The sequence below is a fragment of the Archocentrus centrarchus genome, chromosome 14 (assembly GCF_007364275.1).
Source record: "Archocentrus centrarchus isolate MPI-CPG fArcCen1 chromosome 14, fArcCen1, whole genome shotgun sequence".
Lineage (NCBI taxonomy): Eukaryota > Metazoa > Chordata > Actinopteri > Cichliformes > Cichlidae > Archocentrus > Archocentrus centrarchus.
The window spans coordinates 34,413,594-34,557,772 of record NC_044359.1 but is presented as its reverse complement, the minus strand read 5'-3'; the positions used below and the strand labels follow the sequence as shown (position 1 = coordinate 34,557,772).

The window sequence follows — 144,179 nt, the reverse complement described above, 5'->3', positions numbered from 1 at the left end:
GCAGTGCATTGAGGTCATGATCAAGTGGGAATCATTTTGCTAAACCGTACATACACATTCGTCAGATAATTGCATGTTTTTTGTTTTTTTTTATTAAGCCAGGTGAAATTTGCTCAAGCTGGCACGATGTGATACCAGTGATGAAGCAGCAACTGTATTATCATCCAAGTAAAGTAACTATACCTGATGTAAGGAATCTAACAGTTATAGTGAACCACAATCCAACCAGTAAAGCATTGAATCATCTCTTTTCTCCAGCATGTCCACCTATTCTAAGAACAAATATTGCTAGAGGTGCAACAAATAGCACACCAAATAAAGATGGTAAATGGACTAGTTGTTATATAGTGCTTTTCTACTCTAGCTGAGCACTCAGTGCACTTATACAACACGTTTTGCATTTACCCATTCACACACACTTTCATACAAGCACCGTTTTCAGAGTGCTTTCTATTTAAAATTCACACACATCCATACTGTGACGATTGCATCGGAGAGCAACTAGGGGTTCAGTATCTTGCCCAAGGATTCTTTGGCATGCAGACTGAGCAGCCAGGAATTAAACCACCAACCTTCCAGTTAGTAGATGACCTGCTCTACCTCCTGAGCCACAGCCACCCAGAGGATTTCACAGTTTAGCATTTGTGTTATATGACTTCACAGCTGCCTGTGGCTCAAGAGATAGAGCAGGTCATCTGCCCAATGGAAGGTTGGTGGTTCAATCCCCTGCTCCTCTAGTCTGCATGTCGAAGTGCTCTTGGGCAAGACACTGAACCCAGAGTTGCCCCCAATGCATCCATGGGCTTGTGAGTGTGTTTTTAAGTTAAAAGCACTCGTGTGAATGAGACTTGTAAGAAAGTGCTCTGAATGTTCAACTAGAGTATTAAAGCATAATATAAGTAGCAGTTCACACTTACCATTTGGTTTTTAATTTTGGTAATTTTGGTATTTTCCTTTGCAATATAATTACCTTGAATTCAATTAAGCACACACACACACTTAGCAATGAACAGCAGCTTAACTACTAAGCTTAATTACTTATGATGTTACAGTCTTCATGGTAACAGAACTTGTGCTTTTGCAGTTATTGTTTTTATTACATTTCACTCTGCTTATCCATTCCTGAATTATAATGCAAACATGTAGGAATTAAACATGTGCAAGGAGAGAATTACAAATGATAGAAAAAAAAGATGATAAAAATTTAAACCAGAAAATATTAGGTGAGTTAGTTCTTCACAAAGAGACTGGAGGCTCTGAGTAAGTAATTGCAGCACACCTACACCTGCAGCAGGAACACTACTTAGTTTAGCTCAGTCACAGTATCAGATTTTCCCTTCACGATCATCACGCTTGGGATACTGATCATCTGATACTGATACTGATTATCTATAAAAAATTGAGAGGTTGAGTAAAATTCAACTGAAAGTCTGTAACCTTAACTGCACAAAAGCGTACAGAATGCACAATTATACTTTCTTTTACAAATATATGTGATATTGACACAGTCATAATATTTTTATTTTAGATTTCTTGCCTTATGTCATTATCCATTTACACACTGACTGACTTACTATGACTTTGATTTTTATACTGCTCAGGATCAATATTTGGATCCAGATTTTGATGAGAGACTAGAGCTGTGCTTCAGAAAGCACAGATACAATGAATGTGCCTCTCCATGTAGCATCAGTGTTAATAAAACAACATGTCACTCTTTATGCAAAGGAATAGCAATAAAATCCACAAGTCAAACACACAAAAACTCACATGCACTTACACACACATAAAAAGTTTCTAGTGTGGGCCAACTTGTATGGACTTTAAAGCACCCTGCTGTCAGTCATGATTAGCTCTAACGATGGGCCCATTTTGACACTTCAGAATCAAGTTTTGACAAATAGCCCAGGGAAGAGGAGCCACATGCTACGAAATGGCTTTTCCCTGATATAATTTGTGGCTGCAAATTACAAAACAGAAGCAGAAATAATGTGTAAAGTCAAGTTTGGTGAGGGAGAAAATGGAAAAATTTAGGGCTGTGTGCCACTCTAATGGATATCCTTGTGGCTGGGAGAAAATGGGCCTCAATAATGTGTCCTTAATGTCTGCCAGCGCTGTTTCAGGGAACATATCAGACGAAATGTCCCCTGCCATTTCTGCAAGCAATCACTTAATGGGACAGGCAAATCTCAACAAAATGGATGCACTGATCTATTTCTTGGCTTGACAGATGGAGTGAATCTGTGGCTCTTGGAAGACAAAAAAAGAAAAAAGGTAGAAGGTGAAGAAGAGAAAGGCTACAAACAAGCAAAGATAAAAACAAGCCTTTCATGATTCACTCAGCTACGCAGTATGCCTACAATGTCTGTGTGTGACTTAAGTGCAGACACTGACAAGAATTTCAATTATTTAATTAGGGAGGGAAAATGAAAAGACTTAAGTGTTGTGATTTCTGCAGTCTTTCATAGATCAATCTAATGTGTGCTCACACTGGAAATCAAGCAAGATGGAAGAGGGGCAAATGAAGTAGCGTCTTCCTAAATCACACAATTAAAATGGTAAATTAGTTTCTTGATATATTCATTTAAGTGGTTAAGTGGAAAGGTTTTTCTCCCCATCCACGAGGCTGTCTCATGGGTGGGTGTGGAGAGGCTCTACCATCCACATGCTCTTATGATTAGAGCGGACGTTCATTTGCTGAGGAAACGCTGAAAGCACTTGCTGCACAAATTAGCCATTTGAAGGCTTGAAAATTCAATTCCACAGAGTTGATTTAAGCATTTAGGCAAAGCGTGGCTGGAACGTAAAGATTCAGAAGCATTTTGCCCACTAATGTCAATAACTTTCAGAGACCATTATAGGTTTTTGCAGCCTTGTGTGTTGTGAACAGCACAGCTGGAAAATAGCTCTCACTTTTTGGCTCATATCCACCACCTTCACACATCTATTCTTACATGATCTATAGACTTGTTCCATTAGAACAAAGATGGATCAAACCTTCTGACTAATAGAATGGGATTTGTTAGTGAGTATATTTGACTGGGAGGCTGTATAAGATGAGAAATTATGTATGATATTTTCATTTAATGAGTGTACAGATGCATTGTGGTCTTAAAAAAAACAAACAAATTCATATAACTAAAAGCCAAAAAAAAAAAAAATAAGAAATTAGTATTTCGGGAGGTATAAATCCAATTTCAAAAACAAACAAACAAACAAACAAACAAACCAAAAACAGTCTGTCAAGGCAGTTCGTTCCATGCATGTATAGCTTGATATGTAAAGACATATGAAATTGCTTTAACTGTGAATGGGTCAAATAAATGCAAGTTTATCAATGGGACAAATTAGGCAACTTTTCTGTTGCAGGTATACTAAAGATCATTTGGGTTTATATAACTTAAATAATGGCAAATTTCCAATAAGTACAACATCAGACGAGGTAGATTCTTATTCTGTAGAAGGACTCCCTACAAAAACTCAAGATAATGAAGATCCATTTTTAGGGATGGGTACAATATTCTCAGTTTTATTAAAATTTAGAAGCTGGAAATTAGATGTCATCCAGGTCTTAAGACATTGTTGATAAATCTGGCTATCATCTGCATAGCAATGCAAATGTATGCCATACCTTCTAATAATACTGTCCAAGGGAAGTATGTATAATGTAAATAGAAATGGTCTTAGCATGGAACCCTGTAGAATTCCATAATTAACCTTAGTGTGTGAAGAAGACTCCCCATGGAGTCTATTAGTTAGGTATGATTCAAACCACTGCAGTGCAGTACCTGTAATACCTAGGGCATGCTCTAATCTCAGTAATATAAAATATTATGGTCAACAGTATTGGAAGGTGGACTGAGGTCTAACAGGACAAGCACAGAGATAGGTCCACTGTCAGATGCCATAAGAAGATCATTTGTAACCTGTAATGCTGTTTCTAGTCTGTGGTGAATTCTAAAACTTGGCTGAAAGTCTTCAAATAAACCGTTCTTCTGCAGATGATCAGTTAGCTGTTTTACAACTACTCTTTCAAGAATTTTTTTAGATAAAAGGAAGGTTGGAGATTGGCCTATAATTAGCCAAGATAGCTGGGTCAAGAGATGGCTTTTTAAGTAATGGTTTAATTACTGCCACCTTAAAGGTTTGTGGTATATAGCCCATTAATAGAGATAGATTTATCGTATTTAAGATCGAAGCATTAATTAATGGTAGGACTTTCTTAAGCAGTCCTGTAGGAATTATCAGCCATTCTATGCATTTCAATAAGGAGAGTTCATTAAGAGGAGATGATCATGATTTATTAATATACAGAATGCAGTTAAGCTATTTGGTGCTTAGACTCTGATGGCCAATCATGGTGGAATCCCAGCAATGATAGGTATTAGGGCAAGACCCCCTCCCCAGAGTCTAGACATTGGTGGTGGTGAAGATAAAGATGGAATTTTGGACAGCGCACTGAGTAAATTGTGTGAGATGGCAATGGAGAGGATGTGGGTTGCAAAAATTAGTCTGCAAGGCAGAGTGGCAGGTAAGTAGTGAGATTTAAAGTATGCAGTGTCAAGGCTGATTGGCTTGAAGAAGGCAGGCAGAAAAATGATTGGACTAGAGCAATGATGTCAGTGTTAAGTTTGACAGCATGGGGAAGTGGAAGTAGATGAGTGATTACAGATCTTCCTTATTGAACTTACACATAAGCTTCATATGGCAACTGCACAAGTAACATAGGCAAATTAAAGTCTACGCCAAGTCTGGATTTATCTCGGAGATTATCAGTGGTATTGGGTTGATTTTGTCCGCTGAGTCATGCAGATGAAAGTGGATGAAGGTTTGAAAAACTGGACTCCTGAAACTGACACAATGTGGACAAAATATTTATTTGCACTAAGAGTGCACTAAGAATTGTGATCATGGGATCTTATTAAAGGTATAACAGTTGATTGATTAGCCTGTAAAATTGCACGCCACTTATACTGGGGGTCAATAAGAACCTAATCTCTACAAACTTATTTCTGCATGTCAACATCTGTTTCCAGTTTTTGCATTTTGAGTCCATCAGTCATCTGTCATCTGTTTAACTAGGCTTTGGCTTCATCCTACAAGCCAAATACATACATTTGTTCTTAATTCTACACACATTAAGTGCTTAATTTATTGCACAACCACACAGCCAATTTAGAGTCACCTAGTAACAAGTTTGTGCACTGAATAGGAACTTTTGGATAAAGCATCAATTATTATATCCTCTAGCTATGCCAGAAGCTGTTAAAAATTGACTGTTGCTATCAAATGCTGCTTCATTGGAAGATTACCATTTTAATAGGAGATTTGCCCCTGAATTTGTAAAATTTACTATAAGCTGGAAAAACTAACGTTCCTAAAAAGTGTACTCGAGTAGATATGGTTTCCACCACAGGCTGTAGCAAAATAAGAGAACATATGTATACCCTAACAAATACAGCCCCCCCCCCCTCCTTTTTTTTTGAATAATGATATCATTGATTTGCTACAGTACCATAACAATCCACACATCATTTCCTCAATCATCAAATCTTGTAATCCAGACAGAAGACAGAACTTTAAAACTGCTTGTAATATAAAGACAATGGTTTGTGAGTGTGCGGATCTTTGTGCTTGGACAGCAGGTGCACATGAACAAGGCCGTGTGCAGGGGGATTTCAGATATGCCCCCAAGCTTAAGTGACTTTACCACAACAATGCAGGGATGCCAGGCACACACTCTTTGTAATTACGTTTGTCGCATTACCTTCCCTCCTTACTCAAAGATGATACCACATAAATGTAGACTTTCCATAACAAAATTAATCTCTCAAAAGCTGGATGGATTCAAGAAAACATGGATTTGCTCTTCTGTCATGGAGGCATATTGTCCACTTTGATGGTGCATGGGAAGATATCAAATGCCCTCCTGGCAGTCACACTCTAGATGGAAGAAAATAGGCTGTGGTCTATAAAAATGAAGTTAGATGTAAGTACTGCACTCAAATCTCAGGGAGGAAAAAAAATGCTTTTTCTGGGGCATTTTGTTGTTGTCAATTGGTCTGAGCAACTTGGTGTAATGCAGGTAATGGAGCTACTCTTCTCCTTTCATCTTCTGGGTTTGTGTATGTGTGTGTGTCAAAATAAACAGGGGGCAGCTGGATATGGGAAAGAGACACAACAGGAGCAAATACAGCCAGATGATGGTCAGAATGAAGGAAACATCATGTCAGAGCACAGCAAAAGAATCTACTGGTGTGAGCTCTCAGCTCCATTTACTTTTAGTCACCAGTACAGAAAGGAGAATTTATATCATATTTAAGTATTTTAGCAGGAGAATATTACAGCACTGTAACAAATGAATGGTCTTGATTTGTAATTCATCACTGATCATTCATCATCTTTAAACCTGACACTGACATGCATCTCATATCCAAACTCTATGTACCACATTTACACTTGAATACAATTTAAAAGAAAGTAGCCTTGATTCTTTCTACTCTAGATCATACTTAAAGTGCTTTGTACAACACATCTCATACCTATCCATGAAGGCAGATGACAGACACCAATTCGTTAAACCACAGGACTGTCTCTAATTTTCTGACTCCAAACACAGATAAAACTGAGGTTATTGTACTTAGCCCTAAAACTCTTAGAAACATGGTGCCTGACCACATATTTAGTCTGGGTGGCATTACCTGGGCTTCCAATGACACTGTGAGGAATCTTGGAGTCATTTTTGACCAAGATAATGCACACATCTTAAACAAACATGTAGGATTGTTTTATTGCATTTGCGCAATATCTTTAAAATCAGAAACATCCTGTCTTAGAGCAATGCTGAAAAACTAGTTCGTGCATTTATTACTTGTAGGCTGGACTACTGTAATTTATTATTATCAGGCTGTACTCCCTGAAAAGCCTTCAGTTGATCATATTTCTCCCATACTGGCTTCATTGGCTATCTGTTAAATTGTGGCTCTGCTGGAGGTTTCTTCCTGTTAAAAGGGAGTTTTTCCTTCCCACTGTTGCCAAGTGCTTGCTCATAGGGTTGATTATTGGGGTTTTCTCTTTATTGTAGTGTCTTTACCTTATAATATAAAGTGCCTTTAGGTGACTGTTGTTGTGATATGCTGCTATATAAATAAAACTGAACTGGACTGAATTGAACTATCCAACCAGGACTGGAGCCCAGTTGTCATAGTGTGAGCGGCTGTTACCAGGTTGCCAGTCTATAACAGGGTTAAACCAGACAACTACACATTTTCACACCCTCACTTACACAGCCAATTGGAAACACCAAATAAGTAAGCACACATCTTTGGACTGTGGGCTCCATGCAAATATCACCCAGGTGACAAGGAGGTTTGAACCCAGAATTTTCTTCCAATGAGGCAAGAGTGCTAGCCACAGTGCTGCACCAAAGTATGTCATATAGAAAAGAAATACTTAAAAATTTTAAAATAATTTCTAATTGTTTGCAATTATATATGCCAGTCAATTTGCTTTGTATATACAGTACATATAAGACTTAACTGTATATCTTACACAATAATTTACCTTCTACATGAGCTTACCGAGACTAGTATCATCATGAAGGAACATACAGTGTCTGCTTGTCTGTGCTTTGTTTCCTTTGTAGCATCTATTTGCCAAAATAATTAAGGAAAAATAGAAAATTATTAAAATATGATGGATGGATGGATGGATGGACGGATGGATGGACGGATGACTGCTTCAAATCAACTCATTTAAAATTTGGCAGCTTAATCTAAAATTCTTTCAAATATTTTTTGTTGGCTTATTTTAAAATGACTTTCAGTTGACTTAAAAATGAGTGAGATAGGATGACGGATAGAGAAAAGTTTGTGAATCAGGAAGTGCAGACGATTGGTAAGGAAGAAGTGAGGGCAGCTTGAAAAATGGAAAGGCCATTTGGACCAGTTAGGCCATACCTGATATGGAGATGTTTAGGGGAGTGGCATGGACTTTTTAACCAGATTGTTTAACTCAGTCTTAGGATGCCTGAGAAGAAGTGTACTGGTACCAATTTTCAAGAACAAGAGTGAATGAACGAATGAATGAATGAATGAATGAATGAATGAATGAATGAATGAATGAATGAACGAATGAACGAATGAATGAATGAACGAATGAATGAATGAATGAATGAAGGAACGAATGAACGAATGAATGAATGAATGAATGAAGGAACGAACGAAGGAACGAATACTTTATTAGTCCCTCAATGGGGAAATTGCAGAAATTGTATTACTTGCCCATCCAAGTAATACAAACAACAGAACAAACAGAGGAGACAGGTGTCTGAGGTCATGCAGTCATTTTACAGGCGCTACCTTTAACAGGGAAACAAAAGGAATACAGTAGGACAGGTAGGTTCAAAAAAATCATCTCGTATTGTGTTCATTATGAGCACCTTACGAGGTTCCAAAAAACACCTCAGCAAAGCAAATAGCACATTTAAAGCGTGGTGATGTGACATAACTACAGAGGGATAAGCCATACCATGAAGATATGCAAAGTATTTGTTGAAGCTAGAATAAGAAGAGATGATCAGTGAGCAGCAGTGTAGTTTCATGCCATTAAAAAGCACCACAGAGTGGTAATGGACTCTTGGTGGAGAAGTATACAGAATGTCTTTGCGGTTTTAGAGAAACAGTGCCAAGAGAGGAACTGGAATACTGTCTGAGGAAGTCAGGAGTAGCAGAGAAGTATGTAAGGGTCAGGCAGGACACATGAGGGCAGTGAGGAAAGTGTTGAGGTGTGCAGTAGGAGTGACAGATGGGTTCAAGGTGGGGATGGGATTACATTAGGGATTGGCTCTGAGACCCTTCTTGTTTATGCAGTGGTGATGGACAGGTTGACTGATGAGGTCAGCAAGGAGACTCCATGGTTTATGTTTGCAGACGACTGTGATCTGTAGTGAGAGTAGGGAGCAGATGGAAGAGAGCCTGGAGAGGTGGAGGTATACACTGGAGAAAGCAGGAATGAAAATCAGTAGCAAGCAAGCATGTACAGTCCCTGACAGAAGTTCTGTCGCTTATCCATGTTGTGGAAACAAAAGCTCATAACCTGACTTTAAATTCATCCACTGGTTTGAGAAATGACTCATATGAAAGCTGAAACCCTCCCAAAAGAGGTTTAATTCACAAAAAATAAATTTGCTTCACTGCAGAAATATTAATCATTTAATGAACACAGAAAGGTCAGATTTTGGCAAGACAAAAGTTTTGTCGCCCACAGAAAGTAATGTGAAAATCAAACAAATAATTTACTTCAAATACAAAGATATGTTTCATAACATTGGTGAATGAAGTTGTGGTGCTATTAGAGCCATATTTAAGATTTTGTGTGACTTCCATGAGCTTGAAGGACTGCATCCATGCGGTTCGACAATGATTCATACAATTTATTGATGAAGTCATCAGGAATAGCAAAGAATGCAGTCTTACATGCCTCCCAGAGTTCATCAAGATTCTTTGGTTTTGTCTTCCAAGCTTCCTCTTTCATCCTACCCCAAACATGCTCAATGATGTTCATGTCTGGTGACTGGGCTGGCCAGTCCTGGAGCACCTTGATCTTCTTCGCCTTGAGGAACTTTGATGTAGAGATGGATGTATGTGATGGAGCGCTATCCTGCTGCAAAATTTGACCCCTTTTATGATTGGGAATGTAAGAGGTAGCTAATACTTCTTGATATTTTAGGCTATTGATATTGCCTTCCACCTTGCAAATGTTTCGCACACCCCCATACTGAATGTAACCCCAGACCATGATCTTTCCACCACCAAGCTTAACTGTTTTCTGGGTGAATCTTGGATCCATACGGGCTCCAGTAGGTCTCCTGCAGTATTTGAGGTGGCTGTGGTGTAATTCAACTGAAGATTCATCTGAGAAATCCACCTTCTGCCACTTTTCCAGCATCCATCCGTTTAGCAGGCTGTGGGCCTTGGCAAATGCCACACGGTTTTTTAATTGCCTTTTGTTTAGTGCTGGCTTCTGGGCACTGATTCGACCATAGAGGCCATTTCGAGACAGAATCCTACAAACTGTTCTAGTTGACACAGGGACTTGAGGTGACCAGGCCTGGTGGAGCTCTGCTGCAGTGGAAAAGGGGCTGGCTTTGGATTTTCTAACCAACAAACGAGCAGTTGTCTTGCGGGGTCTGCCAGACCTGGCCTTGTCAAAAACATCTCCAGTCTCTTCAAATCTTTTTTTTAATTCTTTGTACTTGACGCTGAGACACATTAAAGGTGCCAGACACCTCTGCAGTGGATCTGGTCTTCAGCCTCTTGATAATCAAGGACTTGGTCGCAGGGTGGATTTTTGGCATGTTGTCAGAAGTCAAGTTGCAGGTCAAGTGAAGGTCTGGGGTGCTGGGGTTCTTTTTATACATCCATCCATCCATCCATCCATTCGCTTCCGCACATCCTGTTAAGGGTCGCGGGGGGGCTGGAGCCTATCCCAGCTGTCATAGGGCGAGAGGCAGGGTACACCCTGAACAGGTCACCAGCCTGTTGCAGGGCCAACACAGAGGGACAGACGACCTTTCACACTCACATTCATGCTCTCATTCACACCTATGGTCAATTTAGATTAGCCAATTAACCTAACCCCAGTAAGTGCATGTCTTTGGAATGTGGGAGGAAACCAGAGTACCCGGAGGAAACCCACGCAAGCACGGGGAGAACATGCAAACTCCACACAGAGAGAGGGAGAGGCCTGGGCCAAGGTGGAATCGAACCCAGGCCTTCCAGATGGTATTCTAACTGTGAGGCAGCAGTGCTAACCACTACGCCACCGTGCTGCACCGTGCTCTTTTTATACACACCCACTAATTAACCGATCAATTAGTGAGCACAGGTGAGGCTGTAAACTAGGATTGGGTGCATTATATGACAAGGCGACAAAACTTTTGTCTTGCCAAAATCTGACCTTTCTGTGTTCATTAAATGATCAATATTTCTGCAGTGAAGCAAATTTATTTTCGTAAATTAAACCTCATTTGGGAGGGTTTCAGCTTTCATATGAGTCATTTCTAAAACCAGCGGATGAATTTAAAGTCAGGTTATGAGCTTTTGTTTCCACAACATGGATAAGCGACAGAACTTCTGTAAATGAGCGGGAGACAGGTAAATGGACTAGTTCTTATATAGCTCTTTTCTACTCTGTTTGAGCACTCAAGTGCTTATACAACACGTTTACATTTATTTCATTCACACAAGCACGTCCATGATTAACTAAGCTAAGTGCTTTTATTATCTAACATTCACACACATTCACACTCCAACGCTTGCGTCGGAGAGCAACTTGGGGTTAAGTATCTTGCCCAAGGATATACTGGCACGCAGCCTGGAGTAGCCAGGAATCGAATCGCTGACCTTCCGATCAGTAGGTGACCTACTCTACCTACAGCCACCCCAATTGTCAGGTGGAAAGAAGAAAATGCAAGATGCAGCGGTATTGAAGGTGGACGGGTTTAAATAACCTGAGGTCAACTATCCAAGCAATGAACAGTGCAGAAGAAGAAGAAATCCATAATAATTCTGTAGCGAGGTGATGAAGACAATAAAGGGTGGGGTGAATGGGTGGACACAAGTGTCGAGGTGATTTGTGAAGAAAAGATAGCAGCAAGAGTAAAATGGAAGGCTTACAAGACAGTGGTGAGACCTGCTATGATTTGGAGACAGTGGCACTAGCCAAAAGATACATAGGAGGCAGAGCTGGAGGTGGCAGTTGAAGTTGAAGAATCTAAGATTTTTTTTGGAAGTTACCAGGATGGACAGGATTAGGAATGAGCATATCAGAGGTACAGCTCAGGTTAACCGGTTTGGAGACAAAGTTAGACTGCCAGGGTTAAGATGGCTTGGGCATGTGCAGAGGAGGATGTTGAATATGGAGCTGCCAGGCAGGAAGAAAACAGGAAGATGACAAAGATTCATGGATAAGTTGAAATAAGACATGGAGTCTTACTGTGACAGCCAACCTACCAACTATACAAAGGAATCTAGTTCTGGATCTCTAATAAATACAACATGGATCTATTTTTTTACTCTAAAGTTGTAGGTTTATGTGATTTTAAATCATTTACCATTATTCACTGTCCTTTTACTTTCACACTTTCCTTATGTTACATTTGCTTTTGAATTTTAATTTTAATAGTTAAGCTGCACTCTAAAAGAAATGACATGTAAATGACTATAAACAAGAAAAGATATACTTCATATTCATAGCTGCACAGCTACATGCAGCTATATTTTTCCCTTTAAAGAGTGTTAGAGGGGACGATGGGGATGGTTTAAAAAGAAGTTTGCTGTGTCTAAAACCAGAGCACAACCGATGAAAGGTAAACTTTGACATCTGGTTCTTGTCACTGTGATCCTCACCTGAACACTGCTCAAACCACTGTCTTCACACTGTACAGAAAAACTACTTGCAACAGCTTAATAATGGTAAATGTACTAGTTCTTATATAGCGCTTTTCTACTCAGTATGAGCACTCAAAGCACTTATACAACATGTTTACATTCACCCATGCACTCCCATTCATACAAGCACTTCCATGTTTACTAAGCTAAGTGCTTTTAATTAGCTAACATTCACACACATTCACACACTCCGACGGGACGGTCGGAGAGCAACTTGGGGTTAAGTATCTTGCCCAAGGATACATTGGCATGTAGCCCGGAGTAGCCAGGAATCGAACCACTGACCTTCCGATCAGTAGGTGACCTGCTCTACCTACTGAGCTACAGCCACCCCATTCTACATATTTTCTGTTTCAAAGTTTAAATTGCTTCTCTAATTGTAACACCTTTTTGGTTTGTGTAGACTGAAGTGAATTTGGGGATAATCATGAATGACAGCTTTCACAGAGATCAGTGAACTTACATTAAATAATCATTAAATGCACCTAATAATCCATAATAACAATATTATACATAATAATATTACTTCTTATTTGCTGCAAATGTAACTTAAATCAATTAAAATACATTAGACTGATATCTATATCAATCTTAACAGGAATCTTAAGATTTAATCAAATTTTTGACAAGTGTGCTGCTGTTTTTACAGTGAGGTAAAAATCAGAAGCAGAGCAGCCAAAGATAACGATTGATTAATGTCTGGCTTGCCCTGACGTTCAGACCTCTACAATTTTAGCTTGCTTTGAGTGTTCTGTTTTTTCAGCAGATTCCCAAACCATAAAACTGGTGAGTGCTGGCAGGCATCCGGGCCTAAATCATCAGCACTGTTTATTGTGGCCCAGGTTTCTCCCATTTTCCCCTCAAAAGCTAGCTCTTGTAGCTTGATGCAAATCTGCCTGTCTTGGTATTACAGGGTCTTGTTGAATTTTTTTTAGGTAGCCCACTCTTCATAAGTGTCTCCATAAAGGGGGCTGAATAAGGTAAGATAATACTGAATCTTTTAAAATAGTGATGGTTAGTTGTTTTGTTATTATTTATTTCTGCCATTGTTGAGAATGGATTTCATATTTTAAAAAATGTGCACTCCAGTATCTGATTCACATAAAATGTCCTCATATATAAAAATATCATGTTCCAGAGAAAAAAACATTTTCACTCCACAGCTAATTAGGCACAAATGAAATTTGTGTGATGGTGAAGCTGCAGAGCAGTGAATGAAAACATATTAAAATGAGGTACCCTCCTCTGTTTAAGACAAACTAACAGAGCTGGAGAAATGTCCATTCTAAATAGATTATGATTCAGATATTGTAGAACACTGGGAAAGGATCTGCATCAATAGTTTTCTCACATGCTTTTCACACCAAAATGAGAGCTTAAGAATTTTTGCGTAGTGTAGTGTAGAAGTGATGTGATTGTGTGATTGATGGACTGGCCTCTCCCTGAGTGAGAAGCATTATCTGCTTATTTAATAGGGAGAGTTAATCAAATGATTATTAAGTGCTGACCTGTTGTTAAGTAAAATTATCACAATCTTAAATTATACATACAATAATTATTTTGAGATGATTTTCATTTGTTATACAATTTCAGAGATCAATGGTTTAGACTGATACACCTGCTAAAATTAGAGGGTGATTAGGACAAAATGTTATCCAGCAGAAATACAGAGCTCTTTATTGAATATACACAGCTTATTCAGGTTTCAGACATAACAGGATATATATCTAAAATCCTTTCCCCACCAAAAACATCATTGATGACTCTTCATGAGAGAGAGAGAGGATGGCTGCTGGATGTTGCATCCAGGTGGAACAGTGATGGATGTATCAAGTATCAAAGCACTGCCGGACTCAATGGAGGCTGGACATGTCTCTGTGTGTGTATAAGTATCTGTGTGTGTGTGTGCACTGGGGGTAGGGGTGTATGTAAAGCCTATCTTCAGGGATTGATCTCCCAGAGAACAAAGAGGAGCGTACACACAGGCAACCCCAGAGCGCAATCCAGTAGAAATAATATGATCATTATAATGCAATTACTGACACTTAGACCCTCTCTCCCAGAAGTGTTTGTGTGTGTGTGTGTGTGTGTGTGTGTGTGTGTGTGTGTGTGTGTGTGTGTGTGTGTGTGTGTGTGTGTGTGTGTGGTGAAGAAGAGGGGGCCCTGCCAGTGACCACTGATGCTAAATGACCTTATGTCCCACTGTCCCTGCAGGTGCAGGATGTACAGCTTTATGGGTGGTGGGTTGTTCTGTGCAGGCGTGAGGAACATCCTTCTGATTGTTTCCACAGCAACCGATTACTGGATGCAGTACTGGCAGTCTACCAACTACATGCACCAGGGCCTGTGGCGTTACTGCATGCTGGGGAAATGCTTCCCTCAGAATGACACCATTGGTAAGTATAACCAATATAGACTATACAGACTGTCTTAATTATTTTTATGTAAGCTGTACAAACATTTCTGAAAGATGAAGTTGTTCCAAAGACACTTATTTTTTATACTGAAAACCTTCAATAATGTTCCAAACCAAAATCAAAGCATAAAACTTTTTATCTTGTAAGCTGCATGTTGTATATGACATTATGCATGATGCTGCTCAGCTCTAAGTCAAGACTTTGTATATAACATGAGAATCCCAAGAACAGGCATCCAGTGCTGACAGTAGCTAAACTGTGGCCCTGTTTTTAAAAAAAAAAAAAAAAAAGGCACCACAGAGAACCTGAGTAATTCAGAATTAAAGATAAAGAGGTGTTCACCACTCTGTGAAAGAATGTCTGGGTGAGTAGTTCCACAATTTAGAAATAATGTTTCACAGTTTTAAATTGTTTTTGGGGAGTTCATCATCTGTAGTAATCTCAGCTGAGCTCTTCGGATGCTCATTCACCACTACATTAAAAATAGATGGAATAATGGATGATATGAGAAATACTTTATTTATTTCAGATTTGGGAAATTACTTTTACAGCAATTATTAATAATAATAATAATATCATCCATCCATTCATTCTCTTCCACAGGGGGGCTGGAGCCAATCCCAGCTGACATAGGGCGAGAGGCAGGGTACACCTGTACAGCCTGTCGCAGGGCTAGCACAGAGACACAGACAAGCATTCACACCTATGTACAATTTAGAATCACCAATTAACCTAACCCCAGTAAGTGCATGTCTTTGGACTGTGAGAGGAAACCCACGCAGACACAGGGAGAACATGCAAACTCCACAGAGAGAGAGAGGTCCGGGCCAAGGTGGAGACGAACCCAGACCTTGTAACTGTGAGGCGCTGTGCTAACCACCACGCCACCATATTATGATTATTAGTATGATGGTTATTATTATTATTATTATTAATAATAATAATAATAATAATATGATAGAGTTTTTTTATATATATTTGACATAATTTTGAGTCTAACTATTTTATTATTTATTTTTTATTTATGTGAATATAGTGCAACTGCAACATTCATTTCATTGTTCATTGTTTAATTTCATTTCAAGCCAAAATATAAAACTTTTACCAATACAAACAATTGCAGTAGAATATTTAGCATCTTTAAAGATAAAAGACATTTTATGAAACTTTGACGTAATGAAAGTTTATTTATTTGTCTTACCAAAGTCACATTTAAAAATCTCCATATATCATTCCCTATAAGCCTGTACATTGTCAGTACAAACAGTGGCAGTAAGAAACATAGTTTTAATGAATAGCTCTAAATACCATTAGTATCAGTTTGACCTTTAGATCAATCTATTCACCTTCAAATTGATCATTTAAATATTTATATGGTACTTTCTCTGTGTTGACAATACACACCACTCTTGTAAAAGTCATATTTGCTAAGTTATAACAATTTTTGTCAATTTCTTGCCAATAAATCATTAAGTTAACCTTGAAGACCTTGAAGGATGTAAGGCAAATTTAAATGGTTTGTTAACATGACCCCCCCCCCCCCCCCCCAACACACACAGACACACACACACAAAGTTTTATCAGAATTCATTCAAAACCTTTTACCTACCATGTTTACTTATTGAACGACACACACACTCACAAAAACTAAAAAAAAACATAACCTAATGGATGTAATAATAATATCAACATCAATATCTGGCAGAGGATCAGCTGCCAGATGTTATCATGCCAGACAGATATATATGAATCATGTAAATTATTCTGTAGTGGAAGTCACTGTATGGGGTCAGGAACACCTCTGAAAACCTGAAAACAAGGAGCATGGTTCATTGCTGCATCCACAAATGCAAGTACATATATATATATATATATATATATATACACCATTAAGGCCATCTGCATTTACAATGGATACATCAAGTAGAAAATGATTTGAGGGCTGACCAAGCATAATCTGAAAATGTTTCTGTAAAAAATTAATGCCATGTCCCGAGGACTAAAAGTACAAGGGACCATCAGCGCATAGTTCAAAACAAGTTCTGTGATATCATATGTTGGGATCTGTGCACATTATTGACAACCTGCATGTTTGAGAAGGCACCATTAATACTGAACAATATATTCAGATTTTGAAGGAACACATACTGCCATTTTTCATAGGGCCTTGGTTATTTCAGCAAGACAATGTCAAACTACACTCATCTTTTTTTCTGGCCAAACCACATAGATTTTTTTAGATTTCTAGAACATGCACTTCAACTGGTAGTAGCAAAGTCTAGTGGCTCTGATCTTTACTCAAACTTTAACTTTATTGTTGTTGTATTTTTATCAATTTGGGGGCTTTTTTGGGTGGGGGGGGTGGGGGGGTCAAGTACTGATGGATACTTCTGTGTACTCAAGAGAAGAGCATTTTTTGGTTGAGCAAATCTGAAAGATCCCACCCTATTCCAGAGATAAAGAGGTGTTTTCATGGTTGCCATGCTGGTGCAAAGGTGAAGGCTTGGAAGTGGAGCTATAAGCCCTTTCTGCCAACAAGTCATCACACAAACTGTCAATGCTCTGCCCAACAAAAGTGATGAACTGGAGTCATTGGTGATGACTCAGAAAGTATACTATGAGTGTAGTCTCATGTGTTTTACTGAAACATGATTCAATCAAAACATCTCGGACTCTAATGTGGATCTACCAAGTTTCACCCTCATGGTCAGACAGAGATGCTAAAGCTTGTGGCAAGAAAAAAGGTGGGGTTCTGGCTTTATTTGTGATTATCTTTGACACTTATCACTGTCAAGGAGAAGATGTGTTGTCTTGGTGATGAATTGTTGGTGGCTGTTGTGCCACTACTGTATGTTGTGTATTAAGAGAATTCAATCATATCATATGTGCTTTTTATTTAATCTTTGTGCTAAAAACTGCCTTCAGTTCATCAAAAGTTAAATAACATTTTTTAGGTGTTCATTTGTTTCTTTTGGATTGGCAGGTTAGAATTTACATCAAAAGTAATAACACATTATCTTTCTGCTACATCTTTCATTGACTTGTTAACAATGCCCTGACAGGGTTACACCGCAGATCATTCTCATTGTTGACTTGCACTGACCCCACAAGTGACTCCTATTGACCTTTGACCTTGTCCATAGCCCACTTAGATGCCACCCGTGTCCTGATGATCCTCTCTCTTCTGGCCTGTTTCATCAGCATCAGCATTGGCATTAAGGCCTTCCTCTTTTAACAGGTTTGACAAAACCTTTGCTGCAGGCATATTGTTTTTCTTCTCACATAAGTATTGCTTCTGTACGTGATTCTGTTGTTTTGCATGAGCAGTAGTTTGAATTTGATTTGATCTTGAATGACACCAACCATCAATCACTGAGACAAAGGGCAGGTTTTTGAAAAATAATAATTAAACTAATGTACTCATCACAAACAAATGATCTTGTAATTATGCCATTAACAGCACAGTTTCACAACAAAGCACACATGCTTATGTTCATAAAAGACTTTATTCATGTCTCAGAGGCAGCATTAAGCTTCTATTTTAATGCTTTGTTTTGCATAATTTAGAGTGACCTTTATTCAGTAAAAATGATAGAATTTGTTGTTGCTGTTCTTCTATTACTAAAGTGAGTTCCTGCTAACATTACAAATACCATTGCTGAGCACACAGCAACAACTTTGCATATTTTTACAATCTTTTAAAAAAAATTATTTATTTATTTATTCTTTTTTTTTTTACATTTTCCTTTAACCTTTTTCTGCACAGTTTTTTAGTGTTTCTAGCAATGTCTGTGTACGCTGGTCTAACTATAAACTACTATGCAAAATGCCATGGAAACTGGAGGTTCTCCTGGTCATACATCATTGGATGGGTGTCAGTGGTGCTCACCTTCGTTTCAGGTAAACATGCAAACCAATAGACCAAAGTGCATTAGCCTGTTGACAATATGACCCAATAATGTAACATGGCCATAGCTAGCACACTGAATTAATACTGCATCCATGTGCTAAAGAAAACAAAAACTGCAGAGTGTAACATTACACAACAGCACTGCCTGAGTAGAATCAGTGCAGCTAGATGTTGGTTAATTCACAGTAAAGCAGCTGAATCAATGATGTGACATTATCAGTAAGTGATGCTTTTAGTAAGTGCTTGTCTTGGATTCTTTCACCATGCTGTGAGTACCTGCTGATCAGCAGGCTTTCCACTATACTGAATAAGAAAATGGTTTAGATCGAGACATCATTCATATTGTGAAAATACCACTATGTTAAGCTGTTTAGAAAATATCAGGAAAAAAAATTCCAAGTAGATGAACTTGGACAGTTAAATGTAAGAAGTGATAAACAACAAGAATACTTTTATTTCTATGGTATTATTTCATGATTTGCATGCATTAACAATACATGCAAATCAAACAGCAGAGCAATGTGAAGTGTTTAATGTATATGTTTTTGTATACACTACAAAACTTTTTCTGTAGTGCATTGTAGTGTAAAACCTTTATTACTGTGAACCTTAAAAATGTGTCTTAATCAGTTAAGGTGGTGAATTCTTTGTGAAAACAAAGCTGCTTCAGAGACTCACGAATACAGAATACAAATAACTCAATTCAGTGAAGTCACAAATGAAAGTTCATCTGAGGGTGACCTAAAAATGCCAGTTTACTAAACCTCTGCTCTTTATTATGAGTGGAAACAGTCATTTACTACACAATTTATAATCAGAAAATAGCTATTTATCACCATGTTCAAGTACTGCTTTGCCACAACTGACACAAATCACACACACTTTTCCTAATTGAAAAAATTGAAAAGAAAAAAAATGATATATATATATATATATATATATATATATATATATATATATATATATATATATATATATATATATATATATATATATATATATATATATATAGACAATATAATTTTTGTCTTTTCATATATATTTTATATATGGCTGTATGACGTACTAACTCACAAATGACAAAAAAACAACATCCACAAATTAGCAGTAGATTCTGATCCTGACCTGCAACAAGACTCTGGATTCTTACCATCAGCATGGACACATAAATGTCTCTAGAACTTGAATGATCAAAGTTTAAATAATTTCAATAAAGTACAGTATGTTTCTTCCTTTTCATTCACATACACACAGAGACTGCATATTGTTTTTAGTTTCATTAAGCTTGTGTGTATTTATTCTTCATCTGTTTTCAGATGGTCCGGCTGTTTCAAGTCACAAGGTAGATTGTTGATCAATGTTGTTCACCACACTTATGCTTTATCATAATCCCATAGCATACTAATAAAAATATCTATCAAATTGCATTTTAAAATGTTAATTAAAGCTAAATGCAAAGTTGAGGGTAAATTCAAGATATATGCTTTTATGAATATAATACTCATCCTTAATTATATAATAATAAAACACTTTCCCTCTTATTTGTGGAGCTACATTAAGAAAAGCACAAACCACTGACCTAATTTCAAGCCTGGTATTTTAATATCATACAAATTATATGCAATAATTAAAAAAAAAATACTGTAGGGGAATTAAACTTTAAGGCCTTCTATTTTTCCAAGGCCAAACGATGTGGACAAACTTTTCTCCGTAAATGTAGCTGCGTTATCCTAACCAGCACGGCTGTATTGATAGCTATGAACCAAGTATTACGCAATGCTGCATAAGAGTGTGACGCACTACTTGGCAGTCTCAACATCTGACTTAATGAAATGGCCACAAAAACCCGATTAACTGCTTTTTAAGAACGGATCGTTTCAATTTCATAACTGTTGATTCATACTTTCTAATTTTCCCTTTAAAAGCAGCCGGTGCATTCCACAAAAGGGACTGAAGCGTCGCCAGGTGCAGCAGGATTACCTCTGTCCGCTTGGTCATTGTCTTTAAAGGTTCCTGTCCTTTTTTCTACTTTATTTCTTTCTGACTTACCTTTCTGAAGGATTCCTACAGGGAACATATCCGGATATTAGCCCTATATGAAGTGTAAAAGGGGAGTTAATACTATTAGATCAGGTAAGAGACATATGTACAGTCTCAATCGTGCCAAAGGTGTTTGGCTTCCATCCAGCTATATTAATTTATATACTAAGCTCCATTCTTAACAACTCTATGCACAATAATGCAGCAGGGCAGCGCTTTTCTAGCATAACTGACTCCCAGTAATTAATTTGTTCTCCCTCCATCTGATCAAATAGAAATCCTGTCCTCCAGTCCAAGGATTGCAACTTCCGCTCTAACATCTCTCTTAATTGCCTAATAGCATTGCAGCATGAATTCTGCCTACATTAAGACACTTTCACATTAAGCGGACTGATTGGAAATGTGATGACAACACCATATCAACAAATTATAGCGCAGCGCTTTCTATCCTAAATGGGCACAGGAGCGGTACTTGTACTCTCCCAGATTTCAATACCGACAATTACAGCCAATTTGGGCGGAATGACAAAACAGACCTGTAGCAGCCTATCCCCCTGTGGCACAAGCTAAGTCACTTAATTCAAAAAGTACTAATATGAAGGAAGAGTGCTGAAATTGTTTCACTGAATGTCTCGGACAATTCAAAAACCACTGCATGTGGTCAAAGGAAATCACTGAGGCCCATTCACAGGAGTAGCGTACAGGTGAAAATACTGAATGTGTGGTGCACAAATGAAATACAGCAATTCAAATTTAATACCTGAGTTTACCAACAGGCACGTGTGAAATTCTTATGGCTTATATTGAAATGGGAGAACAGCACAGGTTCATCGAAGGAGAATTCTTCAACACCACAAGGAGAGCCCATAACGCAGCTAAATCTATTGCGTTATGCATATTCAGGCTATATCATTTATTTTATATTATTACAATTCTACCAATTTATTTTTATTAACATTTTACAAAAGTTATTCGTATAATTGTGTCATATGTAATACATCAAAAAGTCATACACTCGGTTTTTCCTAAGATGCTGGATTCTTCCCAAAGTTCAGAGGTTCAGGAGGTTGAACGTGCTTACAGCTTAACGGTCCTGCAAAGGTGGTTAGTAGAAAATCCACAAGTTAAAATAAATAAAAATGCAATAAAAAAAAATAAACGGCTTGAAGTTGCCGCATCTCAGTGCGGTCATTAAACATGACTTGCGCAATGCTACTACTGGCGAGAGCCTGGTGACTCTTAGAGTGGCAGTGACCAATATATAGTACTGAATATAGTATATAGTTATACAGTGACCAGTTCAGGATATAGTTTGCAATATCTGGGCTTAAATAAATAAGGGGGAATTATTTATTTAAAAGAAATGAAATTGCAAAATGTTACTACCCTGTTGGATGTTGGCAGATTCCTTTCATCTGTGACCTTATTATCTTGTTGTCTTGTAAATTATTTTTGCAATGTGTACAAAGCCTTTTTGTGAATTTATGCTCCTTAGAGTTTTTGGGTTGAGCATTTATGTCGCTCTTTTTCGAGAAAAGTGGCAATATTGTAGAATATTTTCAGTAACCACAATTACAGCACAAATGACTGACATGAAAGTTCCTAAATATATGTGCATTTTATAAATGAAAAAAAAAATACTGACCTACAAAGAGAAGTTTTAAAATCTACAATTTGTTCATCCATACGTTCCTACTGGTTTATATTCTATGACCGGCAGAAAAAACATCTCCTTTATAAAATATGTTAAGGACCGAACTGCTGGGAGACTGTCCGCAAATTTTACAAATAAATATAGCCTACAGATTAGTCTATATTTAGGCTAAATAGAGACTACTGCTTTTACTAGGACATACGGCCAAGACAGCGTGGTTGCTGGGCGACCATTTAAACGCAGCTATACCCGATGATTCCCAGATGGACTTTCAGTTGCTGTCCAAATGAACTCTGGTCACAGGTGCGCTCCTTATCTGGACCCCCCCCCCCTCCCAAAAAAAAAAAAAAAGCCATGAATCTGTCCTAACCAATCAGAGTGAAAATCTAGTCCCCCGCGGCGCCCCTCCGCCCATCGAAAGCCCTAATTGGCTGATGCGCAAACCAGTATCCCCAATCCGACACTGTCTCTGAATAAATACTTGTTGCAAATGTGCCCTCCCACCGCTATCTGTGTAATGCTCAGCATAGTGTCATTCACTGGTCACACACAGGGTCCGCATTTTAACCTGAGGGAGACTTGGAGGGAAGAGACAGGTGTTGATGCAGGTTTAAAGGCAAGGGAATAATAAATCCAAAGTAACACCATGAGTATGAACTACACATCTGCGGCACCCACACAGAGGTCGACGTCGTTTTTCATTGAGGACATCTTATTGCACAAACCTAAGCCGCTGCGAGAGGTTATTCCCTCGCCGTTCTGTAGCTCCCTGGCCTCCCGGATGCCTATCCTGGAGTATGGATACCCACTGATGCCTACACCAATACTGGCGCCACATCCGCACCATCCTCTCCACAAACCGGAGCACCACCAGTACTTCTTTACATCTGGTAAGCAAGAGAAAACCAGAGGCAGAGGCCTGGAATAACAAGAAAACCGTCACTTACACAGTATGCTATTATCTGGACAATGCTATAGTTTATTATTAAGCTTCATTTAGAGGAAAATAGACATATCTGAATCATTTATTAAGCTTAATTGTTTAATTTTCGCTTCATGTATTCTCCCTATGTATTCTACTGTCTGATTAAGTACAATGAAATTATAAAGTCGATTCTAACATGTGGGTTTTCTATTTCATTTTAGTCATTTCACACTTTTAAAATGGGCAGTTATATTTCAGTTAGCCCACTGTGTAACTAGTGACGCTAAACTGGGTAATACTTTTTATATTCACAAAGATTTAATCACCAAACTAATATTCATTCAGTTTTAGCGAATCTATCTGCTCTGATATATTCCGATTTTATTATTTTATTTTATTTTATTTTATTTTATTTTGCGTCGTTATCATTTCCTCTTCATATTGCCTGCAGGGATGCAGATGCCGGCCTTGTTCCAGCACCACGCAGAGTTACCGGGCAAGCACTGCAGACGCAGGAAAGCGCGAACGGTTTTCTCTGACTCGCAGCTGTCTGGCCTCGAGAAACGGTTTGAGATCCAGCGGTACCTGTCCACACCTGAGAGAGTGGAACTGGCCACAGCACTGAGTCTGTCGGAGACACAGGTTGGCCTCACACACACACACACACACACACACACACACACACACACACACACACACACACACACACACACACACACGAATGCAGTATGCCGTATTTGGAGGTTTAAGGAATCAAGGGTCATTTCCACATGTAGATTATGTCTGTGGAGTATTTTTAGAATCTTTGTTTATTCATATCATAATACAAAAGAAAGGAAAAAAATCCCCAAACGACAGTTAATTCTTCAGAGTGTTATTTAACCATATATAGAAGAAATATTTTTTTTTCATATCTTGAATGTAAGGCCATATGTTATAATACATGAGATAACGTTCATTTCAATTTATAGCTAAATAGTTTTAATAACAAATTTTTCCATCACAGAAAGTTATATGGGGGTGGGGGCGGACCTTTCTAATCAGCATCCTTTAATTTTACCTTATCTTAAATGCAGGTAAAAACGTGGTTTCAGAATAGGCGGATGAAGCACAAGAAGCAGCTGAGGAAAGCGCAGGACGAGCGCAAGGCAACCGGAGAGCTGGAGCGATCTGCGGAGAACTCCAGCGAGAGCGAACTGAACGACAAAAGCGCGGAAGAGCTGAAAAACGGCCTAGAATCGAATTCGTACATGCTGGAAGAAAACGAAGACGATGTGGATATCGAGGATGGCATTTGCTCCCCGGATCATCTACTATAGTAGGCTGCACAGCTGTTTTCTGTAAATGCAGCCTATAGACTACTGTAGTATCATTCCGATTTTTTTTTTTAATTTAAATAGCTAGCCGATATAAATCGCAGTTTTACAAAGAGGGGGAAATAGGCTGTACAGTGTTAATATTGATTACAGGTGGGGCTATTGATTATTATTTTTATTTTTTGTAATTAACTGTTTTTTCTGTGTACAGGCTATGAATTGTCGTGTTATGTCTGACAAAAACTCTACCATATTATTATTATTATTATTATTATTATTATTATTATTATTATTATTATTATTATGAGGCAAGAGACATTTTCTTTTGAAAAGTCACACCTGTGTCTTTTTTAATTTGCCGGCGGAAATATGTGTACAGTTGACTATAAGTAAGCCTGTGGAATAGCTCTTTGCTTCTTACTAACATTGTCCTGTCCTATCCTTTCCTATTTTCCAAACAAAAAATTCCATGCTACTTTTTTTTTTACGTTATTTGCAGTGTATCCATATTTTTGAAGTTTTAGCTAATCAGGTTTTGATTGACGACACGTGCTTCAGTATATATATATATATATATATATATATATATATATATATATATATATATATATATATATATATATATATATATATCGGTGCTTATTCTTTTGTCTGACCGGCAAGCTCACTTCCTTGTTGTGTACATTTCCGACCGGGAGGGTTTTTTAGTTGTTTTTTTAATAATAATCATATAAATCCTTTGAATGCAGTGTTACTGTTTAGTCCCAATATGTGGCTGTAATCCAGTTATCACGGTGAGATGCTTCTTAGAGTTCAAACGGCTGTCTTACCACTTGCATTAAGAGCCGGTCTCCACAGCGTGGAGCTCAGCTTTAAATGCGAGGCTGCATCATCTTCTCTACATGAGTTTCCCTCATGATGGCGTGGAGCCCGCTGTGCTTTGAGTCAACAAACGCAAAAGAATGATAGCAAGAAATTACTAAAGTCAACTGCTCTCAAACGCTCCCCCAGACTGCAACTAAATAGGAGGATTTTTAAAGGAAGCCTGTCTGTAAGCCTTCTATATCATACTGAATTTCGCATTCACAGTCCCCTCATAACAAGGTTCTAGTCGTGCTTGTTTTGTTGATGTGCAGCAGACGCGGTTAAATAAGGGCAGGGGTTACCGTTTTGTTCTAAGCGAATATTTACACAGCAAACATTGTAAACAGCACGTTATTTATTATTTATTATCTTTGCATTAGTGCTCTTTTAGGAACACTCGAATGTGGCAAGAATGTATAAAAGCAAGGCACTGCTTTTCTCATTGCGGTAAAGGCTAGATAAGTGTTCTCAAAAATATAAATTCAAAAAGTCAAGAGAATCAGGTAGAACATGTTCCAGCAAAAAAAAAATTTCACTTTCTTTCTGAATCCAAATTGAAAGCAGTGCAGCTACTCCATCATGTACGTCTCAGCTGCGTTTCTGCTAGTAAACTGGATCTTCAAACTGAGAGTTAATGTAACCGCTTTGAGGCGACTGTTGTTGTGATTTGGCGTTATATAAATAAAATTAAATTGAATGGAATTAACCAATAACTGAGAAATTTCTACTTTTTCATAAATAATCTTTTAAAATTTTTGATATTTATTTTGAGCCAACATTTCAACAGCACTGTTTTTTAAATTAACATAGACATGAGAATTTAACACACTGAAAAGTGAAGATTTATTTTTAATTAATTTGTGTTATTTTATTTTTTGTGATTAGTGTATCTTTAATATGATCATAGAAATACAGATTTTTTTTAATTATTATTTTATTAAGTCCACATTTTACATTTCCAGCTTTTTGTATTTGTTATTTGTGAACATTAAACATGAAAGAATTGAGCCCATGACTGTTCTGTTGGGTAATTTATAAATGTTTCGAGTTAAGCTGTAATTTACAACAGAAAGACACTACTACTTCTGTCCAAATCAATACAGTGGATGCAAGAAGAAAAGTGTTCATTCATTCATCCACTGATAAAGTGATTTAACAGTAGTTGATGCTGCAGGGTATCTCATTCACTAATCTTTAAACATTCTTAATTAACAGATGGTGAGCATATCGGCAACATAAATCCACTATGCCACATTTCAATCTTCTGCTCCATGTCGTTTAGCTCTGTAAGACTGTAGAAGTAAATCAATAAACAACCTTTCTTTTTAATGTCTCGTTACTACTGTTTTAAAAATGGAGGATGGAAAGGTAGTAAGCATTTGAACCTGTATTTGTGCTACACAGAGAAATCTCAGGCTCTCAAACAAGCTCATGTTACATGTATTAAATTGTTTTATCAGACACAAGGGAATTTGCACATATGCAAATACTGTGTTGTTCTTTGTGCTGTACTTATAATCCTTTCAGGCATTTTGAAAAGCAATTCATGTCATCTTCTAAATGTGATTCTGATAACAAGCAGCAGGGGGGAAAAAACTGTGGAGAACAGGCCATGCAGAAGGTGATCAATTAAAAGATTAAGCGTTTTGCAACACATGGACGCATCTGCATTTGGGCTTAATAGCAGGGCCATCAGCTCATTTTCAGGACGCCTGCCGCCTACTGAAAGTGTACTTCTCACATCAAAGCGTCCACGTCTGCCTTCGTTTCCCAATGAGCATAAAGGGATGCTAATTTGGCCCCTTCATGTATAGCAGTGAAAGACTCCTTCAATTAACTGGATTTCAATGGCAAAAAATGAGTAGGTGGGCCGATAAAAAAATGCAAAGAGACTCAGTCTGCATAGGCAGTGATTTTCATTAAATTAAAAAGGGCTTGTCTATTTATTTCCAACAGTGCATCTGAGGACTTAACACTGAAAACACGGAGCTTCAAAGAGTCCATGATGGGTTAAATAGAGACTATAATCTAATTAGAATATTGCACTGAAGTAAATAGTGCTTTGATAATGATCTGAGGGTTCAATTAGTAAAATGAGCTACTTGAGAGTGTTTTGTGGGAGGCTGAAGTTAATATGGACATGGCAACAAAATGTAAGGATAGGACCAGATCAGGTATTATCCTTCATTTAGGTAGAATTTTCCACAACGTAAACAACAGAAACTGAGAGAATCAAAAAAACCCACAGACATTTCAGGTATGTCAGGTGTACGTTTTGTACCCGTTCGACCTAATTACAGTGTTTAATCAGAATGGGAATCACCTCATCTTTAATAAATACATAAAAAAGTGCATCATTAGCCATCAATGTGGAATCAATGAAAGTGGACTTAAAAAGCTCTGCTTAGTAAATGACTATTTTTATCTGAAATATTTCTAAATAAAACTCAGTAAAATCTGGATTCTGTTAACACTGAAGCAACTTTATCTTGTGTTTCAGAGACCAACCAAAAATGTATATGGAATCAAGTCTTTTTTGCTACAGCTATACACCCCTTAAAATTCACCTGTATGTAATACAGTATAGGTCCTACTTGTGCCACTAAAACAGCTCTAATGACTCATTGGGAGATAGAGACAGGACTTCTGGTGGTGTCATGTCTGGGACTGGGGCGTTGACAGTGGAACCTTTGGGTCCTACAGGTTGTACATGGTAGCTCTATGGATTAGGCCTGTTCTGGTAATTACCACAAATGCTTGATTGGTTTGGGATGTGGAGAGTCTGGAAACACCTTGGGCTCTTTGTTGTGCTCCTCATAGTTTTATGGTGTGGCAGGGTGCAGTGAAGACCCAGTACAAAACATTGCATTGTAATGGGAATGAGTGTTACTGTTTACCAGTCAGTGGTTTCAGCATTGTGGTTGACTGGTGTATAACTACTATCAAATCAATATAAAAGACCAAAGCTGTTTTGCATACAAAGTTTTTATCTTTAAAGTTTGGAGGTGGCTGGGGAAAGGGAAGCCTGGGCTTCTCTGCTTAGGCTGCTGCCCCCGCAACCTGGTCCCGGATAAGCAGAAGAGAATGGATGGATGGATGGAGTTTGGGATGCGAAAAGGTTGCTACAAGTGTGAATAATTTTGTTTTGTCCAACAGACAAAATCCCATATCAACAGAATATTCATTGCTGTTTATAGGCCAATCTCCATCCTTCCTTTTAAAGTAAATAATTCTTGAAAGAGTAGTTGCAAAAGAGCTAACTGATCATCTGCAGAGGAACGGTTTATTTGAAGAGTTTCAGTCAGGTTTCAGAATTCATCACAGTACAGAAACAGCATTAGTGAAGGTTACATGATCTTCTTATGGCCTCTGACAGTGGACTCTGTTCTTGTCCTGTTAGACCTCAGTGCATCTTTTGATACTGCTGGCCATAACATTTTATTATAGAGATTAGAGCATGCCATAGGTATTAAAGATACTGCACTGCAGTGGTTTGAATCATATTTATCTAATAGACTCCAATTTGTTCATGTAAATGGGGAGTCTTCTTCAGACACTAAGGTTAATTATGGAGTTCCACAGGGTTCTGTGCTAGGACCAATTCTATTTACATTATACATGCTTCCCTTAGGCAGTATTATTAGAAAGAATTGAATACATTTTCATTGTTATGCAGATGATACCCAGCATTAACTGTTCATGAAGCCAGATGACACATATCAATTAGTTAAACTGCAGGAATGTCTTAAAGACATAAAGGCCTCAGTGACCTCTAATTTCCTGCTTCTAAATTCAGATAAAACTGAAGTTACTGTACTCGGCCCCACAAATCTGAGAAAAATTGTGTCTAACAAGATAGTTACTCTGGATGGCATTACCTTGGCCTCCAGTAACGCTGTGAGAAATCTTAAAGTCATTTTTGACCAGGATATGTCCTTCAATGCACATGTTAAACAAATATATAGGACCGCTTTTTTGCATTTCCACAATATTTCTAAAATTAGAAACATCCTGTCTCAGAGTGATGCTGAAAAGCTATTTCATGCATTTATTACTTCTAGGCTGGACTGTTGTAAATCATTATTATCAGGCTGTCCTACAATCTCCCTGAAAAGTCAGCTGATCCAAAATGCTGCAGCTAGAGTACTGACAGGGACTAGAAAGAGAGAGCAGATTTCTCCCATATTGTCTTCTCTTCATTAGCTCCCTGTTAAATCTAGAATAGAATTTAAAATTCTTCTTCTCACATTCAAGGTCTTGAATAATCAGGGCCCATCTTATATTAAAGACCTCATAGTGCTGTATCACCCCAATAGAGTAGAATGGGAGGCAGAGCCTACAGCTTTCAGGCTCCCCTTCTGTGGCAGCAGCTCCCAATTTGGATTCAGGAGACAGACACCCTCTCTATTTTTAAGATTAGGCTTTTCTTTTTGATCAAGTTTATAGTTAGGGCTGGATCAGGTGACCTTGAACCCTCGCTTGTTATTCTGCTATAGACCTAGGCTTCTGGAGGGTTCCCATGATGCACTGAGCTTTTTCTTCCCATTGTTGCCAAGTACTTGCTCATAGAGGGTTGTTTTGACTGTAATTATTGTAGGGTCTTTACTGTACAATATAATGCACATTGAGGCAAATGTTTGCTGTGATTTGGTGCAATATAAATAAAATTGAATTGAATTGAATATTCACCCCACAATAAAAAGATTCATTTTTTTAGTGGGTGAGCCATTTTGATCCACCTGCTCCCTTTCAGGGTCATATCAAACAGCATGCAAGCACTCTTTTCATTTCATGTTTTACATAAAGGTGGCACATCAGACAATATAACAAGTTTCAGGCAGCAGCTGCGTGTTAATATTTTCAATATTAGTAAAATGCATGAGAATGAGAGTATGTAATTAAGCATAAATGCTATAACCAACAACAGGCCAAATCAAAGTTTCATTAAAAAAAAAAACACGAAACACACCTTCTGAAAAGTAGATTGTGCAGAGATAAACTCGTTGCTCTCATTTAACATTTTTATTGTTTCCCGTGCTCATTATAACTATAACGAGAATAAATGCACACAATTGCAGTGTTTCCATAACAACCGTCAACATAACAGAGAAGAACATGTATGTGCAAGACCTGCACATCACACCATTAAAAATAGTATAAATTTGAAAGGAAAATTGATATATCAAATGATAACATATTAGAATTAGAAATTCTTTATTGCCATTACACATTTTCATGCAACAAAATTCTGTTTGAGAGCTCTCCCTTTTTTCACAGTAGCATAGGATACAATATTAATTTTATTTTACTTTGTGAGAGCATCTGGCCCTCACAGTGTCTGCTGAGAAAAATTCTGGCCATTGGACAAATGTAGTGATGACCCTGTTCTACAGTGGGAAAGATTGTTTACAAGAGGAAAACATTCAAGATATCTGCCAATCTTCCCAGGAGTTGAAGTCCCAGCAAATTCACCCAAAAGTAAGACTGCAATGCTCAGAGAAATTCCAAAAATGCAAGAGCTACATCTCAGACTCTACAGGCCTCAGTTAACATGTTAAATATTAAAGTTCTTGACCGACTATACATTTTTAAAAAATACTGAACAAGTATGGCTTGTTTCGAAGGTTTGGCAGGAGACAGCCTGTTGTCTCTAAAAAGAAAATGTCAGCACGGATTAGGTTTACAATTCAATTCAGTTTTTGACAGTCTCCTCAGGGTAAGGTAAAGACCCTACAATAGTACAGAGAAAATCCCAACTATCAGATGACCCCTAATGTATGAGCAAGCACTTGGCGACACTGAGAAGAAAAAACTCCCTTTTAATAGGAAGAAACCTCCGGCAGAACCAGGCTCAGGGAGGGGCAGCCATCTGTTGCAATCATCTGGGGGTGAAGGGAGGGAGACAGGATAAAATACACACTGTGGGAGAGAGCCAGAGATTAATAATAACAAATGATTAAATGCAGAGTGGTGTACAAACACAGAGTGAAAAGACGTGAATGAAGAAGAAAACTCAGCAGTATAGGCCTATTGCAGCGTAACTAACGGATGATTCAAGGTCACCTGACCCAGCCCTAACTATGAGCTTTATCAGAAAGGAAAGTTTTAAATCTAATCTTAAAATCAGAGAGAGTGTCTGTCTCCCAAATCTAGACTGGGAGCTGCTTCCACAGAAGAGGAGCCTGAAAGCCAAAGGTTCTGCCTCCCGTTCTACTGATGAGTATCCTAGGAACCACAAGTAAGCCAGCAGTCTGAGAGCAAAGTGCTCTATTGGGGTGTTATAGTACTATGAGGTCTTTGAGATAAGCTGGGGCCTGATTATTCAAGACCTTGTATGGGAGGAGAAGGATTTTAAAACAAAGTTTACCAAGTTTTATCTGAACAAAGCACAAGACTTCCTGAACAATGTCCTTTGGACAGATTAGACCAAAATGGACATATTTGGCCATGTACAGAACAACATTTGAAGAAAACCAACCACAAAATATCAACATAAACACCTCATAGCAAAAGATTTTGACACACTGTCCAAACCTTTGATTGGCACTGTATATAAAGTGTGTACAAATGACCAAAAGTAATCACTTGCCCTGTAAAGTGTTAAGCGAGCCGTGCATGTCTACAAACCTCAATAAACTGAAGCAATGTTGTAAAGAAGAATGCACCAAAATTCCTTCACAACAATATAAGAGACTGATGAAGTCAGTGACAGAAAACAACTTCTTGGTTTTTTCTGCTAAAAGTGGTTCTGCAAGCTATTGAATCATGGGGTGTACTTAGTTTTCATATATTGCTTTCTCCATTTTGGCTTGGGTTTTGTTAAATAAATAATGGGGTATACTTTCTTTTTTCCTATGACTGTAATTTTTGTGAAAAACGCTTGAACATCTGCATAGAAATTATATTTATCTGATATGTGCACAGTATACTCTTAGTTTTGGAGTACAATTACCAATCAGAATACAGACATGAATCTTGCCTTGAACAGCATATACTTTTTTAAAAAGACACAGCCAGCTTTTCTTCTTCATGGCTTTTTTAAGGGGTTTCAGTGTGGCCAAATAGGACTTCTCCAAGCCTTCCAAGTCAGGAGTGAAGTCTTCAGACTAGAGTTTCTCTGTTTTGGATGAGACTGAATAGTTGGTTTGGCTATGCCAGTCTTGGCATATTGCAAAGCCTAAGGTTAAAAGAGAAAAAAGACATACCCACATGTATTAAGTAGTTGCTTATTACTGCAAATAAGCTGCAGTAACAAGACATTGCTCTACATCAATGCATTATACAGCTTTCAAATATTTATTTTTTTCATCAGCTCAGCAAATTCATGCTGATGTAAATAAAAATATTAACATGCATTTCGTTTCATTTTAAATATGTTGGCAATATTTTATTTTTATTTTTGTTATGAGTTGCACTATATGTTTACATGATTTCACTCAATAGTTTACAGCATGTTAACTGGTTAGCCAGGATCAACAAATGTAATGCTTAGTGAATCCAAAAAACTTACTAACAACGTGTCCGAGTAAAGGCTTTGTAGGGCAGAATCTAGGTAGGAACCATTTAACATTTTCTTCATTTAGTCTTGCCACAACCTCCTCCTTTCAGACAAACACAACCTGCTCTAGGGTCAAAAACACGCACCTTTATCCTGGGAACATTCTTGTTATTGACTTTCGGGTCCTTGGTCAGATGAAAGGGAATCCTACTTATCTTTTTGTTCTAGTTGCAGATCACATATGTATACAGGTCTTTTAATTTCCTCATTGTAAAACAGAGAAAGAGAAAAAACAAGCAGATTATAAAAAGCGGCTTAATTGACTGATAAATTTCTCTCTTAGGGCTCTTCTCTTTGTCCATCCTCCTAGCAAAGCCTCTCCATGCAGCCCAACAGAACCAAGTACAGTGAGCCTTTCAGCAGGCCTATCAACACTTACACATATCATTCAATAATAGGTTTGGCTCTGGAGATGCACAGGGCTCACTCTAAAGTAAACTGGCCAAACATGCTAATTTTTTACAACCAGGGCTTAACAAAAGTTATAACAAAGCACAAAGAGCACTTAACTTCTTACGGATACTTTGTAAAGTAATTCTTCTGTAATTTTCCCATGCGGTCACATGAGAAACTGTCTTAAGCTTACAGAGAGATAAAAATGAATACAGAGCAGAACTGAGTCCAGCTTATTGGTGTCCTCCTCCACAACAGTGCTGGTTTCTCATGTGGCCCCTTGGGAAAATTAATTGCCCACCCCTGATTTAAATGGTATACTGGTAAACTGGAAGAGCGTCACTAGTGAACAGGATTTAGACACAGGAAAGAAAGACATCTAATTAGGTTTTTCCTAACACAAATCACATTGTTTCTGTATGAATCACTGTTTACAGCTGATATACAGTGAGTGTATATCACAAAAGTGAGTACACCCCTCACATTTCTGCAGATATTTAAGTATATCTTTTCATGGGACAACACTGACAAAATGACACTTTGACATAATGAAAAGTAGTCTGTGTGCAGCTTATATATAAGTGTAAATTTATTCTTCCCTCAAAATAACTCAATATACAGCCATTAATGTCTAAACCAGCGGCAACAAAAGTGAGTACCGTATTTTCCGGACTATAAGTCGCACTTTTTTTCATTGTTTGGCCGGGGGTGCGACTTATACTCCGGAGCAACTTATATGTGAAATTATTAACACATTAAATGGTAAATGGTAAATGGACTAGTTCTTATATAGCGCTTTTCTACTCAGATATGAGCACTCCAAAATACTCCAGTCACTTGACATCTCCGTGAACCGGAGCATTAAGGCAGTCTTGTGTAACCTGTGGGAGCAGTGGATGATGGATGGAGAGCACAGCTTCACAGCAACTGGGAGAATGTGCCACCCAACTTTCCTGGAATTCATTGGATGGATCAACAAAACATGGGCTTCGGTGACCATGAAACCATCCTGTCGGGATTCAGAAAGGCCATAATAATTGGAGCTGCAACTGACAACGAGTCTGACGAAAGCGACACAGAAGAGGAAGCAGCGCTTCGTCTACGTATGGAGTGTGCGGAGTTGTTTAGAAGTGACACCGAGGATGAAGAATTCAATGGGTTGATGGTTTGGTGAACTTGTTAGCATGTTCTTTATGCTATGGTTATCTGAATAACCGTTAATCTTACGTTAACATACCAGACACGTACTCAGTTCGTTGTGCGTCATGTAGCTGAATGTGTTATATTAGCATAACGTAGGCGTAATCGCGTTCAGCCTGTTCTTTAATCCATTATTATTTTAAATTGCCTTTCAAGATGGAATGTCTGCTCTGGGTCGCGGATTCTATCAAATAACCCCCCCCCCCCCCCCCCCCCCCAAAAAATGCGATTTATAGTCCAGTGCGACTTATATATGTTTTTTTCTTCTTTATTATGCATTTTTTGGCTGGTGCGACTTATACTCCAGAGCGACTTATAGTCCGAAAAATACGGTACACCCCTTAGTGAAAGTTCCTGAAGTGTCAATATTTTCTGTGGCCACCATTGTTTTCCAGAACTGCCTTAACTCTCCTGGGCATAGAGTTTACCAGAGCTTCACAAGCTGCCACTGGAATGCTTTTCCACTCCTCCATGATGACATCACGGAGCTGGCGAATATTCGAGACTTTGCGCTCCTCCACCTTCCACTTGAGGATGCCCCAAAGATGTTCTATTGGGTTTAGGTCTGGAGACATGCTTGGCCAGTCCATCACCTTTACCCTCAGCCTCTTCAATAAAGCAGTGGTTGTCTTAGGGGTGTATTTGGGGTCATTATCATGCTGTAACACTGCCCTGCGACCCAGTTTCCAGAGGGAGGGGATCATGCTCTGCTTCATTATTTCACAGTACATATTGGAGTTCATGTGTCCCTCAGTGAAATGTAACTCCCCAACACCTGCTGCACTCATGCAGCCCCACACCATGGCATTCCTGCCACCATGCTTGACTGTAGGCATGACACACTCATCTTTGTACTCATCACCTGATCGCCGCCACACATGCTTGAGACCATCTGAACCAAACAAATTAATCTTGGTCTCATCAGACCATAGGACATGGTTCCAGTAATCCGTGTCCTTTGTTGACATGTCTTCAACAAACTATTTGCAGACTTTCTTGTGTACAGACTTCAGAAGAGGCTTCCTTCTGGGGTGACAGCCATGCAGACCAATTTGATGTAGTATGCGACGTATGTTTCTGAGCACTGACAGGCTGACCCCCCACCTCTTCAATCTCTGCAGCAATGCTGACAGCACTCCTGCGTCTATCTTTCAGAGACAGCATTTGGATGTGACGCTGAGCACGTGCACTCAGCTTCTTTGGACGACCAACGCGAGGTCTGTTCTGAGTGGACCCTGCTCTTTTAAAACGCTGGATGATCTTGGCCACTGTGCTGCAGCTCAGTTTGAGGGTGTTGGCAATCTTCTTGTAGCCTTGGCCATCTTCATGTAGCACAACAATTTGTCTTTTAAGATCCTCAGAGAGTTCTTTGCCTTGAGGTGCCATGTTGGAACTTTCAGTGACCAGTATGAGAGAGTGTGAGAGCTGTAATACAAAATTGGACACACCTGCTCCCTATGCACACCTGAGACCTAGTAACACTAACGAGTCACATGACATTTTGGAGGGGAAATGACAAGCAGTGCTCACTTTGGACATTTACGGGTTTGGTCTCTTAGGGGTGTACTCACTTTTGTTGCTGCTGGTTTGGACATTAATGGCTGTATATTGAGTTATTTTGAGAGAAGAATAAATTTACATTGTTATATAAGCTGCACACAGACTACTTTTCATTGTGTCAAAGTGTCATTTTGTCAGTGTTGTCCCATGAAAAGATATACTTAAATATCTGCAGAAATGTGAGGGGTGTACTCACTTTTGTGATACACTGTATAATAACTTGCTAATAAAGCAACAAATTAATATAGCATCCTGGTATGTAAGGCAGCTTTTGTAATGTGTCCATCTGCATCATGTTTTTTTTTAGGCAAAAAAATTGATCAAAGGCCAGGAAGGATTTCAAATATAATAAAGAAAAATGTGGACACTGCATCTATAGATGGATAATGAGGCATTACAGGGGAAAACCTCTGCAATGTCTTGTTACATGGATACATTTACATTAAAAAAAAAACAAACAACAAAGCTGGCATCACAGATTTGTGTTTCCCAGTTTGTAAGCTTTTCTCTCAACAATGACAACCCATAGTGGCTACACTGTTCTTTCTCTCTTTATCAATACTACATTTGTAAAGAGAAAAAATTCTGCCTGGAAGGTAGCCCTACAACTTTCTACACATGATGGGAATAAGAAGGGCTTGGATTTCACACAATTGGCTGCCAAGACCAGAGATGGATTTCCAGATACCAACTGCTGCTGAACACGTCCAAGACTAAGGAGATGGTGGTGGACTTCCGTAGTTCTGGACCACCCCCACAGCCAGTCTCCAATGGGGGGATTGATGTGGAGATGGTGAAGACTTACAAGTACCTTGTCTGCAGCTGGACAACAAACTGGACTAGTTGGTGTGCACAGACACACTGTACAGGAAGGGGCAGAGCCAGCTTTATTTCTTGAGGAGATTGGAATCCTGCAAACAAACTGCTCTCTATCATGGACAATGACAGTCACCCATTACACACCACTATAATGAAACAGAGGAGTATGTCCAGTGGCAGGCTGCTCTCACAGAACTGCTCAACAGGCAGACTCAAGAAATCTTTTGTTCCAAGAGCCTTCAGACTCTTCACTTGGGGGAACGATAATACAACATAGATCATAATATCATCATATATGTTAATATTTGGCACCCCATAAATCAGACAATAAAGCAGACACTTTATAACTTTACTGCTGTATATTACTACGCTGCATTGTTTGCACATCTGTGTCTGCACATTTATATATGTATATTGTCTCATTCATATCCCTGTGTTCTTTGTTTTGTTTACTTGTCTCAAGCACTAAGTCCCTGTACAGCTTAGTATAGTTTGTATAATAGTATAGTATAATAGTATGGTTTGTATAGTTAGTATAGGTTGTTAGTCTGTATTGTTAGTACTGGTTGTTTAATCTTTACTTAATTTTTTATTTAATTTTATTATTATTATTTATTTTATTATTTTTTTTACATCCATTGTCTGGATTCTATTTATTATGCAAATTAAGCTGCTGGATGCCCTAATTTCCTCTGGGATCAATAAAGTATCTGTCTATCTGTCTATCTATCTATCTATCTATCTATCTATCTATCTATCTATCTATCTATCTATCTATCTATCTATCTATCTATCTATCTATCTATCTATCTATCTATCTATCTATCTATCTATCTATCTATCTATCTATCTATCTATCTATCTATCTATCTATCTATCTAAATGCAGCACAGGCCATGTGTGAATTTCTCTCTGTGTGTAGCTGCTTGTGTGGGGTCTGTCTGGCTTAGTTTTACCAATATATCGATCTGAAAGTGCAAATCTATGTATAATTTAGAAATGGTTACATATTAGTATATATGGTATAATTATATCAGCTATAAAATGTAATCAAATTTGGTCAAACTTTTTTATTTTACATTCCTGTGAAAAACCTACCCCCTTACTTTATTAATTCCTATGGAATCAGTAAGTAGCAGCCAAGTGCAGCTAATCAAATGCACTTGATTAACTGATCATCACCAATACTGACATCTTTTATAAATGCAGACGTTTTAGCAGGTTGCTTGTCTGAAGCATTCAGATGTGTGTTAACACAATGCTACAATCTTCCCAGAAGCAGACATCTCAGCAAATTCACCCCAAAGTCAGACTGTGTAATGCTCAGAAAAACTCAGAAACTGCTAAAAGAAAATCCAAGAATTACATATGAAACTCTACAGTTAGGATGTTAGATATTAAAGTTCATGACAGTACATAAACAGGACTGAACAAGGCTTGTTTGCAAGGATTTCCAGGAGAAAGTCTGTTCTCCTTTAGAAGAATATGGCAGCGTGGCTTAGGTTTGCAAAGTTGCATCTAAACAAAACACAAGACTTCTTGAATAATGTCCTTTGGACACACGAGACCAGAATGGAGATGGCTGGCTATAATGCACAGCAATACATTTGGAGAAAAACAAACACATTGCATCAGCACAAATACCTCATAACTGTCAAGCACATTGGGGGAGGGGTGATGATTTGGGCTTGTTTTGCAGCCACAGGACCTGGCAACCTGGCAGTCACTGAGTCAATCATGGAGTCCTCTGTATAACAACATAGTCCTAATCAACTGTGTCATGATCTGTCCAACAGCTAAAGGTTGGCCAAAATTGGGTAAATGGTCAAATTCTTATATGTATAGTGCTTTTCTACTTGAGCACTCTATACAACATGTCTCATTCACCCAAGCACTCTTTTACACCTAATCTCCAATGAATGCATCACAGAGCAACTGTGTATCTTGGCCAGTAATTTGGCATGCAGACTAGATTAGCCAGGGATTGAACCACCAACCTTCCAAGTAGCAGGTAACATGCTCTACTTCCTGAGCTACAGCCACCATAAGATCTCACATACACAAGCAAATCTACATCAAAATGGCTGAAAAAAATGTTAAAGGTGTTGCAATGTCCAGACATCAAGACCTAGATTGAACTGCTGTGCAAAAAACAAATGCCTGCAAACCTTAAAGCAATGCTGTAAAGGAGAGCAGGCCAAATTTCCTGCACAATGCTGTCAGAATATATATATATCTATATAAATAAAATCACCATGGCCACTACTATTTCTTTATATATATATATATATATATATATATATATATATATATATAAATAAAATCACCATGGCCACTACTATTTCTTTTATCACCATATTAGATTATGCCACTAACTCGGTTACCATGAAATTGTTCAATGGTTTGGTTTATTACCAAATATCTGCAAAACAAATATACCATCAGCTGCAGCTGCACTACTATCCTAGAAGTTCATTAGTAGTGGTGCTCTTTATGGTTTCTTCAGTCATTTTTGGATGGAATATCAACTCAATAACATGAATCAAACTGTACTGTCTGAGCTTTTAAAAAGTTTTTATATTGGCACCATACAGTATTCTAAATGTCGTATAGTGTTCCTCATTGATCTCTAATACAGAGCTGTAGTATTTGTGATGTTTGTGTGTGTGTGTGTGTGTGTGTGTGTGTGTGTGTGTGTGTGTGTGTGTGTGTGTGTGTGTGTGTGTGTGTGTGTGTATGTGTGTGTGTGTGTCCTGTGTAAATGGGTGTATACTATTTACAAGCTGTCCTTCACAAAAGAGAGATAATCACTACAGATTGTAGTGGCTGCATTTGGATGGAGGATTTCAGTTTGCTTCAGTAATCAGCACAGACACAACAGGATACCTTTCTCTCCAAGCCCTCTCCCTTCTCTCTCTGTCCAAGCCCTAAGTCACGCTCATCTGCTTTTATGCCTAGGTTCTACAGCCAGACTGCTTTGCAAATTGAGCCTGTAATCTCATCAGACATGATGGCTAGCATGGTGGGAAGGATGGGAGGTCAAGGGGTTGGGAGTGGCAGCACCACAGGAGGACCATGTGAAGGCTCCAGTGTGAATACAAGCCTAAGCACTTAATCATACTTCCTGTCCTACATGAAAATCAGCTGTTGGTTGTAAAGCTGGATTATTGATTCTTCTTTTCACATTAGTGTAGCCATAAATATGATATAGTCTATAAATAATGGGTTTGTGTCCATATTTGTCTTTTTGCCTGCCATAAGCATCCAAATGTTGCAAATATTTTATGTCCTGTACTAACTGTTGACAGAATGATCAAGTGAATAACATGTAGGAGTCTCAGCAAACAGTTACACAGGAGTCTCAATGATAATAATGTTTCTTGTATTGTCAGACTTTCAGCATAACTACAAAAAAGCTGTGTATATTTTGTGTGTTTGAAGTCAGTTTACATCACTGTATTTTTGCAACACTAACTGCTATTTTAATTCAGCTTGCACACTGATTAAGAACCTCAAATTTGATTTTTTTAAACAAGTACTTTGAAAAGCCACAGCACAAAATCATCTATGCAGCTTCAGAGAAACAGGAGGATGGCTAAGCCATTTTTGACTGCACAGAACCACCTGTACAGCTTAGCCTGATAAACCAGGACAACAGCCAAATCATTAAATGCAAATGTCCATTTTTAGTGGCCCTGCACTTTACAGACTCTCACTTTTAATCACCTTATCCTCTAACACATCTTCAAATAGCTTTTCAAAGCCTGCAGCTCTGCAGTTTATATAGTCATCATCTTATAGCAGTTAAGTGTATCTTAGTGGAGCCAGACAATTAACCTGATGTTTTGTGCCCTTAGTCACCAGAACACTCTTGCTGGATTAAGCAGTCCCTGCATGGAGACAGCTGAAGAGATTATTTGGGACTTCAAAGGAGCATTTATTTGTGTGTATTATGTGCACGGGGATTAAAGCAAAATGTCACTCAACTGGAGAATTTATGTGTCACTTTGGTAAGGTGAAACTGTATAACGTGGTCTTGTTTTTCTCATTTCAATGTGATTATTCACTATATTGAGAGTGTTTTTTAACCACTGAGTCCTTTTCAAACACTGTTTAAAATGCATGTGTACAAATGAATAAACTATGCTCAAGTACACTTTTTGTAGTTTTCATAAACTTTTTTATGTATACATGTGTTTTTACCCAGCAGGAAACTTTTGTGATGCAAAAATAAGAACCAGTCTGCAGCCAGATGTCTCTCATCATTGCATGTGGGTTAATTTGTTAATGACAAACATAAACAGTTTGTAGTGATTTGGGACAATACACTGACACCAAGACCAATTCCAACCTTTAAGGTCATTCTTCATTACACAAAATATCCGATGTACGCTGAGTAATTTTACTGCCGTGCATGATACCAGGCATATTAGTAATTACAAATACTGTGAATACTCACTTTTATTTTTAAACTGGCAAGCTAGCAAACATTAACACTGTTTCAAACATATAGAAATTCATAATTGTTTAACTGCATTTATGTCCTTCAAGGTAGAAATGAAGATGACACACTACCCTTATAAATGCCTCTTGCCCTCATCTGTTTCTGGTTCTTCATCTGAGCCAGATATCCAGCAGAGCTGCTTTTATCGATGGGTTCAGCTGTGTCCACACTCTGACCTATTTCTCCATTTTCCTATTTCTCCATGTGACGTACTTATACGTATACTTGATGTCATAGTAATCAAATATTTCATGTTTTTCACATTATTTTGTTAGTAAAAAAAAAAAATGTATAAAAGGCTCATCTTTGCCATTTTTAAGGACAACTCTCGATGCTTTGGTAATTGTACATTTAGCACTACCCAAAACATGTGCTTGGAGTTTGCTGCATGTGTTGGAACTTTGAGGACAAAGCATCCTCAGACACAAAGCTCCAGTCAGTATGACCATGAAGAGATCCGAACTTGTCCATGGCATCCCTGCCAGTCAGCTGGAGCAGTAGGAGGAGATGAGATGGTGTTTTGAGGTGGATGTTGAGTTGGTCTGTTGGGGCGAAGGCTGTGATGCAGTTCTGCTCTGAGGTTTTGGCTGTGTTGTAGTTGCTGGTTTTGCTAATGGGGAGCTCAAAATGTCTCTTTATTCAGCATTCTTGTCTTTCCTGATGGTAGTGACCTGGGGTCAAATAGGATTAATAGTATGTGAACAAGATTTTTTATTGATGTAGGATGTCAGAGCAATAAGGGTCACTAATTTGGACAACACTACTTTAAAGGTTTTACACAGTGTAGAGGAAAGTCACAAAACCTATAGAGGCAATCAGGCGTAATTCAAGAAACAAATCTTGTTTGCAAGACCTTTGTATCCAAACACAAAACAAACAGCTAATGCAAGATAATGGTCAATATCACCAACTGGAATTTTATTTTGAATTACAGCAAAAAATAATGTAAATAAAGCTCTACTCTTTACAGTCATAATGATAAAGACAGTTGGTACACAATTCTTGTGACTGTAAAAAATGCATGTGTGTATATATGCTATTCAGACAGACAGATGATATGGAGCACAAAGAAGAAACTCTGAATCAACCCTTTTATACCACAGAAATGACAAAAAGACATCCATGAGCTGTGAGTTAAGGAGCACAATTTGTTCATTATAATCTAGACAAACTAGATTATACTATACTATTTCACACCATTGTCTGGGTTGATGTCAACGACTTGAAAAAAAGAGTGGGCTCCTACCTTCAATAGTTATGTTTTAACTTCCCTCAGTGGGAGAGGACCGTCTGTATGGATCAGCGGTACAGACATGCTGAAGGTTTTCTCACCAAATGCCACTAATTCTAAAAGCTTAAGCAGGTGAAGGCCACAACCAATGAGAAGATCCAGTTTAAACAAATTTATCAAGATTTTTGTAACTTACAGTCATAAAAAATTTTTGTAGGATTTTGTAAATTTTTAACTTATCATTATGACATAAATGTTGATTCCTCAATTGGACTGTTATATAATATTATTCTATATTATAAGCAGAATAAGCAGAAAAAGCACAACTTTGGTGTTTGTATTAGAGTTTAAAATCTGCCACAAAGTATATTCTTTGCATAGAAAGACTTTGTCTCTATGTGTTTGATAATTAACTGAAACACACTTGAACTCACTAACTAGTCATTTGGGTGCTGCTGATCTGCAAGCACAGAGCAGTTGTCTGTAAACTCCAGCATGTCCAGCAGTATACAGACTCACACACAAACACTTTGCACTTCTCACCTTTACCCATTTACCTGCCATTGCCTTTTGTGAGCCATTATAAAAATCCCAATCAGTTGGACCAAATTATCGAGTATGGATTGCATTTTGAGCATTGTAAACTGTGTAATATCTTTTTTACTAAACTGGGAGGCCCATAATTGCTTCTCTGTAAGACGATGTCACAACAAAGTCTGGCAATTGCAGCTAGCTGCATTACCTCCTGTACCCAGGAAACATCTGCTTTTCTCAATGAAGACTTCAAAGGGGCTGTGGATCTTGAATTGCATTTAGCTGCCATTGTGGCCAGCCCAGGTAATCTTGATTAGGTGTTTAGACTGAGGCAGGGTATACAGTGGCCAAGAGCTCCCCGGAGCTTTGGTCTAAAGCTATTAAAAGATTGTACATTATGTTCCCCTGGCTTTGAAGTAAGGGCCCGCAAGAGGAGAAGGGACTCTGAGGGCTGAGTGCAATAGCAGAAGATTGATCTGCTACTTCTGTATTCTATCAAAGGAGGCACAAGCCCCGATGAAGCCAATCATCACTACCGCCACTCTGCCACTTGGCCAGGCTAAGCATTTGCTGCATTAGGAAATTGTGTACATTTAATAACATGTCTAATTATCACAAGCTGTCTTCAGATAGCTGCTCTCCTTAAAAGGCCAAATGGGGTATTTTAAAGAGGCTAGTAACAACTAGCTTGTCTGGTTATACCTGATTTGTGAAACTGATACTGATTTGTATATAGAATGGTGCTATCTTTGCAAGAAGATAGCAATAAACAAGTAGGATAGTGGCTGTGTAGCTATTCTAATTATGAAAATTTGTTTCAGGTTCTTTTTAGGATACCTCTGTGTGTGCGTGCATTTAAAACTGCATTTTACTGTTAAATAAAACTGACACTGATCACATTCCGTAGCATTACTTAATTGAGGATCGTAACAATAATGATGACTAATAAAGAGTCCTGGAGAAACCTGCTCATGTCTGCATGTCAGCAAATGAAGAATGAACCATCCAAATAACACTAATTTCATAACTGATTGTGTGACTTGTGAGTAAAAGCATGCACAAGGACACGATAAATGGCAGTTTTAAAATGATCTTATTCAAAAATATAATTTGTTTGTATTATTTTTAATTAGGCCTGTCTGTAAAGCTTTGATATAACAGTTGCCTGAACATGCTCAAGTCAAGACTGATCCCTTGAAATGGGAAACAGACTTCATGCAAATTGCTGCCCTTTCTTTTATGCCCTGTGTCCCCCATTAAGTAAGACATGTCTTTGGGGGGGGATAGGGCAATGGAAAACTAATAAGCGAATTCACAAGGAAGATGACAAAACGCAAGGGTTCAGAAGAGGGAAAGGCTCTGTCTCTGTTTACCATTGCAAAAAGCTAATGGCTCTTGACTATGTAAATGGTGATGATATGAGACATTGTAGAGGGTTGGGGCTCAGATGGGTGAACAAGGCTGGGGGTATTATAGCCAGCAAACAGTCTTGTGGCCCGACAAATGGGGAATGTGGGCCATCCTGACCAATTATGCCACTGTGCCAGGTGCAGAGATCTCTAAGAGCCTAACCATGTGGCTCTGATGTTCTTGTTGTACACATCAACTCATAATAAGCACTGCATAGCCAGACATGTCTCTTTTTGTATAGTGAAGAAGAAGGCAGATAAAAACAGCAAGGATCCTTTTCCAAATTAATTTTCCAGACTAGACTAAAGGAAACATCAGAAAACACTACCTTAGTTGTTGTCTGAAATGGCAAAAAAAAATGCACAGTATTATTACTAAACGAACACATGTTTAGCTATCGCAAAACCAAATAATCACACAAACATTTTTGTGCTTGTGTTCTGCTCATGAGAAAGCTGCTTTCAATGAACTGTGCTTTAAAAATGTCTTCAAGATTAGAATAACCTTTCAAGACTAGATATATGATGACAGCCTTTCTCATTATTTTAGTGCACCATAAATACAAATCTTTAAATAATATAAAGAAACAACAGAATGTGTTTATGGGCTCAATGAGCAGAACCTCCTTTGTCCATTTCCAACAAAGCAAAGCTAAACAATAAAAGTAATTCATGCAAAAAAAACCCAAGTGTAAATTATTACACGTTAAAAAATAATAATGCTGTATACTGTATTCCATATTTCCTGAAAGCCTATCCTAGTCATATAACTATAACAATAGCTTCGTAGTCCAAGATTCATTGTCAGTGCTAGTGCAGCTCCTAGCGTCTGTCCCGATAATTGCAATTTGTCTGAAAAGCAGGTCTGTGGCTCAGAGTGACCAGTACACAGCTGTCAGTGACTTTGTTGACACATTTCAAATATAAAGCACTCATTCAGTGATTTCAACCATAAGCAGATGCTACTGGCTCAGAGAACTTTCCTTTATATACAGACCTTTTTTACATTATGAGGCATCTCCTGGTTAAGTGCGTGCACCGTCACATAAAAGCCACATTTGGGTTTATTGTGACCCAGGGTTATGATGTTGCGCTCCATTATGTCCTCCATCAGACTTCAAGCTTTCTGGTTGATAAAAACTTGTCACTCATCAACAATGATGTTCTCTTTTGAGGAGTCTGAATAGGTCCCACATGTACATGTCCCAATTCTTGCTGGTAGTAGGTCTTCTATGTGCAGGATCTATGTATCCTCTGTCAGCTCTGGTGACCTGTCACAGGTATCCTCACACTTGTGACTTTCATTGTTGAGGTGAGTTAAGCTTTAAAGCACAGTTGCGACAGTGGCATATTAATAGGAATGATCACATCCACTGTCGGCCATATGAGGCTGACTTTTTAAGACTTGTGTCAACAATGTATCTTCAGCCTCCTTTTATTGGCAGTCCCTCTCTGTTGCCACATGACTGACTACATTTCTCGGTGAGCTTTTGGTAATGCTTGTTGACAAAAATTTGTGGACTATCATTGAAGCAGCAAGCTCCCTTTAGCTTGGTCCTCAAGTTGGGATCATAGCAGACATCAGAATAGGCATCGTTAGAGAGGATATGGCTGCAAGGTTCAATAGAACAACATAAGGAAGCAGGAATAGAGCCAGAAAAAATTCACAGCCCGGCGGTCCCCCCTGGGTATCGGTCAGTATAGGCTAACTGTGGTAATAGCGCAGAGTTATGATTGCAAACTGGTGAAATTCTCAGCCCAGCACAACCGCTGTCTACAACCCTGTGATGTATTTATTCTTAATTTATCCAAATTACAATACAACTACCAGTGACGAACACTTGCATCAGTAGGTCATAGCTCTTAAATAATAATGTCCGCATACGTATAATAACAACTGTTGATTTTAATTAGGGGTAAGCAGATTTATTAATGACATTTTCATATCAAAAGTTTTATTGATACCTGAAAGTCACATATGCCTGTAGTGAGAGGTCAAAGGAACAAGAGGCATTACACCATTATTAGAGTGATGATGCCCTCAAACAAAAACAACTAGGCCTTATCAGAGACTTTGGAATCTGAAACAGATGAGGGATTATGAGCCTGTATTTACAGATAATTTTCGTATTTTCACCTCCAAGCTCACTAATGAGAGTGTATTTGAGAGCTACTAGTGGGGGAGTGGTTCACAAATGGCAATTTTCAGCTTATGAAATGGCTTGAAAATTGCAGACTAAAATGCTCTTTCTGATGGTGATGAAAAGATCTCATTAAAATAAATAGTAGAGAGCCTCTTTGTTGTGCTTACTGGGAGGACAAGAGGAGCCTAATTCTCCCGCCATGATGTTGTGCATTGGAGGGGAGGGTTGCCTAGGTGTAGGGCCCTTCACTTTGATGAGGCCAAAAGGGTAAGGGATGTCTCTTTAATGACTCAGACTCAAACAAGTTGGAAAATGAATTATATGCAGCTAGGTGTGATGCCTTCAACACTGACAAAACACCACAGTCTATTTCTTTCCCAAGATACGGACACATAAATACAAAAGGCAGGAGGATATTATGACCAACACTGAATGAGAAAATGAAAAAAAAAATGGTCATACGGACTCAAAAATCCTTTAGCAATATTTCAAGTGAAATAGGTGCAAAACATTGTGAAGAGAATGAATGGAGTTGCCTAAATAAGAATCTTTTGCTTGAATGAGGAATGTCCATTGCATTTGTAAACTATGCCATGGTATTGTGTAAAAGGGCTTAGACGCTTTGTGGAGGTAGTAGAGAGGACTATGATGGGATGAGATTATGTCCACTACCTCGTCTCTGTGAAACTGAGCCTTTTGTAAGAATACAACGTGGTCATTTTCCACTGAAACAATGTACTTTATAAGCTGACCCACACTTGCTAGGTATCACTCAACACAGGTTAATGACAGCAAAAATGAAAATGACAATTCTATTTGGGAGGGAAATGACTATGTGTCGGTGTCTGAAGGAAAAAGAAGAAACAACAGCACGAGTCAATGGGAGAGGAAAAACAGATGTAGCATTGTTCCCACCACAGATTCCAACCCCTGCTCACACGGCAGAGAGAAAAAGGAAAGAGAGATCTCCTTTACAACAACAATGATCCTCACTGAATAAGTGACCACTTATTGTGATCCACCCGAACAAAACAAAAATCTAATTTCACTCAAATGAAAGCTGTTACTCTGAAAGCATCTGAATTAGGCCCTTTTCTCACTGTATGCAGCATCACTGCCTGCATCTCATTAAATTGCTGACACCATTTTATTGTTAAGTGATGAATGAAGGCCATTTATCCTTTATCATCTTCATGCTGTTTGAAAGTAAAGGCTTTGATTGCTTTTGCCATTAGCCTTGTTGTATTCCATCTAAGCAGCACTATTATCTGCTTAATTTTAATTAATTTGGAGCAGACAATAAAGTGACAGTCTGGTTCAACAGGAAAAATGAACAAGGTCAGGTGCAGAGCTACCCTTTGAGCATATCTAAAATGACATGTTTATTGGGATATACAAGGCTTTTCAGACTTCTGTTCCAGCAGAATATCTATATTGTATTGAACATGCTGTGTTCAACTTAAACATAAACATTAAAAGTTATACTTTTGGTACTATTTTCAGTAAAATAAAAATTTTAAAAAAAATAGGGCCTCCACCTTCTCTTTTAATACTCAGTCCTTAGCAAACCTTGATTTAATATCAATTACTGCCATCTACTGGTCAAACTACATAACTGTAGAGTCATATATTTTAATCTTCTTACAGGAAAGGACTGGACATGTTCTGTTTTTGACAGGAAGCTTCTTTAAAAGGTGAAACTTACACGTATTGTTTGTACATGAAGCCTGATAGTTCCTATCCCCACCTGCCACAGAGCTGTCCAAAAACTACTCAATGTATCAGTTTTACACCTGGTCATGTTCTTCCACTATGATGAAGACACACACACACACACACACACACACACACACACACACACACACACACACACACACACACACACACACCGTTTATATTGATTAAATTCAACTATGCAACTGAATAATTAATTAAACCAGCTATTTCAGCAAAATACTGAGCTTGTTTTAACAGTAAAAGGCAAATTTGTGACTCATCTTTTGATATTTACATGCTCAGTAGGAACCACTGAGCTTGGACCACAGGAAGATTCACATTGCTGGCTGTGGTCTGTTCTCACTGAGCTTGTTTAGGGAACAGTTCTAACTTTAGTTCTGACATTGCCACAGTGGTTTACAGAAGTGTACACCGAATGTGTTCATTATAACGTCATTGTTTGACCACCACTCATGCTGGGTGTCTATGCTCTCATATTATCTATTACTTTGGCCACCAATTAACTGCAACACTAAGTGAGTTACCATTTAAAGGAAAAAGAAGGAAATGATTCAACTTACCTTGTTTCTTCTTTTTCATCTATTTGTGTCTCTAGATATTCAGTGTGACTCAAGATAGGATTCTTCTTGGCTTGGGAGAGTGCTGCTGCTTCTAAGCTATTATAAACCTGAACATCTTCACTTTCATCTTCATCTGTATCTTCATTCCCTCCATCTTGCTGAGGTTAACTGCAAGCATTCTCTTTCTGAAAAATAAGAATCTGATTTGATCATGGTGGCCAATATGCATTTATAGCTGCAGCTTTCTGCTGGGTCAAGCTTTATGAGTCTGATTCCACAAGGTCCCACAGGTTGGCTAGAGCTTAGAGAACTTAGAGTAGGATGCCTCTTTTCCTCAATCTTCAATCTATCACACATCTTTCCATGTTTGAATCCTTTATCCGTGTCTGTGCTGCAAAACAGACTGATTCACTAATCTGGTTGACAGTGGTTGACAGTGATTAAGAAGAGAAGGTTATATCAAGTTAGTCATTTAAAACCAAAACATAATAACTGGGCTAAGTATGCTAATCGTAGTTTAGGATAATCATCGTTTCTGTATCACAGCTTTGAAATACATACGTCTACTTTGGAAAAAATTGATTTAAAGAAGGATTATCCGCTATGTTCTTTCCATTCTTTAAATCATGGACTCTATTCTCATAGCTGTGATAGAAAAGTCTAAAATTACCTAAACTCAAAATTTGCATGTAAATAAATAAAATCTGCATTAAACAGAAAGAATACTAAGTAAAATAAGTGAGTAACTGAAAAGCCCTGACCCATCACTTATACCCAAACCTAAACCTATATCCAGGTTTCTATGTCACTGTGAGCATACACCTTTTCTGCTTACAGAGAAAGCCAGTTTGTTGAGGAATTTGTTGTGGTTGGGAAGTTACGGGTGTTTTTTTTTATATTAACAATGGCTTTTTAAAAGGGTAGTCAGAAGCTGACTGGATGGTTCAGATGAATGGGAGAGTGTGTCCAAACGTTTGACTGGTACTATACTTCAGAATCAGTAATGAAGGCAGTTAGGCAGTTTTCATAGTATGAACTTTTGAAAATTTTGCATGCTTCATTACTGATTCTGAAGAGGTCATGTGGGAATTTTCTCAGATTTGACTGGTTTTATATGAAATGACCCAACAGTCATGTGAAAAAGAAAGTTTTCTCAAGGCTCTATGCAGTCCTGTAAAAAACTAAGTACACCCTTACTGATTCCATACAAATTAAGAAGGTACGTAGCAGCTAGGTGCTGCTAAACAAATGCATTTGATTAAATGATTATCAGCAAGTGTGACCTATAAAAGCAGAAGTATTTGAAGAGTTTGCTGGTTTGGAGCATTCAGGTGTGCTTCCCAGGAGTGGATGTCCCAGCAAATTCACCCCAGCATCAGACTGCGCAAAGCTCAGAGAAACTGCACAAAACCTGAGCACTACAGTTGTGGTCACACGTTTACATACACTCAACATGGACATGAATATTATGGTAATTTGGGGCTAATCATCTCTTTGAGCTGTTCTTTTTTCCAGGGTGGAATTACTGTACTGCATACATCTTTAATGATTTTAAAAACAAGTGCAGGGTGCACATGTTTAAATAGACTCAATATACATACACTCAATTAAATCTTTTAATAAGTGGTGCTGAAGGTTCTACGATGTCTTAACTTCAGAAGGCCAAGGCCAATTAATTTCTCCTTACTGATCATGTTTGACAACTAGTAGTTTCTCTTAACCACAAAAAAGGATTTGTTTAACAACACGCACTGGATTGACCTGTACTCAGAACATTGGGAAAGTCCAGGATTCCAAGGAACTCAGTGAAGCTCTAAGCGTCACTGTCTGCTGTGGAACAAGTTTAACATCACCATGAGAGCACTGACCGAGAAAGAAGCCGCTGCTCCAAAATCAGCACCTTCAAGCTCAACTGAAATTTGCAGCTACCCACATTGAAAAGCCAAACGCCTTCTGAAGAAATCATTTATATTCAGACTTAGCTATTAAGCCACAATATCAAGAAGTAAGTTTGGAGTAGTAAAAATAAACCGCCAGGGCTGCACTTTGTAACCGATTCTGTTCATAATTTTTATGGACAGAACTTCTAGGCGTATCCACGCAGTGGAAGGCTTCTGCCTTGGTGGCCTCAGAGTCTCATCTCTGCTTTTCTCTCTCTCTCTCTCTCTGCGGTCTTGTTGGCTTCATCAGGCGGTGGCCTTCAGCTCGCAGTGGAACGGTTCGCAGCCGAGTGTGAAGCGGCTGGCATGAGAATCAGCACCTCTAAGTCTGAGGCCATGGTCCTCAACCAGAAAAGAATGGAGTGCCCACTCCGGCTCAGGGACGAGTTGCTGCCCCAGGTGGAGGAGTTTAAGTATTTCGGGGTCTTGTTCACGAGTGGCGGGAGAAGGATCGGGGCTGCGCCTGCAGTGATGTGGACATTGTACCGGTCTGGTGAAGAGAGAGCTGTGTGAAAACGAAGCTGCCACTTTACTAGTCAATCTACGTCCCTACCCTCACCTACAGTGACGTGAAGTCAGGGGAAGCAGGTGAGGCAGTGCCTCCCGATATCACGAAAGTAAAATACTAACAATGATAAGAGAAAATACAATTGACCACTTGACTGTTCTATAAAATTGTTTTATAAAACTGTTTTCCTAATTATTTCAACACTTTAATGGTCAAAATCGCGGAATTAACGCATTGCCTGTTCAAACTCATGGAAGAAATGCGGGGTGAGCCAGTGCAGTGCAGTGCTGTGACTCACCTCTGGTGGCGCTGTGTCACATACAACAAATGAAGCAGGCGGCTGGCGCATGCCCATTGCTGTCTTTCTTTATATCGCCAATATACATGTTTGATTATTGATTATTTGACATGCTGATGTTCCACAGTCTGTCTAATATAATGAATAAATGTGTGTGACATGTTTATTCTTTGTAATCAGACATAAATGCACGGTGGGTAGAAAGTACTGTAGGGTGAGGCAGAAAGTACTGTACTGCACCGATAGGGGGCAGTGCTGCAACAGTGCTGCCCCATAGGGAGAAGAATAGGTGCATGGACTTCATCTTCAAATAAAGTTAAGATACATGTTTGTTTGTTTGTTTTTTGGTTTTTTTATTTAAAAAAATAGTTTGACCTTACATTAAATATTTTGTTTTTCTTGCCATCATTGTAGAACAGTGTGGAGTTGATTAAAGTCTAATTACTTATTAGCATAATTAAATTTGAAATATAAGCTTCTATTTTGGGTTCATATATGTGAAGATCTGACTCCAGACGAGTCAGTGCCTCACCTGTGGTCATGAGCTTTGGGTAGTGACTGAAAGAATGAGATTGTGAATACAAGTGGCGGAAATGAGCTTCTGCCGAAGGGTGGCTGGCCTGTCCCCTAGAGATAGTGTGAGGAGTGCAGCCATCGAAAGGAGCCAGTTGAGGTGGTTCGGGCATTTGACTAGGATGCCTCCTGGGCATTGAGGTCGCTGACACAGGCTGACAGGTTTATAGATATCTGCAACATGATAGAGACACCAGTCTCGGTCTGCGGATATCTAGTCAGCTAGCAATAGACACACCATTCACACTGACATTCATACCTATGGCCAAACTAAAATCACCAATTAACCTAACACCACAAACTGCATGTCTTTGGAAACCAGAGTACCCGGGGGGAAACAACGGAAATACGGGGAGAATATGCTCCACACAGAAAGGTCCCGGCCATTATTATGTTGCGATAATATAAAACATAGCAAACTTTGACAACTAGCTTTGCGGCAGTAACGTAATTTGTCAAATTACTTTTTCACAGTGGTTAAAACACACATTTTAATTCAAACCACGTCCAAATATCTATTGTTGTTTTTGTATTTACAGTGACAACAATATTCACTACACAGTGTCACTGTTCGTAAACATAAAGCAGGCGAACTTCCTCAAGTACTCAAAGCCTTTGCTCTTCCACTGCTCAGCAGGGCAACCATGGAAACAGCGAATCACACGTGCTGCCTTCAGGTGCCCCGTCTAAAGCTCCGATTTCCATGTTTTTGCTTCTTTTTTCTGTTTTTGCTGTTAGGTTAATTGGTGATTTTAAAACAGTCATTGTTTATTTAATGATTTACAATTGTTTAGCATTTTCAAAATAAAAAAAGTTGTCCCTTTAAAAACATCAACGTTATTCAGGCATAAAATATCCAGCCCTGGTGAGAGATATCTATAAAGAACATAAACATATAACAGTAAAATACAACACTTCCTTGTTATTTCTGACCAAAAAATATTAACGTGAGTTAATATAATATTACTGTGCCACTCTTTATTTCTAACTCTATGCACTTAAACATTAAAGGTTACTCAGTGTGTTCAGGTCTGACATTCTCCAATGGCCTAATAAAGGAAATGTGGAAACCACCCTACTTTGTGAAACTAGTCAGTGAAATTAATTTTATTGATTGATAGAAATTCTTGCTGAAATATAGTCTACAAATTCAATTGTTTAATTGTCTAACCTGTGTTCTAGTGGCTGCAATTCCAGCAGTGTAAAAAAAAAAAAGGACTTGGCAGCAGATTGCCTATCAGATAGGTGGACTTCTATGTTGTCAGAGCAAAATGCCAAGTGCACAGATTCCCAAAACTCACAAAGAGTCACCCGCTAAGACAGAAAATATACTGTAACTGTTCTTGAGCCTCTACAAAATCATCATACAGCTGCTATGTACAGTTTCGAGCAATTTAGAATAGAATGCCTTTATTGTCATTATACAGGATGTACAATAAGATTGATTCAAATTTGGCTGATTTTGGGCAACACCTATTGTTTGCAGCTACCCACCCTAATACAGCAGGCTAAAACTGTCTCTGATCCACAAAGCAGTACTTCTCCTAATGGTAATGCAGTCATTATATACCTGTATTTTTCCTACAGTGAAGTCAAGATATCTGCTGTGGAAGAGGCCTGTGTATCCGACATCAATGTTTACAAGGAGCCACCTGACAGCAAGAATGTGGGAGATGGAAATGAATCCCTCAGCAAACCATCTAAAAATACTTTGAGAAAGAGATCTACAACAGGTATGCACCAATCAGGCATAACATTATGACTACTGACGGGTGAAATGATAACACTGATTACATTATATTGCCCAAAGTATTCGCTTTGCACAAATATGAACTTGACATCCCATTCTTAATCCAAAGGGTTTAATATGATGTTGGCCCACCCTTTTACAGCTATGACCTCAATTCTTCTGGGAAGGTTTTCCACAAGGTTTAGGAGTGTGTTTATGGGAATTTTTGACCAATCTTCCAGAAGTGCATTTGTGAGGTTGGATGAGGTGGTCAGGTTCAAGGTCTCCACTGTAATTCAACCCAAAGGTGCTCAGTCAGGTTGAGGTCAGGACTCTGTACAGGCCAGTTAAGTTCTTCCAGACCAAACTCATTCATTATGGACCTTGCTTTGTGCACTGGTGCACAGTCATGTCACACATGTTAGAACAGGAAGGGGCTGTCCCCAAACAGTTCCCACAAAGTTGGAAGCATGAAATTAAGAGTTCCTTTCACTGGAACTAAGGGCCTGAGCCCAACTCCTGAAAAACAAACAAACAAAACACCCACACTGACCCCACTCTGTAATTTTAGATACCAACAAACAAAACAAACACCCACACTGTAATCCCTCTTCCATCAAACTTTACTCTTAGTACAGGGCAGTCAAACAAGTACCGTTTCCTGGCAACCATCAAACCCAGACTTGTCCATTGGATTGGCAGATGGAGAAGTGTGATTCATCATTCCAGAGAACAGGTTTCCACCATTGCTGGTGATGTAAGGCTTGGATGAAGCTGCTCGGCCATGGAAACCCATCCCATGAAGCTCTCTGTACACTATTCCTGTGCTAATCTGAAGGCCATGTGAAGTTTGGAGGTTTGTAGTGATCACCTCTGCTCTGCAGAAAGTTGGCAACCTCTGCACACTATCTGCCTCAGCATCCACTGACCCCACTCTGTAATTTTACATGGTCTACCACTTCTCAGCTGAGCTGTTGTCGTTCCCAATCGCTTCCAATTTGTTATAATACCACTAACAGCTGACTGTGAAATATTTAGTAGCAAAGAAATTTCACAACTGGACTTGGTGCACACATGGCATCCTATCATGGTACCACAACAGAATTCACTGAGCTCCTGATAGTGGCCCTTTCTTTCATAAATGTTTACTGAAGCAGTCTATATGCATAGGTGCTTGATTTTATACACCTGTTGCCATGGACATGATTGGAACACCTGAATTCAATGATCTGGATGGGTGAGTTAATACTATATATATATTTATAGTGTATCTCTTCATCTCGGCACTTGTTAGTGGGTGGGATATATATTAGGGAGCAAGTGAACATTTTGTCCTCAAAGTTTATGTGTTTGAAGAGTTGCAGAATCTTCAAAACCAGAGGTGTCATGGGGCGTTCCTGGTCTGAAGTGGTCAGTATCTGAACCAGCGACAGGATCACGGATGGCCAAGGCTCACTGATGCACATGGGGAGTGAAGGCTGGCCCGTGCAGTCTGATCCAACAGTAGAGCTACTGTAGCTCAAAGTGCTGAAAAGGGTAATGTTGGTTCTGATATAAAGGTGTCAAAATATACAGTGCATTGCAGTTTGTTGTGTATGGGGCTGCATAGCTGCAGAACAGTCAATGTGCCCATGCTGACCCCGCCCACCTCCAAAACAAGAAGTCAATCCGTTTGATGCAGTGTGATGCTTTAGCTAATGTTTTGCTATAAAATCTTGGGTCCTGTCATACACGTGGATGTTACTTTCACATGTACTACCTACCTAAGCATTGTTGCAGACCATGTACACCCCTTTCATGGAAATGATATTTCCTGATCGGTGTGGCCTCTTTCAGCAGGATAATGCACACTGCCAGAAAGCAAAGATGGTTTGAGGAGCACAAGTTTGAGGTTTTGACTTGGCCTTCAAATTCCCTGTTCCAAATTGTCCAAATCTTAATCCAATCAAGCATCTGTGGGACATGCTGGACAAACAAGTTGGAGGCCATACCTCACAATTTACAGGATTTATTGCTAACATTTTGGTGCCAGATACCACAGCACACTGTTAGGGATTATTTTTTTACTCAATGAATAAAGGACAACTGTTTAAAGGTAAATCTCCAGTAAATTAATTAATAAACAGTGGATCAACCAAATAATAAACAATTAAATAATACATTAGAAAGAGAGCAACTGATTAGAAAGTACTAGACTAACTTCTCTGTTTCAGTGCATCTTATCTTGAGGACCGGCCACAAGGATGTATAATTAAAACATCAGGAAGATGATGTGCTTTATGACTCCACAGCTGAGGAATCTTAGTCATGAAAACCAGCTTGAACAAGATTGAGTGATGAATGTCAACTCGTAGCACCCAGAGATTGTTTATGTATAGATAAGAGACTGTCAGTATAAAAACGTTATGGTTAGACAGGAACACAGGCTCAGAGAGAGAGAGCACACACACAGGCCTGTCTCTTCTGAGTCCCCACATGCATGTGTGTATTTTTTCTGATTCTTTAATATATTAAATGTCTTAAATTTTTAGTTAAACTGTTTCAGGTGTCTTCCTTCATAAACAACCCGGTTGCCTGTCAACACCTTCAGGGGTCTAGCAGAGATAAAAAGGGGTCCAGCACAAGGCAGGTGGTCATGTTATGCCTGATCGACATAAATTCACAGTATGTTTGTTATTACTAACATATATAAATATTTGCACTTCTGTCATTCATACAGCACCATGCACATGCCCTTAAATGAATGTTTTCACTCCATAACTAATACAGCCTTATCAGTCATGCGATGAGTACGTTTGTGGCAAATGCCTTCTTGTGCTGAAATTACAGAAATACTGTAACTACATTCTACTAGAGTTTAATGACTGACTAAACAGAAAACTACCTTCAACCCCAGACTTTAATTGCAAGTAGTAAAACAATTTTTATAAAAAAATTTTATCTTTTAACAGATGGTGTTGGTTGTTCAGGCACAAACATCAGTCACAAGGTGACTATAGGTAACTGTCACATCAGTATTTTTGTTCTGAGCACCATCTTTGAGCCTCAAATTCAGGTTTTTCCTCCAGCTTATCTAAATCGGAATGCAGAATAAACTTCAGTGGAGACTTCCTGTATGTTTCATGTGAGCTAAATTTATGTTCTTGATCAAAATTGTCCAGCCTATTATCACTGCTCATAAATCTGCCATAATCCTCATACTGCCATCTTTACCTTACCTTGAATTTTCTGTTGTAATAAGATGTGCAAGTTTGAACTTTGTTCTCCAGGCCCAGCAGATCTCCAAGTAAAATTTGCATAATGTGTTTGAGTTTGCATGAAGATTTTAAAATTTACAGTTTGTATTCACTGATTAACAAGCTTCAATGCATAATACATGTATGAAACTACAGTGCTTAAATTTATGAGACCATAGAGAATTATCCATAATCCATTCCGTATTTACCATTTTCCTGAATGAGTGCCAACTGTCAGTTTAGAGTCACTGATTCCTAACCCCACTTCCAGCCTTTGGACTGTGAGGTAGCTGGAGAGACTGGTTATGCTTTGTTAATCTGACTTCTTAAAGGCCAGTGTGCCAGCCCATAGTCAGTTAGAAAATGTGAAATGGTTTGCTTTTTAAGTGGTATAAAACTGTTGGACATTGTAATTTTAATCCCACCCCCTTTAAAATATATTAAATTCACTACTGAAAACCAGTATTAGAAAACTATCCCACTATGCATATAGTTTTAGATTACATAGTGCTAAATTAAAATAAAAATGTCTTATCCAACTTGTGATGTAATATCTAGACTTTCCTCTAAACTGCTCATATCCCATAGGAATCCAGAATTACCAGTTATGCATGTGAAATTAGGTGATCTAAGACTAAATGCTAGAGGAGGGAGAGAGAAAAAAAAAAAAATTACACAATAGGGTTGCAAGATTTATTGTCAAGGCAATAACCTCTCCATATACAAAACGTACATTTGAAGAGACTGCTCAATCATGCCAACAAGTTGTTCCCTCCCACCGGTGTTTCAAACAATGCCATAAATGTTATCCATGAACCCCGTTTGTCATTGAATTTCACTTTAGCTTGTAACTTGTGCTATAGGAGGGTTACTTATTAGAAAACATCTCAGAGGTAGCAGCTAACGTGAATGGATGCTTAGTCAACCTCCTCAATTGTTGGTCCAGAGGATCCACCACCAGGAGCAGCGCCACCAGCTCCAGGGAAGCCACCAGGCATGCCCTCTGGCATCCCACCAGGCATCCCTCCAGCACTCTGGTACAGCTTGGTGATGATGGGGTTGCACACCTTCTCCAGCTCCTTCTGCTGATGCTCGTACTCGTCCTTCTCGGCCGTCTGCAAAATGTGGACATGTTGGTGTTTAGGTCTTCAGGAGCAAATTCATACCACTGTGGGGTGTGTGTGTGTGTGTGTGTGTCATTACCTGGTTCTTATCCAGCCAGCTGATGACCTCATTGCATTTGTCCAAGATCTTCTGCTTGTCATCGTCACTGATCTTGCCAGCAAGCTTCTCATCCTCCACAGTCGACTTCATGTTGAAAGCATACGACTCCAGGCCATTCTTAGCAGACACTTTGTCACGTTGCACATCATCTTCTGCCTTGTATTTCTCAGCTTCCTGAACCATGCGTTCAATGTCTTCCTTGCTGAGGCGACCTAGAATCAAAGCACAAAGTCAGAAATTGTACCAGACATTTGACAACAGTCAAAACTTGACTTAAGACTTACCTTTGTCATTGGTGATGGTGATCTTGTTCTCCTTGCCAGTGCTCTTATCAACAGCAGAGACATTCATGATGCCATTGGCATCAATATCAAATGTCACTTCAATCTGGGGAACGCCACGAGGAGCAGGGGGAATGCCTGTCAGCTCAAACTTGCCCAGCAGATTGTTGTCCTTTGTCATGGCACGTTCACCCTCATAAACCTGTTCAAACAAGGTTAGACAATTTGTTTCAATTTCACAAATACCAAATAAGACTTCACTCAGACAGCCAAGGAAGGACCATCATGGGTCTGGTGGAAATCACAAAAGGCAGGCAAATGTCACTGCAAAATGTTGAGGGGGCAGAATAAATCCTGTCCTCACCTGGATGAGCACACCAGGCTGGTTGTCAGAGTAAGTAGTGAAGGTCTGGGTCTGCTTGGTAGGAATGGTGGTGTTGCGTTTAATCAGGACAGTCATGACACCTCCAGCGGTCTCGATACCCAGAGACAGAGGGGTTACATCCAGAAGCAGCAGGTCCTGCACATTCTCAGACTTGTCACCAGACAGGATGGCAGCCTGAACAGCTGTGAAAAAAAAAAAAAAAAAAAAAAATGTTTGTTAGACCAATTAGACCAATAGACAATTATTAAACAAAATTCATAAACTACATTCACATTATAGTGTACTCTTTCACTGAAGACCCTTACCAGCTCCATAGGCCACAGCTTCATCTGGATTGATGCTCTTGTTGAGCTCCTTTCCATTGAAGAAATCCTGGAGCAGTTTCTGGATCTTGGGGATACGGGTAGAGCCGCCAACCAATACAATGTCATGAATCTGCCCTTTATCCATCTTGGCATCACGGAGGGACTTCTCCACGGGATCCAAGGTGCCACGGAAGAGGTCAGCATTGAGCTCCTCAAAGCGAGCTCTTGTGATGGAGGTGTAGAAGTCCACTCCCTCGTACAGAGAGTCGATTTCTATGCTGGCCTGAGTGCTGGAAGACAGGGTGCGCTTTGCCCTCTCACAAGCAGTGCGCAGACGACGAACAGCCCTCTTGTTGTCACTGATGTCCTTTTTGTACTTGCGTTTAAACTCTGCAATGAAGTGGTTAACCATGCGGTTATCAAAGTCCTCCCCACCAAGATGAGTATCTCCAGCAGTGGACTTGACCTCAAAGATGCCATCCTCAATGGTCAAGATGGACACATCGAAGGTGCCACCACCAAGATCAAAGATGAGAACGTTCCTCTCTGAGCCAACCTGAGAACAGATAGTGCTTAGAAACTGCAAAGTGACAGTTTATTAAAGAGACAGGCTATAATCCAGTATAAACGCAGTTCTCATTTACCTTCTTGTCCAATCCATAAGCAATGGCAGCAGCAGTTGGCTCATTGATGATACGCAGAACATTGAGGCCAGAGATGGTGCCAGCATCCTTTGTGGCCTGACGCTGAGAGTCATTGAAGTAAGCGGGCACTGTGATTACAGCATTGTTGACGGTCTGAAATGGACAAAATATAAATAAAAATAAAAATGCATTCACGATTCATGTGAAAACTTAATTTGCTTCTCTCGGGTACAAAACTAAGCATACTTTTCCGAGGTAGGCTTCAGCAATCTCCTTCATCTTTGTCAGCACCATAGAAGAGATCTCCTCTGGGTAGAAGGACTTTGTTTCACCCTTGTACTCAACTTGAACCTTGGGGCGACTATTATCATTGATGACAGCAAATGGCCAGTGCTTCATGTCTGACTGCACAACTTGATCATCAAACCTACGGCCAATCAGACGTTTGGCATCTGAAAGAAAGTCGTGTTAAAGAATAAAAGGATGCTTTGAGACATGCCAGATTTGCATCACTCTTCCCTCAAATCCATAAGACTTAGACTTAAGACTGTCCTTTAACAGAAGGATCAGCTGCTTCAAGACAAGCTGATCAGTTGTAAATTGAGATGCTTACTAATAATTTACTTGATGAATGTTACGGCATTTTGGATGGCAGGACTGAATTATTTTTTTCCCCTTACCGAAAACAGTGTTGGTGGGGTTCATGGCAACCTGATTCTTGGCTGCATCGCCAATCAGCCTCTCCGTATCTGTGAAGGCCACATAGCTGGGTGTGGTCCTGTTGCCCTGGTCATTGGCAATAATTTCAACTTTGCCATGCTGGAACACACCAACACAGGAGTAGGTGGTCCCAAGATCAATACCAACTGCTGGTCCCTTAGACATGTTGCCTAAAGAAATGCAAGATCATCAAGTTACATTTATATACTCCCATAGTGACAAACATTTTTTTACCTCAAGCTTTCCACAACAAGTTTATTGGGTTCTCTTTTTCTACCTTAAACAACTGCATTTATTAAGCCACTTCAGACTACAAGTCACTCAATTACAGAAAACAACTTTACCAAGTTGCACAATAGAACTGTTTTAGTTGATTGCTTTAATTATACTTGATACTTAATTTGAATCAGTTTTTTTTTTTTTCATAAAATTTAAAGTCATTTTGGGAGAACAGTGTTGGACTACTAACACTAAAGGCAAACAACCCACCCCATTTACAGAAAACGAAAGAAATCGGCCTTGTGCAAGCGTGGCGCGAGGAACGCCATGAGTCAGTGATTAATCACGTTCCCAGCAAACTGCTAGTGACACAACCGGAAATCCACTAAAAGCAACTGCGAGTCTATATAACATTTAAGCGGTGAACTAATAAGGTACCTTTACTCTAAAGCAATCCAATTATAAAGTAGTTCTACCAAAATGTGGCTAAAGCGCAATAAAGCCTAAATCAATTCGAGACGTTTTGACAAGCTTTTGTTCTGGGAAAAAAAAAAAAATTCAAACCGGAAGTTAGTTCATTTCGGGCAGCTTAACAGTTGTTCGAGAACATTCTCGAACGCCTCCGAATCCCCACCCTCCCCACTCTGTTAAGTAGCCTCCATTAATCCAAGCTGTACTTGAACCGGTGACTACATTTCGAAAGCAACGATGTAAATTATTTTTCATCGACACCGTTAACAGTCTTCGTTCACATTAAACGTCAGTAATTTTAAACCAACAGAAAATTAATTTTCACCAGTGACAACGCAAATCAGTCGCACCGACGCAAACCTAGCGAGTGAATTTCACTAATAAAATACGATTTTATTAAAACCGGCATATTTACGATTGCCTTACCGAGTTATTGAGCCGAGGTTGATCGTGGGTGTTGTTGGCCTGGAATGGAATACGGCAACAGCGACACAACCTTGCCGGTATGAGAAGGGAAAGGAGGGCGAACGTTTATCCGAACCCTTTATATGACCGGTACAACATCCAATCAGCGCGGTCTTTGAGTCTGTCGTCGTCAGCCCACCAATGAGACTTGGATGACGCCAGACACATTCTCTCCCACTTCCTGTTTTATCATCAGCATTTCATAACGGTTGTGAATGACCGCATGGCTTAAAATGGCACCTTTGTGTTTAGTGTCATGGTGTAGGTGTTGTAGGCTAATCACCTTTTCTTGTACTGTTTAGTAAATATTGATGTGCTGCACTTAATTGTGCGGGTTTTTTTTCTTTGTAAAACTACATAAAGACTATGCATATTGTAAGTAGAGTTTACAGTTATGGTGCAAAGACCTAACATGTTTTCAGAGAAAAACTCACACAGTGCCAATATGCATAGTATAAGAATTTTCCCCACAGATTGCTTATCCATGTTCAAAGACAATATGTTCCAGCAAAATATAATTTATTGCTACATGCTCAACATGTACATACAAAATATATATACATAAAAGGCTACTTACATGTAGTATTTAAAGAGTACTACTACAGTTATAGGCTTGTGTTGCCACATTCTATTCTGTGTAAAGATACATTCAAACACTTTAGGAACACCTGTACACATGCTTGTTCTTGAAGTTATTAGTAATCCACCAATAGTGGCAGCAGTGCAGTGCTTATACTCTTGTAGATACAGGTCTGGAGTTTCACATATCTTCATATCAAACACTTGTATAAGGACAAAGGTCATTTCAAGCACTCTGAGCATAGCATGACTGGTGGTGTAAGAAGGGCTGATCTGAATATTTATGAAACTAGCCTCCTGGGTTTGAAGTTAATAACAGGAAAAAAATAATGTGGTCTGATAAATTTCAGGATGCAGATAATTGTAATCAACTGTAGGTCCAAATGGAGCTCATCAGTCCAGGCTGTGTAATGGTCGGATGACCATGTGCATATGTTTAAGGCCATAGTACACCACCTTCTAAGGACCACCAGGATATTACATCATTTCACACAGAAAGGTCAAACAGCTTTCATGAACATAACAGTGACTTCACTGGACTTCAGTAGCCAAAGGGATGTAACAAAGTGAAAGCAAGGTTGAACGTACAGCAGACAAGTGATGTGATCAATCATATCAAGATGATGTTTCCAACATCTTACAGGATCCATGGCACCAAGAACTCAGGCTGTTGAAGAGCAATGGTAGGTGCTTCCCAGCATAAGTAAGCACATATTTTTTCCTAATAATAAGTGAGTGACTGTGTTTTCAGGACTGTTGTTAGAGGGACGTCTCCTTCATGTCACATTTGGCTGAAGTTTGTGGCGCAGTTTGAGGTCTCATGGCTGTTGCTGTGATAGCAGCTGTGTTTTGCACTGAAGTCATTGTCTTTGTTGGTTCTTCAACAACATACTGTGTGAAGGCTGTATTGAAGAGACCTGTACATGGATGGGAGGGGGGACAAAAAAAAAATTCAATTACTGAGTCATTGCAGAAACAGGTTATTCTGTATACACCCGCCTTGTTTGTGGGTAAAGACAGGTGTGTCATCACAAATTGTACTGGAAAGGTATGAGCAGAGATGAGGAATAAATAATAGACTGATAATAATAAACTGGCTTGATTGAATATGGTAAGTCAGCACATGATAAGACAGTTATAATTTCATTAAATGACACATTTTTCCTTTTAAGAAAGGGTAAGGCCGTGCTTACAGTGTACTGGGCAAAGTGTGTCAATGAATGGGCTCCTCCACACCATTAATATGGAATATGTAAAAGTTCAATGGATTTATGATTCGGAGTTCCTTATATAGTGTGACCTTTATTCTTTGGTTGGCAAGTGCGCCGTTTCTCTAGGCTGCCAACAGTGAGCAACCACTCTCCAACTAGTCATGTTTTAGTAAGTTACATTTTATAATATTCATGTTAAATCGACAATATAACACAATTATATATGCAAATATTAAACCTTCTCAACAAAAAGTTTTCAAGAAAACAAGAAAATCAGAAAAAAATGTACCTCTTCTCCTTTGTCCTTGGACAGTCTTTTCTTCATGGCTTGATTTAGATTTGCTGCTCTCCTCTGATTGATTAGAGTCTTCATTCTCTGTAACAATAAAAACTGTCATTTGTTTTTTTTTTTAAGATGAATTAAAAAACATCTAAACCTATGAATTTCCAGAAAGTGCAGCTGAATGAAAGTATGGTTTTTAATCATGTACATACAAATTATGGCCTCAGCTATAACTGAAACATGAAGTCTGACACCATACAGTGTGAGTCTAAGAGCATGATCTGCTTACCTCTTTTCCAGGCAATGTGTGCTCTCCTCAGCTTAATGGCAAAAAAAATGACGACTACTAGAAGGCCACAGATCAGACATGTCACTAGGAAGACCAGCAGTGATGAATTTCCTTGAGTTCTCATGTGCATATTTAAGCCAGAATTTCCTGAAAATGGACAAAATTCCAAACTTTAATGACCTTTAAAGGTCATACTTAAGTCACATTGTTCTCTGTGAGTCTCAGAATAGAGGAACTCTGTAGACCGAGTGTGAATGTACCTGTTGTGTTACTGTCCGTGTTGTTATCAATGGTGATGTTCTCTGTGGTCTCAGAAGTGTATGTCCAGCCTTTGAGAAATAATAAAGAAAAGAGATACAATAATTACAGTACATTAATAAGCTGCCACAGTCCGGATCACCCCTGTTTCAAATGGAACAAATTATCTGTAGTTGTACAGAATAACCACTAGATGCCAGCACACATGCATCTTTGAAGATGTTGCTATGCTCACAAGTAGATAATATACCTATTGTGCTCGCTGACTGTCATTGCGCACCCTGGCTGAGCCCTATGACTGTATAAAAGACTATTTAATTATTTTTATTAGTGTTGTTTTTTACAGTCATTGGTTGAGCCTGGAAGACAGACATTAAAGCATTTTCACATATAAAGCTCACAGTAAAATAGGAGACAGAAAAGAAAATGGAAGATACTGTAAATAATTGTTCTGCTTAAGTTTTGTTTAACTTTGGATGTTGTTTAACCCTGGATTTGTATACTCACATTTATGCAGTGAAATGTCCTTAGTGTTCAAGTTTAGAAATACTGAAGACAGAAGATGTAAACTGCCTTTTTTGGAGCATATCTGACAGCAGATATGCTCATGGAACCGTTTTTCTTCTACCAAAGAGTTTTGTCCTCCCAATCTAAGAATGCATCTAGCATGACAGAGTTTCACATTGCAGTCTGAGCTCTCCGTCACAGGAAACAGATCTGGTGGTGTATATATAACAACCACAGTGGTGGTTGACAGGTAGTCTACTGAATTGTGAGAATGTGATCTTGCTTGTTTCCACCCCATAGTTCCACCACAGTTCATGTAATATATTTAACACATAACACTGAGCAGCAACTAAGAGATGTAGTGTAGGCTCATTTATCTCCTCTATCATATATCATTATATTATTACATTATAGTATATAATATTTAAAGTCTACAATTGTTTCCTTTTTACAGACTCACAGCTTTATATGGGGGGGTTGTCGTGGCATAACTTATAATGTAAAATGGTTCAATTCAATTTTATTTATATTTCACCAAATCACAGCAACAGTCACCTCAAGGCAAAATTGTGTTATATTACTTTTGTACTGTCTCATTAAATGATTTTTGTTGCTTTTTAATACTATTTATCTATTTGCTCCTTTCTTTTGTCCCTGAGCTCATCCTAAGATATGGTATCTGATATGAAATATTATGTCAATTGAAGCCCATGTGGCATAGAAACAAAATACAAATAAGGACAGTTTCCACTCACCACTAGTGCTGAGATGTGGGCCTGTAGCTGTAACAGGGTTTAGAGGAGATCTAGTTGTTGCTGTAGCCATCTTTGGGTCATTGGTGGAAAACTGCAGACTTGAGTCAACAGTTGAGCTCTCTGATGAGGGCTTGTTCCCATTTCTTGTTGTGGAGTGCACTGCTGTTCTACCATGCCCGGTCGAGCTAGTTGTTGTCCTCGGCAAATGTGTTGACCCTTGAACAGTGTGTGAACTTGTTGTGGGGTGGGATCTTCTTGCTGTTACATGGGGGAAACATTCATTTCAGGTAAAGTTGAACTGACAACCAGTGACAATCAATCTACAAATCACACACCTTTTCACCTATTAGAATAGAAGAAACTAGACTTTTGAACAACACAGAAAGAGGACATTACATGTTTTGTTTTGTTTTTCCAGACTCAGCTTTTTGTGAGACATAATGTAAATAAAATATAGTTTCTCAAGTCTTGGTTTCTGTGGTAGGTTGAAACAAAAATAAATAAAATATCATTTAAATAAATAAGCAAATAAAGTAGAATAGGTAAAATAGAATAAGAATGCAGTAAACCAAACTAAAACAGGTATATCATCATTCTATGCAGCAGCAACTTGAAATGGTTTTAAGGTGCAGTGGTGATAACAGCATAACAGCAGGATGAGGGACTTTTTAAGTAACAGCGAAGTTTAAGTGACAAGTGTGTGCAGTGAAGACGTATGGTGGTGTGTGAGTGTGGAGCATTAGGGGACACTGTTTTGGTATGTGTAGTGTGTGAGGTATATGGTCAGTATATGGGGCTCGAACGATTCAGCCGTCTGACCACATCCAGGTAGAAGCTGTTTTTTAGTCCAGATGGTTTTGCCTGTTTTTTGTTTGTTTTTTTTGAGGAGGGGGGGGTTGTATTATTATTATTGGTCAGTATCACAGTCTGGTGCTGTGGACTGTTTCATGGCGCAATTCATGAGAAATAAAAAACCCAGTGCTTTCCCTGTTCTGTGATGTCACAACTACACAGTCGTTGTTCCTCAAATTGAACACTTTATGCAGAAGTACTTTACAGTAAACAATTTGTGGTTAATAAAAGGTCTACTCTTTAAATATTTCAGACAGTCTGTTGCTGTAGTGTGCTTCTCTTTCTCATCATACCAAGAATGAATAAGATATACTCACAGTCTCGTCCAATTGTTACAAAATTCATCAGAGGTTTTAAATCCAGTGCAGGGTGGCGAACAAGACACTTCACAGTAACTCTTTTGTCCACCGGGATGATTTCTGTCATTGCAATGGAGGTGTGTTTTTTATTTTCCTGTTGTCTTTGGGCGTGAGCTGTGGAATGGAACAGATGTAATTAGCATCAACTGTGAGAAGGTGCACCAGCTTATATCAACTGACACCACTGCAAATTTAACCCCTGATCAAAAAAAGCCTTCAGAATGTAAACTACTCATCTGTGGAATTCAAGATAAAAGCCAAAATCTCTCTTTTTAAATTTATTTAAAAAAAAAAAAACATTTCAGTGTTATGACTGTCAGTCTCGTCATAGCAGCAAAGAATCCTGAGAACGTGGGTGACACTAACATCATGGAAGGAGCCCACTCTGGTTAATGTCACTAATTTTAATACACCTACAAAAATGTAAATGCCACAACACAACGTGTCACGACTCCTGCTATTTTTGGGACAGAGGAAAATTCATAAAGTTCTTAACTGCTGGAATCTCTCCCAGCTGGTGCCAGAGCCCCAGAGAGGGGAAAGCAGAGGGCCGGGGATCGGACTGACAGGCTTTCGTGAGTTACTGCAGTTTTTTAAAACTGAAATTAACAACTTCACTTTTTTCCAACTTACCAAGAACTTCAGGCCCCTCATCGATTTTCCAAGAAATCTGAGGAGCAAAGTGAGTAGCCTCAGCAGTGCATTTGATCACAATCTTTCCTTCATGCTTTGTTTTTAACATTTTGGGAAGACCTTCAGAAGAATCAACACAAAGAAAAAGTTAGTACAGTATTGTGAAACATGAACAATATGTGTTGGTAATAACTGTCAAAGTCTGACCTTTGGTGACCCAATCCCCAATAAACAAAATCAAAAAATGCAAGATAATACCCACCTAACACCGTCACCTCCACTTTCTTCTCAGTTGTGTGGTGGCCATACTGAGAGCATGTGTAATTGCCTCCATCCTTAAAGGTGACACTGGAAACACTGATGGAGAATTCTGACTCAGACAGTTTGTTGATGCTGTAGCGTTTGTCCTTTAGGGCTGGAAACAATTTATTTTTAAAGGTGTTTAATATATTGGCATTCATCAGAGATTCTTGTAGTTTTGGCCCAAGCATTTGCCACTTTTAATTTCTGATTTTATATTTATTGGTGTGACTGAATATACCATTTTCACCTTGATTGCGATTGAAAAACATGATATATCCTTCAGGGTTCTTCCAGTCCACAAGTGTCTTGTCAGCATTGGTAATGGGACAGCTTAAGATGAGTTTTTGGCCTTTCAACACAGTCACACGCTGCCACACCGCAAGTGAAACTGCAATCAAATAAAAGGAAATTTGACTTTCTTAAAAAGTCACTTTAACAGGACAATGTGATGATAGATGTAGCATTTCCTAACATGGTAAAAACAACTGAGCAACCATTCTATTGGAATTACAAAGTCAAGCACACACACAGAGATGTCCAAAGTTAAACCCTTGTTTTTCACAGTCTGACTCATCTTTTCCACCTCTGCCACTGACCTGATACAGTGTATATATGTATATATATATATACGTGTGTGTGGAGGAGGTGTGACAGGAAAAAATTGTTGTTTGATGCAGCTACAAAAGAAGCAGCCCCCCTGTTACACATCTAATGCATTACTGTTGTGACAGGAAGTGTTGTGGTCAGTCCTTTCATGGTGAAAGAGAAAGTAGGCCGGGTGTGAGGAAAAACTATATTTGCTGTAGGTTGTTCATGGGGGCTTTTTCTTTTCTGTGGGGTGAGAATAATGAGCTGTTTGGAAAACACATTTCTTTTGGTGTGTGGGGTGGAGTGGAGTGGGGGGTGGCTGACACCAGCACCGAGGTCATCAAGACATTTTTGTGCCAGTCAAGCTATTACATTAAATGAACTATGAAACAAATCCATGACAACCACCAGTGACTATACCAATGACCTTTCATCAGTACACTTTGGCTGTCTCTGTTTATTTTTATAACCTGATTTCTACAGAAAATGTAATTCTTCCATAAAGACTCAATGTAACTTAAAATGTGTGCATCACAGAATTTCAAATAACATGACACACAGTAGACATTCATACAAAAACACGTATGAATCCTAAAGAAGGTAAAAAATTTCAATCTTTTGTTCATACAGTGAAAATAACATTTGAGTACATTTATACATGTTACATTCTGTGTGCATAAATACAGTATGAAAAAAATCTAAAGCCAGTCTCATTTGCCTTTTTTTGTCTCATTGTAATGTTTTGATCTGTATTCTTATGAACCAAAGACAAAAACATCATTGTCACTCTGTTGCTAACAAACATTAGAGGGTCAGTCTGCATACATGCCCTAATAGAATGTAGTAGAATGAACTTTGCTAAACAAGTTTCATTTTATGTCACAGCTGAGATGTTGTGAACTGGTTCACTACACAAAACCAGTTCCAAAAATACCGGGACGCTGTAAAATGTAAATAAAAGCAGAATGCAACCATCTGACATCACATAAACCCTTACTTTATTCCCAATAGAACAAAGAAAACCTATCAAATATTTAAACTGATGAAATGTACCATTTTATGAATTTGATGGCATGACACAAAAAAGCTGTGACAGGGCCATGTTTATGACTGTATTGCACCCCCTTTCTTTGAAGAGCGGTCCATCAACATCTCAGAATTGAAGAGAGCAGTTGCTGGACTTTGATTCTTGTCTGATAGAATCCTAATTGCTCAATAGTCCTGGGTCTTCACCAAATGTTTTCACTTGTAAAAAGGTCTGGGCTGTAGGCAGGCCAGTTCAACATCTGGATCTTCTCCTATGAAGCCATGCAGTTTTAATAGCAGTTTAATAGTTTTAATAGCAAGACAACGGCTCTTGCTGCATATTTCAGCAAGACCCATTGTCTTGCTGAAATATGCAAGGCCTTCCCCACAAAAGACGTCATCTGGATGAGAGCCTATGTTGCTCTAAATCCTGTATAAACCTTTCAGCACTGATGGTGTCTTTCCAGATGTGCTAACTGTCATTTCCATAGGCACTAGAGACACAGACTTTTTAAGTTAGTGATGATAACAAACTAGAACTTCTGGGAAACTATATGCTCCTATTTCTGTTACTGACCTGTTGCCAGTTAACCTAATTAGCTGTAAAATGTTCTTCAAGCTGTTTCTTTTTAGTACCATTTACATTCCCAGTCTTTGGTTCCACCCATCCCAACTTTTTGGAGATATGTTTCTCCCGTTAAATTCAAAATGAACTTTCATGAAATGAGACAATGCCTCATATCTATTGTTTTTCAATTCAATTCAATTTTATTTATATAGCGCCAAATCACAACAAACTGTCGCCTCAAGGCGCTTTAATAATTGTGAATAAAGTATGTGTTTAAGAGACTTGCAAATCATTGAATTCCATTTTTCTTTCCATTTTATTCAGCGGAATTCATTTTTGTTATTGGGTTTGTGAATAAAAATGAATTCAGCTGAAGTGAAAATAACAATGAAAATAACTTTCCAGCATTAGCTCAGCCAACAATGCTTTTTACTGATAAATGAAACACTTTCTGTAAGAAGTATGAAAGTTTGTAATTCTACCTTAATTTTTGCTGTATGATAAACCATCCAAATGTAAACGATCACAAACTACCACAGAAGGACATGAAGTGGAATATATGTTAGGCATTATGAAGTATAGTCATGTCATTGTGTTCATTCAATGCTGTGATGTAGGTTACCGTCTTATTTCAATAATTATCAGATCAAACACAACCAGTCAGCATAAAAAGTAAAGTACTCACCCTGAATGTGCAGCACGAAGACACTAAGAAGTAGTTTTACTTCCATCTTTGACACTAACAAACACACTCTGATTCTGCTGCACTTCCTCGTCACTCATATATTTGTACTCCGCTGAGGGACCTTCCATGACATCACAGCTCTGTGGTTTCCCCTAACTTTTTGATTTGAGGTATTCTCGTGTGATACCTTACAGTAAAACTACAAGTTCTTACATTTTGTTTCTGTTTGTAGTTTGTTTACTTTGTGAATATATGTTTAATTTACAATGTTTAACATGAAAATCTTCAACATCATATTATCATATTATTTGTGTTCTTCGTGCCATCACTGGGGACAGCAGAGGAGCTTTTTCAAACAACTAACCAGCTAGTACTTTATGTTAGTAACTGTGGGTTTGACCTCTTAGATTGGCACTGCAGTTCTAACCAGAGAGATTAACTGCTTTCCACTAATCTGTGATTTCCTGAGGAGAAAGGGCTACTTAGCAGAACAACACCTGTTTGAGCTGGAAAGGCTTGTGAACGCCGTATCAGGTGGGTGTCAAGGGGAAAAAGAAAATCATAGCCCTCACTCTTTTAAGATGTTTTCCACTGTAGCCTTACCGCAGACATTCACTAAACTAAAACAGACCTAGACAAATTAATGAGATGAAACTGTAGTGGTTAGGTGCCATTACAGTCTCAGAAGAAAGAAAATGGAAGAATAATTAAGAAGGAAAAACAGAAATATATTTAAACTCATTAACTGTATATAGAAGCAGAAACAGATCTGCGGGAGGTTTATGTTTAATTTTAAATTGTATGTTAGGTGGATTAAAACATCCTAAAATATTGTAACAAACAGTAACATAAAACATTTGTCAAGTTTCATAGTGATCATATACAGCACCTCTTCCCCCCCAGCACCCCCCCCCCCAAAAAAAAAAGAGCAACAGGGGAGGGGTGAGCTTGGCCTCAGGGCCAGCCGTGCACTATGTTACAGCAGACCCTGAAACACACACAAAAAAAGTTCACTAGACAGAACAACTAATTTACAAGTTATTCACTCCATGAAGCCCTGATCAGGGGTCAGTGTTGCATCACTATCCTCACTAACTTAATAGTAATGACAGTGTAGTGTCACAGAGGAGTTAACAGTTCATAGACATTCATGTTAGGTTAATGTAGTTCTAAAGTGAATACAGATGTAAATGTTATCTGTCCAGGATATATACCATAGCTTGTCCAGTGTCAACTGGGGTAGCTGACCCTAGACTGGATAAGCATAAGAAAAAAATGATAGCTTGATAATTGTGTAGTTAGTTCCACAAGATTTTGGATGACTGCCCATTTTTTTGTCATTTTCCTCTGCAAATTTCTTAATTTCCCAAATAGGGAATTAAGAATTTATTATCTGGTGTTGTGTTGTGTTGTGTTAAAAGTTTAAAAGTGTAAAATTCTGGGGAAAAGAATCTCTGGAAAGATGAAACTGAGAATGACTCGTACCAGAACAATACAAAGAAAAAAGTATGGAGAAGGAAAAAGAAGCTCATGATCCAGAGCATACGCTGGAGTCTGTTAGATCCTGAAACTTTTATGATGGAAGCAATGCTATGGCATGGGCATGAATGGCTGCCAATAGAACTGTGGGTCACTAGTGTTCAATAATGATGTGACTGCTCATAGAAGTAGCAGGATGACTGCAGCTACAGGATGCTACAAAGCTGACTGGATGTGGCAAATGGATAATGAAATAAAAGTACCTGCACAGCATTGTGCAGCTGTAGCTCTCATCAGATCATGTTGTTTTGAAGATGCTAGTAACTTGGTCACATATGATTCAAAAATTTGTGTCAGGATCTGCTGAAGCAGACCATGTCGAGGCAGACAGGGGTTAACAGAAGGTGAGCCTTTATTTAAACTTACAAGGACAGGGAACCTAAACTGGGAAATAATAAATTAGGGAATGCTGGAGCTAGGGAACACTTGTGTTTAGTAGTTGTGGAGAGGTACAGCTGTGATTTGGCCTTTTTAATTAAGGAGGTTGAACGATTTGTGAGCGGTCTAAAAATCAGTGTGTACCTCAGATTTTGTTTTTCTGGCATGGTCCGAGGCAGCTCTTTCTTCAAAGAGACTGGACAGCTGAGGAGAAAACCAAGGATTGCTTCCGTATTTTACTCTAAATCTGTGGACAAGGATATGTTTATCATTTTGATAAAAACATTAAAGTATTTCCAGGCAGTTCTACATTAGTACACTGTAAACCTGGATAAGCTGAATCTACTTAAAAAAACCAAGGTAACTCGTTGCCTTAAATTTTTTAAGTAATGAAACAGTTCATTTAACTCAGCCTGTTAAGTAAGCACTACTACATTCCCAATTGAACTACATTGTATGTTCTAATTGACCAAACTTATCTTTTATAGTTCATGAAAAAATAAAATGTCTTTTGATCAATCAATTCCCCCCTATCCTTTTCATGGTTGTGTGGGGGTGGTGGGGGCTGGAGCCTATCCCAGCTGACAAGGCAGTAAGATGCAGGGTACACCCCATACAGGTCAGCAGCCTGTTGCAGGGCTGACACAGACAACCATTCACACCTGTGGGTAATTTAGAGAGACCAATTAACCTAACCCCAGTAACTGCATGTCTTCAGAGTGTGGGAGGAAACCCACACAGACACAGGGAGAACATACATGAGTCCGCACAGCAAGAGTCCCAGGCTAAGGTGGAATTGAACCCAGACTATCAGATAACTATTCTAGCTGTGAGGCAGCAGTGCTAACCACCACACCACCATGCTGCCCAGTAATACAGATATTTTTTACAGTGTTGAACTGTCTGTTTAAATTTGGTAAATAAACATGATAAAACTCAGCCCTGCTGAATGCTGGTACATTAACATTTACAAATAACATTTGTCCATTGAACAATAAAAAACTATACGAGAGCGTTGTAAACAAAAACCAAACAAAACCACCAAATGTCTTCTATTCCAAACAGCGAGAGGCCCGGGCCAAGCCAGAATCAAACCCAGACCTTCTAGATGGTATTCTACCTGTGAGGCAGCAGTGCTAACCATCACACCACCATGCAGCTGCACATTAATCCAGTCTGTTAAAACTGATATAAACTAGATTTTTAGCAGGTGCAAAACTTGATGATATTAAGTTGTTTGAACTCAAACACATGATTACAATAAGATAGACCATCAAAAGGTACAGTCTACTCAGCATTAACAAGTAATGGTCACATTCTAGGCAACTTTAAGTAATATGAACTCAATATTTTTAAGTGGAATCAAAATATGGGTTTACAGTGTAGAGGTGGTGCTTAAAATCCCATTTAAAACTATTTGTGGTCTTAATTTTGGGAGCTTTGATTGTCTGACAGGAGCTACCACACAGTGATCACTGATATCATTTGCAAAAACACTAATATGGGGATATTTATGTGGTGTGTTAATGAATGTAAATCAATAAGCAATTATTTTTCAGCACATTTAAGATTTGGACAACTTTGGCTGTAAATTAATTGTGTGAGATTTGATGAATCACATGTTGATTTAAAACGATCTGAGGCAGCGCGACAGGGTGGCTCAGCCGTGTGGGGGTGTGTGTAGGCAGCTGTGTCACAACCTGTGGCCATTTCCACCATCTCTGTCTCTCTGTCTGTCTGTCTCTCTCTTTCTCCACTGCACACTATCAAATAAAGCCATAAAAGGCCAAAAAAAAAAAAAAACCTGAGGCAGATGATAACACTTTCATTCAAATTTAAGGTGAATAGTTGTTGAATTAAATTAAGGCCTTACTGCTTGCTGAGGGTGCTTACGTAACAGCCTACAATAGTAACAAAAAGCCCTTGAAAAGTTTGAGGGCAAGATGTTCTAGTAGTTTACTAACAGACACTAAAGACTGAACAGTAGTGTGGAATTTGTTTGGAGTTTTTTTTGTTTTCATATAAATTGCAACACCAGCACCTCTTCTGGGGTTGTCACAATGAAAAAGATTCTAACCTGTAATTGCAATATATCTTTACCAGCAATTGATTTTGTAAACCAGATTTCAGATAATACATGAATATCAGTGTCTGATGCTTTCATCCAAATTTTCACTAAATCCAGTTTAGGAAGGAGACTTTAGGTGAATAATACCAATGCCAGATCTAGCTTTAAAATCACAAGGAGTACTGAAATATTCATAATAAACAAATAAATATGAGACAGATTTTTGAACAATTACAGACTAATTCCTCCTTGCCTCTAATCCCTTTGGGAGGTGAGAGTATAGGGAAATAAGCCAGTTATATGGAATAAATAACTCAAATCAGATACAATTAGATGTCCACTGATAATGGAGTTTGAAGAACTTCTAAAAGATTTAAAATCCCTGTTTGTGCCCTTTGAGAGGAATAAAAATATGATTCATCTTAATCTTCAGACTCTTCCTGTAGCTCACAGAGAAAGAGAGTTGTCGATAAGCTCAATGAAAGAAAAAGCTGCTGAGGATGACATGCTGACGGGCGTGTAGCAACAAGAAAACCGTTTGGTAGAAATCCCCTCTAGTGCACTTAAAATATAGTTCAGTCCATGTTTTTAAATCCTTCCCGGTCATGTGATGGTGATGCTGTGTGACATCACACATTAACCAGGAAATCAGGTTGCGTAAAGAAATGCTGTGAAAAAAGAAAATCAGACAAGCAGGGTCCAACAGCATTCAACAATCACGATTAGAGTGAAGAGGAAAAAAACTTCCTTTATCATGAGAATCTGGGCCCATCAACCTCAAACAGACTGTCAGTAGACTCAGCTCCAATAGGTCAGCAGGTCCTATTGGAGCAGTACAGTCCAGGCCAACAAGGAAATACAAGTCCACCAGAAGCAATGATGATGTAATCCAGTTAAGAAACAAGATGAATTATTTCCTAAATTTTGACCCTTTCTATTTAATAAGGGGTGCTTGCTTAGCATGCCTCCTTGCATGCAGAGCTAGTCAGAACTAGTCTGGCCTAGAGTGACTCAAAACTACATTGATTTAAATTCACTACAATAACTTAAAATGGTCCACTGATGTGTGGTGGAATGATCCAACAAAACTCACAAGTGATTTGTGTTTAAAAAAAAATCCCTTGAACAACACTGCAAACAGTCATTTAGACACACAGACAGGCAAAGACAGGGAGGTGCTGAGCCCCACTCTTTCTCTTATGGTCCAGAGATCAGCAGTCTCAGTAACCTCCAACATGATGCTGCAGAATGCACAAACCTGCATCAATGCAGCAACAATGTAGAACACACAGCTCTCAGATGGCCTCTGTCCAAGGACATCTGACACTTACCTATTCTATTACAGTATCAATCAACTGAGAAGTGACTGTGGCTGTTTAGAATTCATGCAAATTTAATTTCAATTTTAATTTTATTTAAAAAGGGACCATGTACAATATTAACATAAATGTATTGTACTAGAGTGAGTTTAAAGCTAATTTCCATCTGCAGTCCCTTATTGATTTACTGATTTAGTTATCACAAGTTGCCGTATAGAAATAAATATTCAAAAAAATGACATTCTATCAATGCTTGCTGTTAAAACAGAAAACAAATGGCAAACTGGCAAACGTAAAATTACTTGCTTAACTAAAAGAATTTCCCAAATATGGGATAACTTATGTACATACTTTATAGACATTTATCGCCCTCTGCTGGAATAATATTAACATGCATTTATGTCCAAAGTGGTAGAAGCTGGAATTGATCTTGGGACCACCTACTCCTGTGTTAGTGTGTTCCAGCATGTTGAGATCAGGATTCTCCCTAATTGACTGATTGTAATCTGTGTGCTACTTGGGGACACAACCAATCTGTAAGAGCAAAACTGAAGTGACATTTGACACTGTGTCGTCTCTGGTGTTGATAACTGGCAAGGAGAACAAGAGGGCTGGCTGTGGCTCAGTTGGTAGAGCAGGTCCCCTACTACTCGGAAGGTTGGTGGTTTGATTCTGGGCTGCATGCCAAAGTATCCTTGGGCAAGATACCTACCCCCAAGTTGCTCTCCAACGCTTGCGCTGGTGTGTGAATGTTAGATAATAAGCACTTAGCTTAGTTACATATGGAAGTGCTTGTATGAATGGGTGAATGCACACATGTTGTATAAGCGCTTTGAGTGCTCAATTAGAGTGGAAAGTGCTATATAAGAACTAGTCCATTTACCATCACCAGTGACAAAGGTCTAAAAAAACAGGTAAAACTGTAGTGTTACTTAGTCACTGTGTGATTTTTTTTTATCGTACTACTTTAAATCTTATACTATTTTTATTTTTATTGTATCTTAGTTATTGTTTGTGCTCTGTACTATACTTTTGCAGCTGCTATACTGAATGGAGAACATTGTGGGAGTAATAAAGGGATTTCTTATCTTTTTAAATGCTAACCATGTAGCATTTATGAAAGGTCGCCTCGGCAAAGAGGAGATTGAGCGCATGGTCCAGGAAGCAGAAAAGTACAAGGCTGAAAATGGTGTGCAACATGACAAGAGCACCCTAGAGTCATATGCTTTCAACATGAAATTGACTGTGGAGGATGAAAAGTTTGCTGGCAAGATCACCAAGGTCATCACCTAGCTGGACAAGAACCAGATACGGAGGATGCTGGACTATTAAAACCCTCAAAATGCATATTCTGTTTGTTCTTTTTAGTGTTTTTCCATGGCCTTTTTTAGCAATTCTAATTTACTTGGATACCTATGGTTATCTGCTAAATGCATTTTCAGATACAGAACATTCTGGTGTTTGGAACAGTGTTGTTTGCTTTAAAGATGCAGTTAATGGCTTATGGATTTAGTTTTAAGAAACTGGAACTGGAGAAGGTGTGCAAACCCACCATCACCAAGCTGTACCAGAGTGCTGGAGGCCAGTGGGATGTCAGGTGGATTCCCTGGAGCAGGTGGATCTCCCACTGATGGAGGATCCTCTGAACCAACCATTGAGGAAGTTGATTAATCGCAGTGTCCATGGCTCCTTCATGTCCCTGAACAATAACAAACATGGACCTTCACAGATGTGTAAAGTCAGATTCATGCTAATACTGGAACACATGAAAGATTTCAAAGAAAACTCTGTATGTACAGTCTGTGGCATGGTTGGAACCTAAACAATAAATTATGACTGAGGTATGTGTCTCAGCTGATTTTATTTCTTAATTCTTTTGTGCTTATGTAAAAATCATGTTCTCTCTAAATATGTCAAAATGGTTTCCATGCCAATCAAATACAATTTTGCACTTTCATATGCAGTTATTCAAATCAAATAGCCCTTGCAGGACTGGGACACACTACAGGTGTACTGTGTGAATTTGACAATTACATTTCTGTTCATGTTTATAAACAGGCAACACGGTGGTGTGGTGGTTAGTACTACTGCCTCACAGCTAGAATGACATCTATAAGATTCCACCTTGGCCCAGGGCTCTCTCTCACAGTGTGTGGAGTTTGCCTGTTCTCCCTGTGTCTGCGTGGGTTTCCTCCCAAAGACATATGTAGTTACTGGGGTTAGGTTAACTGGTCACTCACGCCCATAGGTGTGAATGTGAGTGGTTGTGAGTGTACCATAAATCATGAAAAACACAATTAGTTAATTATTTTAAAGTAGCCCACTTTGATAAAAGACATGAGTGTGACTGGATGACAGGATTGTTATCATGAAAAAGTGTCATAATGTTAAAACCTGAAAATGTAACACACCTGCCACTAAACCCTGACAATGTAACTAAAATCTAATAACCCAAATATTTTTCAGTCTTTTGTAAGTGTGTGTTTAATTTGAAAGATATTACGTGTGGTAACAAAGGAACTGAACTCCCAATAGCTCAGAGTCTCTGAATGTTACTGCACGCTGACCTTCCCGAAAGCAGAGGGCACCTGGATACTGCAGAATAGTATTTTGGGTACCCACCGAAAAGCTGCTCACCAAAAAACAGCCTTCAAGAGACGAAGACACATTTCAAAACAAAAATATTAACCCTCGGTTGGAGAGATAGTAACCATTCAGAAGACACTAGATACAGTACCAGTCAAAGGTTTGGACACACTCATGAGTGTGTATTTATCTACTGAGTGCTTTGAGTGCACAGTAGGAATAGAAAAGCACCATGCAAGTACTGGCCGTTTACCAACACAAAAGCATTAAATTCATCTGCTAGATTAAAGCAAGGTTCAGATTCTTGCTGAGTTTCCCAGTTCAACCACAACAGCATTTATTGTGGTGTTTTCAATATGACTTGAAGTTATAATTCATAATCCAAAAATTTACTCGTCTACAAAGTTGAAGCAGTCATCTCTAGTTATAGCTTACTAACAAATTTCCACAGGACTAACTATAAATACAAAGCTGCTCACGTGAGCAGGCTGCAAACAGCATCCGGAACCAATGTAAGACCTCCCATTGTTCCCTTGAAGGCCATTCTTTGTCAAAAAGTCTAATGTGAAGAGCTCAAATTTAAAATGAAATGAAAAAAAAAAATACTACCTGTGAAAACTAGAAGCCAGTCAGAGGCCATTGTTGCGCCCCTGTCGTTTGTTCTATCGAAAAGACGGACAGCAAAGTCCCCGGATGACAAAAACAAAAATAAAGACAACATACTTCTTTATTGAAACAACATGATGGGATAAACAAAACAATTTTGCACGTTTTGTAGCAGCATTGCGAAACTAAAACACCCCTCCCTCCACACTTGGTCCATTTTCAATAATTTTTTTCCACGGCCGTCATCATCCCCAGCCTTGAGAGAACGCCTCCATTTTCCAGGACCAAAAAAAGCAACAGCAGTGGCTGAGCAGTCTTTTTAATTGTCCCGATGAGATGCAAATGTATGTAACAGCAACACCAAACACAGTTTAAAAGCTTGTTTATCCAAAAACAAACACTAATAAAGAAAAATGGCTGGCCCCATGAGGAACCTTTTGTCCCAGCTAAATCCGGGCATGTAGGGAGTCTTTTACTTGCTCTTGGTCGGTTTCTCCGTCTTCTTGGGAAGGAGAACAGCCTGGATATTGGGCAGTACTCCTCCCTGGGCGATGGTCACTCCGCCCAGCAGCTTGTTGAGCTCCTCGTCGTTGCGTACTGCCAGCTGGAGGTGGCGGGGAATGATCCTGGTCTTCTTGTTGTCCCTGGCCGCATTGCCTGCCAGCTCCAGAATCTCAGCAGTCAAATACTCCAGCACGGCCGCCAGATACACCGGAGCCCCGGCGCCGACTCGCTCCGCGTAGTTACCTTTACGCAGTAGCCTGTGGACTCGACCCACCGGAAACTGGAGTCCGGCCCGAGAGGAGCGGGACTTGGCCTTTGCTCGGGCTTTCCCTCCGGTTTTTCCTCTGCCAGACATCCTTGTTTATGTGTCTGTTGACGATTTGGGAGCAAAGCAAAAGCCGTGCGATGTCGCGCTTAAAGCTTTACGTAATAAGTTAATGAGTAAAGCGCTTATAAACCACAAAGGCTTCTCTGATTGGACGAGTGAAACTAAAATGCACGAGCCAATGGCACACCACCTGCTCTAAGTAACGCCGGTCCTCGGGTGAGCAATGCCCCAATCCCAGAGAAGGATCGGCACGGTTACATTTACATAGTGATGTTATAAATAAGGGACTGTGTAGGGGGTGGTATTTGAGCTGTGCCGTTTTTCTGCTACTTCGCTGACATTTACACGAACAGGAAATTCCTGAACCAGCAAAAACAGCGACAAGGAGACAAAAAGCGGCGCAAAAGCAAGAAAGAGAGCTATGCTATTTACGTGTATAGGGTGCTGAAGCAGGTGCACCCAGACACGGGGATCTCCTCCAAGGCCAAGAGCATCATGAACTCATTTGTTAACGACATTAGTGAACGCATCGCCGGGGAAGCGTCGCGCCTGGCGCAGTAAAACATTGCTGAGACAGTTGAGACGCACTGTGAGATTAAATCGATGATTATCACTGTGTACTTCAGTTTCTACCAGTGGTGTGGTATTCCAGAGCCGAAAACAGGAAGGCAGTGCAGAGGGTTATCAGAACCGCCAAAAAGATTATCAGCCGCCCAATCAGGAGATCACAGGAGACCCCTCACATCCTGCATCACTTATTAAACCTGCTATCCTCTGGACGGCGTTCTGGGTCAATTAAATCACACACCACCTGACTCACCAACAGTTTCTTCCCATGGGCCATACGAGCTGTAAATAAACAACCCCCCCACCACCACCAAAGGACCCCACCCCCCCCACCCCCCCAAAAAAAGCCATCTGTTTCACAGGTTTTTTCTTACAGGTTGTGTATATTATGTGTAATAATGTACAGTATGTGTATTTAGACTGTATTTTTCACAATATTTATTTTATCATTCTTTTATACTTGAGTGCAGGGAATTAGATTTTGTCTTGAGTACGCACAATTTCGTTGTGCCATGTACAATGACAATAAAAGGCTATTCTGTTCTGTTATATTCTATATATTACTTTTGTTTTGTTTTTCTTTTCTTTTTTGGCCTTTTCAAAGCAGCTAGTATGTAAGTGCTGGAACAGAGCAACACCAAATGTGGCTTGAGTTCAAGTCACTGGTAAAGAGTGTAGGTTTAGGCTCAAATCCCAACATTCCCTCTGGTGGAGTTCAAAATTACCTAAGTCAGACAAGTTCTATCTCTAAAACTGAGCAACATCAGCATTCAAAGCAGATGTTAGCAGTTATTTGTGGCATTAAACATCTTCTTAGGGAGGCATTTTAATAAGTAAACTTAGCAGTATGACTGTAAAAAAAAAGAAAAAAGTACACTCTCTAGACACTTTATTAGGTACATGGCTTGGAACCTCTACCTTCAGAACTACCGTAATTTAGCAAAAATTCACAAAGGTGCTGACGTGATAGCTGCTGCATCTCAAAGGTTCGCAGTTTGAGTGCAGTGAACTCATTGCCATGTTCAGGAAACCAGTTCAAGATGATTTGGCTTTGTGACATGGCATGTTAATCCTCCTGGAAGCAGCTATCAGAAGATGGGTACACTGTGACCATAAATGGACTGACATTGTGAGGAATAATACTTAAGTAGGCTATGGTCTTTAAAAAGCACTTAATTGGTACTAAGGACCACAAAGTGTGCCAAGAAAATACCCCGCACACGATTACACCACCTCAAGCCTGAACTGTTTATGCGAGGCATGTTTATGCCAAATTCTGACCCTACCATTCAAATGCTGCAACAAAAATCAAGACATATCAGATGAGGCAAGGTTTTTCCAACCTTCTACTATCCAATTTTTCTGTTAAGTGTAGCCTCAGTTTCCTGTTCTTAACTAACAGTAGCAGACAGTGTAGTCTTCTGCTTCTGTAGCTCATCTATATCCTTCAAGGTTGTGCATTCAGAGATGCTTCTCTACGTATCATGGTTGTAACAAGTGGTTATTTAAGTTACCAACATACCACTAAAAGATTCTGTGACGGTACGCAGTACCTGGAAGAGAGGGAGCAGCTGTCTGCTGTAAAGCAGTCATTCAGAACCAGTCACAGCTGCACTTTGGGCCAGAATAGATCCGCTAGCAATAAGCAGTCTAAAACACGACTTAATCAGTTAAAAAATAGCTTTATTTTCTCATTTCAAGTTGTTTCTGACCTGTTTGTGCTATGCTGGAGCCTCAATTCTCTAGCTTCTCTTACCTTGGAGCTTGAGGCTTTCATCAACGGGCAGCCTTTAAAACATTCAAACCAATACAATAAAAGGATTTTTAGAAATGCTGGCCAACTGAAAAGTATGAACATGACAAGTATGAGCATGTACAGCACTCAATACTTAGTTGAGGCTCTTTTTGCCTGGATTACTGCAGTAATGCAGCGTGGCATGGAGTCGATCAGTCTGTGGCACTGCTCAGGTGTTATGAGAACCCAGGTTGCTCTGATAGTGGCCTCAGCTCTTCTGAATTGTTGGGTCTGGCATATCGCATCTTCCTCTTTACAATAGCCCATAGATTTTCTATGGTGTTAAGGTCAGGTGAGTTTGCTGACCAATTAAGAACAGGGATACCATGGTCCTTAAAGCAGATACTGGTAGCTTTCTGTTGGAAAATGAAATCTGCATCTCCATAAAGTTGGTCAGCAGCAGAAAGTATGAAGTGCTCTAAAACTTCCTGGTAGATGGCCGCGTTGACCTTGGACCTCAGAAAACACAGTGGACCAACAGCAGCAGATGACACGGCACCCCAAACCATCACTGACTGTGGAAACTTTACACTGAACCTCAACCAACGTGGATTCTGTGCCTCTCCTCTCTTCCTCCAGACTCTGGGACCTTGATTTCCAAAGGAAATGCAAAATTTACTTTGGTCAGAGAACATAACTTTGGAGCACTCAGCAGCAGTCCAGTCCTTTTTGTCTTTAGCCCAGGCGAGACGCTTCTGACGCCGTCTCTGGTTCAAGAGTGGCTTGACCAGAGGTGGCCGAAGAAAAGAAGGGAGGGGGAAACGTTATCCTTTTTGTTAAATTTAAAAAATTCATCAATTTTTTGGGATATCAGTTCACAAAAGGCTTTGTCAGTTAGTAAGTTTCTATCCATTTTCAAAGGGGGGGGGGGGGGGGGGGGGGGGGGGGGGGGCGTTCCAGATTACAAGGGAGTGCAACATCTAATAGTACAGGAGCATGATCTGATTCAACTATGGTTGAGTATTCAACATTTGTGACAAAGGGGAGTAGGATTCTGTCAATAACAAAGTAATCAATTCTACTGTACGAGTGATGTACTGGGGAGAAAAAAGAAAAGACTTTACCTTGTGGGAATAATAGCAGCCAGGGGTCAACACATCCAATTTGTTCCATAAAAGCTGATGTTAATTAGGCCATTTTAAGGGGTTTGTAGATTTGGCATTAGAGTGATCCAAAGCAGGATTAATTACACAATTTAGATCTCCTCCAAAAATTAGTTGTTGTGAGTTCAAATCTGGAATCAGTGAGATAATTTTCTCTATAAACTTCTGATCATCCCAATTTGGGGTGTAAATATTAACCAAAATGACCGGCCTATGGTAGAGTAGCCCAGATACCATTATATATTGCCCCTGTGGGTCAGAGATAACAGCGCCTACGCTAAACTGGATTTTTTTATGTATCAATATAGCAGTTCCACATGTTTTGGAGTCCAGACCTAAATGGAACACATGGCCTACCCAACCTTTTTTGAGTCTAACTTGATCTTTAATTCGCAGGTGGGTTTCCTGAAGAAATGCAACGTCACATTTCAAGTACTTTAAATGATTAAATATAACCAATAATGAAAGAATTAAACACTTAAATCTATGCAACATTTGAATCAGTCCTTTGAATCTCTTCATTATTTTGACAAACTGCAGAAACACTGACAGAAGATTCCAGGCAATGTTCATATAAAAGGCAAGAACTCAAAATTGAAACAAGCATGGAATTGTGCCCTGGGCTGAAAATCTATAAGATCACAGCAATCTGACAGCAGAAATGTTATGAAAATGCACTCAATGCAAATTGGGAAAAAGCTTTGAATGTCATTTTGTCAAAAGACAGAAACAGTGGTGCTGGTATAGCTGTGCAACTGAGAGAAAAAAAAAAAAAAAAAAAGCATGAATTGTTTCAAGGTTGCCAAATTCCAAAGTGTTAGACATTGTCAGTAGAGTATGAGAAGCCTACATGATATCCTTTCTGAGTAAATACACTGATGACAGTTTGAAAATCACAAAATTTTGAGTAAACTTGAGACCAAGGTCACTGAGATTCAAACTTATCAATCATTTTTAGTAAGTGCATCTATGGTATCAATTTGAAATGCATGTCCATCTGGTGAGGTGACAAAAGTGAAAAATAGTATAACTTCTCAAAGTGCAATAACTTGTGTGTGTTATTGCAGAGTAGAAAAGCACTATATAAGTACTAGTCCATTTATTGATTACAACTCAGAATTCAACACAGCCATATCTTTGAAACTCCAAACTCGATGACCTTGTGCTTGGGACATCCATCTGATGATGGATTTTTGACTCCCTCAAAATAAGACCCAGGTAGTGTGAGTTGGTAAATGCACTTCCTCTTTGCTTATCACAGAGGAACAGTACAAGTCTGCATGTTTAGTCCAGGGCTTTCAAATTAAGCCGGCGGCAGGCGCATTTTCCACCTACTCCACCACTCTGCGCCGTCTACTTTTTAATTTTCCTAAAAAAATTTTTTTGCGCTGTCCGCCGTCTCCATTTCCAGCGCCATGGACGCACGTGGCAATATTTACGTTCTTTCAATCTGAGCCATTTGATTGGTTCACGACTGCCATGTGACTATTCATATCATCTGCTGCCGTCATGGCTTCGGTCTTGGCCATAAGGTGCCTGCTACTTTGGCATCCCTCACTGCTACTCCAACACAGTTTGAAATCCCTGTTAGTCCCCTCTTGTGCTCCTTGTTCACTCACAACAGTATTGCTAGCAAGCATTTGGGTGCTTATTCTTATACAATGCAATGACTCGTGACATTGTCCATGGACAAATACTGTAAAATTAGAGGTGGAACTTTAAGAAATAACCTTATGATAGGATGACTACATGTGTAAACTGATTGTCAGTTCATAGCACTTTTCATTCTGTCTCAGTCTTTGAATGAGCAGCCTAAATCAATGATTACAATCCAAGCCACTATTAAATTATTTTCCTTAATTTCGTTGTGAAAGTACAGAAATTAAAAAAAAAAAAAAAAAAAAAAAAAAAAGCCAATATGGTAAAACAGTGGCAATGCAATTCAACCCCAAGCTGGCCTTAAGATGCTCTATAGTTAAAAAGGTACAAACTTGTAAAAACTGAGGAACACATAATAGATTACTCTTCAAAGTGCCTCAAAATTAAAAACAAAATACTTTTTATTAACAGTTTAGAAATACATTGTTTGCATCTCCCAGTCCAAACTGCCGTCTTCATCCCACCCTGGTTTCTTTGTTTGCAATATTTAGAATATAGAGAAACACACAGTATACCCAATCCCCTTACCCTCACCCCCATGTTCTAACAGAAAAAGTGGAGCAAACATTTAATAATCTGCACCACAAAGCCATGTCATAGTAAACAACACTAAACACCTCTACTCACAGCTTAAGAAAAGACTCTAAAAGCATTCAGTCCAACTGGCATCACCAAATGACATTCAAGCACTTCTCAAAAGCTTTATTGGCATCAGTAGAAAAACTCATTGCTAATCCAGCCAGGTCAGAACAGCAAGAGGCAGATATGTGAACAAAGTATTGTTAAATTATCACCATTTGGGAACGGTTTTCATTATGTTCTGTCCACACAGTTGGGGGAATCTGAGTAAACTAAACGCCGCATAATGGACCCTACCTTGTGAATGTCTTTTTTACCTTTTTAATATTTAGCCTATGAGGGAAAAAAACTGGAAAAAAAACATGCAGGTGATGGATGAGCTTCAGGGGTCTGCTAATGTTAGAACATTTATTAAACAAATTAAATGTCCATCAAGTACCAGAATGAAAAAAAAAACAGAAATTAAGACACTTCTTACTGAAAGGCAGAGTCCCACCTTCTGAAGATTATACTGGATGTACAGCATTTCTGGTTATGTGATACTGGTTGTAGCTCTAATTTGCATACCATGGCCTACGTTTTTACATTTTTCGTCAATAGTTATGAGGGAAATTTTACAGTTAATGCTAAGTTTGAATAAATTAGCAAATGTTTTTTCGTTTATGTAGTTAATAGATACGCTTGATGACACTTTCCATTTTTGGCAGGAATCTGCAGGACCAAAGGAATTAAGAATTGGTGCAAAATCAAAAATGGGTAGTCCTCTAAAGGCATGTACTCCAACCAAGACCATGAAGAAGTGCACTAAGTTTGTATGTATACTAACGTCACAGTAACACGCCATGGCTGGGGGGACAGTGCACTGAACAGAACAGGGAATAACATGACAAATCAGAGGAGGAAAGCACTCAACTTTGTCAAATATTGTTAAGATATTTTAATCAGGTCAATTAGCTCCCTCTGAATCAGCAGATATGAGATTATGGTGTTGAATATGGAAAGCATTTGTCTGGAAGGATGCAGTCTGGGGCTTGAATCATGTTAAACTGCTTCTCTGTGGTCTCCATTGCTTACCGAATCCATGATGAAACCCACAAGACAGGGAATGGACAAGAGCTCAAGTTCCTGTCCACTCAGTGTCCAGCAGTAAATAAACAGGCCAATGAGACAAAAGAACAAACACAAGAGGGAGAAAAAAAAAAGACTGAGAAAGAAGTTGAACATTTAGACACTGTCAATAAATATATGGTTATTTTTCATTCACAGTTCCAGCTGTTATAATTCATCCTCTATGTGGTTTTCAGGCTGGGCTCTCTCCAGTGTTTCTAGAAAAGAAGACAGAGATGGGAACCATGAATACTGAGTGCATGTTACAATCCATCCAGCTTAAATATCAACTATCAGATTATTTTTTTTTCCTCTTTTGGCAAATACATTATATCAGTGGAAGTAAATTGAGCTTCAGCTTTGTGTTCATTAGTTTCACACGTGTCTTTTGCTGTGACTAATTTCTGGGGGGTGGGGTATCCCCTGGACAGGTCACCAGTCTGTTGCAGGGCTAACACAGTGACACAGACAACCATTCACATTCACACTTATGGGCAATTTAGAATCACCAGTTAACCTAACCCCACTGAGTGCATGTCTTTGGACTGTGGAAGGAAGCCAGTATCCAGAGACAGCATATTCAGTTCGAGTTGAGTTCCTGCTTGGATAACAATGTCAGTGGAGCTCTGACACCATGGCAACAGGTAAAGAGCAGAGCCTCCATTTGAATCTAGCAGAGAAAGAAATGTAAATGTGTGTTAATAAGGACCATAACATTTATCTTTAAGATTACGAGGGAAAAAGAAGTCAGTGAGTTAACACTACTACATTTTATTTAGCATCCTTTTCATATATGGACTTGAATGAAATATACATTTGTTTGATTATATATTTTTAAACTCTAGAATACTTTGTTATACTCAAGTGAATACTGAGTATGACAGGTCTTGTGGCTGCAAAAAAAGCCCACAGTTGATGAGGCGTTTATGCTGATATGTTTGACTGTAATGCACAATGCCCATATTAGGTGAAAAACAAACATCTCCACTTTGATCTTGTCTGTCCAAAGTTCCAGAAGTGATTTGTGCTTTGTTCAGATCCAACATTGCAAATACCTCAGCTGTGCTGCCACGTGCTTTAGAGAGAAAAGGCTTTCTCCTAGCAACCCTTCCAAAAATGCCATACATGTTCAGTTTTTCTTCTAATTGAAGCTTGAAGAATTTCAGATGCAGGTTTATTTTTTTTTCGTGGTGTGGTGGATTTCTCTGAGCATTACACAGTATTGGGACATCCACTCCTGATAAGATTTTAACATTGTGTTAACGCACACCTGAATGCTCCAGACTAGCAAACTGTCAAAACCTCTGCTTTTATAGAGGTGGTCACACTAGCTTATGATCAATTAAGTGTACCTGATTAGCAGCACCTGGCTAGTACTTACTACGGAAGCGGTAATAACTGCAACGAGTCCTATGAAAACATTCATATTCACATGACTATGCGTTTTCATTATTTTTGTCCAACTCTTAATGTTCTCCAACTCTTGTGGTGGGCTGACCTGTAGTTGTTGATTCTTCTGTGGGTTGTGATTGACTGTCTGAATCTGCAAGTAGGGTACCCTCCTCAGTGGGTGGGGTGTCGCCAGGGGGCATCTCCTCTGGACTTCCTGTATCTGAATTAAACAAAACAAAAGTTATATAATATATGTGAGAGAAGTTATTTATACTCTTCTAATTCTTATTTCATAATCATGGGGAAAGAATAACTGCCATGCATGTTTTTCTGTCTGACCCACCGCTCTTGGTTTCTGTGCTCTCCTCTATGGGCGGGATGGCTTTTTCCTCAGCTGTGCTGTTAGTCTTGCTGCTTTTATCTGTGCTTGTACTGTTCTTGGCTTTGGCTTTAGGCTTGGCAAACTTGGCCTTATTAAGCAAGTAGTTGACCTCTCGATCAAGCAGAGCCAATTTGGACTCAATGTCTTTGGACAGCAGGACTGGTCGCTCTTTTGGAGAGCGTTTCTCCTGCTCTGCGATTGTCTCATTCTTCCAAATCTGTAGTAGATAGATATTTCACAGATGAAGCTCGTTAATTAACATGGAGACTCAAAGTGTGTGAAAACAGTTTTAGAATATCTTGTTTAGCAGGTAAAAGCAGATAAGTCAGAGCAAACAACCTCGGATTTCTCAAGAGGAAAGGGTTTTCAGATATTTAAAATAATAATAATAATAATAATAATAATAATAATCATTACTGAAAATTCAGACTAACTGTCTTTAAAAATGATCACCCATGTGAGAATAGCAAGGAAATTAATAAATTCACCACCTACCATTGTTTCATTGATGACTTTTTCTAACATGTTTAGTTCAACATCAGTAAAGATCTGGTCATTTTCTGGGATCAGTCTGGCACTCCTTTGAAAGAACAAAAACTCAGTCAACACAAAGCTACTGGCCCACAACAAACTATTCACATTTTCTTCCCTCTAACCACTTACTTTAAGAAAAAACTAGAAGTATTGAGCAGGCTTTCTAGGGCAGCCAGACGATCTGGCCATTTGCGCCGTTCCTCCACCCTGAAAAACATGTCCTTGCACAGGGTTTTCAGCTGAGATAGTTTTTCTCTCAGCTGTTTGGTGGTGGCAGCATACCCGTCCTCATCCATCCACTCCGACACCTCCTTCAGCTTGGCTGAGATCTGCTCCTGCTCCTCCTCTGTCACCACCCTTTGGTAATCCTCCTGGTACAGCTTGTCCTAGACAAAGAACATAAACTTCTTGAGCCCTTACAAGAAGAAACAGGGTACAGTGCTGTGAAAAAGTATTTGGCCATTCCAGATTTCTCTTTTTTCCCCATATTTGTCACATATTCCTGTTTTAGATCATTAAGCAATTTTTTTATATTAGATAAAGATAACTCAAGTAAATAAAAAATGCTGTTTTTAAATGATGATTTAATTTAAGGGAAAAAAAGTGATCCAAACCTACCTGGCCCTCACTGAAAAAAGTAATTGCCCTCCCTTGTTAAATTCTGAATTTACTGTGATCAACCACATATGTTGGAAAGTTTAAGTTTCACTAGCCACACCTGATTACTGCCAGACCTGTTGAATCAAGACATTACTGATTGACAAAGTGAAGTAGGCTTAAAAAAAAATAAAACAGCTCAAAAAGCAACACATTATGCCATGATCTAAAGAAACTAAGTTATTAACATTTGTCACTCTGGAAAGAACACAAAGGCCAAAAATCATTTGCCAGAAAATGGTAAATGGACTAGTTCTTATATAGCACTTTTCTACTCTGTCTCAAAGCGCTTATACAGCATGTTTATATTTACCCCATTCATACAAGCACTTCCATGATTAACTGAGCTAAGTGCTTTTATTATCTAATATTCACACTCCAAAGTTTGTGTCGGAGAGCAACTTGGGGTTAAGTATCTTGCCCAAGGATACATTGGCATGCAGCCTGGAGTAGCCAGGAATCGAACCACCGGCCTTCCAATCAGTAGGTGACCTGCTCTACCTCCTGAGTTACAGCCACCCCACAACACCTTGATGATCCCCAAGATGTCTGGGAAAATATTCTGTAGACTGACAAGACAAAGGTTGAACTTTTGGGAAGGCTTACATCTTGTTACATATGGCATAAAATGAACACAGCATTTCATAAAAAGAACATCTTACCAACAGTCAGACATGGTGGTGGTAAGTGTTATTGTCTGGGGCTGCTTTGATGCTTCAGGACTTAGATGACTTGCCATAATCAATGGAACCATGAATTCTGCTCTCTACCAGAAAATCCTAAAGAAGAATGTCCATACCTCAGTTCATGCCCTGAAGTTCGAGTGCACTCGGCTCAGCAGGACAATGAGCTGACACACATGAGCAAGTCCACCTCTGAATAGCTCAAACAACAAAATCAAAGTTTTGGTGTGGCTTAGTCCAGACTTAAATAAAACAGATGCTTTGGCAGGACATTAAACAGGCCATTCATGTTGAAAACTCTCATGTGGCTGAATTAAAGCAATTCTGTTAAAAAAAAAAAAAAAAGCCTTAATTTAGGGGACAAGTACTTTTTCACATAGGGCCAGGTAGGTTTAGATAGCTTTTTTCCTTAAATGGATAAACAGGTGAGGAGCTTAGCCATTCAGGAGGGGCTCAGAGCTTCTGCTCATCCAAATTGAAAGGAGCCAGTTGAGCTGGTTTGGGCTTCTGATCAGAATGCCTCCTAGAAGCGTCCTTGGTGAGGTGGGCATGTCCCACCATGAGGAGGCTCCAGGGCAGAACCAGGACTCACAGAAGAGATTACATCTCTTGGCTGGCTTGGGATTGCCTTGGTGTCCCCCAAAGGAGAAGGTGGCTGGGGAGAGGGAGGTCTGGGCATCTCTGCTTAGCCCCTGCAACCTTTCTCACCATCTTACTACAACTTGAATGATGAAGATGATGAATTATGCAGCTGTGCAGTACTGATCGCGATGAAGGCGGTGCAGTATCTTCACCCTCAGCCACTTCCATTTCTGCTAAAGGCGTAGGCGTGACTTCTCCCTTTGTCCGAGTGATGAAAATAGTTACGGGGTGTTACAGAAATACCTATATACCGCAAAATCCCACAATATAGTGAGAACTCCACGAAACAGAATTAGTAATATATATATTTTTTTAAATCTGCGATACAGTGAAACCACACTAAGTGAACCCGGATATAAGAGGAACAACTGTATTGGAAAAAAGTCAGGGTACACCCTGGACAGGTCTTCAGTCCTTCAGAGAGCAAACACAAAGAAACAAACATCCACCACTAACATTCATCTAATTTAGAATCACCAGTTAACCTAACATATGTATTTTGACTGTGGGTGGAAGCTGCAGTACCCAGACAGAACCCACTTCAGCCAGCTGGCAAATTCAAACCCAGGACTTTCTTGTTGTGAGGTGACAGTGCACCACTATTCCACCCTTTTTTTTCCTTTTTATTCATGGGCTTAGTCCAGTAGTGACAGCCTGGCAGCTACAAGCCTGTTGATGAATCTTATCAACAGGTTTCAGTTGGACGACAGTTTCAAACGTGGCACAGAGATTGCCTGTGAAGGGGATTTAAATGATAAAAACAGAAAAGGAAATTTCAAATCTGAAGTTAACTTCAATTGCTGACTATGTTCATTACAGTTAAGTTTATGTGTTTGTGAATACTAACCAATTTTTTTTTATTTTGGTGGTGTACAGAAGGATAATCAAGCTACAGATGTAATCAGCATGGGCTTAAATCCACATAAAACACCTGATTAACAGCTGTAGGAAAAGTCTGACAAAGCAACATGAAGGGGGAGACCCATTCTTTGGTGATGTTCATGGATTCCAGACTTTTGGCAGTTGATGCCTGCAACAAACTCGCCACAAAATAATTTTTTATGAGTATGTTCGTTTGTTGTTGTGAGAATATAAAAATAGGGGACTTTGAGATGTGCACAACTCTATTACAACTGATAATGTAATGTAATACTTAAAAACTGTATATTTTCACAAACTGTAATTAATGTAAGCTTGTATATGTTAAGTTCAAACAGCATTCCACTAAATAAATTAATAAGAAATAAATAAGTACACACACACACACACACACACACACACACACACACACACACACACACACACACACACACACTTCTGTATGTCCCTGTTTACCTGTGTCTCAAATATGAACGCTTCCAAGCTGTTGAGTGTTTTCTCCCTTTCCTGTTTGGCCAGATCTCGGTCTGTCAAATCCTGCAACCTAAAACCACAAAGATTTTTAGCTGGTAAAACTAAGAAACCAGAGCAGAAAATAAATGGGGGAAAGGAAAAAGAAAAAGAAAAAAAAAAAAAAAAAAATCAAGATTTACTTTTTCTTAGAGGATGTCAGGTCATCAGCTGTGGGGTCAAGGATGTCATTGATGAGCAGTTCCACTGTAATGTCTTCAGAGATTTTGCTCTTTTTCTGAGGTCTAGCCTTCTTCTCTGCCTCCTTCTCTGCCTCACTGTTTGCAGTGTTCTTTTCCTCCTTCACCAGCAGAGAGATGGCTACTTTCAATACCAAGCGTGTCAAGGCTAATCTCTTATAAATATACATTTTCACCAAATGCTTCATAAAATTGAAAAAAATAATTAAATAAAGCTGCAGACAAACATGAATTCACACCAAGATATTTCTCTGGGTATAACATGCAGATCTTACCCTGGCCTCAGTCTTGCTGCCTGCCTCTTCGGTCTTCTCTTGTTTTTTTTCTTCACCTGAATTTTTCCCTGAATCTTCATCCTTCTCCTTGGCAGCCTTGTCTTTCTGTCCCTCATCCTTGCTGTCCTCATGCTTACCATCCTTTCCAGATTCTGGAGGTACTTCCTCCTCATCCTAGACACAACAAATCAAGAGCCAATGTTAGCTATAATGTAATGCCATCCTTGTATTTACATATTTACAGTGCTGGACAACAATCTAGTTTTGTCACATAATTGTAAAACTAACTCACATGGCATGGCAGTTTATCTGGATCAAAAAGTATGAATTCACACTGGTTTAGTCTTTCCAATACTTGTGATTACTAGCTCAGTGAGTGTTGCTTTTGCTAGAGATGTAGTTACCTGGACAGGTTCAGTTACATTTGGGGCAGGTTCTGAGGATCCTCCTCCAAACAAGGTGGAAATGGTATTACCCAGTTCTGAAAGACAGCAAATCATCGCTTCAGTTAAATTATGATGGTTCACATGTGCTAAAGTACAGGTTGTAGCACTGCAAAACTACATAAGATAGCAAAGCACTTTAATTTCAAACAAGCAGAACTTTCCAGATATTCAATCTTCCTGTGTGCTGCATAACAGGAGTGAAAGAAGAACACTGTAGACACACAAAAGTGTGTGTGTGTGTGTGTGTGTGGGGGGGGGGGGGGGGGGGGGGGGGGCCTACGACGAAAGGCTTTTATTGATGAACAATTTCATGACAAAAACAAACTAAATTAAAAATGACCTTGAGCACTGGAGTGCATACATTGCTCTGACAATCTGATGAAGCTGGCCTTTAGAGCTAATAAGTTTGAACAGTAACTTTTACTGAAACACAGGAAGGAGAAGAAAACAGTCTAAACACTGACTGCTAGAGATATGAAAAATTGCCTCTGTCTACACTGACAGAATAGTAGTTATTGTAGCAGCATAATGAGCAAAGGTGAAAAGAAGCAGCAAGAAAACTGCACAGAATACAGACACTCATATTCAACATACATGCTAAACATTAAGCAACAATCCAAAGTTTTAGCCCCACTTCTCAAGCTAGATTTTGCTACTTTGTAGTGCAATGAACAGGTAAGTGGGGGTTTTACTATCTAGCACTTAAGGAGATTTGTTGGGGTTGTGCCAGCTTTATCTGGATAACTGCAGAGGCAGTTAAATAAATGCCCCTTGTTAGGAAATAAAATGGCTGACAAGCTGAGTTAATGTATGCTCATTTTTGGTTCTGCTCTATATTGAGCTGCTGCAGTAAAAATTTCTGTGTAAGACATCAGTCTGTGGTTATTTCACTCATATTGACAGTACAAGTTGAAAATAGATTCAAGCACTGACTAATGTTTGCAAAAAACTTACTAGTTAATGTTGATTCCTCTTCTCTCTCCTCCATAACAGTCTCAAAGACAGACTCCACCTGTGTATGAAAATTAAAATTAAAAAATTAAAACTTTAAAATATGAACATGGCTTACTAAAATTTGTTTTCATATTTGATATTCAAGCAAAAGAAAAGCCTCCCCAAGTTTCCCAATGAACACTGTGCAGGCTATTATGTGATCAGTGGCGCATTAACCCTCAGACATTTGTATTTCACTTTTTCTCTTTGAGATGAGCACATTATCTTGGATTCAAATGTTTTTGGCTTGAAATTCAACAATGCACACTAATCAGTATGACAACCAGAGGGTTCAAAAATTATCAAGATGCTAATTGTTTTCTATTATAGTGGCAAATGATAGTGCAGTAGTTAATGCTTTTGCTGAAGATCTGCTGGTAAGATAAGCTCAAGTTCTTGAAAACATTTTTCTCCAAAACACTTCAAAAGTGAGTGTTTATAGAAGGAGCTCAATCAGTTAAGTGTAGTTTAACTGACCCGGTCAAGCAGGAGCACTCCACTTTCATCCATGTTGAAGTGGGCTTTGATTCCTTTTGACTCTGCATCTGTGTGCTTCTGAAAGCTACTGCCCACGCCAGACAGCTTAACTGTGGTCAAGTTCAGCGAGCCAAACACACTGTAACACAAGCAAGCATGCAAGACATGGCTTTACACATAAATCCAATTAAATCATGAGGGCATTCAGTGACATTTGAATCTCAAAGGCAGAGCCTACTGATTATTAGACAAGTTAATAACATTAATAACACAATTCCTGTTTTCTTGGGGTTTTGTTACCATTTACAGACATGCCAGGAAACTGTTGAAATGAACCCAATTTCTGTGCACAATTTAAAAAAAAAAAAAGAAAAAGCAAACTTTGTCCAAGAACTCCAACCTGAGGTCTTCCTGACTGAGAAAGCTGAGGTCGCCGTAGTTGATCTCGAAAGCAAAGTCATCATTGTAACGGTTGAATGTAATGACCTTACGCTGGGGGTAGGGTGCCATCCTCTGGAACAGGATGCGTTTGTTGTGTTTCAAGGTTTTGACACCTTCTTCCTCCTCCATCTCCCGGGTAAACTCCACCTAATACCATGACATCCCATGTGGTCAGCAATAACGTGAATTGTGTTCAGGATTTCTCACAACTCTAATTGGACTAATACAGGTCATCTACCATCAAAGCTTTTAGAAAACTTCAACAATAACACATTTTTAAAAATCTTTAACAGTTATTGTGATTTGTATTCGTCCCCATCAGTTTGAGGCAGTGAAGGACCTACACTGACCTGAATGGGGAAAACAGCTGCATCTCGAACCAAGAAAGGTTTGACCTTGAAGGCCTTGCTCAAGGCAGCGGCCTGGTATACTGCACCCATGGCTGCTGCCTCATCTGCATTGATGTTCTTCCCCAGTTCCTCTCTGTACAGAAAGAAAATATATTTGACTATCCTGGCATTTGGAGAGAGTAGAAGGGCACTTAAGTGCATGCCTCACCGACCAGAAATTTTCTCTGTACCGATACTATGTTGCAATAGATTCCACCCAATGTTGTCATACTTCATCATAAATTACTAGATCCCAAAGACTAGAAATTAATTTTACTGGCTTTGAAAACTAAACTCCTCCGTGAATCACCACCTTAACGTGGTGAAGGGGTTTGTGTGTCCCAGCGATCCCAGGAGCTATGTTGTCCAGGGGCTTTGCTCCCTGGTAGGGTCTCACATGACAAAATGGTCCTAGGTCAGGGGCCAGAAAAAGCGCGATTCCAACAACCCCTATGAAAGGCACATCAAGGGAACTGTTTACCCTGCCTGGGATAGGCTAACAGGGCCTCACCCTGGAGCCAGGCCTGTGGAGGGAGCTCAAGGGACAGCGTGGCTGGGCATTAGCCCATGGTGCCCGGCCAGGCACATCCTGAAGAGGAGACATGGGCCTGCCTTTCTGTAGGCCCACAACCCGCAAGAGGTGTTGTACCTGGCAAACCGATCCCCGGCTATCGAGACTGGCTATGGGGACATGGAACGTCACCTCTCTTGTCAAACTCACCTCAATGCATGGCCTGGGCTGTGGAACCAATTTCCTGGATAGGGGTTGGACTGTGTTCCACTCTGGAGTTGCCCTCAGTGAGAGGTGGCTTGTATCCCCTAGGCTTACTGCCTAGGGCAGGGGTGCCCAAACTCGGCCCGCGGGCCGCTTCCGCCCCCACCCTCTACTTCCGGACCGCGAATTGATATCAAAAATAACATACAATTTGGCCCTTTAAGTAACTTTTTTTGACATTTCACCTTCCCCTCCAATTAAGAGGGTTAAGCAAAATGTCAAAAAAGTAACTTAAAGAGCCAAATTGTATGTTATTTTTGACATAAATTCTGCGAGATCTTCAACTCCCACCTCTGGCAGAACTTCAACAGCATTCCGAGGGAGGCCGGTGAGACTGAGACCTTGTTCTGCACCTCTATTGTTGAGGCTGCTGCTCAGAGCTGTGGCAGAGAGGAAAGCGGTGCTCTACCCACAGGGTTTATAGTGCAAGTGGGGCACTGCTGAAGTCAACTGAGGCTATAGCTGGGCGGTGGAAGGAATACGAGGACCTGCTTAATCCCACTGACATGGCTTCTGTAATAGAAGAGTCTGGGAACAAGGGGAATGACTCGCCCATCACTGGGGGTGAGGCCACTGAGATGGTTAAACAATTCCTTGGTGGAAGGGCCCCTGGGCTGCACAATATTCAGTTCCTGAAGGGTCTGGATGTTGTAGGGCTGTCTTGGTTGACACGCCTCTGCAACATTGCATGGAGATGTGGGGTGATACCACTGGATTGACAGACTGCGGTGGTGGCCCCCATCTTTAAGGAAGGGTGTGCTTCAGCCATCAGGGGGATCACACTCCTCAGCCTCCCTGGTATGGTCTATGCCAGGGTGCTGGAAAAGAGGGTCCATCTCTTAGTCAAACCTAGGATTTAGGAGAAACAATGTGGTTTTCAGGCTGGTTGCAGAACACTGCAAGCTCTTTATCCTTTCAAAGATATTCAGGTCTGTGTGGGAATTTGCGCATCGCATTGAAGAGAGAAGGGAGCAAAGATTGACAGATGGATTGGGGCTGCTTTTGCTGTGATGCGGACACTGTTCAAGTCTGTTGTGGTGAAGAGCAAAGCTGTCAATTTACCGGTCAATATACGTCCCTACCCTCACCTATTGTTACGAACTTTAGGTAGTAACCAAAAGAACAAGATTGCGAATGCAAGCGACAGAAATGAGCTTCCTCCAAAAAGTGGCTGGCCTCTCCCCTAGAGAGTGTAGTCATTTGTGAGAGGCTCAGAGTAGAGCCACTGGTCCTCCACATTTAAAGGAGCCAGTTGAGGTGGTTGGGGGATCTGACTAGGATGCCTCCTGGGCGCCACTTATGTGAGGTGTTTTATAGATTATATCTCTCAGCTGGCCTGGGAATGCCTCAGGGGTCCCCGTGGATGAGCTTGAGGAGGTGGCTGGGGAGAGGGAGGTCAGGGCTTCTCTGCCCCCACGACCTGGCCCCAGATAAACAGAAGATGGATGGATGGAAAACTGTAAAATATGATTTTATATTTGTACTTAAAAAATTAGATCCACACAAACAGATAATGGCCTATCATCACCCTCTTAAAATAATGGCCCAAGTCATTTTTTAACTTAAATTTTATTTTTGCCAAAATCATCATATTTTTGATGTTTGGTTCAGTGTTTTGTATTTTCTGAAAAACTTGGAAAAAAAAAAAGTTGTATTACTTAGAGGGAGACTATATATAATCTGGATATATTTTATACAGTTTATGTTCCCTAATAGCATCCTCTGAACAGACCTGTTGGCCTATAGAGCTCCACTGTTAAATGTTTTACTTGTACAGTAAGTGATATATTGGATAAGAAACTAATTTGGCTGTAGGTCAGCCATCTTTGAGCTGATACAAATTTTGAAAATTTGTGAAAAAAGTCAAAAATCAGAAATTCATATAGCTTCACCCAATAAGATTCCCCAAATAAATAAAGAAGTTATAATTGCTGCTGAACATGAATGTACAGTTTATCTTCAAAATTCCATACATTTTTAAAAAATGAAAACTGAAAATAAAAAATTAAAAAATGTCCAGAGCATTTTATAGCTTTTTGTATGTTGAATACTCAAAAGAGTTGGCCTTGGAATAAAACAGGAGTAGGGATTAAAAGGTAGACATCAAAATACAGCATTTTTGGAAAAATCTGAAAACTCATTTATAAAAAAAAAAAAAAAAGTCAAAAATCAAAAATCCATCTTCCTTTTGAGCTTTTGTCAGAAAGTGTTTGTGCCAAGTTTCAGAAGATTTCAAATATAAATGACTAAGGAGTAGCAACTTTAGGAAAAAAGCTTATGAACAACAGAATCAGAGAAGTATCAGATTATTTATTTCAGCAAAACTTAATAAAATGAAATTAAGAAATAAGACATTTGCCAAGATATGACCTGCATATGTATATTTGATTTTTGTATAGGAATTGTTGTTCACTTTGCATTATTGTGATCTTAATTTAAAACAGAAAAAGACAATGAATTATCAATAGTCACTGCTTATACCAGAGTACCAATTTTTATCATGATAGATAAAAAATTCACAGAGATATAAATTTAAAAATTCTGCAAATGATGATCAGGATTTTATTTTTAATTTTGACTGATCTTTGGCCTTGAAAATTAAATAATATGTCCTTGGGCCCCTAAGGAATATTTCCACAAAGTTTCATCAGTTTTGGTTCAAATCCTTTTGCAATATATTGCTAACAGACAAACAAACATGAATGAAAACAAAACATCCCTCTACCCATTGGTGGGCGAGGTAATGTGCCAACTGTCTCTGAACGATACTTACTTCCCCACAGCTTTAAGCAGCACTTCCTGAACCTTCGGCACACGGGTGGAGCCACCTACTAAAATCACCTGCTCAATTTCCTCCTGTTGTCAGAAACATAGAAACACAGTACAGGAACACATATGCGGTGCTTAACCCAGCAGTCTCAATCTCCTGGCCCCCGGGCCTCATCCGTCCCCAAATTGCGGACCGGAAGTAGGGGGTCGGGGCTGGATGAGGCCTGTGGGCTGGGAGTTTAAGACCGTTGACTTAACCCCTGAGCCACCATGCTGCCTGTCAATGGGTTGTCTGCTGAATTACATTTCTTTTTGTTTTTTTTGTTTTAGGGTAAAAAACAAAACAAAACAAACAGCAATAATAATACTGCTTCAACTTTGTCTCCTGCCATTCCTGACCTAATGTATATTAAAGAGCCACATATATTAGTCGTGGCCAAAAGTTCTGAGAATGACAAGCATTGGTTTTCAGTTTTCTGCTTCAGTGTTTTTAGATATTTTTGTCAAAGGTTTCTGTGGAATGCTGAAGTATAATAACAAGCATTCCACAAGTTTCAAAAATTTTTTTTGACAATTACATTACGTTTATACAAAGAGTCAATATTTATAGTGTTGGCCCTTCCTTTTCAAGACCTCTTCAATTAGTCCTGGCATGCTGTCAATCAACATCTTGGCCAAATCCTGAGTGATAGCAACCCATTCTTACAAAAATCAATGCTTGGAGTTTGTCAGAATTTGTGGGTTTTTGTTTGTCAATCTGCCTCTTGAGGATTGACCGCAAGTTCTTGAGGATATTAAGGTCTGGGAAGTTCACCACTTCTGCCTTATGCCACAATGCTCCATCATGCTGGAAACAGCATTGTTCTTGGGCAGTTGGGAGAAGTTGCTCTCAAAGGATGTTTTGGTACCATTCTTTCTATTTATGGCTGTATCCTTAGGCAAAATTGGGAGTAACCCTTTTGGCATGACAGGACTAATAATTTTTCCAGATACCCCAGTCCTCAGCAGTTCAATAACTGGAGAGAAGTAGATTCTTTGCTGCCCTACACCAGACCATCCTCCAAAAGTTGTGGTGTCAATGCACATACAGATGAAAACACACATGCCTGCTGCCATTCCTGAACAAGATCTGCACTGGTGGTGCCTTACTCCCGCAGACAAATCATATTTAGGAGATTATGACTGCACGCATTTACTTGCAGGTAACCACAGTTAAAAAGTAGAAGAACAATGACTGCAAGAACCATCCTACTTTTAAAACATCTAATCTGCTATTTGAACTCACTCAGCATGACCAAGTAATCTCTGGCCTTGTCCCTGCCAACACTCTCACCTGTGTTAACAAGACCATCACTGACATGATGTCATCAGGTACTCTACAAAGTGGAAATTGTTTTTTGGGGATTTTGTTCATTTTCATTGCAAAGAGAGACTTAGCAATTATTTGCAATTCATCTAATCACTCTTCATAATATTCTCGAGTATATGCAAATTGCCATCATAAAAACTGAAGCCACAAACTTTGTAAAAACCAATACTTGAGTCATTCTCTTGGTCATAACCGTAAACACATTATCCAGCAATAGAATAAAAGTATAAATAAAAAGGAAAAAATAGGAAAGGTAGAGTTAGGACAGGTGTCTACTAGGGTCCTGATCGCCCGGCGCTGCGCCTTGCTGAGGTACTGTTGCACAGAACTGAGAATTTGATGGTGCTGATAGAATTCCTAATTCTGTCTTTTGCGTATCCCATGTTTGCAGCCAAATCTGCCCACATCCTGTCATGTGGGACAACTGAACTGCACTTGAGCATACTGACCAGCTTCATCTCTGCAGCAGTGAGGGCATCCTGCACTGGACGAGGCACTCTTTCAAACAGATCAGCACACAGCTCTTCGAACTCACTCCTAGTCACCTTAGCTTTGAAGTCAATGTCATCCATCAAACCTTCCACCTGGGAAATTTAAAAAATAAAATAAAATAAATTAAAAAAAAAAAAAAAAAAAAAAAAGTACATTTCTGCAAGTTTAACACTGAAATTTTGATTTCAGATTAGTGATTTAATTAGGACCTTTGGAGAGCTTTTCCATATGTTGCAGATGATTTATCAGCGAGACAGTATAGAACATTACAGTGAGATACAGAACCAGTGACATGAGGTGAGTGTTATGAATTCTTGTCCCTGGGCTCACCTGGGCCATGAAGTCCACATTTGCACTCAGCACAGTCTTGAGCCTCTGAGCCTCTTTGAGGAGCTTGGCCATAGCCCGGTGATTCTCCCGCACATCTTTCCTGCTCTTCTTCTGCTCGTTGAACAGTTTGGCCAAGTGGTTACGAAGTCGCAGATCCATCTCAAAGCCCCCCAACCCGCGATCAAACCTTAAGTTAGAGCACATTTGCACACCTTAGTCTGGATGGAGGTAGATGTGGGAGGTTAATCGTAAATTACAATTTGAAGGTTTTAATATTGACCAACAAAATTAAAAAGAAAAAAAAAAAAGAAAAAAAAAAACTTTTCTATTTTTTTTTCTAGTTACAGCCATAACAAGATAAACAACCACATAAAACTATTCCTAACTGTTGAATGAAAAGCCTTCAGGGCTCAGGCACTCTTCTTTCATGGAAATTCACAAGGGGATCACACAGCCACACCAGGCCCAAGCAGAGGCTGGCTGTACACACCAAAAAAAAAAAAAAAAAAAAATTTTCACCACAGGCTACGCTTAGAGATGCAGGGACAGATGTAAGGCATATTACTATGTTACAGCAGTCGGATAAAAAAAAAAAAAAAAGGTGCAATCTACAATTAAAAACAACAGTGTTGATAGTACTATAGGTCACACTGAAGCTGGAAATTGAACAGATGATGAATGTTGGCAGGATCTATAACTAACAGGTTGGCTGTCTGAAGAGACAGGAATTCTGTAGTAAGATGGATGAAGTGGAAGAGACATGCAAATAGAACAGAGGTGATGAGGAGTTGCTGGGAAGGTATGGTTTTAAGGAGAGAAATGCACAAGGAGAGACAGACGCAATCTGAAAGAGATAAACGAGTGCACGGTGGTTGCAGGGGAAAATGTAGCTAGGCAGGTAGTCTGCAGGATGCCTGAGAAGCGAGTGAAGGCTTACGCAAGGATTAAGTAGTAAAAGTTGAAGGAGGAAGAATGTTGCAGAGTTCAGATAGGAGTTGAGACAGGCTCTAGGTGGAAGGGAAAATTGCCAGATGAGTGGGAAAGTACAGCTAAAGTGGAAATTTAAGATGGTTTGGACATGTGCAGAAGAGGAGTGGATTATAAGTAAGACAGAGGCAGATGATCTGCTGCGGTAACCCCTAAAGCAGGGATCCTCAAATCCAGGCCTCGAGGGCTGGTGTCATGCGGTTTTAGATGTGTCCCTGAACCAACACACCTGAATCAAATGACTGAATTACCTCCTCAGCATGCAGTTAAGTTCTCCAGAGTCCTGCTAATGACTTCTATATTTGACTCGGTTGTGTTGAAGCTGAGACACATCTAAAAGTTGCCCTTGGCCACCACCAGACACACACACACACTGCACCTGACCGCTACAATGCCTCTTATGGGTGGTGGGCCTACAGGAGGCCGGGCCCATGTTGTCTCTTTGGGCTGGCCCAGCCGGGCACCACAGGCTGATGCCTGGCCACGAGATGCTCTCCCTTGAGCTCCCTCCCCAGGCCTGGCTCCAGGGTGTGGTCCCAGTAACCCTATCCCGGGCAGGGTACTTCCATAGGGGCCTTCTGAATGGCTCTTTGTGTGTGATTTTTTTTTAATTTATTTATATTTTTATATATATATATATATATATATATATATATATATATATATATATATATATATATATATATATATATATATATATATATATAGTTCAATAGCGTTTCAATCTACGAGAAGGGATTATCAAGAAAAGATTGTGAAAACTACCTGCAAAAATTAATTTTGACCACCGGCAACCAACTCCCCGAACTTTGTGGTACGTTAGCAAGTGGCCCAGTATCCGTGGGCGGATATATACGTGTAATTGGTGGAGAAACCCAGCGTATACACCGTATACACGTATACACGTAGAAGTTGCAGCGCATCCAAGTCACTGGATGCTTACAGTTATGTTGTTTACGGCCATGTACCAAACGCCAAATATCATGATACTGACTCTGAGTTTTGTGTCTTGAAGGCAGACGTTCTTCCGAGTCAAAGACAAGGAAACAGGAGCGCTGTGTATGAGGTTCGGGTCATTGTAAACAAGTCAGAGAACTACGTCCTCACAGCGGATTGTACCTGCATGGCAGCGTGAGTACTTCGTCAAATTGCTTTTCTAGCTTGCTAAGAGTTATCGACTGCAGATATTATTGATTTACAATGAAAAAAATATATATTGTTCCAGTCACACTGTGAGACACGCTCAACCATTCATATGTGAGTCTGCTCAGACTTTTGACTGGCAATGCATTTTGTAGTGCGATTAAATATTAATTTAAAAATTAGGACTCTGAGTCCAGCGACACCTCACCTGTAAATAGCCAGCCACACTACAGTTTAAAAGCCAAATACCCTACCAGCTAATGCTGTTTACTTTAGATACCTGACATCCCGGTATAAACAACGGAAGATAAATAACTTAAACTGATATAAACGTTGGACTGAGGACAGGATCAGAAATGCTCACGTTTGAAGCGCCCATTTTATAAGTACATTTGATAGCTTGCAATCACAGGCGCCTCTGTTTTCTCTTAAACAGCCGTGATCCCGTGGGATTCGGTACAACTTCAGTCTACTTTTTGTAGAGTAGAAATTCTGACAGCCAAACATGCAACAGCCAGACATTTTGATGCTGATATCGCTTTTAAATCACATTTAAATGCTGCGCAGTCTCCTTGTTCTTATTGATTTGAATGGAGTAGCAGTTCACTTCCGTTGCCAAAATGTGCGGGCATCCTTTGATGATGTAGCCTGTGAAAGGGTCTATTAGTACGCATATTAATCACACACACTGGATTAGTGGTCACATTGGAACACTGCATGCTTTAGGTTTTTTTTTCTACTAGTAGAACTACACATTCATATCTAGAGTCACACCATTATACACTATGCACTTTTGACACTATATTACCAACTCAAGGTCAAGTTGCTGGGAGCTGTGTGTCCCAAAGTGGGGATTGAAGTCCCACCTGAGTACACAAATTTACTCTCTTACATTAATAAATTAACTAAGATAAGACTACCCTAAAAGTGTTTCTAGTAATGAGAAATTATGGACAGCTGGGCAGGGGAGTGCTCCTGTGGGAGGTATTTTCACGTGGGAAAGTTGTTTGTTTTGACAGCCCCCAGAGAACTGTGTCATGAAGCCTCTGCAAAAGGATCAAACTAGTGTGGTTCATAGTGGATTGGAAGCATCCTTCTATGCCCACTGGCCCTGTTAACAGCAGGTGGGGGTGTGAGTTTGGGGGATAAAAGGCGGTGGTAAAGTTGGAAGGCAGCGCTCTTTTTGCTCTTCCTCTATCCCCTTTGCAGCGGCTCCAAGGCACTCACTCCCGGGAGGGCTTTTTGCTTTCTTGTACTCTTTTAAACTCTGGACTTCGACTTCTTCTTTCACCCCTTTTTACTCACTTTTTCACTCACTACTTTCTTCCACTCTTTTGTACTTTACTTCTCACTTTTTAACATCACTCACTTACGGTCCTTTCCTCACCTTCTACTCTTTCTGTTCTTGCATCTTTCTTTGTGTGTGTGTATATTTCAGTCTTAACTATGTTACTGTCTGTGTTTTGGTCTTTGTCTGTGTTTTGTGTAACTAAGATGTCTAATAAACAGCCTGCACTGGAACCTGTTTATCCCAGTGATTTATTGGAAAATTTGGATTTAATTGGGTTTGAATTTTCGGCCAAAAGGAACATGGAGACCCTTAAAAATGTTACAAACACTGTCAGGTTTCCGATATGTGTCCCCCCCCAATAGTAAACTCATTCCTACGCCCTTGGGTGCTGCTGAGGCTGCTAACAGGCTCAGAGAATAAGAGATCCAACAAAAAACTGGAGCAACACAAAAGAAATTTCATAGTCTGTTAAATTTTAAACAGTTAGTAAAAAGTTTCAAAGTCCTTTAATTTAATTATATAAATGTGTTTTTTCTTATTTGATCTTTATCAGAAACAACTCTTATAGGAGCTGCTACCCTCAGTGGCACTGTTACTGCATGGATCAATGGACTCACCCAACACCTCGAATCTGTAACTGAGGCTGAGTGCCAGACTCCTTGGTTTTGACAGTCTGATAGGTGACGATGGTGGCAGTAGTGCTGCCAGAGCCCATATCATAAAACAGCACATTCTGGAACGGAACAAAATCAGGCTTTCAACAGTTCTGTAGTCACATTTTCTCCTCTAAACATTCTGAACAGTATCAAATATCATCTCTGGGCAATTAGCCCTCTAGGACAAAGTGACAGATAACACTGCAAGTTGTATTAAAGAAAGGCACAGATTTTTGTTTTATAAAATATGCCAAGTTCAACTTTTCAAAGTTAATATTTTTTCTTTAGATGACAATTACGTAATTAATAATGCTTTAAGAATAAATGCGTTTTGCTATCATTATTATTTTGCCATTATGATTGCTTCTCACAGTAAATTATTCTTGAGATCCCTCGGGACCCTAGTCAGTAGTGCAAGTCTATAAATTATGTCAGTAGGATGAGGTTTAATGTGTGTAACTGGGTATAAAGCTGAATCTTCACCTTAGCTGTGCCATCAATATCTTTCCTCCTGAAGACCCCATAGTTCAAGGCCACAGCCGTGTTGTCATTGATGAGCTGAAGGACCTTTAGACCTGCCATATGTGCAGCATGCAGGACTGCCCTGCGTTCTGCCTGGTTGAAAAAGGCCGGTACAGTGATCACTGCATCTTTGATTGGTTGTTCTGTGAATTAAGGAGAAATAGGTTTTAAAAGAATGTGCTGGGTGTATATGAATATTATAATGATGCATCAAACAACCTAACCTGCAAAGTCCTGAGCCAGTCCACGAGAGTAATTGAGGACCATACCAAAGAGCTCCTCTGGTGTGTACTGCATTTCTCTGGCAGAAACATAATGCAGTTAGATGATCCTGACTAGGACAGTGTCCTGTTTCTGTCTATAATCTATTGATAACTTCTGTGATTCCATGACAACTGCATTACAAACTGTATCATCACCATCATCAGATAATTAGTAATTTTTAAAAAAATTGCTTTCCTGCATTGAATGTCAAAATCAACAGAACATAATTTCATAATATCACTGCAATAAAGTATGTAGAGACAACTCTTTCTCAACTAAATCTCTAGATCTCAACTACCGGTACATGGGCAATTCTGATCTGATGTGTCAGACAGCACCCTCAATTAAAAAAAAAAAAAAATCTGGGAATATCTTTTGGAGGAATTGTGTTGATCTCTCCAGTAGAGTTCCAAATATTCAAGAATCAATGTGAAAGCTGTGAAGCTGTTCTGGCAGCACACAGTGTCACATTTTTGTCCTTTACTTCCTTTTGTATGATGTGAAGATAGGTAGGACATTTAGTGCTTTAAGTGATCAAGTAGAGTAGAAAAGCAATATATAAGAACTAGTTCATTTACCACTTATATAAAGAGACTCACTCTGAATTTTTAAAGTAGATTGTGCCTCTCACTGGGTCCTCCTGTATCTGATGTTCAGGGAAATTTTTCTGGTAGAGGTCCACCTGGTGGTTGTTGTACTTTTTACCCAGGAGGCTTTGGAGGTGCCTATAAACACTTTTGGGGTTCTTCACAGACTAAAATATTGTACAAAGCATGGAAACATTAACAGTATACAAGAACAAGATTATATGACAATATCAGAATATGCCATTTTGATAAAGTAGATTAAGCTGATATTCTCTCCAAGTCAGTTCAGGAAATTTGATAAGTCTTACCACTCCCATTGCACTGTCTCCAAAAAGTCTCTCACCCTCCTTGAGACATACAACTGTGGGTGTCTTCCTTCTCGACTCCCTGAAGGACATGACAACACACACAATGGTAGCATCTCATGCTTTTTGAGCACGCAAAAGAAATAGGGAATTTGACATTGGCATTTTTTCCTCAATTCAGGAATGTGCACTCACTTGTTTAGAACAATCTCCATTGGCACACCAGGTTTAACTATTGCCATTTTCATCCACTCGCTGCCCAGATCAACTGACATGACAGCCACAGTCACTGCAGGCACAAAGATCAGTGTGAACACTGATCTTTGAAAAACATTGTGCTAACTACACCTACTATATTGTAGGTGTAGCTAACACAGTACAGTATACTTTATCTTTGTATTCTGCTGCATGCACTCATCAATGCAGCTACAGAGTTGGCTTTTATCAGTTCAGTCTTTCATAGTTACGAGCACTGCTTACCACAACATGTCTGAGAGAAATGTCAGAGAAATGCTGAGTGATTACGTTACCTATGTGAGAAGGCAACATTGCCAGCACAAGATAGAAGAGAGCACCCAGCACCAGCTTCCGACCACTCATGATGAGCTGTAAGATGAACAAGAAAACATTTGTGAATTTATCACATGTGAATTTGATTTATGTGAATTTAACCTTTATGTGAACATTTATCTGGTCACAAAATTAGAATATCATGAAAAAGTTGATTTATTTCAGTAATTCCATTCAAAAAGTGAAACTTGTATATTATATTCATTCATTACACACAGACTGATATATTTCAAATGTTTATTTATTTTAATTTTGATGATTATAAATGACAACTAATGAAAACTCCAAATTCAGTATCTCATAAAATTAGATCATTGTGAGGTTCAATATTATAGGTTCAATACTGAAGACACCTGGTGCCACACTCCAGTCAGCTAAGGCCTTTAAATGGTCTCTCAGTCTAGGTCTGTAGGCTACACAATCATGGGGAAGACTGCTGACTTGACAGTTGTCCAAAAGATGACTTTTGACACCTTGTACAAGGAGGGCAAGACACAAAAGGTCATTGCTAAAGAGGCTGCTGTTCACAGAGCTCTGTTTCCAAGCACATTAACAGAGAGGCGAAGGGAAGGAAAAGATGTGGTAGAAAAAAGTGGACAAACAACAGGGATAACCACACCCTGGAGAGGATTGTGAAACAAACCCATTCAAAAATGTGGGGGAGATTCACAAAGAGTGGACTGCAGCTGGAGTCAGTGCTTCAAGAACCACCACACACAGACGTATGCAGACATGGGTTTCAGCTGTCGCAGTCCTCGTGTCAAGCCACTCTTGAACAAGAGACGGCGTCAGAAGCGTCTCGCCTGGGCTAAAGACAAAAAGGACTGGACTGCTGCTGAGTGCTCCAAAGTTATGTTCTCTGACCAAAGTAAATTTTGCATTTCCTTTGGAAATCAAGGTCCCAGAGTCTGGAGGAAGAGAGGAGAGGCACAGAATCCACGTTGGCTGAGGTTCAGTGTAAAGTTTCCACAGTCAGTGATGGTTTGGGTGCCATGTCATCTGCTGCTGTTGGTCCACTGTGTTTTCTGAGGTCCAAGGTCAACGCGGCCATCTACCAGGACGTTTTAGAGCAATTCATGCTTCCTGCTGCTGACCAACTTTACGGAGATGCAGATTTCATTTTCCAACAGAAAGCTACCAGTATCTGCTTTAAGGACCATGGTATCCCTGTTCTTAATTAGCCAGCAAACTCGCCTGATTTTAACCCCATAGAAAATCTATGGGCTATTGTGAAGAGGAAGATGCAATAAGCTAGACCCAACAATTCAGAAGGCCACTATAAGAGCAACCTGGGTTCCAGTGCCACAGACTGATCGACTCCATGCCACAGCGCATTGCTGCAGTGATCCAGGCAAAAGGAGCCCCAACTAAGTATTGAGTGCTGTACATGCTCATACTTTTCAGTTGGCCAACATTTCTAAATAGCCTTTTTTTGTATTGGTCTTTAGTAATATTCTAATTTTCTGAGATAGTGAATTTGGGGTTTTCATTAGTTGTCAGTTAAAATCATCAAAATTAAAATAAACATTTGAAATATATCAGTCTGTATGTAATGAATGAATATAATATACAAGTTTCACTTTTTGAATGGAATTACTGAAATAAATCAACTTTTTAATGATAATCAAATTTTATGACCAGCACCTGTATACACGGGCCCTAACTGCTCCTAACCAGTACCTTTCCATTAGCTTTGAGATGTTTTCTTGCTCACTTGTCCATGCTATTTTTTCATTAAACTTGAACTGTTGACTCCCTATATATCTTGAGAAGACAAACCTATTTTTGCTGATTGTGCGATTTTAACTAGTATCTGGTAAAAGTACCCCCCCCCCCCCAAGATTTTCAAAATTAATTTGACCTCAGGCATGATATTGTGTCCTTGCCAGGTGAAGGCCTTTGCTCAATGAAATGCAAAGGATATAATGCACCTGATTCCATTCACATAGGTGTAGACCATTCAAAACACGTGGCATTAATAGCACTGTCTAATGTACTGTGCCTGAGCCAGAACTTCAGAGTCACACTGAGTACATCACAAACCAGAACAGTGTTGTAGGGAGAAAAGAGTGAACCTGTACAGAAACGTCTAGACCCCCTCGAGGTATGACACATGAAATGCAAAATGGATGTACATTGCAAAGTCTTATTTTTTTCCATTTATTGTATGTTAATAAAACACCGGTCTTTTGGCTTCTGGGCACCATTATACATGCTAAACATAAGAGAACCTGCTGATGAGTATTGCATAGTCAAAATACAACACTTTATGTTTAGCACCACATCAATAAGCCTTCAATTCAAGCACAGCTGGACCAACAGTGCAGTCTTCCAAGTAAAAGCTAGCACCGATAAGCTACTACAAAGACCACTAGCAGGAGTTGAAAGCTACCGTTAGCTAGCTTACTGTATAAAAACCATCAATATGAAAGCATAACTGTCACATTTTACCGCTGCGGGAGCATCTTACCTGTCTTCAATCAGCACAAATAAGACTGTGAGAGGCTACCAACATACCCTGCTTTTCCGGTTGTGAAGTTAGTTTTCCGGCTGTTACCTTTATCCAGAGCGTCTTTGTTGTCACACTTAGTAGTTCTAGTTCCCCTTATTACCGGCTTGCTCTCAGTAGTCGGCCCCAGAACGCGGCGTCACCTCATTGGATCCACTGCACTGAAGCCGCTACCGGGAGAAGAGCTATTGTCAAGTTACTTACAACCAAGCATACTGTTACCGGTTTGCGTTTGGGATGCTAACATATCGTAGACTTACAAAGATACCACGCATGTTTTTTGTTTCCTGCATCTACAAATGAAAATAAAGAAAAAAAAATAGTTAAGTATCCTGGTCATTCTGGCATGTATTCGTATATCAAAATCGTTATAATTGTCAAATACATCATTTCAGAACGAATACAATAGACGGTTAGTGTGATTGACTGTAGGAACAGAACTTACGTACTCTTGTTGTGAAAGAAATATCCCAAGACTTCCGGTAATTACCTTTAGCTATCTTGACGCCTGGTTCCATAACCAATGACAATCCAAATCAGAACCCGCCCACATCGTTCCACGCATTGCCCAGCGATTGGCCGAGCAGTGAGTGACGTCACAAATCTTGATCCCATTGGTCCACGTAAAGGTAGTGGGCATGTATGGAATAACGCAATTTCCAGGTAAAGTTTGAGCAAACCACGTACATTTTTTAAATAAACTGTTTTTCCTCACGTTTGTTACTTTATAAACGCCTTGTGTTGTTTACTGCCAAAATTACAATTTCAATGCATGCATGTATCATTTTATTATAAAGCCCATCTCCTGACCTGTACATTGATAAATTGAAATTTGAATAAGGAAAAAAATAAAAATCAAAGAACTGGAAGTCAGTTACAGTTTTGTACCTGATGTCAGAACAAGGTTAGAATGGGAAGTTTATAAGGTGCTTGTGTACAGAGGCTGTGTGCAAAGTCTAAATTATAACCACAGTACATGTAGATGTACTGTATATATCTACATACTTCATAGGCATGTCATAAAACTTACATTGTCAAATAAGTAATGTGGACAGCTGAAGGGCCACAGTAACAAGTGATATTAAAAAAAAAACTCTAGAACACTTAATGACTTTATTTACAATTTTAATGATCAATTTAGCATGCCAGGCATAATTTCAATAATAATGATCAAAGATTAACTTGTTTTAGAGTGCTGTGTGCAAGACAGTATACACAAACAGACATAAGCAAAAGCAACAATATGTCACAGTATTATCACAGTATGACAATTTTAAAACATGTCTACATTTAGACAGTCTCCAATGAGTCACAATTTTGCAAAACGGACCATCAAAATTAGTAAAAGCAGGTGGTTGTAGTCGCTGATATATAAAAGGGCAACCCATGTAGCATGCTGTCTGGAGCCTGAATAGAAAGCAGCCTCTCAGGAAGGATTGAGATTATAGACACAAGTTGAGATTTCTAGCTGTTTCGATGGGTGTGGATGAGAAGGTCCCTCTGCAGGTTGACTTCTAGATTCCCTACAGTTTTGCTGCCAGGCGGGTCAGTAACTAGAGTCAGTTTGTTAAAGACTCCTCGGCCAAAATAGTCAGCTACCACTGAGAAACCATCATTAGAGGTACGTAACTGTAAACCAGAGCAAAGACACAAGAACTCACATTTTCCAATATTCCTTTCTTTTTTTTTTCTGTGGTGTTAAGGCAAATACATTGCATTTCAGAAAAATATAATTTAACCCCTAAGCCCATGACATAACAAAAGCAGGTTATTACATTAGATTAAAACAGACTATCCACAAATTACAATGCTAGAGACAAAGTTAAATGAACATATTACTTCTTTGGTTTTTGATGAACAAGTTATCATTACCTGTCTGTTGAAGTGGTCATGCAAGTCACGTTTTTGGTCCTGGGCACGCAGCATGTCCATGACTTTACGGTTCTCTGGAGTGCAAGTTGGACACTCCGCCTCACTCTCAGCATAGCTTTCAAAGCAATGTTGGTGGAAGGAATGGCTACACAGGAAATGAACGGATGGCAGCTCCAGTGGGCTGTTGCACATATTACACTTTGTCTTCTGGAATATCTTGGCACTGTGTAGAAATATTGAGTGAGGATTTAGTTATGGTCATGCTGGTCAGATGGTGCATTTTGCAGCCCACATGTAGTTAGTACCAACCTGTAATAACTACATGTAGTTAGTACCAATCACAACAAGATATAGGAACTACAGTTGTGTGCATAAAGAAATGGACAGTGATAATATTCTTTGTAATGTTGCTGTTGTATGATCGATAGACCAACAGATAGATGTGTTTGAAGTTGTAACAGTCACTGTTTTTATAATGCTGTGCACTGCCACATGGTGGCACCTCTTGTGACTGTTAAGTTACCCCTTCTTAGTTGTTCTGTAGAGAGAGACCGTATCTCTGTGTGTACGTTGAATGGTGTGCTTTCTCCGTAGCATGTAGCTTAAGCTAGTGCCTTATTTTTTTTATGTTTGGAATAAACCACCCTTTTTGTGGAATACTACCGGCCTGCACACCTCCATGGCTGGCTTCACCTTGCCTCACGTTACAAAGAGCAAACTTTAACATTTCATTTAAAGAATTTTAACAAAAAGTACTCCTTTAAAAGTTTCCACCACTTTCATAATTTCAAGGTAAGTTTAACTTAAGTTTACTTATACCATGACATCAGAAAGTTTGATTACAAGTGCTAAATTACTCAAAGGATATTTTAAATTGTCTAAAACAGTATTGACGTGGGTAGCAAGAAGGTCCTAGTGTTGGATCCACCATTTGGCCATTCTGTGTGGAATTTGCATGCTCTCCCTGTATTTGCATGGGTTTTCTCCAGATACTCAGGTTTCCTCCCACAGGCCAAAGACATACAGTTAGTGGGGTTAGGTTAATTGGTGATTCTAAATTGCCCGTAAGTGAGAGTGTGAATGGTTGTCTGTCTCTCTGTGTTAGCCCTGCAACAGGCTGGAGACCTGTACAGGGTGTACCCTGCCTCTTGCCCTGTGACAGCTGGGATAAGATCCAGCCCCCCCAAAACCCTGAAAAGGATAAGTGGAAAAAAAATGGATAGACATATGGTAATAACGTACAGTGCTGTGAAAAAGTATACCCCTGTCTTGATTTATTTTTTGTGTATTTGTCAGATCAAACAAATTTTCATACACAAAAATAACCAGAATCAATACATAATACAGTTTTTAAATGCTGATTTCATTTATTGCGGGGAAAAGCTATCCAAATAGACTTGGCTCAATATGAAAAAGTAACTGGCCCCTAAAGCTAATAAATGACTGTGCAAGAACTGCAATCAACTGCAATAACTGGCACTGAGTTTTTCACATTGCTGTAGAGGAATTTTGGCCCATTCTTCTATGCAAAATTGTTTAAAATTGGTCACATTGGAAAGTTTTCCAAACAGCCTGTTTAATGTCATGCTAAATCATCTCAATCAAATTTAAGTTTGGATATTAACTTGCCCCATCCAAAACCTTCATTTTAGCCATTCTGAGGTGGACTTGCTGGAGTGTTTTGGATCATTGTCCTGCTGTATAAACCAGGTGCACTTGAACTTCAGGGCACAAACTGATGGCTGGACATTCTCCTTTAGGATTTTCTGGTAGTGAGCAACATTCCAAGATTTATTCAAGACAAATATCTCATGTGGGACAATAAAATTTATTCAATTCAATTCATGGTTCTATAAATTATGGCAAGTTGTCTAGATCCTGAAGCAGCAAGGCAGCCCCAGACCATCACACTACCACCGCGTTTGACTAGATGTAACAGGACACAAACCTTCCAAATACAGTGCCTTGCAAAAGTATTTGGCCCCCTTGAACTTTTCAACCTTTTGCTACATTTCAGGCTTCAAACATAAAGATATGAAATTTTAATTTTTTGTGAAGAATCAGCAACAAGTGGGACACAATCATGAAGTGAAATGAAATTTATTGGATGTGTCAAACTTTTTTAACAAATAAAAAACTGAAAAGTGGGGCGTGCAATATTATTTGGTCCCCTTGCGTTAATACTTTGTAGCGCCACCTGTTGCTGCAATTACAGCTGCAAGTCGCTTGGGGTTATGTCTCTATCAGTTTTGCACATCGAGAGACTGAAATTCTTGCCCACTCTTCCTTGCAAAACAGCTCGAGCTCAGTGAGGTTGGATGGAGAGCGTTTGTGAACAGCAGTCTTCAGCTCTGTCCACAGATTCTCGATTGGATTCAGGTCTGGACTTTGACTTGGCCATTCCAACACCTGGATACGTTTATTTGTGAACCATTCCATTGTAGATCTGGCTTTATGTTTTGGATCATTGTCTTGTTGGAAGATAAATCTCCGTCCCAGTCTCAGGTCTCTTGCAGACTCCAACAGGTTTTCTTCCAGAATGGTCCTGTATTTGGCCCCATCCATCTTCCCATCAATTTTGACCATCTTCCCTGTCCCTGCTGACGAAAAGCAGGCCCAAACCATGATGCTGCCACCATCATGTTTGACAGTGGGGATGGTGTGTTCAGGGTGATGAGCTGTGTTGCTTTTACACCAAACATATCGTTTTGCACTGTGGCCGAACAGTTCGATTTTGGTTTCATCTGACCAGAGCATCTTCTTCCACATGTTTGGTGTGTCTCCCAGGTGGCTTGTGGCAAACTTTAAACAAGACTTTTTATGGATATCTTTGAGAAATGGCTTTCTTCTTCCCACTCTTCCATAAAGGCCAGATTTGTGCAGTGTACGACTGATTGTTGTCCTATGGACAGACTCTCCCACCTCAGCTGTAGATCTCTGCAGTTCATCCAGAGTGATCATGGGCCTCTTGGCTGCATCTCTGATCAGTCTTCTCCTTGTTTGAGATGAAAGTTTAGAGGGACGGCCGGGTCTTGGTAGATTTGCAGTGGTACTCTTCTATTTCAATATGATTGCTTGCACAGTGCTCCTTGAGATGTTTAAAGCTTGGGAAATCTTTTTGTATCCAAATCTGGCTTTGAACTTCTCCACAACAGTATCTTCGACCTGCCCGGTGTGTTCCTGGGGTGGCTGTAGCTCAGTAGGTAGAGCAGGTCACCTACTGATCGGAAGGTCAGTGGTTCGAATCCTGGCTACTCCAGGCTACATGCCAATGTATCCTTGGGCAAGATACTTAACCCTAAGTTGCTCTCCGACCGTTCTGTCGGAGTATGAATGCGTGTGAATGCTAGTTAATTAAAAAAAAAGCACTTAGCTTAATTAATGATGGAAGTGCTTGTATGAATGGGAGTGCATGGGTGAATGCAAACAGGTTGTATAAGCACTTTGAGTGCTCTGATTGAGTAGAAAAGCGCTATATAAGAACTAGTCCATTCCTTGGACTTCATGATGCTCTCTGTGCTTTGAACAGAACCCTGAGACTATCACAGAGCAGGTGCATTTATACGGAGACTTGATTACACACAGGTGGATTCTATTTATCATCATCAGTCATTTGGGACAACATTGGATCATTCAGAGATCCTCACTGAAATTCTGGAGTGAGTTTGCTGCACTGAAAGTAAAGGGGCCGAATAATATTGCACGCCCTACTTTTCAGTTTTTTATTTCTTAAAAAAGTTTAACACATCCAATAAATTTCATTCCACTTCACGAATGTGTCCCACTTGTTGTTGATTCTTCACAAAAAATTAAAATTTTATATCTTTATGTTTGAAGCCTGAAATGTGGCAAAAGGTTGAAAAGTTCAAGGGGGCCGAATACTTTCGCAAGGCACTGTAGTTTAACTTTTGTCTTGTCAGTCCACAGAATATTTTAGCAAAAGTCTTGGGGATCATCAAGATGTTTTCTGGCAAATGTGAGATAAGCATTTCTATTCTTTTTGGCCAGCAGTGTTTTCACCTTAGAACTCTCCCAAGGATGCCACATTGTTGCCCAGTCTCTTTCTTATTGTTAAATCATGAACACTGACTTTAACTGAGTGAAATGAGGCCTGCAGTTTTGTTAGATTTTTTCTCGGTTCTTTTGTGACCTCCTGGATGAGTCATTGATGCACTTTTGAAATAATTTTGAAATAACTTTCCCAGGAGAGGCTGGCCACTCCTGGGAAAGTTTACCACTATTGCAAGTTATCTGCATTTGTGGATAATGGCTCTCACTGTGGTTTGCTGGACTCTCAAAGACCTAGAAATGGCTTTGTAACCCTTTCCAGACTGAGCTGATTCAGAGTACAAATGCACAATAACCAAAAAACAGTCAAAGCAACTCAAGAGCTTTTTAAGGCAAATAAATGGAATGTTCTTAATATAGCTTTAATTTTTTTCATTAATTGAAGACAAAACTGAGAGCAGAAAGACCCACAAACAAGCAACAACTGAAAGCAGCAGGGAGAAATAAAAGCATTTGGCCATTTATATGGATTTCAGATTTCAAATAGTCACTGACTTCAAAGCATACAAGGATTAAAAATAATCTCATAAGCAGGGGTGAAGGTAGAATTTGGCGAGCTACTGTGCACTAATGCAGTATAGTGAATGTGTAATTGAGAAATACACTTATTACATAACTAATAAGCCATCATGGCTGCTTTTCAACCCCTAGCCTGTATAAAGCTAATAAAAAGGTGAAACTTAGCAATTGTTTCAAATTAAAACAGTTCTTCTAGATGCAAGTCCTGTTACTCAGCTGCCGTGAAACACATCTAGAGAGTTATATTGAACATTCACGTGTGTGCTAACACAATGTCACAATCTTCCCAATAGTGGATGTCCCACCAGATTAACCCGAAGCTCAGACCATGCAGTGCTCAAAGAAATTGCAAAGGTTGGTTGATTCTACAGGCCTCATGTAGTTTGTTAAATGATAAAATTCATTATTGTAACATTAGAAAAAGACTGAACAAGGATGCCTTGTTTGGAGGGGTTGCTTTTGTCTTTAAAAAAAATTACTATATTGGGGAGGGACTTTAACGCGTTAATTACGATTAATTAATTACGGGTAAAATAACGAATTAAAAAATTTAACGCATTTTAATCGCACTTTGCACCGTGGAAAGTTTCTCACTGCACGAGTTCCAGGCATACAGATTTATGTCGACGCACAAGGTGATGAGCGTGATGAGCTGTGTCCAAATTCACATCTCTTATTTGCAAAAAGCTGTTTTCGGAGCTGTCTGTTGCCGCTGCTCTACCAGCAACTCGCCTCGCTAGCTGTCAGCTGACTGGGCTATCGAGGCTCGCTTTAGCAGGAGAGAACGCCCGACTGCCTTAACATCATTTTCAACCCCCCGCTGGTTTTCGCCGCTGAGTGGAAGTTAAACACAGATATAACTCACTCACATGATCTCTAACGGCTGGTGTTTGGTTTGTTTCAGTGTTTCATTTGTTCCTCAGCAAATCGGTTTGGCTGAAATTAAAATTAAGCATCATAATGTTTATTAAATATTTTTAATTAAACAATGTTTAAGTAAACATTTTTAATTAAACAATTTCTCCCTTAATATAGTTGGAAATTAATCATTCGCTCAGCTGTATTCCTTGATGTTGAAATGTGTTATGCTTATTTTAACAGCTTATTTTGAATTAAAGATTTAAAATTAAACCACAAAAAGGAGCAAAAGTTCGTTCTCCATTTAACCAGCTGGTTTTCCACAGCTGTGCTTCCCACTGTTGCGGTTGCTAGGTGACATGAGCTACACTCAGGTGAGGGCAGGTGACGCTGATACGAAGGCTAGACCGTCCAATTTCACAGACACACACTTCCGGCCTTTGCGGTCTTCGTGGGCTGCGAAGGACCCGGTGGGCTGGGTCCTTCGAAGGATGCCACCCTTAATTTGGACACAGCTATGGAGATGACGGAAGAGACTACGCTGGTAGATGGGAAATTTAAATACAAGAAACTTCCAGATGGAAGTACAAACAAAAATGCTGAGTTTGCTTATCACAGGAGTACTTCCACCCTTTGTTAGTCTGTAGACTGGTGGGAAAATAAACAAGATTTTGAAGTGTAAGCTTATGTATAATTTCGATTAATTAATTACAAAGCTTCTAATTAATTAGATTAATTTTTTGAATCGAGTCCCACCCCTAATATATATATCAGGGTTTATACAGGAATCCCAGAGTTCAATTTACTACCTTTTTTTTTTACTACCTCTAAAATATTTTTACTACCAGCACGAAATCGAGCAGCAGCCTTTTTTGGGGTGGCGGTGGATTCACAGCACTAAGCCATGTAAGATAGCCCAAGTTAGCCCATCTCTCACCAAAGACAAAATTTTATCCCACTTACTTGAAGGTGTAACTGTGACTTTGTCTTGACTAAGACCTCATACACATTAATATTCCAAATGCATTTCAAGAAGACTTAGGAAATTTGTTTTTTAAGAATATAAACAAAATGCAATGAAATTCAAATTTCACAAGCCGATGATTTATTTTCCAATAGAATATTGGAATACTGGTTTGCTGCTGAGGTGTGACGGCAATACTTGTACTCGTAGCTGACCTTGAGGTTGCAGTCGCAGTGCTCTATGTAGCACCAAAAAAATGAAATAGGGATCTGCTCCCTGCGCGTGTGAATCCGCTGCTGGTGAATGGTGGACGCTTGGTGTGATTTGATCGCTGTCACACCATTTCAGGTCAAATTTATATTTTTTCTGCACACTTTACAAAACGCCTTTCGATCATTCCCCATGACTGGCGTAACCTCTGGGGTCCGGGGTATGTATGGCCATTTTTGTTTTTAGCTTCACAGTTGACCTTAGAAACGGTTTACCTTGCCTTGTTTGGTATCTTTTTTTTTTTTTCAGCATGACCTCATGTGTGTGACTGTATAGTTATTCTTTCATTTTGACATACTGTATTAACACATTGGACTTATAATCACATAAAAACATAAAATCAGAGTAGAAAAAGTTAGATTTATTTTACTGTAAAAATCATAATCATGCTTAATGAATTATTTTTACAATTAAAATGCAAATATAAGTTGTAAATTTTCAAAACTTGTGTAAAAATATAGTAAATAATAAAGTTAATTATTTTGTTTTGTTTTGTTTTTATTAGCAAGCACTTCCTGTTAGCGAAACGTTTTCGCGGTTTATTTCTGCACAAAACGCGCATCGAAGGTGAGGACAAAATACAGGAAAAAGCATGGCGTAAATTATTGGGTCTAACTCTGGATTTACTTGGTCTATCACAGTAATTTAAAAACTGGTTCATAGTTTGAAGTCTGCACTTTTGATTCATGGAGCAGCGTCCCGATGTGACGTCATCTCAAATCGGTGATGTTATTTTGATGTGCCAGCGCGTCTGTGGACTCCAGAGGGTTGAATGTCGGGTCATCGAGCCAAAGTTGTGAAAACTTGCATTTTCCCACGACGAGGTGCAAAATGACTTTGTGTATGCGCGCAGAAGATCGGACAGCGGAACTAATGGAGTCTATCAACGTCAGCTCAGTAGTTGTATTTCTATACAGATTTTAATAGTTAAACGAACTTAAAACAAAAACTCTGCATCAATGGAAAAGTCAAAATATATTGAAGGGGTGATGAAAAATTTACTACCAAGTGAAATTCTGTTTGTTACCTTTTACTACCTTTTAATAGCCTTAATTTGACCTCATTGAATTTACTACCTTTTACTACCCAGCAGAAACCCTGTTTTTTATATATATATATATATATATATATATATATATATCTCAACTGTTACATTTGAATTCGCTAAAAGAATTTTCAGACTGCAGGACATGAAAAAATAACTAGCTTGACTGTATTTTGTCTTAAAGTGCCAGAACATAGTTCCTGATTTTTTTGGAAAAAAAAATGCAATTTTAAGAATGCTGTATTTTGTTAAACCCTTTTAATTAACCCTTAATTTAACAATGGAAAAGTGCACCTCACTCATGTAAATTGTTTCATTTCAAATCCAATGTGGCAGTGTACAATGCTACATTCTAAGGTGTTAAAGGTCTGAAAACAGGTCCATAAAAAGCCTTAAATAATTAAAACTCGCCTGATCTGATATTCCAGGTCATCGTGTTGTGCACTTCTGGGCCATTTAACGCATGATTGTTATTTTTAAATGTCTTCATAAAGTAACTGACAGATCTTCTTGGATGTGTGTTTCTGCTATCTTTTCCAGTGTGTCAAAACTGCATTAATTCAACCTGATTTTGATTTTTGGTAGAAGACAAAGTTGCAGATTGTATTACTGTGGCCTAAAAACTCTCATGCAAGGTTAATGTATTTTTAGTGCACTCAAAGTCAGTATGAGATGGTACACTGAGACACACTACAGTTAAAGTTGTTTCCTCTCAATATTCTCCCTAAGATAACTCAGGACTTTAGAACAGACCTTCACCCTGGCAGATGAATTTACAATGTACCGCATCATGAATGTTTTTTTTTTTAAAAAAAAAACGCCAGGCTTGCATTTGGTCTCACTCCTCATTCAGGCTTTCCTTGGATTTGGAAAATGTGGAGTCTTCAGCTCATAACTACTTGGCCAGAGATGCAGCTCTTATTACCTTCACACAAAAATTAGGTCAGTTTGAAAGACCTACAGTTTGCTTTCTGCACAAAGTTGAGGTATGTGGTGAAACAGCAGAGCGAACAATGCAAGCAGTCAGAATGGGAAAAATCTAAAAAAATATAAAAAATAGCTGCCACACTGGAAGTAGTCTGGAAAAGTCCCAGAAGATGACCTTGAACATAAGATCTGCCAAATTTCAAACTGTAAAGTTTTTATGGATTTTTTCTCAGCACTTGATCCCAATTCTTGCAATAAGAGCAAATAGACTGCCTCCCTACACCTAGGTTGAAAAAGAATCAGATAAACAAATAGAAACATCAAGTAATTCAAATAAATCCTCTTAACTTAAAATAATATTAATTTCCAAATACTTATAAATACTTATAAATATGACTTTATGTACTAGCTGTCCAATAGTTAAGGTTCCAGAAAATCCCATTCTTTATGTGACCCACCTCGTTTTGAGCTCCTGGATTTCTGAGCGGAGGTGAGTCGTTTCCTCACGGTACTGTTGGATTTTGCGTTCATCATCCTCAATCTGTTGGCTCTCTCTCACCAGCTTGTTGATGAGGTAGTCTTTGATGACAGAGAGAGTGGCTGTAGAGTTGTGTGCCAATGTCTGCACCACTACAACCCAAAAAAAGAAAAAGAAAAAAGTGATACAGCATAAAAACTTACATTTTTACATTCTACTAACATGAGGTCTCAGTCTTGACCTGAACTTATACATGTGGATCACAGTCCAAAAAAAAATAACTACATAAATTATGTCCACTGGCTCACCAAGTAATGGAGGCATCAGGTTGTTTTGATCAATGTGATGTAGGACCTCACTGATATAAGCCTTGCAATCCTCTTCCTTTCTGGCAAAGTACCCCAATGCCTGCTCCCAAAGGCAACACTCTTGGTCCCCATGACGCTTGCAGACCTCAACCACTTTTCCATACTCCTCATTCTGCATGTGGTAGTGCATAATCTGCTGGTACCTGCGCACAAACGAAAATCATGTCCATTTTTATACACAGTTAAGACATACTTCACTTATCCCATATTTAGAGAGTTGTAGATTCAGAACAATACTACTAACTACGACTAACAATAGGCACTTCAGGATCCTTTATTTATACCCAGGGGCTGCAGTAGGTGAGTCATCCATCTTCACGTACACATTTTCAAAACACAAATTCTTACAAATGGTAAATGGTAAATGGACTAGCTCTTATATAGCGCTTTTCTACTCAGTATGAGCACTCAAAGCGCTATTACAACATGTTTACATTCACCCATGCACTCCCATTCATACAAGCACTTCCATGTTTTGCTAAGCTAAGTGCTTTTTAATTAACTATCATTCACACACATTCATACTCCGACGGGACGGTCGGAGAGCAACTTGGGGTTAAGTATCTTGCCCAAGGATACATTGGCATGTAGCCTGGAGTAGCCAGGAATCGAACCACTGACCTTCTGATCAGTAGGTGACCTGCTCTACTTACTGAGCTACAGCCACCCCAAGCACTTCTTTCTACGGCTAAGTACTTTCTATCTAACATTCACACACATTCGTGCTCCAATGGCTGCACCGGAGTCACACTTCTTTTTGGCTTTTATTCAGTTTTACCTATCACAGTAAAGCAGAGGGTAATGAGATGTTGTGAGGTGATACTTGATTATTATTTAGACTTTCAGTTACACTTACAGTTTGCCTTTCTCATACAGGTAGAGGATGCCTTCTTTGAAGCTGTGCATCTGGCAGAGGACAAGGGCCTTGTCAAACACAGTGTTGTCACTCCTCAGCAGTGACACAGCTTCCCCCTGCAGGACCTTTCTTCTCTGCCAAGCATACAGTAAAGACCAAGAGTATTTATCAAATATGTAATTATGCATTTGTACAAAATTATAGTGGACTGTAAATCAAACAATTTAGATGTAACTGAAGTGCAGACTTTCAGCTTTAATTCAGTTGGTTTAACACAAGTTATGCATTAACTATTTAGGAGTTACAACTGCTTTTAGACAATCCCCCATTTTCTGAGGTTAAAAAGTATTTAGTCTCAGAAAATGCTAAGATAATACTTATATTACCTCAAATATAAGTATTATTTTTAATACTTGGTTGAAAGTCTTTAAGTCTAGAACCCACAGACATCACCAAATACTTTGTCCTCCCTTGAGATGTGCTGCTAAGTCTTTATCGCTTTTGTAGTATTCTTTGAGTCATCCATTTACACTGTGAAGAACCATCCCATCAGTTTTCCAACTGAATCCAAGCAGACAGTATAGCCCTGCACACTTAAGTTCAATTCTATTTAATTTATATAAGCACCAAATCACAACCAACTTTCACCACAAGTTGCTTTATCTGTTTTGTAGGGTAAAGACCCTACAATATTAGAGAGAAAACCCCCAAAATAAGACAACTCCCTGTGAGCAAGTGCTTGGTGACAGTGGGAAGGAAAAACTATTAAGAGGACGAAATGTTCAGCAGAACCAGGCTCGGGGAGAGACAATCATCTGCCATGACCGGTTGGGGGTGAGGGAAAAAGAAGAAAGCAGAGGGAGACAGGAAAAACAACACACATAGGAGAGAGCTAAAGTTTAAACTGAATTACTAATGATTAAAAGCAGTAGTGGCGTATAAACACATGGCCCTTTTCCCACCGACCGGGTGCCACTGCAGGTGCCAGTATTTGAACCATTCAGCATTTTTTCCACCGCGAGCACACTCTGTGCTCGGCTGAAAAATGGGTTCAACTCGGGCCCTGCAAGCTAACTGGTCTAACGTGACGAAAGTGGCAGAAGGGCATGACTCTGCCAGCTCAACATGAAGTTTTCAACTGCTATTTCACTGCATGATGTGTATTACATGAGAAAAGTGATGCAATTTTCATGGATGTGAATTAGGTTGGGCTCTAAGGCTGAACTTGCTGCTTTGTATCAGTTCATATCACAGATAAAAGGACTCAAACTGTGTACCTGTAATCGCTGTCTGTGTTTACTGTGTGCTTTTGTTTTGTTTGGACCGTAAAATATATTTGCAGTAAAACAGCGTGTTCTCCCACGTTTGTGCCCTTCAGTTTACGTGTCCAGACGAGGACCCGCCCACACTCACATGTAAAGGAGCAGTTCACAACGCACGGTGGAAATGCAGGCTCCTTCTTAAGCATTTCGCTGGTTCATTGAAACTGACACCAGCACTGGCAAGAGCACCGGTACTTCGGCGGTGGAAACATAGTAATTGAGAGTGAAAATGATGAATGAAGAAGAAATGCTCAGCACATCATCAGAAGCCCCCAGCAGCCTAGTCCTACTGCAACTAACTAACTACTGACTAATTTTAAACTATTAAAAAGGAAGGTTTTAAGACTAATCTTAAAAGTAGACAGGGTGTCTGTCTGTCTCCCAAATCCAAATTCGGAGCTGTTTCCACAAAACAGGGACCTGAAACCTGAAGGCTCTGCTTCCTTTTTTACTTTTAGAAGCTCTAGGAACCACGAGTAAGCCTGCAGTCTGAGAATGACTAACTTTATTGGGACAATATGGTACTATGAGGTCTTCAGAATTCAACCTGCTACTTCTATCAGCAGTCACATCACCCATAATGGTAAACGGTAAATGGACTAGTTCTTATATAGCGCTTTTCTACTCTGAGTACTCAAAGTGCTTATAGAACATGTTTACATTTACCCCATTCACACCCATTCATACAAGCACTTCCATGATTAACTAAGCTAAGTGCTTTTGTTATCTAAAATTCACACTCCAATGGTTGCATCGGAGAACAACCTGGGGTTAAGTATCTTGCCCAAGGATACACTGGCATGCAGTCTGGAGTAGCCAGGAATCAAACCGCTGACCTTCCGATCAGAAGGTGACCTGCTCTACCTGAGCTACAGCCACACTAATGACTAGATTCTATTGGCAGCCATAGAGGCCCATACCATAACATTGCCTCCACCACATTTGACAGAAAATGTAGTATGCTTGGAACATAATTGTTTATTTCCCCCCTCGCTCTATACTTTTCTCTTCCCATCATTTCGGTACAAGCTAATCTTGGTTTCATTTGCCAATTTCCCCCACCAGAATTCAAATCAATTCAATTTTATTTATATAGCACCAAATCACAACAAAGAGCTAAGAACTGTTCAGGCTCGTTTAGATGTTTTCTGGCAAAGTCTGTTTTTGAGTGTAACCAGTGAATTGCTTGTTGCTGTAAACCCTATTTCCATTCATAAAAGCATCTCTGGATTGTAGACCTTGACAATGATGCAACTACCCCTAAAGAGTGTTCTTGACTTGGCTAAAAGTTTGTTTTGGGTTTTTTTTTGTTTTTTTTAAACCACAAAAGAATTCTGTGATCATCAACTTGTCTTCCACAAATTTTTGCTATGTTCCATATAGGTTTATTTTGGTTTTTAACCTAATGACTGCCTCTTTCACTTGCTTTGGCATCTCTTTGGAACCTATATGGAGTTTAATTCAATTCAATTTTATTTATATAGCACCAAATCACAACAAACAGTCACCTTTAGGTGCATTATATTGTAAAGTAAAGACTCTACAATAATTACAGTCAAAATGATCCCCTATGACCAAACACTTTTAACAGGAAGAAACCTCTGGCAGAACAAGGCTCAGGGGGGGGCAGAAATCTGCCACAATGGGTTGGGGCTGAGGGGAGAGAGACAGGACAAAAGACATGTTGTGGAAGAGAGCCAGAGATTAATAATAACTAATGATTAAATACAGTCGGATTTGTTTCCTGTGGGTGTTGGACTCCGTCAGGGCTGCCCTTTGTCACCGATTCTGTTCATAATTTTTATGGACAGAATTTCTAGGCGTAGCCAGGTGGCGGAAGGCTTCTTCCTTGGTGGCCTCAGAGTCTCATCTCTGCTTTTCGCAGATGATGCGGTTCTTTTGGCTTCATCAGGGGGGGGCCTCCAGCTCGCAGTGGAACGGTTCGCAGCCGAGTGTGAAGCGGCTGGCATGAGAATCAGCACCTCTATCATCACCTCTATCAATCAGCATCTCGGGGTCTTGTTCACGAGTGATGGGAGAAGAGAACGGGAGATCGACAGGCGGATCGGGGCTGCTTCTGCAGTGATGCGGACGCTGCACCGGTCCGTCGTGGTGAAGAGGGAGCTTAGCGTAAAAGCGAAGCTCTCGATTTACCGGTCGATCTACGTTCCTTTGGGTAGTGACCGAAAGAATAAGATCGCGAATACAAGCGGCAGAAATGAGTTTCCTTCGAAGGGTGGCTGGCCTCTCCCTTAGAGATAAGGTGAGGAGTGCGGCCATCCAGGAGGGGCTCAGAGTAGAGCCGCTGCTCCTCCACATCGAAAGGAGCCAGTTGAGGTGGCTCGGGCATCTGATTAGGATGCCTCCTGGCCGGCTCCTGGGTGAGGTGTTCCGGGCATGTCCCACCGGGAAGAGGCCCCGTGGTAGACCCAGGACACGCTGGAGAGATTATGTATCTCGGCTGGCCTGGGAACGCCTTGGGGTCCCTCCGGATGAGCTGGAGGAGGTGGCTGGGGAGAGGGAAGCTTGGGCTTCTCTGCTTAGGCTCCTGCCCCCGCGACCCAGCCCCGGATAAACGGAGGAAAATGGATGGATGGATGGATGGATGGATTAAATACAGAGTGGGGTATAAACAGAGTAAAAAGAGGTGAAAGAAGAAGAAATACTCAGAACCCTGTGGAACTCCATAATTAACCTTAGTGCATCAAGAAGACTACCCATGTACATGAACAAATTAGATAGCGTCTATTAGATAAATATGATTCAAACCACTGCAGCACAGTACCTTTAATACCTATGGTATGTTCTAATCTCTGTAATAAATTGTCATGATCAACAGTATCAAAAGCACCACTGAGATCCAACAGGACAAGCACAGAGATGAGTCCACTGTCAGAGGCCATAAGAAAATCATTTGCCACTTTCACTAATGCTGTTGCTGTACTGTGATGAATTCAACTGGGTCAGTGATGACTTTTTAAAAAATTGTTTAATTACTGCCACCTTAAAAGCCTGCAGTACATAGCCAACTAATAATGATAGAATGATCATATTACGATTGAAGCATCAATTATTGGTAGAACTTCTTTGAGCAATCTAGTAGGAATGGGGTCTAATAACTACCGTATTTTTCGGACTATAAGGCACACTAAAAATCCTTAAATTTTCTCAAAAATCAGCAGTGCACCTTATAATCCGGTGCGCCTTATGTATGAATTCTTGTTTTGCTTACTGACCTTGAACCAATTTTATGTGGTACACTGCGCTCAAAAATCTTTCAAAATGTTTTAGTGCGATTTTGGTAAGGGACGCTTTGCAAATATCGACATTTTCTAGAGCGTACAAACCATACGACAGGGGGGAGGGGGTCTTACACCCAGCGTATGCTTTTCAAATAGTTAGAAAATGTTGGTCGGTCTGTGTAATTTGAGGGCTGCCGTCTGACCGCCGATGCCCGAGGCATCCACACCACTGCACCCGTGCGTGGTTTGCAGCGATATGGCTTCAGGTCTGGTGGATCATTTCAAAGGCCTCATTGAATTCTCTAAAAAAGTCCATCATTGATTCACAAAATGACTCTACTGACGATATTAAACAGGAACAAGCTGTGAGTGCAGCACAGCAGGTGTGGAAAACAATGCCACCCGAGATAAATTCAGCAAGAAGTGAAAGCATTGTTCCAAAAATGGAAACCGTACACAGTAAACTGCATAAAACTATGATGGATTTTTTTCTACATGTTTCTGGCCTGTTTTCATCTATGCTGGCCTGTATATTTGTGCGTAATCTGGCGATCGGCGGCCGGCACTGTTGCCAACTTTTGTGCAACAAAACTCCCTGTTGGCTATCTCAAAAATCACTAGAAGTTGCTGAAGGACGAATTGAGGTCCGAGGGTGTGTGTGCTGTCCTCCTCTGTGCCAAAGAGAGGTCCGGGCAATGCCACAGCGTATGAAGGGACGCAGTAAGAGCGCTGTATGTACACAAAACACGATGACAGCAAAGTTTTCAGGTTTCCGGTGTTGTGTCAAAAAGGGATTTCTTTTTTTCTTTCTTTTTTTTTTTTAAATGTTTTTTCTTTGCATATATCGGTAAATATACTGGTGCACAGGATTTGTGAGGGGCTTATATATAAAATGACTTGTTCTTACCCTCATTAATTAATAAAGAATATATTGCAGCGTCTGTTAAGACGTTGAAGAAGATGGCGAGATATTGCCAGCAAAAGTTGCCCTTTTATTAACAATTAAATGGTTGCTGTATGCCGCAACCAAAACAAAACAGCAACAACAAGACTGACTCGGATAATGATGAGAGGGAACCCGGCACGCTCGATGCAGAAATCGCCCAACTGTTCAACTCAGACACTGAAGATAAGGAATTTGATGGATTTGTGGAAGATGAATGATTTAAAATGTGTGTATTTTTCTGTATTTGTTTGTTACAACTGAACAATATTCTGAGTTATTGTGAATGAGTTGAATAAAGTTCAACTTACCTGACGCTTTCGTTCTACATGTTTTATCATGCGCCTTATAACCCGGTGTGCCTTATGTATGAAAATAGACCCGTTCATTGATAGTGTGCCTTATAATGTGGTGCGCCTTATGGTCTGCAAAATACAGTACTGAAGTTAACTCAAAGTTCAATCTGAGAGAAAGAGTTTAAACAAATACCAGCAGTACTGTCAGCCTGGCTACAGTGCTGAAAATAAACCTGGGGTTGTTCTTATTTTCTTCAATTAGTAATAAATAGTAAGTTGTCCTAGCTTTATGGAGGGCTTTTTTATGAAGCAACAAACTTGTTTTCCAGGCTAAGTGAAGTGTTCCAGTCAATATATACAAAATGCAAGCTTAATGCTCAGAATCAACTGCAGATCTTTTGTCAGCTTAATTTGTCATTGAGTAATAAGGGAACAAGCCTCACCAGGCCACAAATCTGCTCAGGTTGATCAGGCTGACCAGAGGTTGATCGCTCAGCGTTGCCCCATGCTGAGTTCTTGCGCTGGGCTGAGAATTTCACCAGTTCACTATCTATCGGAACTGTTCCATTACTGCAAGTGGCCGCATACCCCATACACTCCACACATGCCACCCCGTCACCGATAGCGGACTGATTTTTTTTTTTTTTTCCTCTGTCTAGATTGCTGCACTATAGTATTATTTCACTGCAATTTGCAATCTACCACTGGGCTTTGCCAGTTTTGTTCACAATGTGCATGAGCAATCTCACGGTGGTCCTGTTAACACTTTATTTTCCATCCATCCATCCATTCTCTTCCACTTGTCCTGTTCAGGGTCGTGGGGAGCTTGAGCCTATCCCAGCTGACATAGCTACACCCTGGTAGGGTACACCCTGTACAGGTCGCCAGCCTGTCGCAGGGCTAACACAGAGAGAGACAGACAACCATTCACACTCACATTCAGAATTTAAGACATTTTGGGGGGCAAAATAGCGACCAGCATGAAACTGAGGGGGAAGCAGAGGAAAAAGAGAGCTCAAAGGACAATTTTGGGCTTCCTTTTAAACATAAAATCCCAGGAGCTTTCTTGTTTCTTGTCTTCATAGACTCACAATGACGTCTTGCTAGAACTACCAGCATTTTCCCTCTACTCCTTTTTCTGCCAAGCGCTGCCAAATGGCAGTTTTACATCTCATTAGGCCACCTTTTGTTATGTACACGGGGCCAGTAGATTGGAATGTGTGTGGGATGGGTGTGGGGGTGGGGATGGGTTACCAATGATGACCAATGATGACTCAGGGTCGCCAGGTGTATAAAAAGCCAGGTCACAACACATATTTCACCTACTCTGTTGACTGAGAAGCAAAGATGCCAAAGGTTTACAGCACACAGCAAGCTTTGGACATGATCCTCAACCATGTCAACCCCTGTGACTCCGATGGAGATGAAATAACCCTTGTGCTATATTCCGACTCTGAAAATTCTTCTGGTAAGATTTCCTAAATTTCCTATTTTCGTTTGCCGTTTGTTGTGTTTTAGGAAGAGACGAATATCTTTGCGATTGCACATTATTTCAACATTTCACTAATCAAATCTCAAACATGGTCACCCTGTAGATGAGGAAACTTCGCCACCTCCAGAAAAGAGAGGTCGCATGGAGACACATGAGTGGCTGACAGAGACGGCAAAAGACGGCACAGTGTGGCGTGAGGAACAGATCGGAAGGCCTCTGCATCACAGCCCAATTGATTGTTATGCCACAGATGGAGAGCCAACTGCTTTGGCCAGAAGAAAGGTGTCGAGTCGCTTACAGAGTTTCCTCTGTTTCATCACTCTGGAAATGCTTCGGACCATTCAGGAGTGGACTGTCCAGCATGCACGCCAGACAAAGCAGGGAAACTGGTTCATGGCCCTCCCTGAACTAAAGGCGTTCATTGCAATCCTCATCCTGCGAGGGATTGTCCGCCTTCCAGCGGTGCATGATGTATGGTCAGCAACACTGGGAGTGCCCGCAATCAGCAAGATTATGGCCCGAAACCGCTTCCAGGACATCATGCGGCACCTACGCTTTGATGACAAGGACACACGCAATGAACGAGTTGCAAATGATCGGTTTGCTGTAGTCTCTGACATTTGGGGGTCTTTTGTTACCAACTGCATTACCTCTTACAACCCAGGAAGGCACATCACCATAGATGAGCAACTTTTTCCAACTAAGACCCGTTGCTGTTTCCTGCAGTACAGTGCTACAAATCCTGACAAGTGTGGCATAAAGTTCTGGGTGGCATGTGACCTGAAATCCAAGTATGTATGCAACATCATCCCATATCTTGGCAAAGACCCCAGTCATCCCACGGGAGAAAAACGATCAGAAAATGTGGTGATGAAGCTTATGGAACCATTTATGGACAAAGGAAGAACCGTTACCACAGACAATTTTTTTACGTCATTGTCACTAGCACAACGACTGCTCAGCCGGAAGACCACACTCCTTGGCACAGTAAACAAGGTTCGCCGTGAGCTTCCAGACTCCGCCAAAAATACTTTGGCCCGTGAGGAATTCAGCACACAGGTGTTTTCAACCTCTGGTGCCACACTGACCATTTACGCGCCCAAACGGAGAAAGACTGTCTGCATCCTCAGTAGCATGCACAGTGTGGTGGAGACTGGGGATACCCAGAAAAAAAAAAAAACAAACACAGTCACTGACTACAACAGCCTGAAATGTGGTGTGGATGTCATGGACCAGATGGTGCGAAAGTACACTGTGCGTTCAGGAACACGGCGTTGGCCAGTCGCTGTGTTTTACAACTTGATTGACATTGCAGCACTGAATGCACATGTGCTTTACCAAGCATGCACTGGGGTCAAAGAGAGACGGACGGACTTCTTGGTGAAGCTTGCAAGAGAGCTTGCACAGTCTCATATGGCAGCCAAGGAGGTGCATAAGGAAAACCTTCAGCAACAACCACTCTCACCTGACACAGGGAAAAGGGCATTGTGCCAGGTGAAGTGTTGCTGCAAGAATAACCATGCCACTAAGCGTTGTGTTTATTGCAACAAGTTGACATGTGGAAAATGCAGAAAGGAGATGTTGTGGCAGTGCCAGATGTGTTCAGACAATCTGTAACAAATATACCAATAAAAATGTGCTGGATAAATATTTTGGTCGTCTTCAGTCCTTTTATAGTCGTATACAACTGTCCATCAATACTGAGATAAAGTACCGTATTTTCCGGACTATAGAGCGCACCATACTATAAGCCGCACCTACAAATTTTTTGGAAAAAACTGGAAACGTACATATATAAGCCGCACCGGGCTATAAGCCGCTGGTATCTCCGCCGCTCTCGGTTTTCCACAATTACTCGGCACTCAGCAGAGGGGGACAGACAACCCCAAATTTGAGTTATAACAAGTCAATTCACCATTGATTCGTTCACGCCGAGCTTACGTGCAGCGGCTCTATTTCCCTCCTGTAGTGCCAGGTCGATAGCCCTCAACTTAAAAGCGGCATCATAGGAAGTTCTTTTTGTGGTTTCCATGATGAGGGAGTTTGAAAAAAATCTCTTTTGTGCCTGCTGCTAGCACTTGTTGGCGCTTTCTTCTTTGATTTCCAACTTTGACGTCCCATGATTCATATCCTGCTAAAGAGCCCCCTGGTGGTTAAAGAAAAATCCACAGAAACGCCGCACCGGGCTATAAGCCGCATGGTTCAAAACGTGGGAAAAAAGTAGCGGCTTATAGTCCGAAAAATACGGTATTCCTAAAAAACATAACAAAACAACAATCACATAGAACTTATATATACATATATGGAGTTCTAAGTATGGCAGTTCAACACTTCAAAATAAAAAAATAAATTATTTTTATTTGAAAATAAGCTATCAAATAAAAACTTACACTCTAAAGTTAATGGCAGCTTTACACAAGGGCATTTGTGTATGGGCTACGGAACACAAATGATTTATAATAGTTTTACAGATATTTACAGTTAGAATTTCCTTACAGTACATGGCAATAGGAAGCCTACTTTGTCTTGTTGACCGATGCTGAATAAAGGGCATGTAAAAATGTATGAAATGGTCAAAAGTTTATATGATACAGTAAATGTGATGAGTGAAACAATACAGTGCATTTTGAAAGCCCCTTGTAGTCCCTACTCAGGAGAGATGTCTCAGGCATTTCAGACTTCTAGGCTCTGCTCAAGCATACCAGTCCCCCTAAGGTCTGTGCTTGAACCTCCAGGTCTGGCAGGTAATGGCTGCATTTACAAATGAAAGGGGGTCGTCTAGTGTCTAGTTGTGCTGGCCTCATTTGCATGACACAATTCACAGCTGCCATTTGGCAGCACCTTGGGATTTAAAGGTATAACTGCCATTTGGCAGGAGTCTGGTAGTTCTAGTGTTAAAAAATGTTTAGCAACAATAGCTACAGGTAAATGTGCATCTTATTTTCAGAGCATCATAATACAGACTAGAGCAGGGCTCTTCAACTCCAGGCCTTAAGAGCCCCTGTCCTGCAGGATTTAGATGTGTCCCTGATCCAACACACCTGAATCAAATGGCTGAATTACCACCTCAGTATGCAGTCAAGTTATCCAGAGTCCTGCTAATGACTTCTATATTTGACTCAGGTGTGTTGTAGCAGAGGCACATCTAAAACCTGCAGGACAGGGGCTTGAGGCCTGGAGTTGAAGAGCCCTGGACTAGAGGGATCCACACTCCCTATTGGTCCAATCAGATTCAGGTGCCTTCAATGACCCATAGGACCAACCATACATAATATTATCCCACTGTTCACCGTCACTGAATTAGCAAGCTGGCACGGCATTTAGCGTTTAGCATTAGCAAGTTAATGCTAACTACCCCCCACCCTAACACGTGCGCTGATTTGAAATTTTTTTCTGGCTAGAACCATTCATACGTTTTAAATTCAAAACCACTTGAATTTAAAAAGTATGCACTTCAATCACATCTTGATTGTTTTGATTCCATTTTGGAGGTATAGAGAAGCAAAATTACAAAGGAAAGGTTAGTTCAAAGGATTTTGCCCCATTTAAAAAAAAAAAAAAACAACAACAACAAACCTTCCAAATTCCCTAGAATGACAATCATACTTGATTTTCAAACCAACATGGCAGATTTCTTAACTAATGATCCATAACCAATTTTATAACTGTGTTTTCTACTGACCTCCGGGTCCTGTTCATGTGCCCAGTCTTGCAAACGGAGTTCCAGCAGTGTGTCATACACACCCTGGGGAGAACGGGGATCCACATCGATCATGTGCTCCAGGAAGGCTTTGAGCTCCCGAGGGTTATTGGCAAAAACTGGGATGAATTCCTCTGAATTTGCCTAAAATACAAACAGTAGGTACCAATTAGGTAGGTAACAATTAAATACAAAGGAGACAAACAGTATTGCTCACAGACCTTATTAACCAGACTCCTATCCAGGTTGTCTTTTTCAGCAGTGTCTCCACTGGGTTGGTAGCTGGTGCATAAGCCCTTCAGGAGGAGTGTGGTACCTTCAGGAACATGGTGCATCAGTGTCTTGCCATAACGCTTCATGTTGCTTTCAGCTTGTTCAAAAGGCAGACGCCCAATATACCGCAGCCCTTCTTGATAGTTCTGGGGGTTTCAAGGAAAACAAGATAAGTTAGCCATTGTCCCCACCAAATGATGCCGTGCATGATGTGTAGCTAACAGAGTGGCGTGTAAAAGTTTGGACAACCCCAGTCGAAATATCTGCTCCTAAGAATTTTTAAGTGAGTAGAAAATTACCACTGTCTAAAAGAGAAAGGCAGAAAATTTAAGAAAGAATGTTCTTTTCAACATTGTAAGTAATACATTTGTTGAGTAAAAAAATAGGGTCATGAAGACCCAGAAATCCTGTGAAAATTCATAGTTCCAGTAAGATGATAGAAAACCCTGCAGCATGATAGGTACAGCAAGCAGCACAGTTGTTAAGATGATAGTAAACTTTTTAACCAAACTTTATATTATTATTATTAGCAATAATCACTAGGACACAAATGTATGCTATTTTGGCACTTGGGGTGGGGGGGGGGGGGGGGGGGGGGGGGGGGGTTACCTCAGAGTGATTCAAGACAAATTACACTCCATTCATATTCAAGGTATTATTATAACCAGTAATCATGGAATTTTGAAAAACTTTCTTTTTTTTCTGCAATTACACAAAATGTGTAAAAATCAGAAAACCAAGCTTAATTTTCCTCTCTGATCCCCACTGAATGCTTCTGTCAAATTTGAGAAAAATCCACATAACAATTTTTGTGTGATTTCCAGATGGCACAGACAACAGATGACATTAGTGTCTGAGCATCTAGACAGATTTCAGTTCACAGGAATCTTTTACAACAGAGTCAGATCTTTATAAATTACTCTGACCAGTCACAACCTCGTCACAATAGTCAACATCTATGAGCTTCTCTAAGCAGTTGCATAGCACTCTAAAAGTAAAAACAACTGATAATGCTAATGATAGTGCAGGTAGTCATTTCAACAGAACATAATGTGCACTGTTCTACTGTGCAGCCAGAAAAGCACAAATATTACCTTAATGGAGAAGTCTGCATCATCAGCACAAAATTCAGTCAGAAGGTTTTCAGGTGAACAACTAAACATGCTTGATTCATTTTGAAAAGAATCCTGCAGTAGAATGGAAGAATTCTTGAGAGTTTAAGAAAACGCAAGAACATGGCACTCTCAGCAGCCCACAGAAATGATGAACATCTATCTCTAAAAAAAGGTTTGTATATCTACTTGCATATTTGTACCTTCAAGTCCTCCAGCTGGATTTTTAGGTACCACTCATGGTGCATGTGTTTCTCAGCCAAGAAGACAGCGTGGCTGTGGTAGCCAGCCTGCCGCAGAACCTTGATGGCAATCTCAACATCAAAATGGACTTCATTTTCACGGCTCTGTAGAAGTACAGTGCAGGAAGACAATAATTTTATGATATAGCAACCATTATTGACTCTGGTCAATCTAGGTTTTAATGGCAGCCAATTAATAACATCATTGGTCAACAGAAGTTAGATTTTGTGCCACTTTTTCATTGGTGTTTAATCGCCAAAAGCTTAACACCTCAGCACTCACTATCACCAGTCAGTCACCTTAATGAACTCTTCCAGCTTGGAACTGTCCTTGAGCTTGGTGTAACAGTTGAGCAGCAGTGTCGTGTGGTCTGCATTGGCCAATGACTGCCTGTGCAGGGCTTGTAGATAGGCTGTCAGATTGTGGATCCTCTGTGCATCCAGAAATTTCCTGATGACATATGATGGCTCCAATTTCCCAATGGTGCTGTGTGAAAATACAGTGATATTTTAAGAGGGATTTCATTAATGGCTCATCTGATCAGCAATCCAGGGAGATCCTTAAGGCTGCGCAATGGTAGAGAATTAAGGCACATGTAAAAATTAAAACATTTTAAAAAACTATAACATCATTTCTGTTTCAACACTTCTTGTCTTTAAATGATTTACACAACTCATTCTTTGCAAATGCAATTACCGAATGTATTGCTGGATGGCACCATCGTGGTCTCCCTTAAGGTACAAGTGATCACCATACTGTCTGAAGATCTCTGACAGCCCATCACTGTCCAGGTGCTGGCTCTTGGCCAGGTTTATGGCCATCACAAACAGGTTCTTCTTAAACAGCATCTTTAAAGACAAACATTAAACTATGCTACCTGATTAACAGTGAATTTATAGGGGATCATCGCTGTTCTTTTAAGTTATAAATCATCAGTTACAGAGAATGAACTCACCTCCAGTTTGGTCTGTGTATCTTTTTCCTGGAGAACAAACATTTTTCCATCTCTGGTCAGAACGTAGAAAGAACCCCACTCTGCTACCACATCAATGACATCATCAAAAGAGGCACTGTAGGCAATGAACTTGTTGTCCAAGTCATAGATAGTCAGAAGCTGTTTGTCTGACGGAGAGCTCTCCCCACTACTGAAGCCTGTCCTGAGTTAGAAATAAACAGCATCATCAGTCTCATAATAAACATCTTTCTGTGAGTCACCTGTAAAATACTTTTGAATTATTGAATTAAAATCTGTGGTTTTTAAGATAGCTTTGAATAATATTCCGTTTGATATACTGTATTATTAAAATGGAATTCTCTTCTTTCAGAGGAAATACTCCAGGAATATTACATTCATTGCATTCATTCAGTCCCGTCCTTACTTGGTGGCTGACTTTACATCTGTTATAAGTAAGAACAGATATCCACGATGCCAGTGGGCCAATAGCTTGTTTCCATCAAAAGCAAAACAGGGCCCTCGTTCATCAGGCTGATACAGATACACACATTCTTCACCAGCTACAATGAACTGGGAATCCTGGGAGGGATCTGCCAGGGATGAACAGCGCAGTGCACAGCCGTGTGTATCCAGCTCTACTTTAGGATACTCCTTGATGGACAGGGTGTAACACTGACAAAGATGACAAAGAGCAGTTTAAATGACATCCTCTTGAACTATAGTCATCTTCAAGTGGGAAAATGTTCTCTTCAAAGCTTAATGAATAAACTAACAAATCCAATATAAAACAATACACCAGTGTGCAATATCACTTAAATGTCCAATAATTCAAATTGTGTCATCTCTCAAAAATGACATTATTCCCTCACACAATCAAAAACAAACAATTGTCTCTGGAGAACAGCAGAACATCTCTGTGAAAAATGTGCAACACTGGTATCTTCCATGCTGAAGGAGGGGTCAGATGGGAAAAAAAATAAAAAATAAAATAAATAAAGGTGGCCTGGTCATAAAGATTACTGAAATCAAATATGTACATATGTACATGTACATGCTTTTGATATCTGTATATAGTGTTTTGATGTATATGTGTATGTATATTTTTATGTATATAGTGTTTTCTATTGTATTATATTTTATTTTATTTCATCTTTCTCTGTACTTGAGATGCTGTAATATGCAAATTTCCCTGTCATGAGACCATTAAAGTTTATCTTATCTTACCTTAAAAATATATAAATATCAATAATAAAGGACAAACTCAGTTTCTACTGTGGGCGCTCTATTTTTTATATTAGTAAATCTAAGCCTTTAGTTTTAAACTTTACATAAAAGCAAGGTCCAACTGTTCAATACAATTTTGAGTCACATGACATTTCAGAGATATTGCACAGGATTGTCCTCATTTCTGTGTAGTACATGATGACTTACATAGACTTTCTCCAGAGTGGCAACAAACAGATGGGTAACTTTTGCTACTTGGCGAAAGGCGAGGCCTGTGACAGGGCTAGTTCCTTCATGTAGAGTCAGAGTTTTACTGTGACGATCTCTAGTGATATCGCCTTTGGTCAAAACCACACTGCCATCTGTGAAGCCTGCCGGGACACACAACATCTACTTTAATCTGTGTGCCTGAGCAATGACTGGATCAGTGGCCAATTAAAAATTAAAAAAAAAAAAACATTTAAAAAAAAAACCAAAAACATTTCTTTGTGTTACCAATTGCCATGAAGTTTAGGTTCTCATGTACACTGAGGCAAGAAACTTCAGCTGGTTTGTTGCTTGGAATTGCAGGGAAAATCCTAGTGCAGAGAGGATTTCCACTGTCCCTCTTGTCTAGGTTCCAGACCTTTACCTAAGAAACAAGGACTATTTTAGTTTAGCAGTGGTTAATTAATTTCTGCACGTTTTTGCATGTGAGGCTTGTCTTGGAACCGTAACACTTACTAGAGGGTTTATTCCATGTTCATCCTGACCCACTGATACAAGGATGCTGTGCTGCTTCAACTGGTAGAGATGTGTAACTCGCAACTTGTAGGCCTGAAAAGACATCAGCTGCAGGGCGCGTGTCAAAAGCCAGATCTTACCTTCCATATGTAACATTCCAAAGGTTAAGAACAATTAGATTTAAAGTGATGTCAAGTTGCAAAATGGTTTCTACAACACATTTTTTCACCCCATCTCAAAATACTTGCGTCAATATACATGTTTACATACTGTATATACAGTATATTTATGGAGATACAAAGACTATGGGCAGATACTGGAATATTTTATTTGATCAATCTCAAAGCTTTGTAAATGCCATATCATAGTCAAGCTATACTGGTATGTACTATTTTTCCGAAATTTGTGGCTTTTACTTTTTTTTTTTTCTCTTGCTAGAGTAATCACAGCGTGATTGAAACCTTGCTTATATTGTGAAGAAGCAAAGGACAATTCAACCCAGAAATTAACTGACTTTAAATGCTCAGTGAAGGTTACAATTTGAGGGCTGCTATTTAATATATAAAATGTAGCTTTACACGGAAAAAAGACCACAAGGCTTCGAGGAGTCTTGTAGGCAAGCATTAAGCCCACCTTCAATTTATACGTTTTTATGTAATTTGGAATGGCACTGCTCTCAATAACATAAAACGAAGCCAGACTATCGCTTCCGGTCTTCTACAAGCCACCACTTAACTTCCTGACAATAGTTACTTATCTCGAAGATACGTTCTACATTTTCTGACTTTAAATTTTGCTTTCACAAATGCCGGGCTAGTTAGCATCAGTTGTCACCAAGCTAGCAGTACATCAGCTGAGGCAGCTAACTGGTGCCAAATAAGGATATCTCCGAGAACGATGTGACCCCGACCAGAGTCACAAGTCGATATTCCCTTCGGGAGGAGAACGTTTTTCCCATTGTCATCAGGATCCTTCACTGTATCCTTGTCAAAGAAGACAAATTTTCTCCACTGTAAGAACGCTGCCATTTTGTTAGTGTAAACAGACAGGGCCGTTGTCATGTGGTACATAAGTCACATGAGCAAACGTCAGGTTCTCAGTTTCCCGGATACAGCAGGCAGAGCCAACCCTGTAAACATATATATATATATATATATATATATATATATATATATATATATATATATATATATATATATATATATATATATATATATATATATATATATATATATATATATATATATACAGTGAACAATTACAATACAGTTACAATTATTATACAGTACTATAGAAGGAAACCAAAGATCAAAACCTGTTTTCAAGCCGAACACATTCTGTGCTGGACAGAGACGAGGGACGGAGGAGATTGATTGACAGCCAATCAGGACGCAGAACACGATGCGCGTTCATACACTGTTACAAAAAAAAAAAAACATAAAAAAACTGCACTAAAAAAATCCGTGAACCAGCGAGGCCGCGAGAGGTGAAGCGCGTTATAACGAGGGTTCCCTGTATATATATATATATATATAAGAACAATCGGTTTTTTTGCTGTTGTTGAAGTTGTTGAAAATGTCAGTTTAGGGATTACCAGGCATTTTAGGTACACCTGCTCCTTAACAAAACTAATCATCCAGCAGCATCTGAGTGCATTTAGCAACTTAGACAATGGCAAGACGACCTGCTTAAGTTAAAATCGAGCATCAGAATGGGGAAGAAAGGTGATTTAAGTGACTTTGAACATGGCGTGGTTGTTGGTGACAGATGGGCTGGTCTGAGTATTTCAGAAACTGCTGATCTACAGGGATTTTCCCAAAGAACCATCTCTAGGGTCTGAAAAAGACAAAATATCTGGTGAACAGCAGTTGAATCCCTTGTTGTTGCCAGAGGTCAGAGGAGAATGGCCAGACTGTGTTAATCTAATAGGAAGGTAAAGTAGCTCAACCACTTGCTATAGCCAAGGTCTGCAGAAGACACGACACAATGAACATTGAAGCAAATGGTCTACAACAGCAGAAGACCACACCAAGTCCCTGTTAGCTAAGAACAAGAAACTGAGGCTACAGTTCACACAGGCTCACTTAAAGTGGACAAGAGAAGACTGGAAAAATAAATTTGCCTGGTCTGATGAGTCTATTTATATATACATACACAGTATGCCCTATAGTACTTCTGTACAAACCCTTCACAGAACTGTTTTTCCTTTCTAAGAGGAGTGGATGAGAAAAAGACACAAGGAGAGAGAAGCTGAAATGTTTAACACAACTGCACAATTTGTTTAGTTTTAGCACAACTACAGCTGTGCATTCTGATCTCAGATTTAGCAGTGTTCATCATATATATGTGTGTGTGTGTGTTTATTTAGGGCCACTTTGGCACAGTGTGACACTGCTTAATTAGACACACAGGACCAGTGTAGGGCACACAATTTGATCATCTTAAATAGCTTAAACAGCCTATGAATAAAAAAGGAGATGTTTAATGAGTCCTCCTCTCACTGTATTGTGCATACTGTAGACCTTCATTCTCAACCAAAATGGCAAACAGAAAAAAAAAAACAACCTTGTATGTGGCAGCTGGATGTGACAAGATATACCATTTGTTAATTACACACAAAGAAACAGTAAAGGGCAAAGTCTGACCATCTTAAATACCTGAAGCTACTTTTAAGCGCTTGAAAAAGGTGACTGGACTTCTTGAATAAAATGTTTCTTAAATAAGATGTTTCACCTCTTATTCAAGAGGCTTAAAGAAGTCCAGCTGCCTTTTTCAAGGTCTTAAGACTACGAGAGACTGGGGGCACATTGATCATATGTTCACATTGAGTCACCCTGGGTTTCTCCTTCATCACTGCAGCTGAATCAGTCCACTTTAGACTGAAGAGACCTCTAATGGTAGCCTACCGAGCCTACCCAGTTGCAAAGTACATGTGCTTTGCCAGCATCAGCAACAAATACATAATATTTTCTGTTTTCTCAGTGTCAAAAGTGAGTATTCCATTTTTTTTGCAAATTGTGTCAATACTTACACCACTAAGAACAATAACATACACTTAATTTACTAACTAAGGCAGAATGCAGGCATGAATAATTGCCCTTAAGTCTGTGTGCTTATATATGCATGGTATGTGGGTATGGTATGATTCACCATGGTATGAAGACCCTTAGATCAAGTAGGATAGTTTGATAAATACATGCCCTGATCCTTCATCATTTATCTTTAAGGTTTTCCAAAATGGTCAGGAATTATAAGCCAAAGACAGATAGGGGGAAAGTGGATGGAAAGTGGACAGCACTTATGATGTGTGCTGTCAATGCAGTCTTGAAGTAAGGGTGATTGATCAGAAATGTTGCAGAGGACTACCAAGGTCAACCAAATCACCTCAGGTTGATGTGTGAAGAAGGCCAAAGCAGAAAAAGTCCAGCACAGATAAACTTAATTTCAAGCCATAATACAATGCTATTTAAAATCATACATCCCATTGCCATTGATGAGCTGAATGTGTGGCCTGGAGTCAAAAATGACTGCAATGCAAAATACACAATGGAAAAACTAAAACAATTATCTGTTAAATCATGATAACATCTGTCTTTTTCTGCCATTTGGTTGGTGGCACACTGTGCCCCGATTAGTGGTACAAACCCCGGAGCACATTGTACCACAAAAAATAATTTTTTTAATTTAAAATTTCAATATGATCTCATGAATTTTCCAGCATGAATATCATAACAAAATTTGCTAACATCTCAACATTTATGATCATAATACTATGATTGCTTTCTTAAAATCAGGTTTTGGATTAGGGGCTAAAAACCAAAAACCTGGTCCAGTGTGCCCTGGTCTCCCCTACCCTGACCTGGATGACTGAGAACCTACACAGACATAACTGAAGCTACCAATGACTAAAAAGAACAAGTTGTTTAAAGATTCCTTCTCTCATGATACTATGTATATAATGGAGATTCATTCTCAGCTGAAATTAGATAACCACAAAAAAGGTAGAACTGTAATGTCCTGCGCTAAAAAGTGTTTAACCAAATTTTCTCCCTGTTTCACAAGTCCTAAATGTCTATGTATAGTGACCTTTATTGCAATCTGTTTGTTTTCTAATAATTGAGTGTGATGTTTTTCAGGGTTTTTTTGGGTCAGGAAAAACAACATGTGTGGTGAGAAGTATTTCCTGTTGGTCTGACACATGTAGCTCAAAATTTGTTTTAAGAAACCTGTAAAAAGTACCATAGTTGACATAATCTAATCTAATCAGTATCAGTGTTTCACACAATCTAATTGCATAATTTTGAACTGAGGAAGAGCTGAGGAAAAAACATATATGTCCTGCTTGTTGTAGAGAAGCCGACTTCATGACTATTTTTGAATATTCTGAACCGTGTCACTGAATTCACTGCACATCTTGGGACACAGAATTTTAGGGGCTGCTGACACATGAGTGTTTATGATATCAACTGTAGCAAGCAAATTATGTGTGTTATTATTTTTTGGCACATATAGAAAGACTGATCTGTGTTTCACATATTTATAGTTTACTTGCAATTTGGCTTTTTTATTTTTTTATGAGGTTTTTTTGTTTGTTTGTTTTACAGAGTTCTCCCTCAAATGCATAAATCTTTTCAACGTTAACTTTGTTCCAGGCCAATATATATAGTTTTAATTTTCTTACCAGAGACTAGTTCAGTGAGTCAATACAAAGGCATAATGTGATGGGACACTTGAGGCAACAGTCCAGGACCTGAAGGTAGAAGGGGGCCAGTCAAATTGACTGGGGGGAAAGTCAAATTGACTATCAAGGATGCCCTCCCTCAACATTATGCTGGATGTCATGGTTCCATCATGTGAACCAAAGCCAAACTTTTTTAAACAGTTTCCATTAATCTTATTAATTGAATTTTAGCCCTGCAAATATTTACTCAGGCGTTTTCACTCCACTGATTAAAATAGGCACATTTTGCAGGTGTTTTGTGCAAAATACCTGCAAAACTGTTGACATAACTATGCAACAGTTTATTTTTTAGTGAGTGTCTTATAGAAACGGTTGTTAGCACAACAGCATTTATATTATGTTTAGCAAACAAAGCAAAAAAAATTAAAACCAGAAGCGGTGATGATCGAGGTTTTTTGATTGTGATGGTGTACAGAAGGTCTGTAACAAGTTTCATTCGTTTAGAGGAAAATATATCTTTCGCTCTCCATATAAACCCAATGCAATTACTGGGGGGTGGTCACGGCTCCAGCGTGTAAAATAGGGCATGGGTCTGATTGACTTTTTTGATCAGGATGATGTCAAGAATGGTGAAACAAATTTTCATGCATTTAAGAGAAATTAATTTTGTGGACGCATTACAAATTTTCATTTGCTTCTGTAGGGGGTACTCTTGTACCTATAGCCTTGAAACCGTAGTTATGGGTTCAGCCTGGGTCTGTACAGGAGTGATTACATTTTTAGGCTGATCGGGCAAAGCATGTGCGAACGAGTACACAAACAAAAATGAAGGCCAACTTCAACGGGCTGGTGTGACAAGGCCGTTACATATTTTGTAAAACCTTGCACAATTTTTGATGGGCTACTTGTGTAGACGATCTGGAGCTATTTTGGTTTCACTGGGTCAAATGCCCTAGGAGGAGTTGATTCAAATAGCAGACCTGAAAATGGCCAAAATTGACACCTTCAGTTGAAGATGGC

The 144,179-nt window shown here is 39.5% G+C and overlaps 7 protein-coding genes across 10 annotated transcripts; 2 read left to right on the top strand and 5 right to left on the bottom strand.

The window, feature by feature from the left end:
* Positions 1 to 14,673: 14,673 nt before the first annotated feature.
* Positions 14,674 to 18,789, top strand: LOC115791497 (lens fiber membrane intrinsic protein). Its single transcript, XM_075074420.1, is given in 4 exon segments — positions 14,674 to 14,848; positions 18,013 to 18,094; positions 18,096 to 18,155; positions 18,636 to 18,789. Coding segments are annotated over 4 exon segments (471 nt in total).
* A 4,275-nt stretch (positions 18,790 to 23,064) lies between these two features.
* Positions 23,065 to 24,717, top strand: bsx (brain-specific homeobox). The gene is made up of 3 exons (XM_030747271.1): positions 23,065 to 23,363; positions 23,850 to 24,040; positions 24,475 to 24,717. The coding sequence occupies exons 1-3, from the start codon at positions 23,120 to 23,122 to the stop codon at positions 24,715 to 24,717; spliced, it is 678 nt and encodes a 225-aa protein (XP_030603131.1). The 5' UTR covers positions 23,065 to 23,119.
* Positions 24,718 to 58,190: 33,473 nt separating this feature from the next.
* hspa8 (heat shock protein 8) lies at positions 58,191 to 62,341 on the bottom strand. The gene is made up of 9 exons (XM_030746031.1): positions 62,187 to 62,341; positions 61,031 to 61,240; positions 60,597 to 60,802; positions 60,351 to 60,503; positions 59,707 to 60,262; positions 59,381 to 59,583; positions 59,020 to 59,218; positions 58,715 to 58,947; positions 58,191 to 58,626 (listed from the first exon to the last, which is right to left on the bottom strand). The coding sequence occupies exons 2-9, from the start codon at positions 61,233 to 61,235 to the stop codon at positions 58,429 to 58,431; spliced, it is 1,953 nt and encodes a 650-aa protein (XP_030601891.1). The 5' UTR covers positions 61,236 to 61,240; positions 62,187 to 62,341; the 3' UTR covers positions 58,191 to 58,428.
* Positions 62,342 to 62,727: 386 nt separating this feature from the next.
* crtam (cytotoxic and regulatory T cell molecule) lies at positions 62,728 to 79,745 on the bottom strand. 2 transcript variants are annotated; one of them, XM_030745778.1, is made up of 11 exons: positions 79,621 to 79,745; positions 77,978 to 78,124; positions 68,502 to 68,642; positions 68,214 to 68,366; positions 67,952 to 68,071; positions 67,277 to 67,432; positions 66,108 to 66,365; positions 64,848 to 64,916; positions 64,588 to 64,734; positions 64,305 to 64,391; positions 62,728 to 63,721 (listed from the first exon to the last, which is right to left on the bottom strand). In XM_030745778.1, exons 2-11 carry the CDS (start codon positions 78,078 to 78,080, stop codon positions 63,564 to 63,566), a joined length of 1,392 nt encoding a protein of 463 aa, XP_030601638.1. In that variant the 5' UTR covers positions 78,081 to 78,124; positions 79,621 to 79,745; the 3' UTR covers positions 62,728 to 63,563. The 2 variants fall into 2 exon arrangements, with proteins under 2 accessions (XP_030601638.1, XP_030601639.1); XM_030745779.1 differs by lacking the exons at positions 77,978 to 78,124; positions 79,621 to 79,745 and adding an exon at positions 71,122 to 71,178 and having other exon boundaries at positions 64,305 to 64,406.
* h2ax1 (H2A.X variant histone family member 1) lies at positions 79,721 to 80,565 on the bottom strand. The gene has a single exon (XM_030745780.1). The coding sequence runs from the start codon at positions 80,474 to 80,476 to the stop codon at positions 80,090 to 80,092; it is 387 nt and encodes a 128-aa protein (XP_030601640.1). The 5' UTR covers positions 80,477 to 80,565; the 3' UTR covers positions 79,721 to 80,089.
* A 5,391-nt stretch (positions 80,566 to 85,956) lies between these two features.
* Positions 85,957 to 111,218, bottom strand: hyou1 (hypoxia up-regulated 1). Of its 3 annotated transcripts, none has more exons than XM_030745933.1 (26): positions 111,178 to 111,218; positions 110,989 to 111,021; positions 110,690 to 110,898; positions 108,180 to 108,255; positions 107,845 to 107,938; positions 107,653 to 107,731; positions 107,357 to 107,511; positions 106,718 to 106,794; positions 106,455 to 106,636; positions 105,933 to 106,048; positions 101,895 to 102,081; positions 101,522 to 101,656; positions 99,708 to 99,790; positions 96,121 to 96,253; positions 95,730 to 95,917; positions 95,330 to 95,468; positions 94,814 to 94,871; positions 93,818 to 93,894; positions 93,414 to 93,587; positions 93,082 to 93,239; positions 92,885 to 92,972; positions 89,697 to 89,953; positions 89,529 to 89,613; positions 88,995 to 89,250; positions 88,758 to 88,871; positions 85,957 to 87,477 (listed from the first exon to the last, which is right to left on the bottom strand). In XM_030745933.1, exons 4-26 carry the CDS (start codon positions 108,247 to 108,249, stop codon positions 87,428 to 87,430), a joined length of 2,955 nt encoding a protein of 984 aa, XP_030601793.1. In that variant the 5' UTR covers positions 108,250 to 108,255; positions 110,690 to 110,898; positions 110,989 to 111,021; positions 111,178 to 111,218; the 3' UTR covers positions 85,957 to 87,427. The 3 variants fall into 3 exon arrangements, with proteins under 3 accessions (XP_030601793.1, XP_030601791.1, XP_030601792.1); XM_030745931.1 differs by having other exon boundaries at positions 110,737 to 110,898; XM_030745932.1 differs by having other exon boundaries at positions 110,777 to 110,898.
* Positions 111,219 to 111,836: 618 nt separating this feature from the next.
* On the bottom strand, positions 111,837 to 139,607 carry vps11 (VPS11 core subunit of CORVET and HOPS complexes). The gene is made up of 16 exons (XM_030747002.1): positions 139,365 to 139,607; positions 138,479 to 138,627; positions 138,251 to 138,386; positions 137,963 to 138,126; positions 136,956 to 137,203; positions 136,532 to 136,733; positions 136,273 to 136,424; positions 135,876 to 136,062; positions 135,537 to 135,680; positions 134,170 to 134,367; positions 133,931 to 134,092; positions 122,954 to 123,087; positions 122,038 to 122,240; positions 121,710 to 121,881; positions 112,601 to 112,823; positions 111,837 to 112,357 (listed from the first exon to the last, which is right to left on the bottom strand). Exons 1-16 carry the CDS (start codon positions 139,546 to 139,548, stop codon positions 112,193 to 112,195), a joined length of 2,823 nt encoding a protein of 940 aa, XP_030602862.1. The 5' UTR covers positions 139,549 to 139,607; the 3' UTR covers positions 111,837 to 112,192.
* Between the last annotated feature and the right edge of the window lie 4,572 nt (positions 139,608 to 144,179).

Excerpts from the sequence above, each read along its gene's own strand:
- bsx (XM_030747271.1), top strand. The coding sequence starts at position 23,120 with ATGAGTATGAACTACACATCTGCGGCACCCACACAGAGGTCGACGTCG. Across the intron at positions 23,364-23,849 it reads CCAGTACTTCTTTACATCTG|GGATGCAGATGCCGGCCTTG; the intron begins GTAAGCAAGAGA and ends TATTGCCTGCAG. Across the intron at positions 24,041-24,474 it reads TGAGTCTGTCGGAGACACAG|GTAAAAACGTGGTTTCAGAA; the intron begins GTTGGCCTCACA and ends TCTTAAATGCAG.
- hspa8 (XM_030746031.1), bottom strand. The coding sequence starts at position 61,235 with ATGTCTAAGGGACCAGCAGTTGGTATTGATCTTGGGACCACCTACTCC. Across the intron at positions 60,263-60,350 it reads CTTATGGATTGGACAAGAAG|GTTGGCTCAGAGAGGAACGT; the intron begins GTAAATGAGAAC and ends ATCTGTTCTCAG. Across the intron at positions 59,219-59,380 it reads AGCCTGGTGTGCTCATCCAG|GTTTATGAGGGTGAACGTGC; the intron begins GTGAGGACAGGA and ends TTGTTTGAACAG.
- crtam (XM_030745778.1), bottom strand. The coding sequence starts at position 78,080 with ATGGTTGGTTCAGAGGATCCTCCATCAGTGGGAGATCCACCTGCTCCA. Across the intron at positions 68,367-68,501 it reads GTTTTTCAATCGCAATCAAG|CCCTAAAGGACAAACGCTAC; the intron begins GTGAAAATGGTA and ends AATTGTTTCCAG. Across the intron at positions 64,735-64,847 it reads CACGGACAGTAACACAACAG|GAAATTCTGGCTTAAATATG; the intron begins GTACATTCACAC and ends GTCCATTTTCAG.
- h2ax1 (XM_030745780.1), bottom strand. The coding sequence starts at position 80,476 with ATGTCTGGCAGAGGAAAAACCGGAGGGAAAGCCCGAGCAAAGGCCAAG.
- hyou1 (XM_030745933.1), bottom strand. The coding sequence starts at position 108,249 with ATGAGTGGTCGGAAGCTGGTGCTGGGTGCTCTCTTCTATCTTGTGCTG. Across the intron at positions 102,082-105,932 it reads TTACAGATTCGAGGTGTTGG|GTTTGATCGCGGGTTGGGGG; the intron begins GTGAGTCCATTG and ends CTCTAACTTAAG. Across the intron at positions 99,791-101,521 it reads CTGCTGCAGAGATGAAGCTG|GAGGAAATTGAGCAGGTGAT; the intron begins GTCAGTATGCTC and ends TTCTGACAACAG.
- vps11 (XM_030747002.1), bottom strand. The coding sequence starts at position 139,548 with ATGTACCACATGACAACGGCCCTGTCTGTTTACACTAACAAAATGGCA. Across the intron at positions 135,681-135,875 it reads AGCTGGAAGAGTTCATTAAG|AGCCGTGAAAATGAAGTCCA; the intron begins GTGACTGACTGG and ends GTACTTCTACAG. Across the intron at positions 121,882-122,037 it reads CCTGATGCCTCCATTACTTG|TGGTGCAGACATTGGCACAC; the intron begins GTGAGCCAGTGG and ends TTTGGGTTGTAG.